This window comes from Xenopus laevis, chromosome 4L, assembly GCF_017654675.1.
Source record: "Xenopus laevis strain J_2021 chromosome 4L, Xenopus_laevis_v10.1, whole genome shotgun sequence".
NCBI classification, from domain to species: domain Eukaryota; kingdom Metazoa; phylum Chordata; class Amphibia; order Anura; family Pipidae; genus Xenopus; species Xenopus laevis.
The window spans coordinates 95540957-95685135 of NC_054377.1; the positions used below are offsets into that span (position 1 = coordinate 95540957).

Consider the following 144179-nt stretch of genomic DNA (forward strand, 5'->3'; position numbering starts at 1 on the left):
TGGTGTGTTCAGGAGACATGGAAATTTCCAAATATGCTGTGTTCTCATGCATAAAATTAATTATGTTTCTGATATATGTGTTTATATTATGGGAAACAATCATTTTTAAAAATATTTTTAGACACATACGGGGGAATGTAATTAAAGTCGCAAAGAGCAAAACAATTCGCACCAATAAGACTAAATTTCCCCATCTCGTGAATTTTCATTTGGAGCAACAAACAACTTTTTCAGTAAGAAGTTTTATTACATTGACTGTGCATTGGCGCAAACTATAAAATTTGCAAACAGTCTTCCACTGTAGGGAAGTGGTCGCTACACACACAATTCCAATTAGACCGCACCTACTGTTTTGGCCAATTTATCTTCAGGTGCACGTCATGTGGCCTGTTCACAGTGGCTCCACCAATACGTATAAATCTCTCCCAGTAGACAGCACTCCAGCTTCAATAAAACTGTTTTTTTTTTTAACTCTTTATTTCTTTGTTTTATTATTTTTCACAAATAATAATCAAGACGGAATGAACAACAAAATAAAATAAAAGCAAAATGAGTCAAACAAAGACAAATAAAATTGTGGAAATAATTATTCAAGTGCCATAGGGTTTTGCAGTAACACAAAATTTCACAAGGTACAGTACAATTTCACTTTGCATCTTGGAATGGGGAACACAAGGTGACTCTACTCGTAATTAATGTCATTTTAGTATGTTTAGAACGGAAGTGGCCTGTGTTAGATAAGTAAAGTAGGGCCCTAACCAGAGAATGTGTTATGTTGCCTTCTCTTCTCAAGCCTTCGCTGACCACTTCTCAAGAACATTGTTTATGAACAATGCAGCATAGCAACGTTTCGAGCGGCACTCCACTCATTGTTACTCTTGACAAAGAGTGGAGTGCCGCTCGAAACGTTGTACTATGCTGTTGTCCCATATACAACAAAGACAGTTTTATTGAAGCTGGAGTGCTGTTTACTGGGAGGGAAGTGGTCGCTGAACAGTTTCCAAGTTTCGCAAAAGCTATATTAAATTTGCGCAAAGCAAAATTTGTTTGCGCAAAGGCATAACTTTTCACATTGCGAATAGTTTTTCCGTTACCAACATTTATTACATACCCCTGAAAGAAGCCTATATCTTGTTACAGAAGTGGAATCCCACACAATTCTAGCATATTTTCAAAGCTTTGTCCTAAAAAAAAATATATATTGTTTTCCTGGGTAAACTAAATGACTCCCACAGAAAAAGCCCTTAGCGCGAAAGAGTGCAAAATGTTCAAAAATTACCAACAAAATTACCAAAAAGTACCAAATCTGCCAAACTGGCTGGCAGTGAAAGGGTTGAACCAATGCCTGGTTGCTAGGGTAATCTGTGAGTAATAAAAACTAAAGAATGAAAACCAGTTGCAAAAAGTTTTAGTCTACATAAGTTAATTGAAAAAAAATCAATTCATTTAAGGTGTTGGGCATGGATTCCTGGGGCACTCCATTCAGAAACCAGGACAATGGAAGATGGGAAATGTAGTTTGGGGTCAGGATTGAATTTCCAATTACTTATGGTCAAAAGGAGGGTACTTAAAAACTGTGTGATACATATACTAATTTGCATCTAATGTATCCTGATACTATCTAATATGTAAATTATACAACATTCTCAAATACACACATAACAAGGTATATATAAAATATACACATATTGTATATATTAAAGATAAGGCAAAAGGTTAGAGTGAGGTAAAAAGGGTGGCCTGTATGTAACACCTGCCTTGAGTAGGCAGTAACTACAGTGTCCCCACTGCATTTGCACCAAATGATTAGAGAATTAGTAAGGGACATGCAATATATTCTTGTGATTTAGTGAATACAATTAAAAGAGGCGTTTTTTCCTTATACTTGGTCAGGTCCGGACTCAATCTGTGGGTTTTGACAAAATGCCAGAGGTGCTGCTGTAAGTTGTCAAAGACAGTCTCTATTTATTGGGCTGGTGGGGGGCTGTATGGGCCTCTGTGTGGGCTGCTTTGGCCTCTGTGTACCTGAAATGCCCGGGTCTCAGTCCAGACCTGTTCTCAGTGAGGAACACATCTAAGTGGTGGATGGTTATGTTAATAACAGCCAGAAGAGCAACCACCATTTTCCACTCTGACTATTAATTGTTATGGGATTACATTAAAATCCGGTGTTTGTGTCTGTTTCTGAAAACTGCTGAAACTTAAGGACAGAATACAAACACTCCAACTGTATTACTAGTGTGAGTTAGTCAGTTGTCTTTTTATTCTGAAATGAAATCCTATCCTGTAAGTTCCTACTGAGTTGAAATGCAGCAAGACTGAATTGGGGAAGTAATCATACGTAACCTTAAACTGGTTTCGGAATCTCTTACTGACAGTTGTGAGGTGTGTCGTTGCTTCCTCTTGTGCCACAGCCATATTTTAACACCACACTTGGGAACAACACAGTTGCTGCTTCACATGCAGTACACGGACTCAAGCAGATCAGCTCATTATCAGCTTACAATACGGTGACAGTCACAGAGTTTACAAATTTAGTGGCACAATATCAGTAATACATAGGACATCTGCAGAGGAGTCCAGTGGAGTTACAAGCCATGGCACTAGTGGAGATTATGCGACTGTGGAGTGAAGGGGTTGCTGCTGCGGAAAATGATGATTGGAATGGTGCTCTGAAATCATTCAATTCCATCACAGACCCTCGATCCAAGATCTGCTTCAACATTGGCTGCTGCCACCTTGTCCTGGGAGACTTAGTGAAGGCAGAAGAGGTGAGAACCTTTCTGAGGAATTTGCTTTTTCATATAGGGATATCGCCCTTGAAGTAATTGAATATTGCCATTGATTATACACCAACACATGCCATATATTAAATACTTCTGACTGATTTACTGAATTGAAGTAATTATGTCCACATTATTTCATGTCACTAATGGTAAGCTAATGGTATATTTATTTATTTTTTAATTATTTATTTTGATTTTTCCATTTATTTTGAAAGCATATGTAATATCCCATAAATATAATACCATTGTACATTAGAAAATAGAAACGACAATCAAAAAAAAAGAAAGGGGGTTAAAAATAGTATATATACTATATAATAGGAGATTAGTCGCCCAGGGACAAATCGCCTCTTCTACGGGCCACTAATCTCCCCGCAATGCCTTCCCGCCAGCTAGAATCTAAATCATAGGTGGGATGGCACTCGGATCGCTTCATTTTCCCGAAGTCCCCGAAGTTTCCTTGTGAGACAACTTCAGAAAACAAAGTGCTCCAAGTGCCATCCCACCGGCCCCTTTCTTTTTTTTTTGTGATATAAACTTCCAATATTTTTGGATTAGCTACTAACATCACCAGATTTTATAAAGGTTGTGGTTTAACATTCTACTGGATTGAGCAGATATTCAGACAGGTCTGTAGACATATTTAAAGGGTGAATAGACTTTATGTAGAGTGTAAATCCACTTAATTTTTCTATAACTGAACAGTGAAACATATTATTATGTAGATATTACAATACGATAAGTGTACAGTGCATGTAATAAAACTTTATACTGAAAAAAGTTATTTTTGGGCCAAGAAACTAGGCTACCTTTACGTGGGCCTTAAAACTGTGCCAATCCAATAAAGATTTGCAGTACAATAGATGTCAAATAAAGAATATTACATTTCAAAATGCAAATGTTCTTATTTATGAAAGTATATTGCCCATTTATGACTTTTTTATGATCATTTATGACTCCAAGATGTTATAACTGAGCTTCCACTTATAACAATCAGACAATTGCTATAAAAATGTATATTGTCTCTATATTAATTGTTAAATGATCCCTGCACCCACTTTTAACTGCCCACGGTTAACTGATTCACAAATCCTGGGAAATCAGCTAAAGTGCATTAACTCATAGCAAGCAATCAGTCTACTGCAGGAACAATAATGAAAGCACATCACTGGCTGCTAAGGTTTACAGCATTGGGACGAATTTGTCCGAATATTAGTAAATGAGCCCCACTGTGTTCTAAAATATAGTTCGTATAGTGTACTTCAACTGGTTTCTCAGACCATGATATTTATGTTTTGACAGCCACTGTCCTTATTTGCCTGGTTGGCACTCTGAAATAACTGCATTATTAGCCCACAGCCTACCACCATGAGATGCAAAATCAGTCAATGCGCTTGTATTAAAGGGCTGTGCATAAATTCTTGAAAAGCATAAAAAGCATGTATTTCTGTCTGGTGCTAAACAAACAATATCCTGTGATATAGGCAGTTTGAATAATGCAGTGTAATGTAAATGTATGGGCACATTTACTTAGGGTTGAACATCGAGGGTTAATTAACCCTCGATATTCGACCGTCTAAGTAAAATCCTTCGACTTCGAATATCGAAGTATTTACCGCATTTCCTTCATTGGTACGATCGAAGTAAAAATCATTCGATCGAACGATTAAATCCTTCAAATCGAACGATTCGAAGGATTTTAATCCATCGATCGAACAATTTTCCATCGATCAAAAAAAGCTAGCAAAGCCTATGGGACCTTCCCCATAGGCTTACATTGATGCTCGGTAGGTTTTAGGTGGTGAAGTAGGTGGTCGAAGTTTTTTTTTAAAGAGACAGTACTTTGACTATCGAATGCTCGAATAGTTGAACGATTTTTAGTTTGAATCGTTCGATTCGAAGTCGTAGTCAAAGGTCGAAGTAGCCAATTCGATGGTCGAAGTAGCCAAAAAAATAAGTATTTTTTATTCTATTCCTTCACTCGAGCTAAGTAAATGTGCCCCCTAATGTCTAATTCTACAAAAAATAAAAAGAAAAAATATTTAAAACTAAACTGCTGAATATGATCTTGTGTTCCCTCCAGGCCTTTACATTAACCATAGAGAGAGACAAGCATTTGGCTGTGGGATATTTCCAACGTGGCTATGTCTACTTCCAGAGGGGCAAGTAAGAATATATTTTTAATATATTAACCTCACCTGATGATGCCTGCAATGGGCAGACAGTTTTCTCTTGTGATAAATGGAAAGTGAATGAAGCTGGGAATGGTTGATTGTACTTCCTGGCAGGGATACACTGAATCCACTATTTTGGGATTCACCCAAATCCCGATCCAAATACCCGATCCAAATACCAGATCCAAATACCAGATCCAAATACCAGATCCAAATACCAGATCCAAATACCAGATCCAAATACCAAATCTAATCCAAACCCTAATTTGCATATGTTAAAAGGGGTTAAGAGGGTTAAGAGGGGTTAAACAGCTTTAAGTTCCTTGTTTGTGTGACAAAAAGTCATGTGATTTTAAGGATTTGGATTCAGCTTGGCCAGACACGTGGATTTGGCCAAATCCGAATCTTGTTAAAAAAAAGTTAGAATTCCGGCTGAATCCCAAATCAGATCCTGGTTTCAGTGCATCTCTACTTTCTGGGTTCTCTCTGAGAGCTCTGCAGCATTTAAAACACTTTGTGTGACATGATCATGGAAATGAGGTTCAGTGTTGATAAATGCAAGGTTATGCACTTTGGTAAAAGTGTGTTAAATGGTAAATGGAGTGGTGGGGCCTCCTTAATTGTGAAGGCTTTGGGGATTTCTGTAGATAACAAACTGTGTAACTCTACTCTTCAGTGGCTACTAAAGCAAAAAAATACTGTCAAAGGGGACATTAGCTTGTGGGATGAAAACAAGATTTTGCCTCTTTATTAGAGATGCACTGAATCAGTTCAGTTTGTGATTCGGTCAAGAATCAGCGTTTTTCAGCAGGTTACAGATTCAGCCGAATCCAAGTGGCTGGTCGAATCAAATCCGAATCCAAAAGTCTAAATTGTTTTACTCTTTTTTACTCTCTTTCTCCCTCAGTTACATATGCAAATAAGGGTTTGGATTTGGTTCCGAATCTTTCACAAAGGATTGCGGATTTGGTGCATCCCTAAACTTTATAGGTCACTGGTAAGGCATAATTTTGAGTATGCAGTAAACTTTTGGGCTCCAGTCTTTACTTAGAATATTAATGAGCTGGAGAAAGTGCAGAAACAAGAAACTATACTGGTAAAAGGGATGGAAGAATTAATGAGAAAAAACTGTTACGGCTGGTTTGTTTTCTTTTGTGAGGGGATATGATCACCCTTTATAAGTTCATAAGAGCACATTATAGACAGATTTTTCACATAGAAAAAAACAAAGAATACGATGTCACCCATGGCTTCAAATTTGGGTTTGGGTTACACATTTTGGTTGTTGTGGGTTTCCTAGGGATGGGTTTCCAAAAACTATGACCTGCACATTATTTTGGATATTTGAAAATTCTCCAATTTGCCTCAGAGGGGAAAAATTCCTTCATGACTCCAAGATGGCAATCGGACCAGTCACTGGATCAGTGGTGGAACTACCGGGGGAGCAGGGGGTGCGAGCGGGCCAGGGCCCGCACCCCCTCAGGCCCCCCCAGCAGCCCATGCGCCACTGAAAATGCGGCCGTATGGAGGGTACGGGGCCCGGCTGCGCGTCACGCACCAGGGCCCGCCCCCCTCTAGTTACGCTACTGGACTGGATCAACTTGGACTATGAGCTATCTCCCATAACCTTGTATTCCCTCACTTGCTAAAAAGTCATCCAACCCTTTCTTAAAGCTATCTAATGTATCAGCCTGTACAACTGACTCAGGAAGAGAATTACACATCTTAACAGCTCTCACTGTAAAAAACCCTTCTGAATATTTAGACAGAACCTCATTTCTTCTAATCCGAATGGGTGACCTCGTGTCAGCTGGAAGGACCTACTGGTAAATAAAGCATTAGAGTTTATTATACAATCCCCTTATATATTCATACATAGTTATCATATCCCTCCTTAAAGTAGAAGGTAGGGCTAAAATTAGGTAAGCTTTATCAGAAAGGTCTATATAAATACAGTAGTAAACCCTCAAAGTAATTCTGCTTTGAGTCCTCTGTCAAAAGAAACACTACATTTCTTTCCTTCTATAGTGTACTTATGGACTTCTGTATCAGACTTCCTGTTTTCAGCATAAACCTCCACTGCTAGGGCTTGAGCATGCTCAGTTTACTCCTCTCTCTCCCTCCTCCCTTCCCTGCTGTAATCTGAACTCAGAGCTATGAGTGAGCAGGGAGAGACTCTGGCAGGAAGTGATGTCACACCAAGCTAATATGTCAGGTGCTATCCTAAACAAACAGAGAGTTTCTAGAGCTGTTTACTCGGGTATGGTAAAGCATTCTACAGAATAAATATAGTGTGATAGCTTGCACTATTGTGGCCAATCTATTGACAATAAACTGCTTCTGTAGCTGTCCTTCTCCTTTAAGTGCCTCTTCTCCATCGTGAACACCAACTTGGCCAGTCTTTCCTCATAGCTAAGATTTTCCATACCTTTTACCAGCTTATTTGCCCTTCTCTGGCACTTTTAATTTAATAATGTCCCGTTTGAGCACTGGAGACCAAAACTGCCCATCATATTTGCTTTATACACTAAATACATGCATACAGTATATACAATATCAAATCTGTAAGAGATGATGGGGAAATGTAATAACATTCGCAAAGAGCAAAACTTTGTGAATAAAAATTCAGATTCTTGGTTAGGCTTTTATTGCATTGTGAATCTTAATTGTGCATTGTGAACCTTTAACACATGCCCTGGTAGCTGTTGAAAAGCTAATCTTAGGGGTTGTTATAAATCTTCATATATATAGTATATATATAATGTCTTGTGCAACAGTCCCTAAGCTCAGTTTACTGACAGCAACAAAGAGCATGTCCAGGAAACCATGGAAGAAGAAGAAGATGGGGAGCTACTGGGGCATCTTTGATGTTTAAAGGCACAGATCTTTACTGCTAAAGGGCTGTGGTTGCCTTGAGATGGTATAGAAGCCCAAAACATAATATCCAACGTCTGCCCTACTTCTTCAGTTAAGCTTTAGTTCTCCTAAACATGGAAATGGCTCAAGACCACATTTAGGTTGTGCAATGTATTGCCCACTCTGTCACAAGTCAGAAGATTACAAATCAGTATCTACATGTGGATATGCAATGCTTAAGCCATACTTCTGACACAATATTCATGATATATTTCTTAAACAGGTACAACTTAGCACAGCAGGACTGGTCCCGTGCCTACACAGAGATGCGTGGGAATCAGCTGATTGACTACAAGATCCTGGGAATGCTTTTTAAACTGTACAGTTGTGAGGTGAGACTTTGATTGGAAATATGTCTGACTCCGCAAAAGGCTTTCGTGATATCAGGAGCAGGATGACATTTTTCCTACTTTGCAGTCGAACGTTAGTGCTAAACTACAGTCCATAGCAGATACAGTATAGACAGTAGAAAGTGGCAATTTGTAAAAATATAGAAAAACACACATTTCACACAGTTCATTCTATCAAATGATTTAACACATTTTTGGAATTTACCAACATAGTTCAAAATAATCCTATTAATTGTGCCCATTTTTAGCAAAGGTTTTTTTTTTTTAAGTGTATACTGCCCCTTTTGTGTCTGGTAGAATATATACCCTTTAATGTTGTGTGTTTGTGTGTGGCAGATCCTGTATAACATTGCTCTAGCATATTCTAAAGAAGGGAACTGGGCAAAGGCTGAAGAGAACATGCTACTTGCACTCAGTCAGAAGGTGGAACCAAGACACAGTACCAAGCTTGAAAAAGCAATGGAGGACATCTTAGTAAGTACTTTTCAAAAAAGACATCAACAGCATGACAGAGAGGTTGAATGCTATCAGCATTTGTCTTTTTCAGCCTAAGTGTCCCTGTGCTTTAATCTGCTGAGCTAAACCCTGCATTCATGATCAAATTCATATCCATGCACATACTTCTCAGACATAATGAACCCCTTTCCTTAAAAGATTTCATACCAATATTAAGTTTAGGAGAATAATGTGACTTTGCCATGGTCCCAATGAGCTGACATATGTTTCAAACCCAGATTCACAGTCCAGTGATACATCCCACTGACTGTACAAATGAGTCGCTCCAAACTCTGAAATCATCTGGAAATATATACAATATTAAGGCCAGGACCAGTACAAATAATGGTGGTATTGGCAAATTAATGTTCTGGATATTTCTGGCACATTTTCACTTTGCAATTCATTTTATCTTCATTCTAAATATTTACTATAGTAAAACCCCATTTTACATTTGTCAGGGGAAAATGTAAAAACCAGGGAAATGTGTTAAAGCAACGTATTCTTCAAGAACTTAAAGGATGTAAGCAACAGGAGTCAGTATCACTTTGGAAAACTATATTTACGGAGTTAATTACAAGAGTTAAGCATTGCTCCATTAATGTTAAACTGTGGGCGACAGTCACATGCACAACCTAAAGCAGTAAGGGATTTGTGCAAGGTATCATTTGCAGAAAAACTTAAAATCGGGGTGTGCATAATTGAGCTTTCAATGTATTACTTTTGGCAGTTAAATTAATATGATTATTTATTTATGACTAAATCTAAGGAGAAGCCAAAGCATTTTGCAGGTTAGTTTCAAATAGTTAGTATGATCTCTTTTTGACTAAACTACATGTAGGTGGTAAGGCCAGGGCCGGACTTACATAGTGGGCGTCCCTAGGCCCACTGCCATTTGTCATCCCTGTCCCCTCCCCTTTATTCGTGCAAATTTTCATCATCTGGACAGGAGCAATGGGAATTGGTGCATGGGAAATTATTGTTTCTCCAGCGCATCCCCAGTGTTTTTGAACGAATGTGGGTGTGGTCGGGCAGCATGCCGCCTCCCTAAAATCCTGCCACCCTAGGCCCGGGCCTAGGTGGCCTTATCACAAATCCGGGCCTGGGTAAGGCCTCCATTTGTGTTTGGATTAAACTGTTCTAAAAGATCAAGGTAGCGGTGCCTAATGGGTACAGCCATTACATTTCCACCTTTTTTGTGCAGCTCCAGCATTCCGATATTTTCTGGGTTATGCCTACTTGCCTATACAGGTATGGGATCTGTTATCCGGAAACTCGTTATCCAGAAAGCTCCGAATTACACCATAGACTCCCTTTTAACCAAATAATCCAAATTTTTAAAAATGGCTTCCTTTTTCTCTGTAATAATAAAACTGTACCTTGTACTTGATCCAAACTAAGATATAATTAATCCTTATTGGAAGCAAAGCCAGTCGATTGGGCTTATTTAATGTTTCAATGATTTTCTAGTAGAATTTAGGTATAAAGATCCAAATTTTAGAAAGATCCATTATCCGGAAAACACCAGTTCCCGAGCATTCTGAATAACATGTCCTATACCTGTATCAATATCTAAATACACACAAATACATATTGTGTCAATTTTAAAACACCATATGCACATCTGTTCATAGTTTTTGATATATTTAAGTTGGCCAACTGTGTTTAAGTTATCCTAGGTTTGCCTAACACTGCACTGGGTCTTCTCTTTATGGTTGATATCTCAACCAGTCATTCAGATAGAGCACAAACTGATACTCACCCTGCTTTTGGAGTGGCAATGCTGTGTGTGTTTTTTTTTTTTATAACTTGAAAATGTTAATTGACTTGAGAAAGATTAATCAATGTGTATTTCATTGATTTTGTTATACTATAGAAAGAGAAGGTTTTTGCAGCAGTAAAGATACCAAAAGGGAGGATTTTCCAACCCAATGAGAAGCTGGTAGAACAGCTGGAGAAAAAGGATTACTTGGGCAAAGCTTTGGTAGGTTTTTTTTGCACACGCTACAGATTCCTCATAATTGTCTTTTCTGGCTGCAACAAGCACTGTCACTATAATATAAATATAAATTGTGCCATGTACCTACCCTCTCCCCTTCCTGTTGCCATTGTGCTACATACAAGAAGATAACTTTATTTCAACTCAGTTGTGTAACTCAGGATATTATTTTTGCTTCTGTGTACTCTGCAGGTTGTGGCATCTGTGGTTGATAAAGATAGCTTCTCCGGGTTTGCCCCTCTGCAACCCCAGGTAAAGAAACTACTTATAGAAATGATACGAATTATTCTGCTTTCACTGTAATTTCTGCCTGGAACTCATATAAAGGTGTTGGCCTTTGCGGTGTTTGACAGCACATTGGGACACTGGAATGGTCTTTTCATTTGCACCAACAGTAACTAATATTCGCTGTAACTTGAGTAAAAGTATGTAGAGAAAATATATCATGAATTATATACCATCCTATTGTAAAAAATATGGAAATTATAAGTGACTTGGGAGTTCCATGCTCATATAAAAGCACAAGGCTGAAGGTCATAAAAGCTCTAAGGTGACTATATATCTAAGGTATATTCTGATATTTTCACAACAAGGGGTATATTATTTATTATAATACGCACATTTCAGTGGATCATGTGACAGGAATTGCATAACAAAGCACAGGATATTCATGGCTCTGTGTTTGATATACAAGTTGGCTCTATTATGCAGAATGCTTGCGATTTAAGGATAATGGGACATTTATATCATCTATATCATTTCTAGCAGTGATCCCCAACCAGTAGCTCATGAGCAACATGTTGCTTTCCAACCCCTTGGATGTCGCTCCAAGTAGCCTCAAAGCAGGAGCTTATTTTTGAATTCCAGGCTTGGAGGCAAGTTTTGGCTGCATAAAAAACAGGTGTACTGCCAAACAGAGACTCAATGTAGCTTGACAGTCCACATAGGGGCTACTAAATGGCCAATCACAGCCCTTATCTGGCACCCCAGGAACATTTTTCATGCTTGTGTTGCTCCCCAACTCCTTTTACTTCTGAAAGTTGCTCATGGTTTCAAAAGGTTGGGGATCCCTGATCTAGAGCAGTAGAAAACAATTTAAGGAATACTATACATTCAGAATGAATACTTAACACATAATTAAGCCCAAAAACAGTCCTAGGGGCATATTTATCAATGGTCGAATTTCAAATTGAAAAAACTTCGAAATTCGAATTCAAAAAGACCAACTGAAATTAAATCGATGTTTTTTTTGGTCGAATAGGTCCATTTTCGATCGAATAGGTCCGTATTAGGATGAATTCAAATCATACAAATCGAAGGAATAGCGTATTTGATCGAATTCGATTCAAAGTTTTCCCAAAAAAAAGTTTGATCTTTCAAAGTCCACCAATTGGCTCCAAATAGGTTGTAGGAGGTCCCTTATAGGCTAAAACAGCAATTCGGCAGGTTTTAGATGGCAAATGGTCGAAGTTGAATTTTTAAAGAGACAGTACATGATAAATTTCGATATTCGAATTTCTGATTTTTTTCAAATTCGAATCAAATTTGGACTATTCCCTAGTCTAATTACACAAAAAATAGCTAGAAATTCGAAAATTCACCTCTACCTTTGATAAACCTGCCCTCTAATATAGGTTCTTACCAAATTCCCACATACATATCAATAAATATTGCCCTGACATCTTTTCCCTTGAGACACTATTTTGTGATGTTTTGTGTGTTTCTTACTGATCAGCTGACAGGAAATAATGCAGCTCTAACCTTAAAGGGGTGGTTTACCTTTAAGTTAACTTTTAGTATGTTATAGATTGGCCAATTCTAAGCAACTTTTCAATTGGTCTTCATTATTATTATTATTATATTTTTTATATAGTTTTTTAGTTATTCACCTTCTTCTTCTGACACTTTCCAACTTTCAAATAGGGGTCACTGACCCCATCTAAAAAAACAAATGCTCTGTAAGGCTACAAATGCTACTTTTTATTACTCATCTTTCTATTCAGACCCTCTCTTATTCATATTCCAGTCTCTTATTGAAATCACTGCACGGTTGCTAGGGTAATTTTTAGAAAGCAGATTGCTGAAATTTCAAACTGAGGAGCAGCTGAATAAAAAGCTTAATAACTAAAAAACACAAATGATAAAAAATGAAAACCTATTGAACACTGTCTCAGAATATCAGTCTCTACCTCATACTAAAAGTTAACTAAAAGGTGAACATTTAAGAGGAAGAAGTGTGGGAGTAAAAGATACAGTTCTGTCCATTCACTGGTTGATGTAACCTAGCATGTATACCTTTGACCGGCAAAACTCAAGGCTGTTTTTATATATAGGAACCTGGGGGCTTGTGTTTAGATGGTTTTCAGTAATTGGGAGCATCATCCTTGAAGTTACTTAAATTTTTGTATTTAAATATAAAAAAAAGCAACATGGATTTATGCAGCTTTATTATGTCTACTGACGGGCAAATCAATTTGCCAGACACAAATTCGCAGCAAATTTCTGCATTTTTCTGCAAGCAAATTAATTTGTGAAACTGCGGCGACAATTTGCCAGTGAAAAATCTGCGGCAAAAAAAAAATCAAGTCACACTAATCATGTCATTCCTGTATATCAGAGATTTCTGAATAATGAGTTTCATTATAACAATTCCCTTACCAGTTTTTATTTAAACAGGGCTATATTATAACTAGCTTTACATTATTTCTGTTCTTATAGAAATGAAAAGAAGTAAAACCCCTCTCTATTCAATTGACCACCAATTAAAGAAAATTCAAGTATTAGTGCAGCAGTGTCAGAGTTTATTAACAGTTTCGTTAACGGTTACTAACCCAGTGTTGCTTCAATTATTGGGCAGCCATTGCTGGGTTACCCAATAAAGTGCTATGTGCTAGGTGCTAATAATTCATTAGCAATTAAAAATCATGTAACAGGATTAATTAATATTGTGCTATAAAGTGCTAGTGCTTCAAATGAAATTAAGAAGTTAACTTAAATAACCAGGATTAAATTGACCCAGGTGAGATTAAAGTTAATTCATTATTATATATCACACATTAAAATGTGATACACCCCCGTTAAAGTTATAGGGTGTTAAAAAACGTTTGCATAAAATTATTCAAAGGAGACCAGCATTGAAAGAGAGTGTGCCAACACGTGTTTCGCCTGCTGGCTTTGTCAAGGCAAAATCTTTTTTTTGCCTTGACAAAGCCAGCAGGCGAAACACGTGTTGGCACACTGGGAAGCGCTTTTTGTGAAGTCTCCTGGGCGCTTTCCTTATTTTTTCCTAATTTCCTATTGATTTTAAACCTTTGCGACCGCATTGATTCTTCTTTTATAATCTTACCTGTTATCCAATGGCACTGTGGGATTTGTAGTTTTATAGGGAAGATTAGCTCTCCGAATTATAAAATAGCAAGGTAAAATTGAGACTACAGTCCCCAGTGACCTAATTTCTCCTCCGTGTGGGGTCCCAGACTTAGAAAAATACAGGCAGCTAGAATTTGGGACTTCTCCACCTCTAACAATTTTCCTATTCCTCCTTTCTCTTTCAATGCTGGTCTCCTTTGAATAATTTTAACACCCTATAACTTTAACGGGGGTGTATGGATTAATTATTACTCACCAATTTTTATGCAGTCTTCAAAGATTACCTTAATTGATTTGCAGCAATTTTAATGAATTTAGTAAAGTTTACTTTTTAACAGTTAATCAGTTATTTACAATCTTCTATAATGAATGGATTTTAATGTGTGATATATAATAATGAATTAACTTTAATCTCACCTGGGTCAATTTAATCCTGGTTATTTAAATTAACTTCTTAATTTCATTTGAAGCACTAGCACTTTATAGCACAATATTAATTAATCCTGTTACATGATTTTTAATTGCTAATGAATTATTAGCACCTAGCACATAGCACTTTATTGGGTAACCCAGCAATGGCTGCCCAATAATTGAAGCAACACTGGGTTAGTAACCGTCAACGAAACTGTTAATAAACTCTGACACTGCTGCACTAATACTTGAATTTTCTTTAATTGGTGGTCAATTGAATAGAGAGGGGTTTTACTTCTTTTCATTTCTATAACACATTATTTTGGTAATCACACCTCTTTCGTTCGGAAAACGTATTGCTTTTTTAGGAAGGTACACTGAACAATTCTTTCTTTATATTATTTCTGTTCTCTACCTTTCATTCTTTTAATGAAAGATTCCATGCCTGTACCATATATGTTCTTATTGGCGAGGGCCACCTCTTTCTGACCCCCTAAGACTGGCTTTGTACTCATATGTAGCCTCAGTATAAATTATTCATTTATAGTGGGCACCTGTATGTAGGAAAATAGTAGTGATAATTGTCTATATAATTAAATCCTTTTGAACGACCAGTCAATATAGGACCAGTATAAATAACTTATACGCTGATGCTCCTGTTATCATACAATCACATGGTCAGTAAAGATGGCCATACATGGGCAGATTTCACTGTGTGAAATGATCAATTTTAGCATGATCCGATAATATTGTCTATTTATCGATATATTGACAGGGTGAAAGCGGTCGTATTGTACCGACAAAATCTTCCCAACAGTCGGGAAAAAAAGGGAAAAGTCCCCTTATATATATAATTTACCATGGATGGGTAAATTGTTCGTTCATAGAACGTTCAGAAAGCTCCGACTAAATCTGCCCGTGTATGGCCACCTTAACACATTGAATCCCCATCAGTAGTTTGGTCTTTCAGTCTGGTGGTTCAGGTAAAGTTGAATAACACTTCAGTTAATGGGTCTGTTCACCATGGTGACTCCATGATCTGATAATGCTTTTTGGGGTTGCACCATGCTTCAATTTCATGCTCCTTATTGATCTTTAAACTTCTTTTTTTTTTTGGTAAACTTTGGAATATGCGTTTTAAATAATTACATACATTTTTGGTGGCTGCAGTTCTTCCAGTCAAATGTAATCAATATTATGTTATATTCATGCAGGCAAACAACCCTCCTTCTCGTCCAAAGACCCCTGAAATTTTAAGGTACGTTAGTAACTATTAGGCTGTTGTTCCATCTTAAATAATATCAGGATATATTCCTTTCCCTTTTACTGCAAAAAAATGTTAATTATTCAACAACAACTTATCTAATAACCCACAGTGGATTGCATTTACTGGTCAGCTGGTACTGGTATATTTAATGGGTTGTGTCTAATAAATGCAGTTATATATTGGTTTACTCTTCAGTGTTATATACCATGTAAGAGGGTGCCAGGGATTAGGAAGTGGTGGGGATTAAATAGGATTGGTACAATTTTAGGGTTGCCACCTTTTATTTCTGACTGTACCAGATGATGATGTGAGTGGGTGGGGTGGAGAGGCAGCAGACTTTAAGCATTTTGGAGTGGAGCCATAAGGTTTCAGAGTTGTGATATTTCAGGGGCAGTAAGTATATTGTCACTAAATTTATAATACTAGCCCTGGCCTTGGCTGTTATTTTACTGGCCAGGCTGGTGTATACTGGCCATGTGGCAACCATATACAATTTTCAACTTCTTTTAGAAACCTGAAATCCTACAATGCCTCAAACACTTTTCAAGGTTGAGGTTACAGTTCTAAACAAATATCCTGTGCAGTAAAAACGTAATCCAGGACACTTCTAGGACCCTCATGGATATAAAATGTATTGGACAGATTAGCAAAGCATTTGTCTAGGACCCTGGTAGAAGAGGAGCCCCATGATTAAAATATACAGTGTAATTGTAAGGTATTACATAAATATATTGTGCATCCAAGAATTGATGTTTTAGCATATACATCAGAACGTCCAACCAGCAGCTGTTTCTGTTATTAGGCTAAAACACCACATTTCAGTTGTTCTGGTTACACATCCAATTGTATAGGACAATGAAATATATATATATATATATATATATATATATATATATATATATATATATATATATATATAACAGTAGAACCTGTAACCCTAATTGCAAACATAGAAACAATGTTTCCTGTGGGTGAAACCTGGGCAAAGAGCGTTTGAGAGCTTCTGTTTGAGTATATCAATATACTCATACTCAATATACTCATATTCAATATACACAAAGTGCTAATAAAAGATGTCTTGTTGTGGGCCACCAAATGGAGTGTATTGGTCACACTGAAGACCAGCATTGTCACAAGAGAGAAATAACTGATGCAGAGTCTTACTTGGACAATATCAGAATACTCATCCCCTGATATTGTCCCAGTAAGAGTCTGTGTCTATCTTGCTATAAATTACAAGTTCCTGTTAGTTCACTCTTTTGTTGTTTTTGTTGCAGGCAATGTGGGGACAATAAAACTAAAGGTAGAGCAGGGGTAAATGAGCTCAAAACAGGTACAAAATGGTAGGGGCAGATGTACAGAAATGAAAAAGAAGGGTAGATACAGATGAAACCATTAAAGAGACAAAGGATGAGGACTGATGAGGGACTTGGTCTTCTTCTTCTTAATAATAATAATAACAATAATAATAATAATATTCTGTAAAACATTGAGCCTGTTATTGAATGTTTTGCTGCTCTCTCTGCCTCAGGACATTACAGGGGGAACCACACCGTGTCCTGTTTGAGTTTAACCCAGAGACAGCAGAAGAAATGCAGGTCCTGCCAGGAAATATTGTTTTTGTGCTGAAGAAAGGGGATGATAACTGGGCCACTGTTGTCTTCAATGGAAAGGTAACCATCCTGTGTGTTAAAAGGGTAGCAGACAAGAGGACTTCTAGGATTCATACACTATGAGCATTTATATTAGTTGTTAAGGGATACTGTCATGGGAAAACATGTTTTTTTTTTCAAAATGCATTGCTCCAGCTGAATTCTGCACTGAAATGCAATTTTCAAAAAAAATAAAAAAAATTCAAATCTATCATGGGGCTAGACATATTGTCAGTTTCCGAGGTGCCCCAGTCATGTGACTTGTGCTCTGATGAACTTCAGTCACTCTTTACTGCTGTACTGCAAATTTGAGTGATATCCCTCCTTCCCTTTCCCCCCCCCCAGCAGCCTAAAAACAGAATAATGGGAATGTAATCAGATAACAGCTCCCTGACACAATATAACAGCTGCCTGTTAGATCTAAGAACAGCACTCAATAGTAAAAATCCAGGTCCTACTGCGACTACTTCAGTTACATTGAGAAGGAGAAACAAAAGAAAGCAGTTCCATACTGCACCACTGGCTCTTTCTGAAAGCACATGACCAGGCGAAATGACCTGAGATGGCTGCCTACACACCAATATTACAACTAAAAAAATAAATGTATTGGTTCAGGAATACATTTTTATATGGTAGAATAAATTATTTGCAAGGTAAACAGTGTAATTTAGAAATAAAAATGACACCATAAAAATCATGCCAGAATCCCTTTAAGGGTATGTAAAGAACACATTTTTAAAAATCAATAAAAAGTTATATTGTGATAACAGCTGTGATCCATGAATTTGGCATCTTGTCAACCAGCTTACTAAGCGATTTTGAGCACATTTACACTCGCTTTCTATTATTTCATTTATTTTATTTTCCATTTTTGAATGTTATTGATTTCAGCTCTAATGAAATTCTATCCAGGGATGCCATCAGTAAGCATGGGCCCCTCTCATGGGGCCACAAATATTAGCCCACTGGTCTCCTGGGCAACCTAGGCATTGGACCTTGCCAACAAGTAAAATGGGGCCCTAATGGGAGCAAATAACGGATTTATTTATTTAAAAACAAACCTAATAGAGTTAATTATTACACCTGTCTTTTATAACCCAGAATACCTAGTCCTGTTTAATATTTTTACTTCTCAAGCCAGCTCCAGTTTTCTAAAAATTGGGGATTTGTAATAAAATCTGCAAATGGAAAAAAATAGCAATAAAAAACAAAAAAAAACCCAAACAAACAAATAGAAACTTTTTAAAACATGTGATAGCTTATGATGTTCTTTCACACACAGTTTTATTATGCAAACTGTGCACACAAAGCACTATTAAACAGACACAAAGGAAAACATTTTCCATTGCATATAAAAATAAAGAATGAGTCTATAAAACAAATGTGTGCTCTCTTCTCCCATGACAGATTGCATAAGTAGTAACAGACTCTTTTTCCTTTGGTGTTTAGAAAGGGATTGTACCCTGCAATTATTTGGAGCCCGTAGAACTGCGCTTCCAGTCCACTCAGCAGGTAAGGACATTTTGTTTTAACTATTGATTTTAAACTTCAAACGGTAATATTATTGAAGGAAATAAGCAGCTGCTAATGAACGTACTCAAAATTCAGGTAGGAAAAGGCATAGGGATGTCGCGGACTGTTCGCCGGCGAACTTGTTCGCGCGAACATCGACAATTCGCGCTCGCCGAATGTTCGCGAACGTCGCGCGACGTTCGCCATTTTGGGTTCGCCTTAGCTGGCGCTTTTTTTTGACCTCTCACCCCAGACCAGCAGATACATGGCAGCCAATCAGGAAGCTCTCCCTCCTGGACCACCCCCACACCCCCTGGACCACTCCCCTTCCATATATAAACTGAAGCCCTGCAGCGTTTTTTCATTCTGCCTGTGTGTGCTTGGAAGAGCTAGTGTAGGGAGAGAGCTGCTAGTGATTTGAGGGACAGTTGATAGTAACTTTGCTGGCTAGTAATCTACTTGATACTGCTCTGTATTGTAGGGACAGAACTCTGCAGGGATTTGAGGGACATTTTAGGTTAGGTAGCTTTGCTGGCTAGTAATCTACCTTCTACTGCAGTGCTCTGTATGTAGCTGCTGTGGGCACTGCTTCTGATCTCTCATCTGCTGACTGCTGCCTGTAACCCAATAGTCCTTGTAAGGACTGCTTTTATTTTCTTTTTTGTACTTTGCTACTGTAAGAGCCCAGTGCTATTAGTCTAGCTGTGTTGGGGAGTGGGACTGGTGTGCTGCTCCTCCTAGTAGTTCACCACCACCAGCACCAACCAGAGTCAAAATTGTTACAAAGTATCTTATTTGCACCTGTTAGCTGTTCTGAGCTCTCTGCCAAAAGCTAATTAAGTTAGAAACTGTTTTTTTTCTGGCTGTTCAGTGCAGAGAAAAGAGGGACTTTCCAGTACAAAAGAGGGACAGGGGGTTGAGTGGTCAAAAGAGGGACAGTTGGGAGGTATGCAAGTGCCACCTAGCTGTGTGAGCTTTTTCACATTCTGCCTAAATAACAATAATAATTCCGTGTCCATAAACATCACCTGAGTGATGTTTTTACAGCAGCAATAATATATTCCATATCCACTACTGTATACGTTGCCCTTGCAGGCATTGTTTGCCCAGTCTTTAACCAAGTGCCACCTAGCTGTGTGAGCTTTTTCACATTCCGTGTCCAGAAACATCACCTGAGTGACGTAGTGTGATTTCTGCCCTTTACAGCACAAAACGCAGCGCTGTGTCAACAATGTATTTTTCAGATACATTTTTGCCCTTGATCCCCCTCTGGCATGCCACTGTCCAGGTTGTTGCACCCTTTAAACAACTTTAAAATAATTTTTCTGGCCAGAAATGTCTTTTTTAGCTTTTAAAATTAGCCTTCCCATTGAAGTCTATGGGGTTCGCGACGTTCGCGAACCGTTCGCATTTTTGACGCAAGTTCGCGAATATGTTCGCGAACTTTTTTTCCGACGTTCGCTACATCCCTAAAAAGGCATGGTAAGTTACTGCCTTTTCTAATTCACTATTGGAATCCTACAAATTTGAAGCTTGAGTATCAATCCACAGTACAGGCTAACACGCCATAACTACAAACTAGAAGAAGAGCTGAGAATTTGTAAATGCTTCCCTGCAACACTGGTTAAAAAAAGTAAAGACTAACTTTCATCTTCATGATTGGATAATGAGCTACGTTTCTAAAATAAAATTGTAATTTTTTGGTTTTCTGGTGGATTTGTTAGCCAAGGGCCCTGATGCATTATTCTGATTCACTAATCTATAAAATGCAGGGTCTACAGATGGAATTGGTATATTTGTGACCAAAACTGGACAGTTTGGGGAGATTGTCAGGGTTGCACTTTTTTGGGCAGCTGTGGCCCCATTCCACTTAGTTGTTTATTAAGTAGTATGGGGCCCTTATTATTTCTAAGCTCTTTTGGGCATGGTCCTTTTTACCTCTTGTATTGGTTATCGGTTATATTTTGCATGTTCATTGAATATACCAATTTATTGTACCAAACTGTTGGTTCTTCATAAAACATGGTGGTAATAATAATATCGATACAATGGTAGCCCTGGTTGTTGCAGCTCCAAATGTCCTGTAAAGCGAGTAGGTGTTCACTGATAAAGTCAGATCACATAGGATGCAATCGAATTGTAAGTGGAAAGTTGTAACGGTTGGCACCCTAAATCTAGAACCGATGCCAAGCACCCTGGTCTCGGCTCGTGCTTCTGCCTGTAGCAGTAGCCTTTGGCCTCTGAAGGAGCCCTCAGCTACTTGGATGCCGCCAGGTCTTAAAACAAGGGGTTCTAGACAGGCAGAGGGGCACAACTGTAGTATAGTCTTTGGGCAGAAGGTCAAGATACAAGGCATTAGGCAATAGAGTAGTCAGATCAGGCCGAGTCAGGACAGGCAGAGAATAATTGTAATCAGGCAGGCAAGGGTCAAACCAGGTAGTCAATCAGAGGGTTAAGCAGAATCAAAGTCAGTAATGAGGCAAGGGGTCAGGATACAGAATGTAGAATCGTTAAAAGCCAGGCAGGGGTCAAAACAGGTAATCAGAATCAGGCTCAAACAGAATAGTAACAGCTAACAGCACCAGGAAAGATATCCTATCACAGGCAGTTTGCACCAGACTGAATTCCCCTTTTATACCCTGGTGTTTTCGCGGCATTGCTTCCTTTTGCACGTCTGTGTCATCATGCCAGCACGTCCGCGTCAATAAAGGAAACGAGACACGGGTGCATGTGCCCTAAATAACAGCAATGGCGGAGGAAGAGGAAGCACGTGGCGGGCATCCCCGCAGCACCACAGGACCACCAGGGTGAGTTGTTACAAAAGTGAGTTCACATCAAGCAAACAACTTGTAGTTAATGTTGATTGATTGCTAGAGGTTGCTAGTACTGAGGCAAACTTTCCACCGGCTGTTACCGTTATTTCTGTTTCAGATGTTTTATCTATTATTTGTCTGAGAACTCTATTGGATTACCATATAATTTTGTGTGTTTTTGTTATTTATAGGGTATATTATTGACAAAGGGGTAATATAACTAAAGATTGCAATTTTGCATCAGGTCTAGTAATTCCTATTAACCAATAAGCAGGTAACTTTAATGGTCAACAGTTGATAGCAAATATAAAATTAGTTGCTATTGGTTCTTAGATCTGGTGCAAAATTCTGACCTTATTACATTACCACTTGATTATCTAATATCTTCTTTGTATGCCACCGGTGATTTTATTTATGTGTAATATGACTGAAATTAATGTTTTTCAGGCTGGGGATCAATCAGAGGAGCACAACTCCCCAAAAAAATCACCCCAGAAATTAGATGTTCCAGCACCACCATCCGCTGCTCCTCCACAACTGCAGAAAAACACAAAAGGTCACATTTCTGTTAAAGAAAAACTTTAACTGTCCCTAGGACTGTGGATTTAAAGAACTATATTGTACCAGGACTATATTAGCATTCTCATTACTTGCCAGTGTATTTTAGTGTTAATGAGTATATATTAAACATTGCTGGTAGATTCTGGCAAAACAGTTAGGTTTAGGAACTATAAAAAAAATAATTACAAAAACAGACCTATCAATGAAAAACGATCAACATGAGCTATAGGTAACTTTTAATGTACATTAATATTTTGAACAATTATTTTAGTGTCAGTATCACTTTAAGGCATGCTAGGAGCTAAAGTCCAGCAACATCAGGGTTGCCTTCTTATTGCACAATAAAACTTTTCCCAGCTAGGGTTGTCACCTTTCAACTTTAGAAACTCCAAGCAGGGGGAAGGGCAGTGACTTCACAGGACGGGTGATGTTGGGGTTGGGATGTCAAGGTCAGGGGCCATGGTGTGACAATGTGCAATTGGCTGATTGTCATGTCAACTTAGGAATCCTGTCCAGTTTTTCTAATTTGGAAAACCGTCAGGCAGTTTTGACCTGGACCGCTCTTTCGAAAACCAGGTTGTACGATGGAAATCCTATCCCCAACTCTCCAGAGCCACTGGCTGCATATCGGCAATGCCACACCAGGAGGTTAATCTCCAGCAATAAATCTCTGCTTCTGCAGAAGACTAATCTCCTGTAAAATGCAGCCATTGGCTTTGGAGAGTTGGGGATAGGGTTTGCCCTACAGCTGGCCCCAGGTAGTGTAATAAAATGAAAGAAAATGACATAGTAATTTTTATATGTAAAATAACAAGATGCCTGACATAGTGCTAGGAATCAGAACTCTTATTGGTCTATTCTTTTGCATTTAAATGAAGTTATTGGTCAGTGGAATTCTTATCAGTGAATTTACTTGCATCTATAATTACATTTTACAGCAACTTCTGTAGAAACCTAGTGGGCACACTGGGTTGGGTTACAGTTGGGTTAAGTATAACCTTAAACCATGTGCTTTAAGAGGGTGAATATGTGATGACAGAACCCATTAATCAACTAATTACAAATTTTCAATAGTTTTCAAGTTATTTTGTAAATGTAATTAATTGCTCCTGAAACTGCTCATTGTATTCTCTGCTCTTCTCGCTCCGACTCCTGAAACAGTGTTGCAAGTCAGCTGATTGACAGAACTGGAGGAGAACTGACTCCTGTTACATTGTTTTAACAGACACTAGAGAGGGATGAACAGCAGCATTCAATAGCAATTACCTTTACAAATAATCTTAAAACCATTGGAAGTCATATGAATATATATTGGAAAGTTGCTTATAAGAACATTTTATTTGATTATAAAATCAAAAATGGTTTTGGAGTGGCAACCTTGCATCTGTAGGGTGTGTTCCCTAAAGAACAACCTACCGGTACCCTTTAGGAACCCACCACTGCCTTTTATACAGGTCTTTTTGCATAAATGTTGGATAGAGGACTACAGATAGCATTATTAGTTGAGTATAATATTTTCATATTTCTAGATCAACAAGATATCTCCGTAAGGTCCAAGGAGACGCTACAGGTACACCATTGTTTGTGTTTTGCAATGGAATAAAATAAAAATTGGCCTCTCTCAGTGACTTTGTAGTTATATTTAAAATAGCAATGGCATTATGTTTTACAATACCTTTCTTCCACAATACCCTACAATTTCCTACTGCTTAAGCCTGCACTGTGCCAAATTTCCTTTTGGGAAAAAAAAATATTTTGAGACAAAAGAGAGAGAATAATAAAAGAAGTTTGTAGAGAGAGATGGCATGGGAGAGGAGCCAGGAGCTAAGGATTTATATCATCCAGATTATGATATACAGTATCTAGTAGTAGCTGGACTTGCTGAGTTGAACTGAAGATGCACCATGTATGACTAGTCATTTTTTTCAAGATTCAAGTCCACTTTTTTACACTTACCAGTAGACACTGTATACTAAGGAGAAGGGGAAAAAATACATAAAATGGAGAAGAATAGGGACAAACAGAAAAGATAAAGTAAAGATACTGGAGGAGATAATATGAGAATAATGAAGATTAAATAAGGAAAGTTAAGAGGTACAAACCAATCATAAAACCAAGGAAGCCAGAAGTAGCAAGAAAAAAGATGGAAAGCAGTAAATGTATACAACATTACAATATGTAGACAACAATACTTTTGATAATAGGTTCGTAATAGAAAGCTTTCTGGCGTGCCCATACCAACTCTGTAAGGTTATTAATTTCAAACAATGAGACCTTACAGTACTATCCTGCAGAATAGTTTGATACCTTCTGAGAGGAAAAAGTACCAGTGAAAAGGTGATGGATAGTTCCCTAGTCTAATGACAATTCATGATCAGATTGTTTTTTGACACAGGAAACAGCGGCTGTAGCGTCCTACCTTGTTAAAGTTTACTATAAATACACAGTGGCAATACAGATCTCCAGAAAACTTGCATATGCGGATCTCCTGACAATAATAAGCAGTAAACTTCAGCTTCTGCCCTCAACGATAAAACTTAGGTAAGGCTTTGTCTCCAGAAACTGTTCCTTTTCCTACCACATTTAATGTGGTTTACAGATGAAGATCCATGATTAATGGGGAGTTAAACTGGTCGCCGTGCAGCCTACACACCAGTTGGGACCCTTCAACTAAATTATATTATTCTGACTAATTTAAATTATAACAGCGGCTCCTTCCATCCATATAGTTACAAGAAAGATGAAACCGATGTATTATTGAATGAAGAGAACACAGAGAAAGCATGGAGTCTAGCCACGGACAACTGCTTAAGACTAAAGTGTACGGAAGTCCAGGTAAGGGAAGTTAGGTCCCTCTATTGTAGCACTTTGCAGGGATACTAAAGTCTAAGGCCCAGGGCAAAGATCTCATTGGTAGGTCCCAGCAATCGACCTAACAAATATGGGATAGAACTGTCCTAAACCTACTTATTATACACATATTTAGTTATATTTGGGCTGTTTTCTAGGAGATCTATTACCTGACTTACAGCCAAAAGTTCCTTTCTGAATCAATGCTCTTTTTTTTTTTTTTTTTTATAATTACTATTACCAAATTAATTGACCCACAACCACCATGCAAGAATATTTTTGTGATGGGGAAAAGACCAAATATTCAGTAGAGAAATGAAGTAAAGAGAAATACCTTTAAATCAGCCCTGGCCGATATGTGCATTTTCTAGAAAAAATAATGTACAGTTATAGTATCCTTTATCAGGAAACCTGTTATTTAGAAAGCTCCAAATTTTGGAAAGGCCATCTTCCATAGATGCCATTATAATGTATAATCCAAATTTTACAATTTTTTTTCTTATAATAATAAAACAGCACCTTGTATTCAATCGCAACTACGATATGATTAATCCTTACTGGAGGTACTGTAAGACAATTCTATTTTGTATTATTAATGTTAAAATGATTTTTAGTAGACAAAGTATGGAAATCCAAATTATGGAAAGTCCCCCAGGTCCTGAGCATTCTGGATAACAGGTCCAATACCTGAAGTACCTTGATGGAGAATAAGGCAGGGGTCCTAGCTTTAAAACTTCTTCCCTCCCCCCAAAAAATGAAAGTAAAAAAGATGGTGCGTAAATAAATGAAAATATGGTTATATGGTAGCACTCTACTAGCTAATTAAAACGAGGGGTCTGCCATTTCTAGAGTATTATTATATTGAAAAGTGAATACAGAAATGGCTGATGGTGGGCCCAAATGCTAATTTTTTAAGGTGGTCAGGAGCTATGTAATTACTCAGCCTCACAGAGTGTTGGACTGGGGGGTCCAGGCCCATTGTTGCTGCCTTATCAAGGGCACGCATGCACCCGCTCCTTGACATCTAGCTCGCCGCTCAACATCAGCTGCTCCCATATGTATGTCCCTTCACTGGCTCCCAATCTCTTCTAGAATCAAATTCAAATTACTTACACTCACATTCAAGGCCCTTAATAATGAAACCCCTCCCTATATTTCATCTCTAATCTCCAAATACACTCCTTCACGAAACCTCTGATCACTTCTGCCCATTCTCGTCTACAAGACTTCTCTCGGGCTTCTGCTTTTCTCTGGAACTCTCTGCCACAAGCTGTCAGACTTTCTCCTTCCTTCCAAACTTTCAAGCGCTCCTTAAAGACCCATCTGTTTAAAGAGGCCTATTCGATGTACCTTAAATAATTAATCATTGCTGTATCAAAAATGACAAAGTGTTTATACAATCCTAATGTCTCAATTGTACCCTAACCTTTTAAACTCTAATCTCTAGGTCCTTCTAGCCCTATTATACTCTGTAATCCTTGTCTGTTATCCACCATTTATTCCCTGTTTGCTATAACTGCAGTAAAGCACTGCGTATCTTGACAGCGCTATATAAATAAATGATGATGACTCCCCCTGCCAACTTCATTGCCCCCCTTCGGCAGCTGCCCGCAACCTGCCTCCACCCCGATTTTCTTCTATTGGTCATGGAGAAATCGCCAGGCAGGTGGGAGCGGATCTGTGCCGGTGGGGCCTGCGATGGGTTTTTGCCGGGTGTCCCTCCGGCCCAGTCTAATCCTGGGCTCACATTATGACCTTTTTCAGTTTACCTGACATGGGAAAAAATATCACTGATGCAGCAGGATCATTGGATCCCACTGTAAGGCGAGATTATCAAGCAATTGCACACACGGGACATCATTCAAATGATAACATACAGGTATTCATTTACACAAAACATTTGATATCGTGGGTATTTTTTCTGGGACAATTATTCGACCCATTCACTGGTTCATGAAATGACAGCATCTGTAGGATTATAGCAGCTTCTGGCTATAAAAGGATTCATTACATGGAGTCAGAATAGCAGTGCTTGGGTCTTTAGTTAAATGCCGTCTTCAAAGAGTTCTCAAACCTTTTGCCCAAAGCCAGTAATAATTCTGCAGGAAAACCCCTTAAATTGGAAGAAAGGCTGCTTCACAACCACAAAGGAAATACTTTCTCTTAGAACTTTACAAGGGTGATCATAGCCCAGGGTTATGATCCAATAGTTGTGCCCCTTCACATCTTACTTCTTAACAACTCAAGCCATCAAATCTTCAACAATACTGCCCTCAAACTATTTAATGCATGTACACTGCAGCGATGCTATAGAAAGTAAGGAATAGCTGCCTGACCAAAAGGCTAATGGCACACAAGTTTCTCCTTCACTTGAGGAATAGTGATACAGCCTGATGCACTCAAGTGTATATTTTCTGGCCAAATGTGCTCCATGTGTGCACTGACAGGCACATGCCATTTTATCAATAGTCGAGGTTCTACAGAAGTCAATGGGACCTACTTTTAGCCCTTCAGACACTCGTTTTAGATGTTGTATTTTCTGTGCATTGTTCAGCTTTTTTTTTCATTAGTATTTTTAGATATTTTGATCTTTTAATAAATTACATGGAATTTGTTGTATTAGAGAAAACTAGTTTATTCTAGGTTTCAAAAACCTCTATAACACGAATGTTGATAAACGGGCCTCATTGTGTCTTTGTATAAAGAATTTATAAAGTTTACATTTCTTTCATCTATTGCTTTCCTTCTCAATCACTACCCATATACTATACATTAAGGTGGGGCACCCTACCAAGAAGAATGGGGCTCAAGTTGGGGAAAAAAAAAAAGTTTACCTATAGTGCAGGCTTGACCAAATCTGTTCTGGCCATGCCTATTTGCACCCAAACAAGCCTTCTGCCTGTTTGGATGCCGACACCCTATGGCTATAGTACAGGGTTTCCAAATATCTACAACTGTGTTAAGATAAAAGAGGGTCTTGCCCAAAATGCTATACTAATAAGAAGGACTTTAACTTTGAGTATCGAAATGCATTCTGCTGGCATACAAGGGTTAACTACTTCTCTAAGTGGGGAGGGGTTCTCACATGGGGATTTTTATTCAGAAATAACACAGTTGACACAACCACACCTCCCTCTGAATCAGCTTTCCGATTTACTTGTCATTTATTGAACTTGATGCTGTGAATTCTCTATCTTTGTTCCATTGCGCTACCAGATTTGGGCTCAGTAAGGATTCATTCTTTTCCGTAGGTTGAGGAAACCGTTACCGTTACCAAAGTAGAGGCGTTAGAGGCGAAGCAGCAAAGTCCAGCTATTGACAAGGCTGAAACATACGTCACGGCTTTATTTGACTACGAAGCTTCACAACCAGAAGATCTGCCTTTTCACAAAGGGGATGTAATCAAAATATTATCTCATGGTATGTAACAGCCAAGTCACAGGAACAATTTACTAAAGCACATGTAGGGGCATAAGTACTACAGTGCACATTGTCTTCTTGTCCAACTCAGGCTCAATAGAATAATTCAGTGTTACTACTTTATTGCAGTGTCTGAGGACTGGTGGGAAGGAGAATGTCAGGGGAAAGTGGGAATCTTCCCCAGAGTCTTCGTGGAGGACAAGCCAAAGGAGATGAATGAATCTAGTCCCTTAGTTAGTTAATCAACTGAAACACTATAATGCACATGGAAAACTGGAGAGAAGAGGGTTAATGAATTGTGTATACACTTTACAAACAGTGAACTCACCTTTTTTTTTGTTTGTTTTAATTAGTAAATACTGCAATAAACTCTCATTTTATGGCTATGCACCACATATAATTGCCAATTGGTATATACCTATATATGCTATATAAAACTTGTAGAAATTGTTTCATAAATCTTTTCTGTATATAAGGATAGGGGACATTGCAAAGGGATGAAAAAATAAAAACTTCAGTTAAAGTCATGTGGCGATTTCAGAAAGAACCCTAGTTTGTAATCATAAGAAAAGTGTGGCAAATCTGCAAGTCCCACATTAGCATATTTCAATTACGGCTAGGGAGGGTTAAAGAGAACCACATTTGTAGGATTCTGTTTGGCCAGGAATCCTGCTGCAACAGGTAAAATCCTGGCCAAATCCCAAACCAAATCCTGTATTTGGTGCACCCCTTAAGAAAAGGCAAAAATAATCCACTTGAATTACATGTAACTGTGATGCGTCAAAATACTTGACTTAAGAACTATGGTATTTAATCATATTCCTTAATTTAAAGGGAGGTCACTGAACCCATCTAAAAACAAATCCTCTTGAAGGCTACAAATGTATGGTTATTGATACTTTTTTTTTTTTTTTACCCATCTTTCTATTCATGTGGACCATAGCAACCATTGCAGAAAGTGCACACTGGAGAGCTGGCGAATAACTCAAAAACTACAAAAACACCAATTGCAAATTGTCTCCGAATATCCCCAACCAGTGGCTCATGAGCAACATGTTGCTCACCAACCCATTGGATGTTGCTTCCAGTGGCCTCAAAGCAAAACCAAGCTTTGGTTGTATAAAAATCAGGTGTACTGCCAAACAGAGCCTCCTGTAGGCTGCCAGTCCACATAGGGGCTACCAAATGGCCAATCACTGCCCTTATTTAGCACCCCCAGGAAAATGTCATGCTCGTGTTGCTCCCCAACTCTTCTTACATTTGAATGTGGCTCAAGGCTAAAAAAAGGTTGGGGCCCCCTGCTCTACATCATACCAAAAGTTAATTTAAAGGTGAAAAACCCCTTTAAACAAGGTTAGAGTTACAAATGGAATGTTTCTGGATCAGCTCATAACAATGACTCCAGTGGGTTTAGAGTCTTCCTTTTCATAACTAAAAGGTTTAGATTACGGGTTTGGGAAGGTCCACATTATCTGTGTATTTGGAAGTGCTTGGAAAAAGATGTTTACAAACTTTTCTTAATAAAGGTAACATTTTTAAATGCCCTGGAATCTTAGCCCAGAGTTGTTTGTATGAAAAGTGTACAGGTAATACTTTGTCCTTCAAACATTCAGGGGATTAAAAAACAAAGAGCTATATGTAACTAGCCTTCCATAATAAAGAAAATAAATGTGAGGATTCTACAGGCTTGAATTGGTGAATTAGTAACCAAAAGAGCTATTTGTATAAGGTGCCTGAGGTTCTACACCACAAACTAAAGTGCTGAACATCTGGAAGAGGACAGAATGGCTGGCAGACCATTGATAAGAACGGTCTGTAACAGGTGTGTCACTTCCGTGATCTTGTCTCCCTCCTGATTTCTCAGGCAAAATATGTGGCGTATGATTTTAGCAAGTGGGTGCTTGAATCCACCCTGTTGAGAAGTCCTCTGGGGAAGTACAAGGCAGATGCACTGGTGCCTTAAAATCTGTTAATATATTGATGGTACCATGTGTCTTCTGGTTTGTTGCAATAAACTACAGGCTGCATGCATATTGGGTGTTCAGATAATCTGTTAAGTGGATTTATAAACCGGCGCAGTGAAAGTGCGATGCTTCCGATTCAGACCAGACTAAGACCACTTACAGGCAAGCGGTTATCCTACGATCCCCTGTAGTGGAATATTGACGTTAAACTGCAGGGGTTAACAGAGCCTGTTCTTTTTCAATGCGTTTGTACTCACTCTGCTGCAGGGAACAACCAAATGCAGGTGATACGCTTCATCACATACAGAATGGAAAGGAGCCAGAGGTGCTCATACAGGAAGATCGTACCACAATCGCAGTCTTTTCCCTATCTTTAATAAAACCTGTTAAAATGGATGGTACATGTTATTAAATACACCCAAGTTAATTTTTGAGTAACGTAACACACAAAATTAGGTGTAGAGAAGATGAGTTTATTAATGGTAAAGCAGATCCGAGCAGACAGTGCTCACACAAGAACACAAGGAAAAGTGGGAGTGAACATGAGTCTCCACACTCTCTAGATCCTGCTAAAGGAAGCTTGGCCAGATGGTCACCTTACCACACCTCTTTCCAGTCACAGGGAATCATTTCTCCATTAGTCTAACATTATGAACAAGAAGTCCAGCCCTAAAGTGTGCAACTTGTGTATTTATGTTTATGCTATGAAGTGCTGAGAACATACTCAAGTACCGTCTGGTACCCTTGGCATACACGAAGACACACCCACACTTAAGGGGAAGCCTATGATAAAGACAGGGCTCAAAGACCTACTTTGTTTTTTAAATTTTAAAAGTGAAAGTGCCCCTGTTACTTACACACAGTTATTGTATTTGATCACGTTTATCACCTAGCAAAAATGTTCCAAACCTCTCACTGCTTTTGTGCAACCCTTTCATGATGCCGGAGTAGGGAAAAGGACAGAACAATTCCTGTTCTTGTTTTGTGCTATGAGCTCTGGCTTTTCTAACCAGCATTGCTTTTCTAAATGCCCTGACAATTGTAACCCCTCTGCCATATGAAAGGGGCTTTCTAAAGGGTCAGAGGAGAAAAGAGCTACAGCTCTACCTAGCTGTACTAAATATGAGGCTATAAATCCAGCCTATGGCTGTTAAGCCTCTACTTGTTCTAATTTCTGCCCCACATTAAAAGCACCTCAATTAATATGCCAGCACCCATCCTTCAATACTCACTCAGCTTTAGGGAACACTGAGCTCACACACATTCGCACAAACACACACACACATGACAATAAAGCAGGCAAGGAGAGACAGACAGAGCTGATTAAGGACACTCAGTGGAAACAAGGAGGCATCCTTAACCATGACAGACACGCAACCCCTCACCCATTCCCCCCATAAGGGAGAAAGAAAAAAAGCCACCCAGCAAGTCACACTTCTTAAAGCCAGCAAAAGCTGGTGAATGAGAGTGGACCAGCTCTTACACTCCTATTGGAGCAAGTTCCTGACATTCAGCTACAAATCGGATATTGGGGTGTCCTTGTGCACCCAACACCTGCAAACAGAACCTTAAATAAAAAACTTATTACAACTTGGATGTTAAAGGGAAGGTTCATTTCCCCTGCCTGCTTTGCACTGCTAGGGGACATTCACTACCTGTGTTAGGCAGAAGTTTGGGGGGTGCTGTGAGAGGCATGCACAAATAACGAGAAAGATGGGGGTAGGTTAACCCCATTCCCCCAACTCAAGAAGTCCCACGCTCCCTCTGGAGGGAAACTTCCTGCTGTGTCCGTCAAGTGACGATGCCGCCTGCGGGGCTTGGGGTTGTCAGACTGGTGGGAGATGCTGGATGCTCTCCCACACGTGCTCCTCCCCTAGATCAGTGAGGAGGGGAGAGAGGGACGCCCTCCTTAGGACTCAGGACAGGTTACATCCTGTGCTGACCAGTCATGCCATATGTCACTGGGTTCTTCTCCCTCTCTTTCTCAGTGCGGAGGGTTCAGTGATCCCTGCCCTCGCTGCTGCTTCTCCTTCTGCTGCATCAAAAGTTGTTCCAAGGCAGAAGGTCCAGGATGCATCATTGTGGTTGACCAAATGGACTGCAGGAAAAATACACAATAGGTGGAAATACTATAAAAGAGGTTTACATTAATGTTTTGCCTAAACGAGAGATAATGGCGATAATGTCCATCCATGATACCATTGAGAGAAAAGTTTAGAAGAACAACAGGGAACTCTTCACGTGTTTCTCCGCTTAGGATGTTTCTCATGTATTTTCTAAGCAGAGCAAGAGTATCCCCATTATTCTTCTGGAATTTGTAATTTGCCACCTTCAGTCAATAGATAAGATTATACAAATGGTAGGGTTTCTATGTCAATGCCAATGTCAAATTAAACAAAAATAAATATGAAAATATCTCAATATGGTCACATTTCACAAGAGTTCAGGCATGCCTACAAAACTTGTGCAAAGTGCTGCTGCACATTCCACAACAAAGTCAGACTGCCTATAGTCAAAGAAAACCATACAGAACTGTTGATGTCTGTGTGGTGTTTTGAAAACTGTGTAAAATTTGCAGCAATCTGTATAAGGCTGCAGAATGAACAGCAATATTCATGATTCTCTTTTGTTGTTGTAGCTTTCCCTTCTACTAGGCAATGCAAAAAAAGTTTCTTCTTTTACCTACCTTTAAACTTTCCATAAGAGCAGCTGAAGAGTCCTCTCTGGTGTTACCTTGAGTAGCCCAAGCATTAGCGCTACTTGAATTATTAGCTTGGCGCCAGCTATTCTCAGAAGATGGAGTCATAGATAAGTAGTCCAGCCCAAATCCACCCATTGCTGAAACTTGAGAGGACAAAAAAAAAAGTTCAGCATCTTTCTTTCTTTTCAATTTCTAACTTTCACTATGCAAGGAAAACAATTGATATACCTGGCTTGTCAGCCTTCCAGCGGTCAGTTCCCCGACGATCTCTGTTATCTGGAGTGCCAATAGGACCAAAGTTAGAGAAGGGCTGGGAGGTATGATTGTGGGTGGGAGGAGAGCTGGGTAGGCTGCTTGGATTTGAAGAATGAGGTGACTGACTGGCTGGCGTAGAGTGATCTGTCCAAAAAAAAAAAAAGTATTGGCACAATTAGTTTAGGGTCAAAATATTATGCATATACACTATTCTCTTTCCACGTCTTTCTTTCAAAGAGCACCAACAACTTTGTGTTCATGTGCTTTACCTGAGCTTGCGGGAAGGGATGGCGACCATGGTTTACCCTCAAAGAGAGAGTACAGGGAGGTCTCCTGTTGTCCCATTGCTTGGCATGCCTCGGGCTTTATGCTTGCACACGTGGATTTTCCATACACCTCATTAAACATGCTGTTATTCTGGAACCGTTCCTGGAATGAACAAAACACACATTTCATTAAAAAAAACAAAAACAAAAAAAACAAAACAACAATAATAACAAAATGAATTCAGGTCCAAAACAACCCTCCTCTACCTCACACAAACAACAGCAGTTTATGCAGAACTACCTTACCTGGCTTAGTGAAAATCCAGAGAGTGAGAGGAAAGAGGGGGGCTGGGATATCAGTTCAGATGGCTTTTCCAGGAGAGACTTCTCCAAAAGAAAGAGAGAAAACTTACTGCCAGGCAAATTAAAGTGGCACACACGTGCATTCTTATCATAAAAACAAACACATCCTCTCCCTGTTTGATAAAACCAAGATATAACCAGGAAGTTGCTGAAATGCTTCAGACTAAAGCTGGCCATAGACGCAAAGATCCGATCGTACGAATCGAGGATTCGTACGATTTTCGGATCGTGTGTGGAGAGTCCCGACATTTTTCATCCAGTGGAGATCGGTCGTTTGGTCGATCGGACAGGTTAGAAAATTTCTGTCGGCTGCTGATAATATCTCTGTATGTATTGCCGATCGTACGATTTTCAGTGGGAGACTGTCACTAACTTTGTCGGACATAACGCTCGTACGATTGCTGTCAGGGGCAGAACATCGGCTGATCTGTTTTTTAACTACTTTATTTGATCTGAATGGTAAGACTTTGATCTGAATGGTTAGTGGCAGGTCGGGAGATGGGAAAGTCCGATCGTACGTTGATTCGTACGATCGGATCTTTGCGTCTGTCGCCAGCTTTAGAGCTGACCTTTCGCACAGGTGCCAACTTTTATTGTTATAAAAAAATTAAATATTTAATATAAATTTAACTATGGACCCTTTATAATGCCATGACAAGTCAAGTTACTGTGCAAAACATTCAGCGCTTTTTATGAAACACTGGAAATCCTGACATGAGGCACAAAAGGCAGGAGATATTCTGGCAAAATAAATATATTTGGAATAGGCAAATTGTTCTTGTAACCTCTTTTGCTAACAATTTCATTTAGCCATTTCCCAAAAGTGCTCAAAATTAGCATTTGTGTTGATTCTAAAACTAGAGGCTTGTAAGCTCTTCTGTAACATTTCTGAAATGACAAGTTACTTTTACCCTTCTCTCAGCATCTGTCTCTCATGATGCAGGAGTTGGGAGTCTGAGTTTGATTGACAGAGTTAATACGAAACGGGTACATGCTCTCTTTACCTAGACAATGTATAAGAGCTACTGTGTTTAGTTAGCTGCCAATCAAAATCTGATTTTGACTCAAGCATGAAGAGAAAAGGATGAGGCTATAGATGACCTCTAATTAAATTTTTTTTTACAATTACAAAATCTTATATCAGTGAGATGAGGCTTATATCAAAATTTTCGCAAGAGTTCCCCCACCTCCCACTTTTTACAGGAGACTTGTCCAAGGAGAAGGAAAGGTTAAAACTAAGTAAGCTTTATCAGAAAGGTCTATATAAATACACTAGTAAACCCTTAAAGTAATGCTGCTCTGAGTCCTCTGTTAAAAGAAACACAACATTCCTTTCCTTCTATTGTGAACACTCGGGTTTATGTATCAGACTTTCTGATTTCATCTTAAACCTCCAGGGCTTGGGCTTCAGCTTGCTCAGTTTGCTCCCTTCCCCTCCCTGCTGTAATCTGAGCTTAGAGCTATGAGTGAGCAGGGAGAGACTCCGGCAAGAAGTGATGTCACAGCAAGCTAATATGGCAGCTGCTATCCTAAACAAACAGAGACAGCGTCTAGAGTGGTTACCCAGATATGGCAAAGCATTCTAAAGAGTAAAAATGGGGTTCTAACTTTCACTATTGTGTTTAATCTTTTGGCAACAAACTGCCTTGGTAGCTTTCCTCCTCCTTTAAAGTCAACATGTTACTAACATATGCATATCATCCTTCTTGTGTAGTTATCACCTGTGCTGTCACAACCACAAATATGCACCCCTTTCCCCTGCAATAAAAAAAATATTTGGCATGCACAGCAGCCCCTTCCTGTCCCTGTCCCCCCCATTTAAGTAGATGAGTGACTGGGAAGGGACCCTCCCGCAGTGTCTGCTTCCTCTATAGTTACACCACTGTGCACAAAGATTTTCATAGATCAGTGGTGCAAGTGTGGTACACAGTCTACCATGCGCATATAATCTCAGGAGTACATTGTAAATATTAAAATCATCATAAAATCATCAAATCTGGGCATAATTAAGAGTATAATTTTTAACGACCGAATCCCCAGTACAATTCAATCAAACTCAAAATTATATGGGGCAATGAGAAAAAATAAGCCAGAGCATGGTGGTAGTACTGATGCAAAAAGTAAATATGACCTTGTCAGTAATGTAATAAATGTCAGTAACTGTAAATAAAATAGTTTCCAGTGCTAATACAAATACAACATTAAATTGACAAGGAAAGCCCTATTCACTGATGCATGCCAATAACACTGTGGCACTCCTCACTAAGTAGGGATTTCCTTGTCCCTTACTAGAAATGACTTCCCTTATTACTCCTTACTTATTTAATGGGATCAGTATTCTTCTATAAACATTTTCCCCAAGTAAGGCATTGCTCCTTTTATGCTCTACCAGCCCTAAAATCTAAGGAGTAGGTAGCACTGTTCTAATGCCGTAGATTTCCTTGTTTCACCTTGACCTGTTACATGTTTACTGGCAACATGGGGCGTGGTGAGATATTTTATATTAAATATCATGTACTATAAAACAAACATTCTGACTAAACATGTAAATGCAGCCAAGGGCAAGTTATAGAACCCAAGCTGCTGCTGAACCCAGAAACACAGTCATCAACTTTCAACTGTGTAGTTGAAAAAGTTTTCATTTAAAGAGTGATCTAAATGCAAAAAAAATAAGAATTGATGTAAAGTTATTCAATGTGGTCCTCGGATAACTTATTTATTTTACTGATTTCTAAGATATTAGCAGTTTTAGCTTTCAGCCAAACTGTTCACTCTGAAGGTAAGAGTGTCAGGGACCCTGGTTATACACTTTCATTTGGCTGCTGTTTCTCAGTTGAGCCAAATGCCTGGCATTATCAGTCTAAAAATTAAAATATCTCAGAAACCACTAAAAGTAGCGAATGAATATAAACATGCTTAGAGATGCACTGTTTATAAATACTGGCCTAAAAGTCTAATTTTGAGAAATCTAACAACAATGTCCGTGTTGGACAGTTCTTAAAATAATAAACAAAATATTTTTTTGTACAAAAATACTTGGAAATGACAGATAGTAAAAAAAAAAGCAGCCAAAGACAAGCTGTTAGAGAAAGACATAAAGCAGAAGCAAAGGGGAAGTAGAGAATACATACAAAGAGGCTTCGTCCAGGGAGAGAAGCCAGAGGGCCGAACAGAGCTGGGTAAAGATCAGGAGGAGAGGAGAATGCCAGCTCTTCCTCCTCCTCTAGAGCAGCCAGACTCTTTAACAGGTCCGGGGGCAGGAGAGGGGAACGCTTGGGTTCCTAGTAATATAGGCAAAAAGAAACAAGAGGGAAGAAAAAGAAGTAAAGAAATAAAATGGAGAGGACAAAATGACCAGGAATGAGAGAAAAGATTAGTGAGATGGTTGGTGGGGCTCTTTAGGCTGCTCTTCTGGAACGAAGGGAAACAAATGGTTGGGCAGCTCACATTTTTACACTATTTTCTCCCTGTTCTCATCAGATAAATAAAAGGGGAAGCTGCACTGTTATTAAAGAAAAAAAATTCATAAAACTAAATAGCCCTTATTAATTTGTATTTTTCTTTACGGCTGCTTATGTGTTTTTTTCTGGCTGCAACCAACATACGGATGCTGTGAGTCCCTGCCAGATTTTACCTACTTTAAGAGGCACATATTTATAAGGGTGGAATTTTGAATTCATGCTAATTTTTTTTTTTTTTTTTTTAACACCAATAAATTCGACCAATTAAAATGTATTATTAAAATCAAGTTTTTGAAACTCAGATGAACTGATTCGACCTGAAAACTCAAATCAAATTCGATTTTAATTAGAAAAACTTGAGTCAGGAAGGCTGGAAACACCAAATTGATCCCTGGACTTATACAGCAATTCGGCAGGTTTAATGCAGCAAATAGTCGAATTTGAGTTCTTAAAGGGCCAGAGTATGATAAATCTCAAAATACAAATTAAAACTCGAATCGAGTTTGGATAATTCACAATTCAAATTAGAAAGTTTTGACCAAAAAAAAAATAAATTTTTTTGTTGTTGAAAATACAAATTTTTACTTCGACCCTTAATAAATCTGCCCCTCAGTGTCCGATATAGTGTCTGCAGACTGCTAGAACAAGAACAGCTCTTAAAAGTAGACGCACAATTAAAGGTGCTTCAATTTTATAACTCATCAGCCTCTTCTCTTACTGCAGATTAAAGGGGTGCTTCATTCATAGAATGGCTAATTCGAAGCAACTTTTCAATTGGCATTCATTTATTATTTTTAATAGTTTTTTAATTATTGCCACCTTCTTCTAAATCTTTCCAGCTTTTTAAAAGGGGAATGCTCTGCAAGGCTACAAATGTATTGACATTTCTACTTTGTATTACTCATCATTGTATTCAGGCCTCTCCTATTCATATGCCAGTCTCTCATTCAAGCCAATGCATGGTAATTTGGACCCTAGCAATAAGCACCATTTGTTTATGACTTTACATTCCCTTTAACAATAGGCTAACCTTTCAATTTGTTGATCAGCTATTCTGAACAAGGTCAGTGCACAACGCTTACATTGTTTTGAGGAATGCATAAGGTTACAGAGGCTAATGTGGCAAATACTGTAAAATAAAGCAGCATGTATAATTATATATATTATAGTTTGATGTACCAGTCCACAAAGGGAAAAATTTAAAACTGGAAGGTCACCTCAAAATTAACATTCAGTATATTGCAGCCAGTAGCTAATAAAGAAAATTGCGCATTACCCTTCATCTGTTAGTTCTTTATATGTCTAAACAATTTAGCTATGAAACTCTACTCTGGTATTTAAAATGGAACTGGTTATCTAGGGACAGTGTATTGAATGCATGAAAAGGCAGAGGGGAACTGAGAATAAACAAATTCATATCCATTAATTTTGTCTTAGGTTCCTACTATTTACAAGATGGTTAATTTAAATGTGAACTTCACCCATATGACCTTTTACACAACCACCTAAGTCATTCTTTAAAAAAAACAACAACATCGAAACCTATCTAGATTGTAGAGTTTGTTAGGCAGCTATACTCGCATCTTTGTGCAAGGCATTCAACGAAATGATATCCTGCCACAATCTCACAGGCAAAGCATAAAATAATACTACTAGGGTAATACATACCTCAAATGGCATTCTAGTCATTGGATCTTGGCCAGATCGGTAGCCTGCGGGCTGGCGTTTGCTCCTTTGGTTATTTACAGATTGTTGTGCCAAGAGAGCCCTGTTGTCATTTAAGTTGTAAGATGGTGGGTCACTCCAGTAGAATTCTGGCATTTTCACATCAGAAGGACTCTGACCATAGGCTTCCATGGGAAAAGAGGTCATCTTCTTTTCCAGAGGCTGCTGCTGTTGTAGACACTGCTCCAGCATATTTACAGGATCTGTTGGCAAACGGCCATCCATGTAATACGATTGTTTCATAGGTACCATCTTTCCCAGTGCGTTGGGGACCTGAGAAGTATTCCAGACCTGCTTTGATGCATCCACCTGTTGGTACTACAAAGGAAAACATTGTACAGGGATTATGAAAGCAACAAAGCCAAAAAAATATCCAAGAGCTTGCTTAACCTACCATACATCTAACAGCATTCTGAAGGCCAACATTATAAACAGGATTTTCCAATTTACTTATGGACAATGTAGAGATTTAGAAAACCGAACCTGGTTAGGGTGAGATGGGCTAAAAGGAGCCAAAAAGCCCTTCACAAGCAATTACATGCAAAGTGAAGCCTTCTGAAATCAGATGTGTATGACACGAGACAAGTAAATACATTCTGATTTCAGAAGGCTTCACTTTGAATATAGACATTTAAAATACAGAAAATTTAAATCTGTAGTCACCATTTATAACTAGAAACTTTCAAAGTACAAAAAAGATGTTAATTTAAAAAATAAAAGCAATTTATTTAGTATTTGGTGGACGTCAGATTGACAACGTGAACAAATACTTCTTGTGATTATACAGAGTTGCAGTAGGCTGGAGAAAAACTACAATTCTCTTACTAGCACAGTACAGAACAGCACAACTAGCAGACCGACATGAGCCTAAGAAGCAACAGGAAGGCCTATGATTTGAGAATGCCATCTAATGAGGAATTGAGCAGTGTTGCTAATAATCAAGAATCCCTGTGGTCTCGCTTGCTCTCTCTCTAAAATGATTGTGAACAACGATTCCATATGCAGTTTTTCGGAGAGATTTATGCGTACATGTGTGTGTGTATGTGTGCGTGTGTGTACACACACACTTCCAAATGAGTATCTGCACTCCAAGGCAAATAACTTCAGCAAAGGGAGGGGTGCACGGTAATAATGTATAAACCACCGCTTGATAAAGGGCTGGAATAGCCCGAAACGTCGCTCTGCTAATGGCATGAATAAATAATTGAATCACATATCGGAGTGCTGCTGGAATTATTTCTTTACTATGTATACACCAATTATTAATTCTCTCTCTGTTAACATCACTGCATTTGTTTATCCTTGACAAAGGCCCTAAGGTGGGCCGAAACACTGGACACGCAAATCGAACACAATAAAATGTGAATTAGCCATGGGGAAGCCATTGGGGGGGGGGGGGGAGTCACCTACCTGCTGAAGAGATGGGTGATGCTTGGGAATGGATTGCATGGGTTTAGTCGGAGACTGCTGCTGAGCAAGAGCTTGGATCTGTAATTGCGCTGCAGTCTGACTCGTGGACTGGGTTGGTGAACTGGATGGAGCCTGTGGTTGGATTTGGCCAGTTAACTGGTTAGGAGTCACTGGACCAGAGGGGCGCTGCTGACTGTAAGGAATGTGGGACGGTTTCCCAGGAGGACCCTGGTTCCCAGATGGTGAATGAGATGAAGGCTGCAGGAAAGACCCTGGCACATTAACACCAGTAGGAAAGGAAAAGCCAGAGCTCATGGAAAATGCCACAGGAGGTGGTATAACATATGCTGGTGGGGGAAAACCTGTGAAGTAGAGAAAAAAAAATCAACAAAGACCTTACATATGAAAAGGGGCAAATCATACATACACAAGATAGAACTGAATTATATTTAATGCCTTTCCACATTATTTTGTGGGTGGATAGAACAATCTATTAATATCGATACTGAAAGAAAGAAAAAGATCCCATTACCAAAATCGCAATTAATTTTGCACTGTATTAAATTACCTGGAAAAATTTTTGCAAAAAAAGAAAAAAATATATATATTTTGCTGAAAAAGCTTGATTTTAGCACAGTTCTAATTTTTCATAAATGGCCAGTACACCATTGCTAAAAATGAGAATAATAATACATGTTGAACATGTATCATGTCCATTTCTTTTAATATAATCCTACTTATTTGCCATTATAAAGTACTCATGAAATACTGGTTTGTTTTCACTGAACACCCTCCTCCCAATAAACATGGCAATGGGTTCGAAGGGTGGCAACAATCTTTGTATAAACAAACCCTAACATTCCTTATGTAAGAGCTTATTGGTTTGTTACGAGCTTTTTGGGTTGTAATGTGATTTCAATCAACTTTGTTTGATAGAACCAGGAAGTTTATTTCCTATAGGCTGTTATTGAAAGCTTTATTTTCATATTTCATGCAAGAAATAAAAAAAAACTTGTTTCTGAATTAAAACAATAGGCAAAAAATTATGTTTTACACAAAAGCCCTCCTCATTTGGCTGAAAACAGTGCCTACTGCACCTTTAAAGACATGTAAAGCCTACAATTTTCTACCATGTTTAAAAGTTGTGCATATCTTCCCCACCCAAACCATATCATATGTACTGCATATAGCCCCCTCCATTTGCCAGCGCCATCTCATTTTCCTAAAACAAACAGCAGCTTCCATCTGGCTATTATCCCTCTGACACATCATCAGTAACACTGACATCTGCAAACAGGACTTGTATGCTGTAAAGTTCATGTAATGCAGGTTTACACAGGCAAAACATACTTTGATAAAAAGTTCTGCTGGGGTTGAGCATTGTAATGGTTAAGCTGAGATCAGGAAAGATGGTTCGAAGAAAAAAAAAAATAGGACAGATAGAGTTTCTATGGGAACCCGCAATGCTATCTCTTCAGTGGCCGTTAGACTGGAGGGGCTGTTTAGTAATTTGAGCTGAGAAGAACTGAGCCAAAGCAAATTCCTGAGGGAGCAGAGTGGGTAGAGGAGGAGAAGGATTTTTAAGTGATTAAAGTGATGCTGCAGCCTTACTGTTAACCTTTTACCAACCAGAGTTGCAGTTATCTAAAGAGGGTGTTAACTGTTTACATTTATATGGAGGGGTTTACATGACCTTAGCAGACGTTAGTGAAAAACAAATTTGACCAGGAAGAGTGATTTTCTATTGTTTTATGCTGTACGGAGTTGCAATGTTTCTTTAATATTCAAATAAAAAAAAAAATCTTCATTTACAAAGAAAAGAGTTGAATAACTCTTATTGCCTCTAAAGATGAATTTTGGTCCTTGTGTGTGAATTAATGCTTTCCTTTACACTTAAGGACATTGTTAATCACATTGTATTACAAAGAGCTACTTAGAACGATGTGTCATTTTACTTTAGGCCAGACAAAAGAAAATTCCACCATTATTTTACAAAGGATGCACTGAATCCACTATTTTGGAATTCAGCCAAATCCTTAATTCTACAAGAAAGATTGGGCCAAATCCTGAACCAAAGGCAAATCCTAATTTGCACATGCAACTAGGTTGAAAAAGGGTTAAAGAAAATCGCTCATTTCGACTTCCTTGTTTGTGCGACGGACAGTCAATAATTCTTCCACACACAAAGGCTGGATAAAGCACAAGTTTCAAAAGGGTTTACACCGTGTGAATTTACTTTTAGATTTGACTGCAGCAAACATGAAACTTACCTGGCCGGCTGGGAAGAGGCGGGAAAGCACCAGGATGATGTATAGGGATGAACTGTGTGTTACTGCTTGGACTGGATGTTGTAGTCACTGCTGTTTTTCTTGATTCAGAGACTGGAGATTTCACCTAAAACAGAAAAAATAAAAAATTTCAAGGTCTGTCCTTCAGTTACAATAAAGACAGTACTGCTAAAGTTTCAGTATTTTTCATTTACAAATCAACCAGCAAATTTACTATACCTGAACTGCAATGCTTTGCTTCCCAGGTTCTACAGTCTTCTCAACACAAATTTTCTTAGGGTCATTCTTTCGTTTGTTATTATTGTCTTTTTTGTTTACAACATTATTTAAACTTTTGTTATAGTCTCTCTGATCCTTGCAGACATTCCCTGATCTAGTGTAGCTGCGTGATGGTACATCCCGGTTTATCTCTTGTGGCTTAATATTTTCTTTAAAAGTAACCACTGGTTTTTCATTTGTGTCACAGCTTAGGCTTCGGCCAGTGGATAATACAGATTTTAAACCTGGGCTTCCTTCAGTTTTTTGAGTCTCTATTTGGTTGGACTCTTGCAGGAAAGATCCGTCCTCTGTCTCATCCATGTCTTCAGTCAAAAGCTCAGGTATGTCAGTAATGAACAATAGCTCACCCCCAACAGTACGATATTGCATCAACCTGCCAAGGGGCACAGTACAACAGCATTATATTTATATGGTGGAAGTCATAATAATAACAAAAATACTTGGCTATTTAAAGCACAGGCATATTAATGTATAGTGCTCCCTTTTACTCCCTAATAATGTAAGAAAGAACAGCTAGCAACAGAGTGAACATACAGCAGAAACAATACAGACATTGTGTGGTTGGGGGGGGGGGATAAAACAATGAAAGTACTAAATACATAAAAACGTGTGCTTTTTCTTTAAAAAAAATAAGTGAATAAAAAACTAAAACATCACTGTCGTGTGTAATGTGTCTAATGCAGCTGCCAACAATCAAGACTAATAAGGAGATGATAAACTAACCAAGGCTGATTCTCAGAGATCCATTTTCCAACGGCCACAAGTCGTATTGGTCTTAGCTGCCGGTGCTGAGCATCTCTAACTCCAGTGATGGCTTGGTGTCCTCTAGAGAAATCTAGGTTTCTGTTTAAGATACATTTAACAGATATATTACTTCAATGGCTAAATTACAGTACTACGTAATGTAAAAAATGTAAAGGGGTTTCTTTCTCAACAAGTGACCAGTAGATGCTACTTGTTGATAGGTTGCTTTGTGTTACTAGACTTATCACAAACTAATGACTTACCCTAGTTATGTAACAATTTGTAAAAATGGCAATTTAAGGCAAAAGTAATGTTGGCCCTCACTATCCCAGAATTTAGCTATATATAATAAAGTAAAACCATGATGTGTTCATTTGGTACCTACATATTTATGTGACATGGTTATTTTGAAACTCATAATAAACTTTCAAGAACTTTTAGGTTTACTATACAAATATATAGTAAGCAATAAACCTAAGCTAAGGAGCAATGCGCAAACAACATATACTGTAACTGACAAACAGCAGGAATGAAAGTGGTAAAAAAGACAAAAAACCCAACAACAACACAAAAGGTACCTAAAAGCAGGTCGAAGTGCCAGGAATCCTTGCAGCTCAAACTCTTCTGGGAGAGGCAGCACTTAGAAATACAAAAAATAAATCATTAATCCATTGTGTAGGTGCAAACACTACAGTTATATTAGAAATAAATATATATATTAGAAAACATTTGGTGGGCAGCAAATAGTAGTGAAAACAGTAAGGTCACATAAGGTTATTGCAATGACACTGCATTACAGCTTGGTTGCATGGGTGGTTGTCTTTAGAGATGCACAATTTATCCTGTTCTAATTATTGCTTGCTGGACACTCAGAGGTACAGTAAATATAAAAAAAAGTCCATGTAATAATAGAGCTCAGCGCTGTTAGCTCACTAAAAGAAGTCCCTTAGAATGCCTTGCAATGCGATTTCCATTGTGACCATACTTTTTACCTTATTGCCGATTACCAAACTATTGTTAAAAGTTACAAAGCAAAAATAAAATAGATAAAATGTATCCAGGTCCATTTATTATGAAGCCTGAGTTGCAGTAACCAGTACTGCATAAAGCAGTTTTTATCCATGAATTTGTAAGTAAGTATCTCAAGTTGACACTTGCCTATAGTAGGTTGTTTATCAGCTACAGTGGAAACAGTGACAACAGTAAAAAAAAAAAAAATTCCTTACTGTTAGCACTAGAGACATCTTCATCCAGCACGTGGAAACTATTCAGAAGGGAAATGAGCCATGGCCATACACTGCAGAAACACACATAAAACACGGTTTGAAAATAAGGCCAACTACGGTTCAAGTGTGGCAAAAGTAATATAATTCACCAAACAACAAATGCTATGATCTCCTGTCAGCAAAAGAGAGTCATGCTGCACACATCAAAGATAATGCTCGATAAATACCGACAAATTATATACATACATACATACATACATGAAGGTTAGTTCGTTTCTGGAATTTTAGTATGTCACTCAATGTTATCCAAGCAACCAAGCAGTGATTTGAACTAGACTAAAATAGGAATTGGAGGAAGCCTGAATAGAAAGATAAGCAATACAGTAACAATAATAACATTGTGCCCTCACTAAGCAATAGTTTTTGTTGCTGGGGGTCAGTAAACACCACTTGAGGCATAATAGGAATCGTTGCTAAGAATAGAACATTCCATATAACATACTAAAAATAGCAAAACTATTTGGAAAAAAAAAAACATTTTTAACAGCAAATGTACTTTCAATGAGAGCAGTTACTATACAGCAGAAGAGACTTTACGACTAATATTATGCAAATTGCCAGAAGTCAAAGGGGGAAGAATGTGTTTTCCTTTACACAAAGTACAGCACCTTGAGTTAGAGCACAACAACAAATTCTGTATACAACGTAGTATAGCTTAATATCAATATAGGTAAGAATGTACACATGTATAGAGAAGCACTGAATCAGGCACTTTCGAACAATGGGCAAAATCTTAATTGGGGCATTTATTTTAAAGGACCTGTAAACCCCCCCCCACACAAAAAAAATGTAATCAGTGAACAGCCTCGTTTAAATCTTTAAATACAGCTCACTCTGGTTATTCTTAAATTAATAGTAAGGATGCAGCATCCACATCCTCACTTAGGATTCCTTCTTCTCCTCTATTCCACTGGACCTCCTTCCTTGGAAATTTCTTCGGCTGTTGGCTACTGAGCAGGCTCTGTTCTTCTTACTAACACACCCTCCAGTCTGCCAGCCAATGAAAAGATGGCATTGCTGGTTCCCACAGACACTGTGCTCCAGCTTACTGCTCTTATTTTTTTCTCCTAACATACTCTCCTGAGCTGAACTTAAACATTACAGTGCTCAATCGAAGCAGGGCTTTTTATACAAGTAAGTTCTGCCTCTGTAAACCTGCATTTTTTAAACAATACGTTCTATTGAATTACAATGATACGTTATAACAATATTTATTTCATTACCCTTCTTTGTACATTATTGATAATGGATTTTGCTGGCATGGAAAGCAATATATCTTCATATTAATATTTGCCCATTTTTAGAAATTGTTGCAATCGTACTTTTAGCTATAACTAACAGCTATTAACTTTTCAATAAACATTGACATCAAAATATGCAGTTTCTGTAAAAATAAAAATGTATTGTCCCAATATCATTGATGGTGTCAGAGTCCTTTTTTGAAGGGCTTTACTGATCTGAGGAGCCGGTTATTTTGGAGGGGGAGATTCTTTGCTATGAGTACACACACTTTACTATAGTGCTAGTTAGTGGTTAAGGGATCAATCTGCCAGGTCAGCCAAGGTGACCATACTTTTAGGTACTTGTCTGGGCTTCCTCATCTAGTATAGCTGTAGAGAGGTAAAGCTCGATTAACTAGAGATTTCCATAGGGAGTTCTTGAGTAGTTTTGAATCTTTCCATTTGGTGGGGATACATTTCTTTGCATAGGCTAATAGTATAGAAATTAGGATCCTTTCCACTCTCGTTAGAGCTAGATCTTGCACTTGATTGAGCAGGGTTACCTGGGGATCTAGTGGTATTGGGAGGCACATTATTAGGGAAATAAATTCAATTATGGAGGACCAGAAGTGGGTCAGTTTACAGAAAGTTCAGATCATGTGAAAGAAGTGTGCCGGGGACTAGTGGCATCTGGGGCATTAATACACATATGTAGGGAAAATCCTGTGGAGTCTGTTTGGAGTGATATAAGCCCTATGTAAGAATTTAGATTGGATTAGTCTGTCCATGGCTGAAACTAGATTGTCAAATATTGAGTCCAACGTGTCTATTCACGCTTCTTCGTTCAGCATTGGGGTTTCTCTTCGCCATTGTTCTTGAAGGTTAGGTATCTTGCAGTCATTCGTCCAGATTAGGTGGGCATAGAAAGTAGATGGTGATTTTTGAAGTGTTAAAAAGTGCACCAGTTCCTCCACTATCCTGGGGGAGGTAACAGTTGGGGTGGTTGTAGATACTGGAAGAACATAGTGTTAGGAAGTGCAAAGGTTTATTTGAGTGTGTCAAAATCCATTATGCCCGATCGTTGTATAATGTCTCTCACGTATTTTATCCTATAGTTGTTTTGTATATGTGCAGTCTCTATATAGCAATTTTTTAGGCCTCTATCCACATTGTCCAAAGATGGGGATGCCCACCACCAGGCAGTATTTAGTTTGGCTGCTAGGTAATATAGAAACATGTTGGGAGCTGCCAGGCCTCCCACATCCATGGGGAGTTGTAGTTTCACTAGGCTAATTTTAGGGATGGATCAATTCCAGTACAGCTGTGAGAGGAAAATTCTTAGCCTGAGAAAGGGTGTAGAGGGTATTTTCATGGGTGACTGTAAAGATATGGATGAATTTTGGCAGTATAGTCCTTTTGAATGACTTGATACAGCTCAGAACTGAGATAGGAAGTCCTGCCCAGGCTTTGACTTTTTGTTCCAGGAGTGGTTCTTTATTTATTTCTAGAAATTTGTATCCACATGCATCATTACTCCCAGATATTTAAACTGGGTAGCCCACGGCAAACCTCAGGGAAGAAGTGGTGGCTGCGTTGGGTACTTGTCTATTGCAAAAAGGTTAGATTTTTGCCAGTTAATTTTCAAACCAGAGCATCTTGTATGTAGGTTTATTGTAGACTGGGGTGGCCACCAGGTCTGTTTGAAGGTTGGCAAGGTATAGCAGGGTATCGTCAGCAAACAGATTTTTTGGGTGAGTGGACCCAGTTTAAGTCGTGTTATATCCTCAGAGTTTGAATCTTAATTGCCAGTGGCGCTCATAGGTATGGCCATTCCACAGAGTAAAATGGCTTTTCATTGTCCAGGGCGCCTACGACTCTGGTGCCTGGGTTATCATATTGTGTAGATATATTGGCATATAATCTACGGAAGTTAATATTGGTGGTTCAGCCTGGCATAAAGCCTGACTGGTCAGGTGCAATGATCGAGTGGATAATGCGGTTTATGCGTCGCGCCAAGACTTTAGCTAAAATCTGGGTGTCACAGTTTATTAGTGATATTGGTCTGTAGGAGGCACATTCCTGCAGATCTTTGTTCGGTATTGGCAGGACAATTATCTGTGCTCTGTGAGCCAAGTCGGGCAGGGGTGACCCCTTTAGAATAGAATGCCATTATACAATGCTAACAGGTGTAGGACCAGCAGAGCTTGGAATTTTCTTATACCAATCCATGGGAATACCATCTGAGCCTAGTGTCTTCCTGGAGGGGAGGATTGTATAACCTCCAAGATCTCTTTGGCCATAATTGGATGTTCCAGTGCTGTGCTGTCAACAACATTTTGTGGGGGGGATTTCTATTTGTTGTTAAGTAGTCATGTATTTCAGCCTCGCCAACAGTTAGTTTAGTGTAAGGTTGAGTAGTACTGGGTGAAGACTGCATGGATCTGGAGAGGGTGTGTTGTTGTGGTGCCATCTGGTTGCTTAATGATTGGGATGGCTGCGGATTGCGTTTTGTCTTTGCTAAGTTGAGCTAGGAATTTGTCACCCCATTCTAGAATATTTGCCTTGTGGTACAGAATAGATTTTTTGACTTGTTCTGTTTAGGCCACCAGTAATTGAGATTGTTCCTTTTGCCAGTCAGCCAGTGTTTGTGGGTTAGGGTTTTGGACATAGATTTGTTCTGCAAAACAGGTGGCTTTCTGTAGGGAGTCTATTTTGGTATTGAATTGGGCATTAAGTTGTCTGATGTGGGACATGTATTGCCCCCTAACATAGGCCTTTAGAAACATCTGTGTGTGGAAGGATGTGTCCCCAAGGCAGGAACGAGTACAGAATTTTAGACTGCCGGCACTCTGTAGACCACGTGACACTGACAGAGCCGGGCGCCATGTTGGAAGGAACGTATAGAGCTCAGAGGGAAGCGACTCGGTTGACTTCTCCCTCAGTGAGGCGGGTAATACTGGCAATCAGTGGCAGCAGGAGGTCGGAGGAGAGCTTTGGCCAATGGGAGAACAAGGCCTCAGGCTGGGGAGCAGAGCACAGGAGGAGACTCCGATGGAGGCGCAGAAGCAGGCACACAGCGGCGCTCACAGAGGAAGCCCCTACCATGTCAATTCTACCGATCCTGACTGACACCCTGCTTGCTGAGGAGGTAAATAATACTGGACTCTTTACATATAAAGGACACTAAAACAAATGGACTGATTGTTAACCGGTCTACATAAAAATTAACAGAGGATGAAATGGATATTCTAAAAAAAAAAAAAAAAAAAAAAAAAAGGACTGGGGTTTATACCCACTTATGAGACCAAACTAAAAATTGACTTCTTTCAATTCATAAGACGTTTAAAACAAACTTAATTTTGCCAATACTGATGTGAATAAAGATTAAGCTTAAGCAGTTAAGCTTAAGCCTAGGAGTGATATTAGCCCTGAGGTTACCAACGAGACATTTTCTATGTTTGAGGGAGTTATACTACATGAGGTGGAAAAGCGAAAAATAATTAGACATAATGAGACAAAATATAATAGGCAGCCATCAAATTTAACCGTAATGGAGAGATTTTGTATGGACGAAGTGTCAAAAATACCACCATCCAGACACTCATCAAAGGCTATAGGAGGTGTTTAGAGGCTGTTACATTTGCAAAAGGAGGCTCAACTAAGTATTGATGTAATATCTCTTTTGGGGTGCCCAAATTTATGCACCGTTCTAATTTTGTTATGATGCATATTGCATATTTTCTGTTAATCCAATAAACGTTATGTCACTGCTGAAATACTACTGTTTCCATAAGGCATGTTATATATTAAAAGGAAGCTGCTACTTTGAAAGCTCAGCCAATGATAAACAAAACGCCATAGAATTAAGAGGGGTTCCCAAACCTTTTTATATGACTGTATATACATTGTAGAAGAATGTAGGGTTTAAATGTCCTTTAAGATGGACCAAGTAAGAATCTGTCTTACCTCCTAAGATGTTCAGGCCTAGGTACAGTGCTTAGAAAAGAATTGCAGTACACATACCACTTTTTTTCTATTACGAGCTTATTTACAACCAAATGAGGGCCTTTGGAACGGTGAAAGGTGATTAAAGTTGTTTTGACTACCACATTACTAGTGACATCACTGCTGCAATCGAAATGCCACGTCAAAGCCTCATAAAAGCTCTCAAAGAACAACATTATAATTGTATTTCAAACCTAGAAGAAACTACAACGTTGTCAAACAATGTTCATATTTGTTCAGTTAATACATCCATGAGGGTCAAAAACTCACTATTTTTTTTCCTCAACCGCGCTCTCTTGGAAGACACTGGGGCGCAGCTTCATCCAGTCTAATGACACCTTGATAGCTGGTAGTGGGTTGGCACAGGAGATTTCCTCACAGTGATGGGTCTTTAAGGGAAACCGGCAGAGGATGCCCAAGAACGACACTGTGGAATATACCAGAAATTAACGGTTTCAAAAACGTAATATTGATATTAAATACATTTCACCTACACAATTCATCTTCCAAAAAAAAAAAAAATAAACACCTGGAGAGACATCTGGACTCATACCTTCTAGTCTAGTAAATATAGACAACAAAAGATAGTGGACATCTGATCCAATTGAAGAAACCATCAATTAAGCATTTGCACCTCAGAGTGATGAAAAGTTCAGATATATAAACAAACGTTGTGAGTGGAAAGAAATAACTGGTGGCCCATAGTCCTGTGACTACTGCACGTTATTCTAATATCAACCCCTAAAATGGATTGCTGAAGCCAGTACAGAAAAAAGCTGTATGGGCAAAGGCAGTGGAGTTTGACAGAGCCGGAAAATTGAACTTGGCAGCTCCCTGTTTTAAAGAAGCCTATTTTTAAGATACATCAAAACACACAACAATGGAAACATATCAACTGCCTTTCTGGGCAGAATCCATTTCATCAAAATGATTCTGTTCCCGAAACTATTGTACCCCATACAAATGCTACCCTACCATATTAGACCAACAGACCTAAATAAACGTCCTAGAATTAATATGTATAAACTGCAACAACCAAAAATATTATGGGGGTGTCAACCTACCAAACATTAAAGAGTACAACGAAGTGGCGCTACTAAGGTACGCAGGAGATTGGCTACTAAATCGAAACTGGTTTATAACGATAGACCTGGATCAATATCAATCGTGGGGGGGGGGGGCTCACCTTAACTTCCCTTCTCCACTCCCCTACCTCATATATTCCCAACGACTAAAAGACAATTACTCTTCGATACCTACAAGACATGGCCATCCTTGAGACTTAAAAATTACCTTCCTCTATACCAATTGCCATACTTGGCAGGACAAAGTATTATTCAATGTACAAAACCTTATCAAAGGAAACTTTGAACTACTCTCCCCAACAGAGCTAGAAGAAAAATTCCCTTTCACAGACCCGCATATTTTCTTTAGCCTGCAAATACAACACTTTGCAAGACATACAAGCTATAAACGAAAGAACACAGCAACCCACGCCCAAATTCCCGGCATGGGTGCAAGCAATGAACCTTACTGATTTATGGCTCTGGAAATACCCAGACTGGAAGGCCTTATGGTGCTTCTCTGCCAAATACAATACCCTCTCCCGTATTGATATTGCCTTTACCTCTTCTGACCTCCTCCCCCGGGTAACCTCTGTTGAATACTTACCCATGGCAATCTGATACCACTACCCAATTATGATTCAACTGGATACCCAACATGATACAAAAAAACCCACTATGGTTTCTCAGCCCATTATGGGTCACACATGAACTGGTCAAGGAAGCTAAAGACAAGAGTTCTAACATAATTTTGGAAGCTCAATCCCAGAACTGCCCCTGGGAGGCAGGAAAAACCACTCTTAGGGGTGCCCTCATTTCAACAATTAAAGGGGTCAGGAAAAAAGCAAAGGAGGTGTTAGGGGAGAAAGAAAAAAAGACAGGTAGAGGCAGAGTACATTACACATACTGGCCCAGACATACTACAAAAGCTCAAGACAGCACAAATAGCACTAGAAGAAATTAGGGTCAAACTAACAGAAAATGTTACTCTATGCTACACAGAGAACATTTGACCAGGTGAGAAAAATGGGAAAATCCTGGCATCTCTCTCTAAAGCAAAGACCCCATCCAACACTCTAAAATAAACTCTACTAATGGGGACAAAGTTACTGAGGTAGCACACATAGTGGATATTTTAGCACAGTATTACCAGCAGCTCTAAACTACCAAGGTTAACTACACCCAACCACAACTATAGCTGAATTCCATTCCTATCCCCACATTGACACCCTTACTCAGAACCCAATTTAATAACCCCATTACAGTAGAAGAGGTGAAAGAAGCAATTACCACTCTCCAACTGAACAAAACTCCAGGGCCAGACGGAATTCCGGCACACTGGTACAAAGTGTCCACGGAACTCCTCTCCCCCTGGCTCCACAAAACCCTGATCAATGCAACTTAGAATACACGATTACCACCCTCTTTTAAGAACACACTCATTGTGGTCATCCCTAAAGAAGGCAAGGACCCACTTGAGTGCAGCTCCTATAGACCCATCTCTCTACTTAAAGGAGAAGGAAAGGCAAAACAGAAATAGCCTGCTACAGAAAGTCTTGTGTATATAGAAATCACTGACCGGTTTTAAAGATTTATCTGTGGTCTCTTGTTGAAGCAGCTTCGCTAGCTCAGCACTGCAGCGTGTGACGTCACTATTTTTTCCAGCTCTTACTGCCTGCTGCCCGAGGCAGCCTTGAGTATAATTCTGTCGTTATGCGCATGTACTGGGGAGCTGATGATGATGATGATGATGAGCATGCAAATCCCTATGTGTGCGCAGCGATTGGAGCATATATATATATATATATATATATATATATATATATATATATATATATATATATATATATATATATATATATATATATATATATATATATATATATATATATATATATATATATATATATATATATATATATATATATATATAGCAGGCCAAGGTGAGGATGCCATTTATTACATTGGTTTATACACATACGTTCCAAAGGTCACCAGGTTTTTGTTTTTTTCTCGCACACGCAGTAAGGACAAAGAAGAAACTGAAGCCTTTGCTACCTTACTAAGATGGCGCCTGCGTGATTTATTATGCGATCCGAAAGAGGAGCTGGATTCTACGCGATAGGACTAGGAAATGTGAGTTGAAAACATAGCGTTTTAGTATGTCTTGGGGAGTAGATTAAAGGGATATAGGTAATAATTTTTGCCTTTCCTTCTCATTTAATGTAGATGCCAAGAATTCGCTGATTGGGCCTGACCAAACAGGCTATATGCCAAACAGGTCCACCTATATAAATCTGCACAGGTTATTCACCATTTATACTGACCACACTAATAAAAGATCTCGAGTTGTAGTTTCACTCGACGCAGCCAAGGCCTTTGACTCAGTTGAATGGCCCTACCTCCTGAAACTCCTGGAGAACAATTCATTAAATGGGTGGGAATGTTATACAAATTACAAACAGTGAGGGTTAATGTAAACGGCCACTTATCTCCAGAATTTTCCCTATCCAACAAGGCTGCCCAATATCACCTTTACGGTTTGCCTTGGCCATAGAGCCCCTTGCCATCCTAATTCGACATTTTCCAGCAGTGACCGGTCTCAAACTGGGAGTGGTAGAGGATACCCTATAAAGCATGGCAGAAGATACTGCAATTGTATAAATTACAACCACCAATTTTGTCCCCTGGTTTGCCGCTATAGGGAAATTCCTATCTACCCCATTTCCAACAAATTGTGTGTGGCCCCATTGGGAAAATACACACACTAGGAGAGGTAACCAACGCTGGGGCACTACTGCACAGGAACCAAATCAAGCACACTAGAACTGGAGAGCTGCTTCCCTGGTTCTCATACCTCCAACTTCAGCAGGCCTTCCGGCAGCAGTTCCGTAGAAATACAGTGGCCTTTACACTTTACACTTGAAACGACTCTCTGAAAAACACTCTTAAAAAAAGCTGGTCACCACTGTACTCTATGCTTTTTTCCACATCCCAGTCCCCCTTTTCCACAGCTTATATGGTTTGGCACCATGACCTGCCGGAGTTGGATGACGAGGACTGGGAGGAGGCAACAAGTAGAGCTTATGATTACTTGATCTCTACAAGAGACAAACTGACCCCTTAAGACTACATCCAGAACTCCTCCCACTGCCCTAAATGAGATGTCTCAGAGGCTGACTACTTCCATCTAATATGGCTATGCCCACAAATCTACCACTTTTGGAACGAGTCCTAAATTTCATCCAGAACACAACGTACCTACTGAAAATAGTTGCACCCAAGACATGCCTTTTTGGTATCATAGGTGAGATCAGTTTAGAGTCGGCAGCATGTATTCTGTTTAGATTTCCTGGCATAAAATAACAAGGTTCTATCCTTCTATATTGGATGGCCCACTCCTCTCCAACACTCACCAGTTGGCTCAATCTAATCAGAGCACATCTCCCACTGATAGAACTTACTTATATGGCAAGAAGGTGTCCACATAAATATGATAAGGTAAGGTTTTTTATAAACTAATAACATCTTATCACTCCCCTGAGATTAAGAAGGGAAACCAACCCACCTCCCCAAGATCCAACTGCTAGACACCATCATGTGTAGACTGTTAATATCTAATTAACTCAAATGTATCGGAGATATATTGTAAATAAGAATCCAATAAGTTGTTGAACCAAGGTTGTAATGTTTAATGTTGTTATGATAAAAATGCATAAATAAAAAAATAAAAAAAAGGAACCCAGGAAATGATAATGTGGTAGATAATCTCTGGAAAGAAAAAACTTCAAAGCGGTCAACCGCACAAATAGACATTACATTACAAACAGGTATAAACTTAGACACGGCAACAACACCCCTATTTAAATGGACATTAACCATACCACAAAGGTCTGTTACAGATAGTTTAAAATCCCACATAAATATCATGAAACTGCTACCAGCCAGCAGATACCAAGAAATGGCTTTACAACTTCTCTAACTCATATCCAACATCTGAAAAACGCTTTAAATGGGAAACCTCCCCTCAGACAGTTGTACTCAATACCTGGCTCCCAAACCAAATCTCTTACATATGCTCTGGTTGTGCCCGAAAATACAAACTTTTTGGCTGAAGTAACCTCCTATTGGACACAGATAGCTGATAAACCAATTAAGCCAAATATGTACTGGGCCTTGTTCAGTACCGTAATACCTTACACAAACCTAAATAAAGGGGAAAAACATTTGGCAGGAAGGTTGGCAGCAGCATCTAGAAAATCAATACTTCCCCAATGGCTTTCCACAGAAGCCCCATCAATTACACTCGCCAAACAGAAACTACATCACATTTTCCACATGGACTGGCTGGAAGCCATGACACAAAAAGAACTACCAAAAGAACTGGTCCAACACTGGTAAAGAGCCCCATATCTCACAGAATTGTCAGAGATGCGTTGTTTAACACTCAGGCTAGGCTATTCCCCACCAACTTCTTGGAGCTTCCAGCATGGGACTTTCAAAAAGTCCCCCAAAACAAAAAACTTTCATCTGCAACAGAGATTATCTTGGCAGAGGTATTCCTACTGAGGCTAGCAGGAGGATTGTTTAATCACATTAAAAACTTACAAACTTAATATTCATAAAGAAAATAAATTAAGACATTTCAGTTCCTTAAGGGAACTTTCCTCAAGATACACAAACCGCATACCATACTCCATGCCGTTTGTTTGTCTTGAGTAGGGTTCCCGTAAAGGACTGAAATGGTGACTAAATAGACCTTTACATGTGGATGAACAAAGCCAAATCTTTTTTTTTTTTTCAGGTAAAATTTATTGCAGAAAGCACTTCCGAAATGTAATGTACAGTTATTGCGCTTGTAAAAAAAACTTGCACTTGCTTGAGGAGTTCTAATATAAATATTAGGCAAATCATTTATAAATTTATATATAAAGTTTCTTTGCAGTGTCAGTTGTCCTTTAAGACACAACAGGTTTTGTTTGAAATCCTGATCTATGGGTGAATATGCTGATTAGGATTATTTCCTGTAATTGGTGAAGTCTCTGGTGAATAATTCTGTATTAAAATAAAAAAATATATAATGATTGGATTTGGGGCATATTTTATAGTGGCAAATAAGAATGGAAAACCCCAAAAACATTTTTGATCGTCTCACTGTGGCAATGACCATTCATACTCACTAAAGAGAGCCAAAAGTTGTGACCAGCATAGCTCCTCTTCACTGTTAAAACTCTGTTGATCTGCCTCAGTGCCAAAGCTTCGCAGATGGTGTAGCTGAAACAGGTTGATCACTGTGATATGAACCAGCTGCTGGGAGTTTAGTGCCTTCTGAAAAAGCAAATTCTGCAAGAACATAAAAAGAGTTTAATGAGTAAAGTTTGAGGATAAGATAAAAGCCAAGATGTAAAGCTGAAAATATGGAAAAATATTACATTAAGCCAAAACTTAAGAGGATTTTAACCTCACTCTATGGGCAGAGACATGCAAAATAATCCTTTATAACCCCATAGCCAATTATATAGAGTACCACTGCACTTATAATACATCAGAAGCCATTTTCCAATAACTTGTACAGGTAAGATGTTAGAAGATAGACACAGGCAGTCACCCAGAAAAGAATGAAGTAATGTAAAGCCACAAAAAACCCAGACTATATGATTCCAGTGTCACTAAACTCATACCGTTTCTAAACACCCGGGCCTTTGGTTACTATTCATTTTCTTTTACTTATCCATGCACATATAACTATTTACAGTGCCTTGCAAAAGTCTTCACCCCATTGGCATTGTTTGAGAGTTTGCACCATTTCATTTCCAGAACATGCCTACAATTTTTTTTTTTTTTTTTTTAATTGTGAAGCAAACAACAAAATAACAGAAATCTTCAGCAACATCCCCACAGCATGATGCTGCCACCACGTTTCACTGTGGCAATGGAGCACCTTCCTCCATACATTTGGGGAATTACCCACATGCCTTTTGGCAAACTGAAAAAGTCCCTTCTTATTTTTAACTTTAAGTAATGGCTTTTTCTGGCCACTCTTCCATAAAGCCCAGCTCATGGAGTGTACGGCTTATTGTGGTCCTATGGACAGATACTCCAGTCTCTGCTGTGGAACTCTGCAACTCCTTCAGGGTTACCTTTGGTCTCTCTGCTGCCTCTCGGATTAATGCCCTCCTTGCCCGGTCTGTGAGTTTTGGTGGGCGGCCCTCTCTTGGCCTCTTGTTGTGGTACCATGTCAGAAAAGTGTGTTTATACGGACAGATCATGAGACACTTATGATAGCACACAGTTGGACTTCATTTCACTAATTATGTGACTTTTGAAGGATTTTTAGGGGCTTCATGGCAAAGGGGGTGAACGCACATGGCAATTTTCAGGGGTTTTTTTCAAATTATTTTTTATATATTTCTCATTTCACTTCACCAACTATTTTGTGCTGACCAATCACATAAAATAAGAGTAAGAAAAATTACAGGTTGGAATATAACAAAATAGGTAAAAAGTCAAGAGGGTGAATACTTTTTCAAGGCAGTGTACATAACCAATGAATACCATCTCTTACTGCTACAAAATTTTCCAATTTGTCTTTTAACCAGACGCCAAACTGTAGGGCTGGATGCTTAGAAGTGGAATGTGTGATTTACTTCTCTGGAAACTTAGCAATATAACAGGGTAACTATTATACCAATGTTTGTATTGAATTAAACAAGTTAGAAGCTAAAACATATTTGACAGGTAGAGACTAGAATTTGTAATTTGCTGTTTGGCATGTTTGTGATGACATGCTGAAAATAAGAATAGGTCAAACACCTACAAATCCAAGTGGTAGAAATGACTTAAACCCCCCCCCCCAACCCCAACACACAGTTTTTGCCATGCTAAAGGCCAAGTAATCAGTCAAAAAAAAACCCTTAGTACTGCATTCCTTGGAATACAGTGCACTGCTTTTGAGTGTTTTTTTTTTTTATACAACATACATAGATATTCTTAAAAATTGAGTGTCATTTTCAAGGGAACCCCCTCTAACCTTTATGACAACTAATATGTCTCCAACTCAACACAGACTGTCTGAAATAAGGTTTCCCTGGTAATCTGTCTGCTTGGTTGTTTTTCACTTTGTACAATTTGTATAGAAAAACATGTATGGATTGTATTTCTAATACAAAAACCCGTTTAAAGAGTAAAGGTAAATGTGAACGGACCTTAAACTGTTCTTCCAGCTGTTCCCGCAGAGTGTTTACTTTCTCTAAGTTCTTTGTCAAGTACACATGTCCATGGAACTTTATGAAGGCCTTTATAAAGTCTGATATACCCCAGCGATTTTTCACCTCTTCACGACTTCAAAACACAATGTATGTTTTATCATTAGCAAAAATGTAGAAGAAGATACAAATGACAACAAGAAACTTGTGTATCTATGTATATACCTTTCCAAGGCTTTGGAAAGGGCCTTCTGCAAATTGGTGGAGGCTGCTGGGAAAGGAAACTTGACAGCGATGCTGCGGCAGTAGTAGAATATAGTGGTCAAATGGTCCCCTTTTGAAGAGGCGAGAATAGCCAGCTGATTATACGGCTGACCTACAAGGGTTAAAACAGCTATGTTACTTTAAACAGCTTAATTAAAAATAAAATATGAAAATTGCTAGGTAAACCTTGAAATAATCTCAAGATCTATGGCAAACATTTAATTTGGCTAAGGAATTGTAGCTATGAGAAACAGAAAAGGAAGGAAATACAACAGCATCAACACTGACCAGCATATAAGCAATAACCAAACACTCACCATTGGAAGGGACAAGTTGAGCAGCATGTCTGTAATAGGATTCAGCCTGGCTTGTCTGGTTCCTATAGCGAGCTGTATGAAAAATTTTTTTTTTTACACAATTCAGTATGTCACCTATAAAATATACAGTAGTTGCTTAATATAGGTTAATGCTCTTTAATCTGGACTCTCTGCTAGATTACAGAACATCAACCATAACTCAGATCTGTGCAAGCCCCAGGTGCTCTTGTGCCCTGTCAATATACTTTCACCATACAAACCAGTGCTATCATGATTTTGGGTGCATCAGAAGTTATTACTCCATTGCCACTAGCCAATTCAGGAATAGAAGTGATGACAGGTGACGTAACAGTCGTTTGACTAACTTTAACACTTGACAGAAAAGTAAAAAGTTTAACTAATTTTAAAAACATTTCTGAGAAAAGTTCTGCTCTGAGACTATAGAACATTTCTGCTTGGAGGAGATTCATACAAGTAATATCTTTAGGTGTAAAAATACAGGTAACCCCAGAATAATTTAATCAAGTAAAAGGTATTGGGTAACAATAGTGGCAGTGCAGCACAGCTTTAGGCTGTGACAGATTAAATGGATTTAACATACAAAACATATACCTAATTTTTGTTTTTATGCATTGGAATTTTGGCATAAATCCTTATAGTCAACTCACACTTTCTTACAGGAAAAATCTGTGGAGAAACAAGCTGAACATGTTTGCCCCATCTCCTTTTCAGATCTCATTGTAAATGATGAATTCCATTCACTAAGTCACCACTGAGCAGGAAAGAATGCTTTTCAACAGAGCTCTAGGTCACTCCTTTCACTACAGGCTTTATTCTCCCTGTGCACCACTAATGTCCACTAAGTATCACTGAACAGTTAATATCCTTAGCATGTAAGAGCTTAAAATTACATTTGGGTATAAACAATGTTCCACAAAACATCACAGCTTTATTTATGCTCATATGAAGTTTACTGTTTCTGCCTTACCAATGTCTCCAAGATGAACCAGGCAATGCTGACAGATATAAGCACAGGAACTGGATTGAGGCTTCACAACTGTCCCAGAAAACATCTGCTTAATGCTTATAATGCCCAGCTGGGAGGATTTCACACGACATGGCAGATCCACGTTAAACACAGTGCAAAGCTCCTGCAAAAGCTGAAAACAATATCAAGAGTAAGCAGGGTCTGAGAAATACTAACACAAGAACAGGACAAAAATTAAAAAGTAAAATGCCTCACCTGTGTATAGAAGCCACTAGCTGCCTCGAGGAACAGTGACAAATTGGCCTGTACCTCACTGCGATTTGGATTAGCTCGGTTCTTGGCTTGCCCTTGCAATGTCGTAATCTGATTTTTGAAGGCATGATTCCAGCTGCATGTAGCCAAAAATAAAATGGCATCCAAAAATATTATTTGTGTAGTCTGGATTTATTTGCCATCCCCCCCCCTAATGTGTACATTTTCAAAGTTTCAAACATCATTATAATGAATGGCAAAACTGCGTTATACTGATTTAGATATAGAAGAATTGTGCTTAAAAAAGTAGTGGTTCAGACTGATTTATTGAATATTTCTGCAAATACCATAATAATCCCTCCCTTCTCTTCCACTTCCTGCTCCCTGAATTCCCAGGCTGTGCAGGGGAGCCGGCTGCTCTCAGCTCACTGCACTGTAGGACAGGAACCAATCAGCAGCTAGCAGGACCTGATAGGGAACTGAAGCATGGCTTTGCTAGTGTGACTACAGGGTTGAGATTGTCTGTCCCCCCCCCTCCTACTGTGCTTCTGGCAGGGACCATTAGGACACGCCCACCCCTCATTTAAAACAGGGACACGGAGCAGTGAACATCAATAGGGAGCTCTAATAAAGGAGCTATTTTTAAAGATAATGTACATTTATAGCACCATGTAAAAGCAGCACCACATATTACTTATAATTGCCTACAAAATTAGAGTTTTTTCATTTCTCCTATGTCTCCTTTAAAAATTAACAAAATCATCACGCATGGAGAAATTTTCTTTTAGTTTGTTCTATATGAAAGAATGGCTTGAGGAGAGAGAACATTTTCGCCCCTCTTTCTTTTACTGTAGGGTACTACAGGTCCTTTAAAAAGAAAAACGATACCTATTTTAAACCACTGTGGAGTGTAATCCCCAGGACCGAATTCCCTAGGGATTACCATTTTTCATGATAATGCACAGCTTTTGGCAGCACGGCTAGAGTTCCTAGACTCAATTCACAAACTAATCTTTCCATAGGATGTCCAGCCACAAGTTGACAACCAGGGCTCAGCAGTAAGTTAGGCCTAGATGTTCTTGTGGCTGTCCCACAGAAAATCTAAGAGAAAAAACACAAAATCTGGAGTTTAGGGGGAAAAACGTGTCCCTTTAAAGCTTGGGGTTACTAAGCACATGTATGCTTCATACTCACAGATCCTGTTCCACCTTCTTGTCCAGTGCATACTCAAGGTCTGTCACCAGCATCTTCTGGTACAAATCTTGTAGAGCCTGACGAGAAGTCCACACCTCTGCTGTACCAGGTTTGGATTCTGTACATTAAAATGCAAAATGAGAGCGGTCAGACTAAAGTCATACATTGCTTACTGTGCATGTAAAAACAACCTAATAGCAATAACATGCTTGTGAAACATACAAAAAAGCCTCTCTGCCAGTATATACTCGCTTACATTTGCTACCTCACTCAATTAAGAGGAGATATAGTTTTAAAACATATAAAGAAACAGGTGATTGATACATTCGCTTTCTCAGAGACACACCATAAACATTGCAAGAATTGCCTTTTCCACCCAGTTACCACTTAATGCCACAAGGCATAACTCTCAACATAAAGCAGAAGAAACCCTTTCTAACCTACATCATGCCTAAAGGCTAGTGCCACACAGGGGCTTCTCGCTGTGGAGAGAAAATGCTCTGCTAATTTGGCAAAGAAATGAGAGACTTTGCATTTTGGTGCTGAAATCAGCCAAATGTGTTCACACCAAACATGCGATCAATCAAAAATGAAGTCCTTCCCTCGATTAAGCTAACATATGACTCTCGAGGTTGTCTCGAAGTTTGACAAGATATCGGCCCCCTGGCTAGATACTTATCCAATAAATGATACAGAATTCAAAGTGGTAGACATATGGACTACCAAAGTCATGCAGCAGGGCCTAGGGTCACAGCTGGGCAGGAATTTCATAATGTTAGATAGGTAATACTGAGCTATATGTCATTGATATCAAAGTGCACCATATCCCTATGTCCTATTTCCTTTGCTTCTTTCCTTAAATTTTATATTTTGTCTTTTGAAAATGCAAAAATAAAGAAACTTTCACACCACACCAGAGCCAACACAACGCTTCCTTATGCAAACAGAAGAGGAGGCTACTGGCTGTGTAGAGGCTGATTTTTGGCCTGCATATTTCAGCCCGTGTGGCACCAGTCTAAACCCTTTGTGTGCTGTAATCATAGACTTGGACACAAAGCAGCCAATAAGACAGTCCAGCAAAGTCTACTTTTTATGGGTAACCTGTTCGTGTAACCCTGTGGGAAAACGCACAGGGGGCACCGAAACGTTACATCATATGACTAAATAAGCGTGCAGGGGATTTCCCCGCTACACTAGCCTTTTATGTTTGGCAAATTTCTTCTATGACACTTACCAATACTGACAGGGGGTCTAGGTGCTCAAGCCCCAGACCTTCAGCTTGGGGAGGTAGTATCAGACATGTAGAATTCAGTGGAAAGCTGGCACAAAGACTGGACTTCACTCCAAAATAAATGCAAATTAAAAGTTTTATTACGCAAAAAGGAACATCTCAGAGGGTATCCTTGGATAAACCAATCACTTATGTACTAAGCACTCGGATTGGCTATCCAAAACACTTCTCCGATTGGTGTTTTTTCATTTAAATATCACTGGTTGTACAGAATTTCCTTAGCCTATGACTAAGTGCCCCTGAGTCAAGAAACGCGTAAGGCCACTCTCTGAGATGTTCCTTTTTGCGTAATAAAACTTTTAATTTGCATCTATTTTGGAGTGAAGTCCAGTCTTTGTGCCAGTTTACCACTGAATTCTACAAGCATGCAACATAGATCTAAGGCAGATAAGTAAATATAATGGGACATTTATACAATAAAAAAAAATAAAGCATATTTACCTGTCATATCTGCTTTCAGGACTTCAGCCTGCCTGTAATAAACAGAAGAGCAGCAGATTACATGACGTACAAAGATCATTTTACTGATATAATACACAATGTATAGTGATCACATCAAAATGCTGACATACAAGAATGGAAAGCAACATACTAGCACATGGGTTTAAACCTGTCCTTAAAAAACTATCACCACCTTAAAGGGGTGGTTCACCTAAAGATAACTTTTAGTATGTTATAGAAAGGCCAATTCTAAGCAACATTTCAATTCGTCTTTACTATTTTATATCGTTTTTCAAATGGGGGTGATTGACCCCATCTGAAAACAAATGCTCTGTAAGGCTAAAGTTATTGTTATTGCTACTCTTTATTACTCAACTTTCTATTCAGGCCCTCGCCTATTCATATTCCAGTCTCTTATTAAAATCAATACATGGTTGCTAGGGTAATTTGGACCGTAGCAATGAGAATGCAAACTGGAGAGCAGCTGAAAAAAATGCTAAATAACAAAAAAAATAAAAACTATAAAAACCGATTGCAAAGTGTCTCAGAATATCACTCTTTACATCATACTATATGTTAACTCAAAGGTGAACAACCCCTTTAATTTGGAGATGCTAACATGGCAATTCCCTTTACTGTCCAGGGGAAATGACGAGCAGCAATCCCAGCCTTCAACTCTATTAGTAATGTAGATTAAAACCATTATGCACCACATAACATAATATTACTACTGGTTTAAGCATACACATGAATACAGTTGTGGGACCCGTTATGCAGAATGCTCAGGGCTTGGGTCTTTCTGGATTATGGATCTTTCTGTAATTTGGATCTTTGTACCTTAAGGCTACTAGAAAATCAAGTAAACATTCACAATAGGCTGGTTTTGCTTCCAATAAGGATTAATTACATCTTAGTTTGGATCAAGTACAAGGTACTGTTTAATTATTACAGAGAAAAAGGAAATCATTTTTAAAAATCCACAAATAATAATAATAATAATAATAAAAAATGAAAACCTATTGCAAATTGTCTCAGAATATCACTCTTTACATCATACTAATAGTTCATTTAAGGGTGAACAATCCCTTTAAACTTAAAACGAAATTTGCCGGAAGTACTTAGTTTACCGAGAGCCATTTTTTTGCAATGTTAAATTGAGGTTGTTAAAATAAAAGTTCTTGTCAAATAACTTTCTGCATGCTAAATTTACAATCCACATGGCATATTTTCGAAGAAACTGGGAGAGCATATATATATATATAACTACATGTTTCCGTAGGAAATGAATGGCCTTCCACACCAGAATGATTACAGAAAGTTGTTGTTGACAGTTTGTTGTTAGTCCAGTATCTGAAGCTGACATGAGGTGTCTGCAATATACACACTTACTAGTTTAAAAGGACAAATAAAAAAATAAATAAAAAAATACACATTTGGGGGGGCGTGGCTATGTAGGGCGAGCGGGAAGACGTGTTCGGCTAGAGCTCTGTGTGGAACCCATCCTGATTGCATACCCTGCCACATCCTAGAGCTGCATCTCACCCTCCAGACCCTGGGGGATACTATCAGGACAGTCATATGAGTGCCCGCAGCCGCAACCGCCGCTCAAGGTCCCTCCATACTGCCCCTAAACAACACCGCCGGGGCGAGGGCGACGCCATCTTGTCGAGACCCGCGGCCTGCACCAGCACAGACACGCGCACAGATATGTCTGATCCCTCCGGCACAGGCACGGACCGGCCGGCCGATATCTCGCCTGAATCCAGCATGCTGCTGGGGGCCATTAAAGAGTCCCAGACAGCGATATCGGCCAAGATGGATGATCTGCGTGTTGAGATCCAAACGGAGATCGCTCTGTTCCGGGCCGACTTGGCGAAAATTCGCAGCCGGGTGACGGAGACGGAACATCGCATCAGTGAGGCTGAGGACACCCTGCGCCAACAACAGCCGGCTATAACGGAGCTGCAGCGTCAAGTCAAGCTGTTATCGCAGAGAGCAGAGGACGCTGAAAACAGAACGCGTCGCAACAACGTGCGCATCATAGGCCTGCCTGAAGGCACCGAAGGCCTAAGCCCGGCTGACTTTATTGAACAACTGATTAAAGACCTCCTGGCACCGATTGCCCTGTCTACGGCCTACACGGTGGAACGGGCCCATAGGATCCCCACGAGGCAAGTTCCGGGGGCTCCGCCTAGGCCTTTCATCCTCCGCCTACTGAATTACCGCGACAGAGACGCCATCCTGCTGGCAGCGCGGAAGAAAGGGGAAGTTAAATACCTCAACGCAACCCTACAATTTTATCCTGACTTCTCTGCAGAAGTCCAACGGCAACGCCGCACGTTCCAGGATGTCAAGAAGCGGCTCCGTGACAAAGGCATCAAATACGGTATGTTGTACCCTAGCAGGCTCCGGGTCGTTGATGGCCAGCAGGTCCGATTTTTCACAGACCCTGAGGAAGTGGGGCTGTGGCTTGACAAGCGCTAAGACAGTCATCATGGTGGGGCACGGCAAAGTCCCTGGATGCAGGCATCGGCCTGGGCGGCCCTCACAAGGCAATCCAAGTGCCTACGACACTTCTTTCCAGAAGGGTAAAATTGCTTATTTGGCTCTAGCCGTTCACTGTTATTAAGTTACGAACTAACTTTCCAGATAGTTACGGGGTGCCTCCCGCTAAGGCAGTCAGTTTAGGGTATCGGGACTCTTCGTGTTCCGGAAGGGTCAGGGTGGGGGGATTCTTGGAAGCAGCCAAGAAAATTGGGACTCACAGGACACGGGATAATCTCGACTGTTTCGATACGTGTACCTGTTATATTTTATGTACTTTGAAATGTCTATCACTACATGTTTCTTCTTCTACTCTTTTTCCTTTCTTTTTCAACTCTCTTCTTTCTATGCACTCTTGAGGGGGGGACCGAGCCCCAGGCAGGGGACTGGCACTGAGCGGCTCCAACCATATATTCACCACTCGCATGGCGGACCTAAAGATCATTAGCTGGAACGTTAGGGGGTTAGGTGACAAATTGAAACGTACCCTTGTTTTTGATTTTGTCAAGAGGTATAAACCTGATGTACTCCTCTTGCAGGAGACCCATTTAACTGGACAGAAAATTTTGGCACTGAAACGGGCATGGGTAGGCAGAACCTTTCAATCCACATACTCGTCCTACTCAAGGGGGGTGGCTATCCTAGTCCACAAAAAACTAAACTTCCAGGTCATGCAAGTCAAACAGGACCCCAACGGACGCTATGTCATAGTGCAAGCACAGATTAATGGGCTACTCCTTACGTTAGCCTCCATCTATCTTCCCCCTGCAGCCGATGACCAGCTACTGACACTAATCACTACTTCCTTAGCGAGTTTCACCCCTGCTCCAACTCTGCTCTTTGGGGACTTCAATGCGGTGCTGCAACCGGCAACCGATACACTGACGGGTACTCACTATAGCAAGCTTCCCTTAGGCACCTGGGCCTGCACTAACAGCCTCACGGAGCTTTGGAGGTGGAAACACCCCCTAAAAAGAGAGTTTTCATGTTACTCGGCCTCTCATAAAACCCACTCCCGCATTGATTTGGTCTTTGCCCTCCCTGAGTCTTTGCCGCTCATACAAGAGATAGAATACCTGCCGAGAGGCATATCGGACCATGCCCCGCTTACACTAACACTTAGATTGCACCCTGATCCGCCCGATAGGATATGGAGGCTTCCCCTCACTGGGTGGGACACACAACAGTGGAAGCCATAGTACAACCCGCAGTCTCTCACTACTGGCAAATAAACCCTCACACAGCAGATCTTTTCACTGTATGGGATGCCTTCAAGGCCACAACACGGGGAGCCTATATTTCGGGGATCAGCAAGGCCAAACAATCTCTTGCTCAAAAGATTGACTCACTAGAGGCAGAGACCGCCGAAAAAGAGCAGGCCTACCTAGGGGACCCCACTGAAGAGATGAGGAATGAGTGGCTCCAGGCAGCCCGTCTCCTTTCATTAGCCTCCATAGAACGTGCACAGGCACACATACTCAGACAGCAATACACGATTTTTGAGTCTGGGGACAAGGCAGGGAAACTCCTAGCAATGCTAGCCAGGGAAGACAGACCCACGGCCACGATCCCCCTTATCAGAGATGCCACTGACACCCTGGTCACGCACCCCCGCCGTGTCTTAGATGCCTTCAAACAGTTTTACCAAGATTTATATTCTGCCAAATCAGTGCAAACTAATGAGGACATTCTCACATATTTGGGAGCCGCTCAGCTGCCATACCTCTCTGACAACAGCCAGATACTCTTGGAAGCGCCCATAACAATTGAGGAGGTGGAAGAGGCGGTGAAAGCTTCCCCCACAGGCAAGGCCCCGGGCCCAGACGGGCTCCCAGCCGAGTTCTACAAACACCACTTACAATTGCTGGGACCCCACCTAACTGATCTATTGAACGAAATAGCCAGCAGGGGTGCCACACCTCTGTCAATGTCGCAGGCCTTCATATCCTTAATACCCAAAAAAGGGAAGGACGCACTTCAGTGCTCCGCTTATCGCCCGATATCCCTTATAAATTTTGACGCCAAATTGCTAGCTAAGATCCTGGCGAACAGGCTCAAGCCTTTTATGAAAGATCTAGTACACTCTGATCAGACTGGGTTCATACCCACTAGAGCTACTGATGTGAACATCAGGAGGCTCTTTACTCACCTCCAAATGCAACATGATAACGTGGGTACTCGGGCGATAGCGGCTCTGGACGCGGAGAAGGCCTTCGACTCGGTCGAATGGCCCTTCCTTTGGCAGACCTTAAAGCGCTTCGGCTTTGGTCCCCGGTACCTCTGCTGGCTTCAGGCACTGTATAACTCTCCCACGGCCCAAATTAGAGCGAATAATATGCTATCCCCCACCTTTGCACTACAGAGGGGCACCAGGCAAGGCTGCCCGCTTTCACCCTTCCTGTTTTGCCTAGCTATGGAACCATTGGCCGAGATAATCAGAAATAAGCCGGACATTGGCGGTTTAATTAGGGGTAACCTAGTGGGAAAAATTGCCCTTTACGCAGACGATCTACTTCTCTTCCTCGACAGCCCCAACCGCTCCTTGACCAATCTCCTTAGTGTTATTGATGAGAACGGTAAATTCTCGGGCTTGAAAGTGAACTGGGGAAAATCCACCCTATTCGCGATAGACGTTGAGGCCAAAAATCACCTACCCCCTGACTCCCCACTCCAATGGGTGGACAAATTCACGTATCAGGTTACACGAGATGTCACCCAGTATAGGAAACTAAATATTGACCTTATCCTCACTGACATGAAAACTAAATTTTCACTTTGGGCTTTGCTTCCTCTCTCGCTGTATGGCAGACTCAACCTGGTCAAAATGAAATTTCTCCCTAAATTCTTGTATGTTTTCAGAAATACGCCGATCTGCTTGCCTAAATGTTTTTTTTCTCATGTGGACTCACAACTCCGCTCTTTCATTTGGGGCAACAAAAACCAGAGGATAAGCTTCTCCACTCTACAACGCTCAACCCAGGCAGGTGGCCTGGCATTGCCCAACCTATACCACTATTACTTGGCGGCAATTCTGGTGACAAGTAGATGGTGGTTTGAGTCAGACTGCTCGAACTCGGCAGTGACACTGGAAGCTGCCGTTTTGGGGTCGAGGGAGGCCCTGCGGCTCTTGGTATACAGGGGAAGGGAGGCACACCCAATGGTCACCAGGTCCATGATCACCACTATCACAGCCTGGAAAGTAACACAATCTATTTTCACCCCCAAGGGACTGACTGTGTACTCCCCTCATGCTCCACTATGGCGCAATATGAATTTCCCTCTTATGCTGGACATCCCCGACTATCATATTTGGGCCACAGCCGGCCTGAGATTTGTGAAGGATTTGTTCCCTCAGGACCAATTCCTCAGTAGAGACCAACTACAAACCTCGTTTCCAGTTACCCAGGCGGCATATTTCCGGAGCTGCCTACTCCACCATGCAGCAAAAAAGCAACTCGTTGGTCCTCTGACACTTATCCAAGCTTCCGAATTGGAAACCAAACTACAACTGCAGGATGTACCCAAACCTCTCTCCACTATCTACCAAACCATTCAATCATGGCAAGATAGACAGCAGCTCCGCACCTATGACAAATGGCTTTTAGACATAGTGGATTTAGACCCCGATAAGTGGTCGGAAATTCTCCGGTTACTGACTCAACCCTTGATTGCCAGCAGAGACAAGCTGATTCAGGTGAAATTCCTACATCGCTCCTACTTAACTCCTGAGCGCCTCCACCATATCACTCCCACCAGAGACGCCAATTGTACTCGAGGGTGCGGCCATCCGGGGACTTGGATACATATGATATGGGCTTGCCCCAAACTAGTGACCTACTGGACACAACTAACCGCCTTTATATCTAAAATAATGGTCCTCGAGTTGCCTCTGGACCCAGCACTGGCGCTCTTGGGTTTGACTAAGGGATTTTTTGACAAGGGTTCCGACAGAACATTGCTTCAATTGTTAATGTACTATGCACGTAAACAGATAATTTTGAAATGGAACAGGCCTGATCCTCCAACACTTGCAACCTGGAAAGAATTAGTTAATAAGGCACTGCCATGCTACAAAGCTGCCTATTTTGCTAGAGGCTGTATGGACAAGTTCATAGACATTTGGATGATCTGGGTGCTTAACCCTGCAACTAACAGCCCACATGTTTTTTGAGGTCTAGAATGTTGGCAATGTGTTATAGTGTATGATTACTCTGTATGTTCGACCCCCCCCTCCGCTCTCTTCTACTGTACTTTCCTTTTCTTCTACCTTTCCTTTCCCTTTTTCTTTTTTTTTTTTTTTTTGTGATTTGTATCTCTTCGTGTGGATACATTGTTGTTAAAATCAATAAAAAGAAGTTTAAAAAAAAAAAAATACACATTTGACAACATCTAAAACAAAAGTTTTGGCACTCTGCAAAAAGGAAGGCCAGATGGCCATCCCCTGTCCCTACATCATTCTGCTACGGGTATTAGCACAGGGTTCCATCAAAAGCTGGCCACAGATCCTCAATGTGTGGCTCACAGATATGCCCATCTAGAACTACGCAATATCGGGCCGATTAGATTGTTGGGCTCTATGGCCCAATGATTGGATCACAACTACTGATATACAGGCCAGATATAGGTTGGGGAAGGCCATCAGAGGGCCCCATACACAGGCCAATAAGCCAATGACATGCCTTTACAAGTTCATTGATGACTTATCAATAGGTTATAGAGATACATACAGATTAGATACAAAATACTGTAACCCATACAACAGGTAAAGAGCGCCCAGCTAATTTATTGTTACCAGGGCCGCCATCAGAAATCACAGGGCCCCATACAAAAACATTTTCTGGGCCCCATGGGCTGCGCCCACCACAATCCCCACCTACAGGTCCACCCCCCACCACCATACACCAAAAAAAAAAAAAAAAAACATTGGTGGCTATGCTTCCCACATGTTAATAAAAAAATATTGGTGGTCAGGGCCCCCCCCCATTTAAAAAAAAAAAAATTGTGATCAGGGCCTCCCATTAAAAAATATTGGTGGTTAGGACACCACATGGGGAAAAAAATTGGTGGCCAGGGGTCCCCCCCCCTCCGTTATAAGAAAATTGGTGGCCAGGGCCCTCCTTAAACGTCCATGAAAAAAACTTGCCCTCCCAGAAGTTTAAAAAAAATTTGGTGCCCAGGGCCCCACCACCAACAGGGACCACAAAGGGTTTCCTTTAGGGGGGCCCTGCCATGTTACACTTACTTCATTAGTGTGTCCCACCTGCTGTCAGTGAGCTGCCAACTTTAGAAGGGAGGAGGGGAGCACAGGTGGCTGCATCTTATTCCAGTGACAGCATTTTCTTCCCTTATTGGTTACAGAATTTCAAGTCCCGGTAAAGCTGCATGATGATTGGATGAGCGGGAGGAGAAGTTCAAACCTCAGCTATCCAATCCCTGAGCAGCTCAACCGGGACTTAAACTCAGTGACCAATAAGGGGAAGTAATGGACAGAAGATACCACCCCTTGTACTCCCACCCTGCCTGAAGTCAGCAGCTCTCAGAAAGCAGGGGGGCCCGGCTAATCAAGAAAGTGCAGCGTGGCCGGGCGCCCCTTACCCTCGGGCCCCCCTACAACTCTCCCCCCTGATGGCTGCCCAATATAAACAATGATTTTAAAGGATTATAAAAGTATGAGCCTTTTGGCAGCATGGGTGCCATAAACTTTACTTGGAGGGTCACATCCCAAGTCACATGCCTCCAGTTGGATAGCTCTAATCTGATGGAGTGGTCCTTCTTTTAAAGGAAGTGTTCAATATAAAAATAAAAACTGGCTAAAAAGATAGGCTGTGCAAAATAAAAAATGTTTTTAATAAAGTTAGTTATGCAAAAATGTAATGTATAAAGGCTGGAGTGACTTGGTGTGTAACATAATAGCCAGAATCAGAGACTTGAGGGGGGCCACATGGGTCATATATGTTGCTTTTCAATCTGAGCTGAATGCTGAGGATACATTGCAAACTCACTGAACAGATATGTCCCATGTGACTCCCCTTCAAGTAGCTGACTAACTCAGAATTATAGAGCTGAAAAGCAGGAAGTAGTGTTCTGGCTATTATGTTAGACATCCAGCCACTCCAGCCTTTATAGATTACATTTTTGGCTAACTAACTGTATTAGAAACATTTTTTATTTTGCACAGCCTATTCACACAGTTTTTATTTTCACACTGAAATGTTCCTTTAAATCTTTATGCCACATCTATCACCTTAGTCAATGTTACCTGTGAAATGTCTCGTGAGCCTTCTTGATTGTACCTCCTTTCAAACATTCCCGAATATTCAACCTTCCCAAAAACAGGTCTCTTTTGTTTGTAAATAAAATGTACTTTTTTAAATTCCTTAAATTTTCCATGTGACCCCCAAGCATTAATTGTTTTACTAATTATACTGAAAAAAAAAACCGTACTGTTTATTGTTTTACATAATAAACCCAAATTTTCACCTAGATTTCCTTTGCGAGGTAGCTGCTACAAACAAGTTTTATCAGTTGAGCTGGCATATTTCTAAAACTATTTACTAGAAAAATAGAAAACAGAAAAAAAAAATGTCCAGATATGAAAATACTGAAGGGATAAAAACAAGGTACAAAACAACACTCACAATTAAAAAGGATCTCTTGTTATGGGAAACAAGCACATTATATTGGCTAAAATACTACTGCATAGAAAAAAATCCAAAGGTACGTTTAATGCAGAAGTCAAGGTGCAAGGTGTTCCTTGCTTGCAGCTGTTCTGTGTACCTTTGGATTTTTCTCTATACATTGGATTTGAGGTTGCCAAACCTCTATCATCGTGCAGACATCTTTGAGTCAAGGGTGTGTGAGAGACAGTTTTGTTCCAGTCACTAAAATACTATTGCAACACATTTCAAAATATGAGACTGCTCTGACAGGGGCATATGTTGAAAATAAGTATAGTTGTGTGCACCTGGACAGGTGTTGGCTTGCTTATTTGGAAAGAACATTTAGCAGCTCTTGAGGGACTGTACCTGTGTCCCTTCTGAATCTGATCCGCCTGCATGCACTCACATGAAGAGGAGGTCAGGCCAGAGATGCCTCCTTTAAAGGAGAAGGAAAGGCTAAACTTAAGTAAGCTTTATCAGAAAGGTCTTTATAAATACACCAGTAAACCCTCAAAGTAATTCTGCTCTGAGTCATCTGTCAAAAGAAAGTACAAAATGTTTTCTTCTATTGTGTACACATAGGCTTCTGTATCAGACTTCCTGTTTTCATCTTAAACCTCCAGGGCTAGGGCTTGAGCATGCTCAGTTTGCTCCTCTCCCCCTCCCTCCATGCTGTAATCTGAGCCCAGAGCTATGACTGAGCAGGGAAACTCAGGCCGGATGTGATGTCACACCAAGTGAATATGGCAGCTGCTATCCTAAACAAACAGAGAGCTTCTAGAGCTGTTTACTCAGGTATGGTAAAGCATTCTACAGAATAAATCATGTTATAGCTTACACTATTGTGGCTAACCTATTGACAAACTGCTTCTCCTTTAACACACGCGCAAGCGGATCAGATTTAAATAAACTGAGCAGGGACATGAAGCAAATCTGATTTAGGCTGAGAGCAGTGGAGCCCTTTAGCCTGTGTGCTCACAGCCTAACAGCAATTTTTACAGACACCTTATATTTTTATGTGCATTTTGTTCATGACAAGAATTGAAGTACATGGAAATAAAACCCAAAATCTCACATATGGACCTGTGACCTGTAGAAAAAAAAAAATCTAGCATGAGTCAGATGGAACTCCCAAATGGCAAACAGCTTGAATAAGTTGCATACAACAGGAAACAAATGTTAGACTAATGTAAAACATTAATAGATGTAATGTTAATTTGCTCCTGATAAAATAGTGAGGGGTGTGTTAGGGAAATTGGATAGTAAGCTCAACTGGGACAAAGATATGTGCATGATTTATCTCTGTAAAACACTGTGGAATATGAAAATTAGGGATGCACTGAATCCAGGATTCGGTTCGGGATTCAGCCTTTTTCAGCATGATCCGGCCGAATCCTTCTACACGGCCGAACCGAATCCTAATTTGCATATGCAAATCTAGAGACGGGAGGGAAATCTCGACTTTTTGTCACAAAACAAGGAAGTAAAAAATTTTTCCCCTTCCCACCATATGCAAATAAGGATTCGGATTGGCCAAATCTTTCGTGAAGGATTCGCGGGTTCGGCCAAATCCAAAATATTGGATTCGGTGCATCCCTAATGAAAATTAAATATTATATTAACTATTATATATTTTTACCCATACCTTACAATTTTACGTGCATTTTGTTCTTGTCAAGAATAGAAGGACAAAGAAATCAAACCCAAAATCTCATATATGGACCTGTAACTTTAAAAAAAAAAATCTATCATGAGTCAGATGGAACTCCGAAGAGGCAAACAGCTTGATTTATGTTGCTTACAACAGGAAACAACTGTTAGGCTAATGTAACACATGCCGTTTTTTTATGCCTACAAACATGGGGTCACAATAGGCCGCAACTTTCCCCCAGCCAGCAGCAGCACCACAATGAGACGTTGGCCTTAAGACTTTGGATGGATAGATGTGAACCCCACCAATGTATGAGACAGCAGCAGTATGCGAGAACATTTTTTTACTAGAAAGAATAAATTTATGTACGTATTTTTAACATAGCGTCATTCAAAGGTGTAGTAGTTTAATCTGTTATGAATGGCTGATGAGAGAATATCTAAAAAAAAAATTAATATAAAAAAAAAAAGAAATGTCTTATGTAGTTTGGTCCTGAGGTTGAGGGGTTGGACCAATAAATTATGTAATATTTCACTTTAAACAGGTGTTTGGAGTGTGAGAGGAAACCAACACAAGCATGGGGAAAACTTACAAAATACAAAGTAATGTTAATTAGCTCCTGATAAAATAGTGGGGGTATGTTAGGGAAATTAGATTGCAGGCTCAACAGGGACAAATGATTTCTCTATAAAAGGAAAATGCAATATTATATTAAATATTATACAGGTATAGGAGCTGTTGGCCAGAATGTTCACTAGAAAATCATGTAAACATTAGATAAACCCAATAGGCTTGTTTTATTTCCAATAAGGATTACATATATCTTAGTTTGGGTCAATTACAAGGTAATGTTTTATTATTACAGAGAAAAAGGAAATAGTTAGGATAAAATGGAGTCTATGGGAGACATCCATTGTGTAATTCGGAACTTCGGAGAGAGTAAAGGTGGCCATACACGGGCCGATAAAAGCTGCCGACAGACCGTGTCGGCAGCTTATTGGCCCGTGTATGGGGACCCCCGACGGGCTTCACCGATCGAGATCTGGCCGAAAGTCGGCCAGATCTCGATCGGATGGGACAAAAAATCCCGTTGGATCGCGGCCGCATCTATTCGTTGTTGCGGTCCCGCGATCCGACCGCCCGTTAGGCATCGTTAGGATCCGATCGTTGGACCCTAGGGCCCATGATCGGATCAGCCCGATATTGCCCACCGCAAGGTGGGCATATCGGAGGGAGATCCGTTCGTTTGGCGATCTCTCCATGTATGGCCACCTTTACAGTGCTGCCGAGTACAAAGCAGTCCTGCACTTACATCTGACAGGGGATACCTTCAACCCACCTAACTCCTGCTTATAGATATGCAGTGCCAACAACTCTCAGCACTCAATTTTATTAGCAGATTTGGCCAAAACAATAGAATGGCATAGGTACAAAAAAAAATAATACGTTTCACTTATATTATGATGTATTTCTAAATGATTAGGTTTTATTAAGATGGATATAAATTATCCTGGCTAGAGACATGATTAGGCGAGTGCACAGGGAAAAGCAGTGCACAAGGTAAGGGGGGGAAAAAAGCCCACAATAAATTAAGCCCAGTCTTTGCTGTATTTATATCAACTTTGCCAGAAAAGTCAAACCCAGATGTAAGAATATTTCCGTTTATTCACCTAATGCTGTTTTTCATTTTATTGGTGATTTCTGTACTTTTTCTGCTACCACTGCAGTGATACATATGGCCTAGTACAAAAAATGCAAATCGTGGCACCAGGAAGTGGTCCTTAAACCTCTAAGTAAATTTGCAAACAGAGCTTTTGAGAGATATGAAACGTAAAAGCTTTTTCAAGATTGAAACCTACAGCTGGCCATAGATGCATCGTCTGATTTGTTCTTTTTACTATTTTTAATCTGAATGGTTAGTTGTAAATGCAATGCACAATCATAAGGATAAAATCTGCAGGTCTATAGCCAGCTTAAGGTTTTTTTTCCAGTTTACCACCACTAAACAGGTAAAAAGTGACCTACTATACAGCCTGTTAAGTATGTTTTAAATGGATTGAAACCCCTAACAAGTGTTAATTAGAATTAGCACTCAGTGCAAATATGTTTTTTTTCCTATTTAAGATTCTGTGACATTTTACCAGTAAGAATTCCCCAAACCTCCCAGTGTCCCAGCAAAGAGAATGTGAAAGTGAAGAATGTATTGTGAAGTCATCATTACAATGCTGCTGTAGGAGCAAAGAATTGGAGGCGATATAGTAGTTAGGTGGCTCAGAATTATATGTCGACGAGTAAGTAACAAGTTTTTGGATGCCAATACATTTGCCAGTAGCTGTATTTGCTTTAGTGTTAATCAAACAGAACCAGCAGACACAAAGAGCAGGAACACAAGAATGTAAGCAGTAGAAAAACAAGAAAATAACCCAGTTAAATCTCACAAACAAATATTCCTACTAGTTTCATAAAGAAACTGCATAAATAAACATATAAAAAATGTAACTACAATTTCCCGCAATGATAAAACTTGCCACCTTCCATTTTTATCTACATCTTACTTTATCCATGTAAACAAATTCTCCATGCTATATCAACCTCTACTCTTCTGGAAAAGTTTTCCATTAGCTGCAAGAACAAAGTTGGGGGGAATTTCCTTCCATTCAGACACAACAACATTAGAGCGGTCGGTGACTAATACAGGCCTTTTGTAAGTCCCCCAAGTTAGTTCAGGGCTCCTCTGATGTCTGGTCCCCTAAAACCCCATTGAGGAAATAACCACCGTCCACAATTCCATTTCATACCAGATAATTTCTAGATGGGCCCAACTGGGAATTAAAACTCTGGGAGATATTAATTCTGGTGGAGAATATGAAAGCTATGATGTATTAAGTCGAGAGGCTACGATATCTGCAAATACGACATGCTTTCTAAGAACAATTCCCCACAAGGCCAGTAAATTTAGCTGAAACAACACTTGAGGTCTTGGCTATACATTATACTGGCTACATCGGGCTCTGCACCCTTAGAGAAAACTAGGATGAAATGGCAAAGGGATATCCCTGAAATAGAGGAGTTGTGGAAGGCTGCTCTTAGTTGGTCCCAGAGCTATCCATCTCTATGAGGGATAGGTATATACAAATCAAGTTCTTAAACATGGCGTATTTGACACCTATTGTTTAACAAAAATCTATGAGAATGTGTGATCGGTGTCCGAAATGCAGTCGAGGTGGGCCATCATGTATTTTGGATGTGCCTGATGATACTGAGATTTTGGAGTGACGGTCTCCCGTAAAATAATGAGAAGCTTGTTCTCCCAAATATCCGCTTCCCAGAACTCTGCCTGTTCGGTTTAACAGGGAACCTACAGCTCCAGTCATATTCCAAAATGCGATACCTTCAATTGCTATACTATGTAGAAAAGGCAATTCTAATGTGTTTGAAATCTCTTGACTCGCCCTTCTCTACAGTTTTGGCAGAAATTGGCGAATGATTTCCTCCCATGTCAGCAACTCACTTACCTAGCAAGAGGTTACCCAGAGAAATTTGAAGCCATATGGGGGACCTGGCTGGATCTGCAAAATATTTGACTGTACTTGAATTCTACCTTGTCATTATATAATTGGTACCCTTGCATCACTCTATTTCCTTTCCTCCCTCTCTTTCCTTTCTTCCTTGTTATTATAAATTCTTATGTTTTGGAAAATTGAAAAATAAAATCTTTAATAAAGAGCGGTTGATTACGAATGTAGGAATAGTGCCAGCTCGCAGTCAACATTCCAGTTCCAACCAGCCAGTAACTCAAATGACGTTCCTCCATTTACACTTCACAATTTCTTCACTTACAGTTGACTGGGGCAGAGTAGAAATGTCATTGCACCAGCAATAAATGCAGCTAAAATAGCCTATTCCACTAATAAGAAGGGGGTGTCCAAATACTTTCCTACCCATATTCTGAATACATTATATAATTATATATGTATTATGGATGCACCACAGCTGGGTAACAGCCAAACCAGAGCTTTTTTCAGCAAGATTCAGGCGAATATACATACGTCCCTGGCAAACCGAATTTGAGCCCTTCTTATCATGAGACTTTTGATCTTACAAAGAAGGAAGCTTTTCTCCCCACACACACATCCTTTTGAAACTTTCTGTGTCCTAATTTGCATATGTTTGGATTCAGCCCACATTAGAGGATTCAGCGCAGCACTAATAAAGAGATAAATATATATATTCAATATTTTAGGGTCTCTCGTTTTATCAAGAAGCTTAACATAAACCAAATACTGTACATGTTACAGATGCAAATAGCTAAGCATGGCTAAGTAACAGCATACAGCATTATTTTCCATCCCTCGTATTCTGGGAATTTTGAGGCTGCTCATGTAAGCACTGAAATACCATATGCATGTGGGAGGTTATACTCTCTGCTCTAGTTCAATCCAAAATCTTTGCAGTTTTGCTCACATTGATAAGGACTGCGGCTGAAAGGCAATTGGCTAGAGCAGACAGAAAGTCAAAACTTTGACATAGATGTCTATATGGGAGTAGTCTTCTGAAGTCTTTCTATCCATGCAACTAGCTATGCAAAATATTCTGTATAAGGCACTATATGGGATTTCAAAGATTTACAGTTTGCAGTACTTGCCCCAAGTCTAATATCATGCCATTGGGACTGTCTACTGTCAGAAATGGTTGAAACAAGTGATACTGGCTACCATAGACTAATAAACTGACTGTGCCTGTTTGGGCCCAAACTGCCTGCCCCAGAATTAACAAGAGATTTTGATACAAGTCCGTGGAAGATAGCATAGACAGTTTCAGTTTTCCTTGGAGGCCAATATGCCTAGTATAATATGACAAATACTGTTCACTTGTATGAATGCCAGCCCTGCACAGAAAAAAACATATCGGTGGATTTAAATAGAACAATTATATTATTTTACTACTGTAGTGCGGTCAAGAACTCCAAGACACCCTTATCTGCCCTTCCTCACATTTTTGTAAGTGTAGCCACTTACATTGTGTCAGGCCTGTATGAAGCCGTTTATTCATTTCTCAGCAGGAATGTGTAATGAAACACTAACTCATAATCCTCTGTTATGTTCCAGCCACACCAGCCTCCAAGATACAGGCAACCCTACATAGAGCTATGGACCCAAAAAGCGTATAATCAAGTCATTATACGCAATTGGTTACATAAGATCAAGTCATAACTGTCAATGTGGCCATTCTGGTCAGCTCCTAAAGGTAAAGACATCAACAGGGATCATCTAATAAGAATTTTAAAGTCACTCCAAACTTCACCAAGTCTCATTCCATAGGAACAGAAGCCTATGCCAGTTTTCCTATAGGAAAAACAATAATATAAAATAATTGCTCATTAAACACATGTAACTGGTGAAGGTAAGACAGTGGGAGTCAGTAGTAGGCAAAGGACACAGCACCTATAATAAATTCATTCCTTACAGGGCAAAAGGGAAAGCTACAGTCTGTATGGTTGTAATGAAACTAAAATACTCAAAATAAGCTGTTGGTTGGAAAATGCCTGATCTAGAATGGAACACACCGAGCTTATTCTTGTTATACTTCTTAGAACCATGCTTCAGTTGTTAAGAGACGCTTAAATGTAATGTTCACCAGCAGCTGGAGGGCCGCAGGTTGGATATGCCTACTATATGGGTATAAGTATCGTACCAGGCGCCCACTAAGAGCTCCAGCGCTAACTTCCCATAAGCCCCAGTTGCCCACCATCCGTGTCTGTCACCGATATATATACCGACCGCTGTCACCAGGTTGTGCCTTCCGTGGGCGACTGTCGCTCACCTGAGATACTGCGCACACAGCAGGCTCATCCTCCTCCGGGCTTTCTTGGTCGGTCTATCCACAAGGCTCAGTGCTGAAGAGGTCGTGGAACGGCCATGCTCGCCGGTGCCCCCACCACCTAAGAGCTCGGGGCACCGGACCTGTAACCCCCCAATCCCCCTGACAACATACCCCCCGGAGAGTCCCACTAATCACCTTCCCCTCCGGAATCAACTCTTTCAATAGCGTTTCCGGTTGGTGCGCCGACTATATCCTCCGGCTCAAGCTTCTCAGCGCCCTTTACAACTCCGCCCCGTGAGTGATAGTACGCAAGCGCGGCGCGGTTAACTCGGGTAGTGACGACATTACAGAGTAGGAGGTTATGGGCAGAATGAAAGATTTTGGGTGCCATAGTAACAGGTTTCCTACCGCTGAGCTGTTGCCTTGACGACCAACTATTGCGGCTCTCGTCCCGGCTAATGCGTCAGCAGTCGGCATTGGCCTGCTTGATATTTAAGAGAGCACATTTAAAAGGTCATGATTTTTCTCATCTCATAGTGTAGGGGTGCAGTAGTTCATGTTCAAATCGAGGCTGTAGAACACAGAGCAATTTCAATGGTTCTGATCTAGCGTTTTAGTGACTGGTTCTTTTTTTTCCCGCCAATTATATTTTAGCATTCCGCTGATGGTTTTGTCAAGAGGAGACTTCTCAATACGGCGGCAGCTCTTGCACTTTATTACAATGGCCAGCGTGACAATTAATAGAATAGAATACAATTAATAGATAACTCCACCACAAAAGAACCCCCAACTGCATTATCACCTGAAATGTAGTTTACTGCAGGTGCTGTAAATTCAGTGCATATTTGCTGCGGCTGCCATGTGACAGGCTTGACGTCTTTAATTTAAAATCTACCCCTTTTCGACTTTTGAATGCATCTCCAGCATTCAGAAGTTGATGAACATTTTGAGCTTGAGCATATAGAAGTGTTTGCAGGAATCTATGACCTGCAAACAACATTTGTTCAAGGGATAAGATTGCCACCTAGCAACAGCTGATGGGTTAAGCGACAGCCTCCCGAAGATACGCTGGAAAAAATTATTTTAACACTACATCCACGTTTTCGCATTTCCCTTCCGACGTGCTTGTGCCTTTAAGATGTGGGAGCAAGCACAGGTCTGCTCAGTGCTGATTGGACAGTGAGGAGCAGTGTGACATCACAGGAAGGGGATTAGCTGAACGGGGAAGTTAGATTTTTTACCGGGAGTCTGTGGATGACAATCCTAAATAAGGGAATGCTCTTTGATAAAAGCAGAGATAATAAGAAATATTAAGTGACAAGATGCAGTTTAAGCCTTAGTTGTCTAATAAACTAAATGAAAGTTGTAACAATAAATGTTGTTGAGAAATATATACATCATCTCAGGGTGGAAGTATCAGGCAATACGGCTATAGTTTCTGGAACTAAATGATTTATAACATCTAGCTTCCTGTATTATAACATTCACTATGAAATGAACCCAATCAATTTGGTTAAAGACACATTAGACACATCCAGAGTGATGGAAGTAACATCCTTTCTTGTCCTCTGTGATTTTGGATTTATAATCCAACTTCTTCCCAAGATTTTGTTTTACAACAAGAGGGAAAGGAAGAAAAATCCACTAAATAATCACAACTACTAGGAATTCCGGAAGGAATTACATGTTGCAATTTAAGGGTGGGACACGGGTGGGCGCTATTGCTAGGTGGCAATCTTATCCCTTGAACAAATGTTGTTTGCAGGTCATAGATTCCTGCAAACACTTCTTTGTTCCACGGGAGATTGCCACCTAGCAACAGCTGATGGGAGAATACCACACATCTAGTAGTTGTTTTATGAATCTCATTATGTCAAGCATGCCACAATGCTACTATATTAAAATAATAAGACATCTCAGGGTAGCCTTGGTTGTTGTGGATCTTCAAAAGGAATTTTCCTTGAATGGGATGTATCAACATCAAAATTTTAGATTGGACAAAAATGAATAATCCTGTGATATTATTTGTAAGTTATTAATAATATGTAATATTTCCTCTTAAGGAATACATTGTGTAAATAAATTAAGAGGCTTATAAATATAGCAAGGCAATGATCGGAGTCTTAAATTATGTCTAATTCAACCACACTGCAAAAATCTGTGTGATCCTCTAAGGATAATGTTATAACTCATAACAAATGTGATCCCTCATAACAAAGGGCCAAAATTAGAGTACTGTTTTTATTGCTGATAAACTGTGGATAGAAGACAAGCTAATTTAATGGACAATGAGCTCAAATCTGTAGGGTTATTAAACACTTTTCATAGGAGAGAGAACTTAAGTCCTCTGTGTATGTATCCATAGCGAGGATAGATTAGCCTCTGTAGAGATTCCTTACAGTTAGTCTACAAGCAATGTTTTGTAACTTGCTGATATAATAAATCCTTTGCAGAATGATACGTTTCAGTATAGAAATGCAAGACCCAAGTTAAATAATAAGGTAAGATAAACTGGATATGTTGGGCACAATATCCTTAGCTGAAGAAAGGGAAGTGAAAGTTCAAATATCTAACCCTTTTAGGGGCTGACCATCATGAGTAGGTTAATTTCTGTAGAAACACCTAGGGCCTGAAGGTATTCTGTTGTAAACATGAGGGAACTTTTAGACCATGATGCATTAGTTGTAAGATCTGATACATCATCTTGGAAAGTTAGATGGACATTTTATAACTACATCTGTTGCCCTGTCTTGATATATGTTCACAAGTGCTCTGTGAATCAATGTTATGATAAGCACAAAGGCCTGACAGAAATTTCCAGTAGATATAAAACTCTTTGTCTGTACTAGACACGTGGTACAATAGCCTAAAACGCATTTTTGGCTTGGAATGATGATGGTGCGACTAAATTTATTTCCCTGAAGCTTAGGGAATCTCAAAATAGATTTTTGTGGTGGGAGACTACATTTACTGCAGTGTGCCATATACACCATATATATATACTATAAGTCTATAGATGGTCTGACTGCTATTTCTCTTGCATTACTGGTATGTCTTTTGGATATGAGGAATATGTTTTTCCAATGATCTGGCTCTAAAGCAAAACTGCTTCTTAGCATAGAAAAGATACAACTTTATTGTCTGAAAGTTCTGTGGCTGGATCTGGAGAAAGCACAGTACAATTGCTAATCTGACAGCCAAGAGTTCTAGTAAATGTATGTGGTATTGTTCTGTATTGGAGACCAGGACCCCTCCAAACTGACTAATATATTGCTTGGAACTACAAGGTGTTCCATCCATGAGGGAAGGGGACTGTCACATTTGCTATGTGTTTGTTTCATTTTGTTTTGACTCCAGTATCTAGATTCTATATATTCCTTCCCCAGCCTCACTCATTAGAAAGTTCAAGAGAACTTGGAAATCTCTGCAGTATGTCTTTGTGGACGACTGGGCTAGCTCTAGAAGATAGGCAATGCTTGCCACAAGTCATTTTAGAGTGATTTGAATTGCCTCTAGAATCTTGTAACTATGTATTAAGATTAAGAGTGACAGTCAACGTGTTACAACTGTGCTCCATAAATGGCTGCTGTTGATCTGATCTACAATTATCAAGGACCCGCTGGAATGATCTAATACTGAAAGATAATCCCAGTATCACAGATAAAAAAAATGCCCATTGGTGTAGTTGATCCACTACTGCTTTAACAATCCGTGAGAAAGTAATGGGTGTTTGAGAGGTCAATAACATGACATACTATAAGTAAAGATATATATTCCAATAGAAGCTTAGTAGCTTTCTGTGGGGACTGGGGAGTGTTGCCTCATGGCAATTTTTACTCTTGCTCATTGGGTAGCATGAATAATAGATGGAAGATCTGTTGAGCCTTTTATTCTGAATTGCACTATACTGTTATAGTGCATATAGTATATATAGTATATAGTTTCTTATCTTTTCCACAAAAAGTGGAAAAGTGGGAAGTGACCAAGCTTCTATTTAAGAGATCTCCTCATTTGCACAAGAGGGGTGCAATAAAGATAGATTTACAGGAAATATCAGTAATAAAAAAAAAAAAGGGGCAGACCCATTTTTTACTATACTGAATAATCAGGGATCTGATGTTATTATTAACCAATGCATAGCCTTCCCTGATCTCTTCTTAGAGAAGGTGACAATGGCAGAACGGAAGTTCTTTTTATTTATTTATTTATTTTTTTATTTATATAGCGTCGACAAGATACACAGTGCTTTAGTTGTGTATTGTGTCCTGGACTCTTTTAAAACAACCATATTTACTACATAAAGTGAGGTTTAGTATTAATGTCCGCAAATGATTTCTTAGCCTTATGTCCAGCCCTCATTTCATGGATGAAATTTGACACAAACATGTAGCAGGATGTAGCATAAGGGCAGATTTGCAGGCTAGGTCAGCTAGCACAGCTGTGGTGAAACCTTCTTAGGCTGGTCACATGTTTATAGGTTTGGCCAATAAATAGAGCTGCTCTCTAGAGCTAATTAGGAAGTAATGAGTTACTAAAAGGTCTAGACTGGGAGTCAAAAAGGCCCTGCCATTTGAGGTATACAGAGGCTCAAACAGCCCTCACATGCCCAGTCAATGGTGACTGCATGGCATCTTATAGCAGCCCCTCTGGCATCTGCCAGAATCCACAAATTGCCAGTTTGGAATTATTTCATGGCAAGAATTTATCTAGGCCTTATTGTTCCACATTGACTAATAGGGGTGGAGCCAATAGCCTTCGTCACTTTGAAGTGGAAGGTTGAAAGAAATTGAGCCATTATATTTGTTGGTTAAGCCTGGTAACCCAAATGGCAGCTGAGGTGGGTAAATGTAGCGTGCAATTGATTTCAGCACATCAGGAAAATATGCAAAAAATGCATTTGTACATTAATATATCATCTACCTTTATCAGGGAGACATGAAATGACAATCTCAATGGATTTGTCACAAATAAAAGTATAACGTCCTCCATTAGCATTAAGAGGAATGTTATTTGTCCTGCAAACTCATGCAGATTAGCAGTTTACTTTGATCCATTCACATCCTGTCATTGGCTGGACACTTATGTGAAAGATTTCAGATGGAAATTCGCTGAGGACATTTGCAATTTATCCATTCACATAACATTACTGATTCCCAGACAATAAGTTTATGAGTGGATGCTGCGTCACACTCCTGGGAATCATTGCCTGTAGAGACAGACCTCCTACAGGGAGCAGGGTAACCACTAGAGCAACCCAAACGGGCCTCTTTACTGAGAGTGGAACCTTAAGATACTCTTGATTTCACTCCAACCGGAGAAGAGATATCTTTACATTTAAAGACTCCTTTTCCATCTTAGGAGTACCTCTGTGGGACTGAACCCTCTTCAGGGCAGTCAAATGAGGAGAAAATAAAGCAGAGTCTAATATCACTCTTTTTCCTCAGGAAAGAGAAAAATGTTTCTCCTTAGGTTTAGAATATAAAGGAGATTGCACCTTCCATTTTTTGTGATATTTGGAAGGAAACTGAGGTGGAAGCGCCACGGAGTTTGTAGCAGAATAAGAAACTGCATCCTCCATGAACGCTGAGGTAAAAAATCTAACTTCCCCGTTCAGCTAATCCCCTTCCTGTGATGTCACACTGCTCCTCACTGTCCAATCAGCACTGAGCAGACCTGTGCTTGCTCCCACATCTTAAAGGCACAAGCACGTCGGAAGGGAAATGCTAAAACGTGGATGTAGTGTTAAAATAAATTTTTCCAGCGTATCTTCGGGAGGCTGTCGCTTAACCCATCAGCTGTTGCTAGGTGGCAATCTCCCGTAGAACAAATTGCATTTATGTGCATGTTTTTCAGTTACAAACACCCTCTATTCAACTGGTTTCTGAATCCACCTCAAGCCCAAGAAAATGCAGCATATTGTGTCTAAAATGGCAAATGGAATAAAAAACTCACTCACTGAACACTCATAAGTACAACCGGGCAGATTATCCTGGAATCAAATAGCTAATGCTCAAACGCTGTCAAACAAAAAAAAACACCCTTGTGTAAGAGCCCTAATTCCATAGCTGCACAGAGACTGATGAGCAAAACCTTTTATGGTGTCACCAGAATACAAGTATTCTTGTGACGGCATAAAGGGAAGATTTTTTTCATCTTTGTTCATTTACTTTATGAGCAGTACGAATGTTACCACAAGGTCTGATTTGCTCATCCGTCTCTGTGCATGTATTGGTTAAACAAGGTTCCCCAAAGCCATTTCACCTAACATATAACAATGGCGTTTACAGACTGAATTGGGAATCCACAGACTAGAGTCCTGCACTGGTCCATTTTTTGGAACCCGTACCCAACCTGGACCCACAACCCACATTCTTACCCGCTTGGACCCTCTACCTGACCCTCAAGTACCTTATCCGCAACCCCGACCCGCTGACCATCAAGAATCAGGAAGTGCTGTCATTGTAAACTGGAAGTGACATCATTGGAAGTAGGCGTGATTAGAAAAAAGGAGTAAAAATCGATATTGAGAAGATCCACAGCCCGAACCGCCAACCCTGGTCTCTACCCGCACCAAGAACTTCTACCCGCAACCCGCGGGGTACCGCAGGTATTTGCGGGTAACCCGCAGGTACACGACCCGCTGCAGGACTCTAACACATAAATGTCAGACCTCCTGTGGTCTTAAAAGGGTAGATTTCTGTTGTCAACTTGTGCAGATTATTGGGGCACAAACTATGGCTTCCCTGTTCGAGGAAGATATTATGAGGACGTGGATGTAGGTGTAAACTGAGAGCTCTGTATGTGCCACTCCAAAGATCTTCAATGCCAAAAGAGGTTATTCTTCCATTATATGGGCATGTTAACAAAGTGGCGCAAACCAGTACAAAGTTTCTAAGACAGACATCAAGGGGGTGTCGAGGGCCAGATTTGTGGAAAGGCCACCAAGGCCCGGGCCTATGGTGGCATGCTGCCCAACCACACCCACATTGGTTCAGAAAGATACAGTCGTCTTTCACATTTCCTGTGCGCCAATCCCCATTGCTTCAGTCCTGATGATGAAATTTGAGCGAATAAAAGGGAGGGGATAAGGGTCCTGGGGGTGTCCCTGAAAGTGTATTATAATAATCTATTTCCTTTACAAGTTTTATGGTTAGGGTTATGGCACATTTTGCTATCGACTAACAAAATGCAGCACTTCACCTTGCTGAATAAACGGTAATAGAAAAATATGGGAGCTTAATAATGTATCCATTGTTCCATCCATGTTTTCAAGAAATAATCTTGTCTGTGTGCTAAGAATGGCCAGAGTGTGAAAAATTACTTTGTTTGCCGTTGCCTATAAGCCACTTGTATTTGATTGCAATCGTCTGTTACGGTTAGGAAAGGGGTTCACGGTTTGCACACAATACATATAGGAAAACCATACAAAAATCACCAGTAACTAAAACAAGAGGTAAAGTGGGCCCTGCACTGTAACAGCTACAGCTTCAAAAGATTACTTACTCTTGAACTATGTTATATAGCACAACATATGATGGCAGTGCAGCCCCCTGCATTCTGAGCTGTTGGAACTGTCTGATATGCAGAGGGGAATTACAATGTTATTAGGACATTTCCTCCTCTTTAATCTTATCAAACAATTGAGAATAGAGATATTATTAAAATGGTTTAGGGCAAATCCCCCAATCCACATGCCTATATCCACTTATCCCAGAGCACTTATCTACCCACCTATTTACCAGTATGCATATTTTCAGGTCCTCAGACTAAACTTGTTTGTGCAGAACCCTTTGCTCTTTGCCATCAACAGAACTGTACTTTTCATGAACCTATGGTACAGACCTGTTTTTTTACGGTGCAAAAATGTTTGTGTACTAGTGATTTGCACCATGTGGTCATGCACAGTTATTCAGCACTGCTGTTTTTCATTTTTAGGGGATGTAAATTTATACATAACTAATCCAATAGAAAGAAAGTGACAAATTATATACAGTAAATAAAAAAAGATCTGTATTATGGATAGCAGAAAGTTCATTGAAGGTTGAATTAAAATGGGCAGATAAATCAGATGTTTTCCTTGGTGGGATTGTGTTTGCTGTTACTGCTATTGCTGATGCATTGATTTGAACCATTTTTCCTGTATTAGTCTCTTCAAAATCCATATTTGTAATCAGGCCTGGACTGGCAATCTGTGGGTTCTGGCAAATGCCAGAGGGGCTGCTACAAGGTGCCATAGAAAGTCACTGTTTAGTTGGCTGTTGGGGGCTGTTTGGGCCTCTGTGTACCTGAAATGCCAGGGCCAATTTTAATTCTCAGTCCGGACCTGTTTGTAATGCATAACTGTAGAACTCAGCATAAGGTTCTGACTGTCAGAAATGTAGTGAGATTGCATAAGTAGTGCACTTAATTTGTTGTGATCGTCTTCTTGTTTGATGCTCTGATATTGTTTAAAGGAGAAGGAAAGGTTAAAACTAAGTAAGCCTTATCAGAAAGGTCCATCTAAATATACCAGTAAACCCCCAAAGTAGTGCTGCTCTGAGTCCCCTGTCAAAAGAAACACTGCATTTCTTTCCTTCTATTGTGTACACATGGGTTTCTGTATCAGACTTCCTGCCTTCAGCTTAAACCTCATTGCCCTGGGCAAGAGCATGCTCAGTTTGCTCCTCTTCCCCACCCCCTCCCCTTTCTACTGTAATCTGAGCCCAGAGCAGGGAGAGACTCAGGCAGGAAGTGATGTCACACCATGTTAATACTGCAGCTCCTATCCTAAACAACCAGAGAGCTTCTAAAGCTTTTACTCAGGCATGGTAAAACATTCTACAGAATAAATATAGAATTCTATCTTGCACTATTGCAGCTAATCTATTGGCAATAAAATGCCTCCGTAGCTTTCCTTCTCCTTTAACTTATTACTCATACCTAAGACTAAGCTTATATTCCTATCTAGACTGAGCAAAATAAATCATATTTTCTCCAGTATTTATCCTTATGTACAGTGTCTGTTTAAGAAATGTGTATATTTGGGGTCAACCCAGCATTACTTCGAAATACATGCTTTTCATGTTTGGTTGTAATCATCTCTGTTATTACCTAAACGGTGGCATGTGTTAGTAAATTTGTGTCCCAAAGAACTTCTTGTGTTCAGCTCCTTCTGTTTGGCTAGTCTTTCTGTATTAGCTAATAGAAAACAAGGAGTTTTGACTACTTCTGCAGTCAAAGAACTCCTATCAAACTGTGAACACTTCCCATATTGATCTATGGTAGTGCTGTGCATACAAAGAAGTCTTTGGAGACTGGGACCATAAAAAATCCATTGGAGGGCCTCATCCAACCCATCATCTGAAAACAGGAGTTGTGCTAATGAGAGCATTGCTTTTGACAAAAGCTATGTGTTTGGACTGGCTGCACCTGACCCATGGGCAAGGCCTGCTGAGTTTCATATTCCCCCACTAAAGAGATTGCTTAGTGGCTTTTAATGCTAAGTCTGGAGCAAATGCACAATGATCATTTACATGGTAAACTATATTTTAACTTTGAAGATTATTTGAGATTGGCTACTGTTTACTTTATGTGTCAGATCTGGTGTGTTTACACCCAGACCTTTCAGGTGTGTTGTGCTATAGCACTGAATTTGCCCCCTGTGGGAGTAAACTGTAGCAATCTGTTTATGTATGTGATGATTTCTTTGCAGATCATCCTAAGAATCTATGTCCTCCCAAAACAGGACCTTTTCAATCAACAGGGTGTACTTTTGAAACAATTTAATTCTTATTTCTTTTCACAGGATTACTGAAGTTTGAGGGGAGGAAGAGGAACTGCGAGTTTCAACAACACAGCATTAAAATAAAAGTAGGTGGTACGTAGGTATCTATAACAAAAAAGGAAAAGTTTTACCCTAATATCTTCAACCACTATTTTTTAAACCATTAAGCGGGTGTGCAATGTGACCACAAAATTCATGACAAAAACAAGGGTCCTCTGCCCTCAACCCATTATCAATATAGTAATAAAATATTACTATTATATTTTTATAGTAATAAAAATATAATGCAGTGTTTCCCTGCACTTGTAAAACTGCTGTGTTTGTTTCAGAAACACTACTATTGTTTATATAAATAAGCTGCTGTGTAGCCATGGGGCAGCTATTCAAAGGAGAAAATGCTCAGGTTACACAGCAGATAAGCTCTGTAAAACATAATGTTATATGTTATCCACTATTTCACCTGTGCCATATACGGTAGCCTTTTTTTCAATTTCTGACATTGCTACTCAGCATCTTGTTTATATGAACTATAGTAGTGTTTCTGAAGCAAACACATCAGTTTTACCAGTGCAGGGCAACACTACATGATATTTTCACTACTTTAAAACACTTTCATTTTTTGGTATTACTGTTCCTTTAAGCTACAAAGAAATGCCTTACCCTTTAAAGGAGAAGGAAAGGCGCTCTTTACTTGGGGTGCCAAAAGTTAGACACCCAAGTGATTCTATATACTTACCTCACACCTGGGCCGGTGCTCCTACTGCAACAGCCTGGGGTTCTCCTAGTGAGCACCATGGAGCCACCGGCTTCATCTTTCTTCGTGTGGATGAGCATGCGCCTTAAAGCGAAAAACTGAACTTGAACAAAGAAGTCGGCTATTTTGTTCTACTTGGCATGCGTCTGCCCCGGGAAATTTGAAGAAAGAAGGAGAAGGAAGCCGATTGCTCCTTGTTGATTGCTGGAAGAACCCCTGGACCAGTGCAGTTTTCTCCTTATAGGAGCACCGGCCTGGGTGTGAGGTAAGTATATATAAGATCACGTAGGGGTGCCTAACTTTTTGCATCCCCAATTAAATATGCCTTTCCTTCTCCTTTAAGCTGGCCAACTTCATCAAAGTCATTCCTGTTCTGGCCAGTGATACACTCATCTTTCATCTGATTCAGTAAGAATTATTTTACTTCATTATACATTCTACACAGGGACTTAGTTTTACCTGCTATTAACTTGCTTTTTTTTTTTAATAGCTTAAGGCACAAAAGGTTTCAATGTGCTTAATATATTGATGATGGGTTGAGTGCAGAGGACTTTTGGTGCATAGGTAACCCTATTGACACAAGCAAACAAGGCACTCAGACTTCAGAAACGTCAAAAAAATGTATGTTTAGTTGAGTAGCAGCTGCTATCTGATTTGGTAAATTGTCAGCAACCTGTTAAGCACAGTAACCCTGTTCTTAAAGGGATACTGTCATGGGAAAAAAAAAATTTTTCAAAATGAATCAGTTAATAGTGCTACTCCAGCAGAATTCCGCACTGAAATCCATTTCTCAAAAGAGCAAACAGATTTTTTTATATTCAAATTTGAAATCTGACATGGGGCTAGACATATTGTCAATTTCCCAGCTGCCCCAAGTCATGTGACTTGTGCTCTGATAAACTTCAATCACTCTTTACTGCTGTACTGCAAGTTCGAGTGATATCGCCCCCTCCCTTTTTCCCCCCAGCAGCCAAACAAAAGAACAATGGGAAGGTAACCAGATAACAGCTCCCTAACACAAGATAACAGCTCCCTGGTAGATCTAAAAACAGCACTCAATAGTAAAACCCATGTCCCACTGAGACACATTCAGTTACATTGAGAAGGAAAAACAGCAGCCTGCCAGAAAGCATTTCTCTCCTAAAGTGCAGGCACAAGTCACATGACCTGGGGCAGCTGGGAAATTGACAAAATGTCTAGCCCCATGTCAGATTTTAAAATTGAATATAAAAAAATCTGTTTGCTCTTTTGAGAAATGGATTTCAGCGCAGAATTTTGCTGGAGTAGCACTATTAACTGATGCGTTTTGAAATTTTTTTTTTCCCATGACAGTATCCCTTTAAGCTTCTTTAGAGATGACTTTTTCAATAGAAGCATTATAATAGTGTTGCTCTGCTGCTAAAATTTGTTTCTGTCTGCCTCCTCTTCCTTATAAATTGCAAGCTCTTTGGGTCAGGAAACTCATTTCAATGGGGTATCAAATTTGGTAACACATCTGAAAGTGAAACTATCCTCATTAATATATATTAATTGTAACCCTGTTAGTTTTTTTTGCCTTCTAAAGCACTATGTACACTTGTGGTACTTTATTATTAAAAACTTAAAATACGAAGAAACAAATTTGCTATGGGGGCTTGGTTTCTAAATAAGCAATACAATTTAAATATAGAACAATATTGTGCAGATTTATAGGATGGTTACTAAACTTATGTCCTATAAATTATTATTAGAAATATAAAGAATGACTCTTGTCTATAAAAACAATGCACTGTTATTTGTATAGTGTAGTGCTACGTAAGAGGTCAGAAACAAAATACTCTGCAGCAGTGGCTGCTATTGAGAATATCAGGGCATATTGTTATATTCTATGTCACCTAAACCCACAAAAATGTTGCCAATCCAGTTTGATATACAAGAGGTTACATTAGTAAAGGAAGGGATGAGATTTGAAGCTAACTTACCAGTGACTAATTGCTTTTGTACTGTAGTACCTGTAGCACAAACTAATTTTCACTGGCTGACACATGAAATGCTTGGTCTGGAGAAAGCATGATGTTAAATTATTTTTTCTGTCTGGTAATTATAGACCCACACGCCTGCTATTTCTAGTCGGGGGGGGGATACTTTGTGGGTTAGAAAAGAAATTACATTCAGAATTTTAGAGAATAACAGCATTCGATTCAAAGGATTTCATTGTTTGAACGAACGATTTTACTTCGACCGCAAATGGCCAAATTCGATGTAAAAAAAACTTCGACTTCAATATTCGAAATCGAAGTATTCCAATTCGATGGTCGAATTTCGAAGCTTATTCTACTTCGAAATTCGACCCTTGATAAATCTGCCCCCAGGTGTCGAAAAACCCAACACGAAAAATTTTCCGCTTAATAAATCAATCAACCCCAATCAATCAATTTAACACATTTCTGGTTCACTTTACTTTGCTTTTATATATCGATATACATAATAATAATGCATTATGTATTCGTTGCATTTTGTTCCCAGTTTTCCACTATATCCTTCAGTCAGGTGATCAGTTGCTGCCTTTTCCACTGGAATCATTAGCAATGGCAAGGAATAAAGTTGGATGCAGGTCTTTAGAAGTGTATGTTATTTTTATTGTTATTGCCTTTGCCCTTAATAAGCCATACGAAAAAAGACAGAATACCAACATAAATGCCAGCTTGCATATTATTATATATTAGAAAATTGATCTGGCTAGTTATTTAATTGTGAAAAGAACAATGTTTTACAATAAAGCATTTGTACATAAGAGGAGCAAGTGGAGGGGGTAAAAAATCTCACCCCTAGTGATCATTCAAGATCATTTTGTCTGGGCACCCTAACTTATAAGTCTAAATGAGGTGCAAGCGTTAGGGGGGGCATGCATTTTCAAGAGCACAGGTTCTTGTGCGCCACTTTAAAGGCAAAGTGAGAAAAGCATAGTTTTCACCTGTTTTTTTTTTGTTGTTTTTTTTGCACTCTGCCACATGTCATAAACGATCCCTAGCCTCTTTTATTTAAAACTAGAATTCAGGAAGTTGGCTCTCATGAGGCTACATGGCAGTGTAGGTATTTCAGTCCTAATTTTGGATGAAAGGCAAATTTCGATACATTAAATCAAATGATTTATTCAGCAGTTTGGAATGTTTCCTAAATATCCTAATGTAAAAACGTAGAACCCTCTGTCCAGGCACGTGATGGGCTCTAAATTCTGAAGCATATTTTGTGTGATTAATGCAAAATCTAAGCAAATATATTTTGTTTGAATCCTGAGCCATTACTTTTGAGTGAATAAATGTCCAGTTACTGCTCCTTATTTATTTCTTTTGAGTTATTATTATTATTATTATTTTAAAAGGTTTTCCCACTGATGCAAGTCATGTTGGCAATTATGTAGAAGACAATATTATCTTGGTATAGCAAGGAGGGGCGCAGAACAGGTGGCAGTGTGGCGATGCAGGAGTTAAATGGGGAGGTGACAGTGGAAGCGAGGGGGAGGAAGGCTGTTCTGTGACGTGCTGCATCTTGCATTTGCACGTCCACTGTTTAGCAGCAAGACTGAGCTTCTTTCTCTGCAGAGGCAAAAAGCATCCACCCACTTGGAGACATTTCTTATCCAAACACTACATATAGACTGTCCCCTGACCATAGATTGCCCCCCACCCACTCCTCATCCACCCACCCACATTTCTCCTCTCCTTAGTACCTACCAGCATGGCTGAGACTAAAACCCATGTTATATTGCTGGCCTGCGGCAGCTTCAATCCTATCACAAAAGGACATATTCAGATGTTCGGTGAGTCTTTCTTTAATGAGAACCTGCCTGAAACCTGTCATTACAATTTTGTTTTCATTTTCATTATTTCTTTATATATATATATATATATATATATATATATATATATATATATATATATATATATATATATATATATATATATATATACACACACACACACACATTGTCCCCTTCTCTATCTATCTAACTGCTCTATATTTCTGTATCTACCTTTTATATCCATTTTTCCTTTAATGTATCACTTGTTTTCCTATTAGTCTGCTCATTATATTTTCCCATTACGCCTGCCTTGCTGGCACTGCTCCATGATGGAGGATGCAGAGTCAACAGATCCCCTGAAACCGCATGCTGTAAAGAAGGGTCAACACAGAATTAAATGGAAACATATATTTTATGTCGCTGTGTGTGTATACATATATATGAATTAATCCTTTTTTACAGGAGAAAAACATGTGTTTGTCATTGAATTGCCTTCAGCAATTCATTATTTAAAAAGGCAATGCCACCAGGGGAAGTGTTAAAAAGCCTTTGCAGGTCTCCAGGCAGCCAGAGGATAAAGGAAGCAATTCAGAGCATTGATGAATGTATGCATGATGATAACAAAGAGATTCTTCTGCTATGGTTATTTGAGTGATACATGGGTGTATGTCTGCTTCGTATTATATTTAGGGATATAATCTATGTTTTATATACAATATATTTTTATACCATTGACAAACTTAAACCACAAATTTAAAATCAGCAGCATTGGCCCCAGATAGGCTGGTAAACTACAGATTATTTTATAAACTCAGATATCAGTTTCTCAGAAGCCCCCAGTTCCATATGCTGAAATCACTCATTCATTCATTCATTTGTTTGCCCAGGATGGAACTTATGGTTATTTGAATTTTTACATTATGTGGCACATATTTTGGCTATATTCTGTCTTGTCAAGGGCTTCTGCACAAGCCATAGACAGTACTTCACCAGTGTTTTGAATTGTGCTTTAATCTTCCCAAATCGCAAGATACATTAAGTTAATATTATATGTTACATTTTCTAGGAAGTGTTATGGTGACAAAATGGTATGCCATTTGGATGCTATTGGCATCTAAAATAGGAGTGAGATAGTGTTAATTGTACATTGTTGTTGGCTACATAGAGAATATTGTGCAAAAAAAAAAAATATTTCTTATGTTATTGGGACATTCCCAAGAAAATCAGCAAAGAGCTAAATTTGGGAAGTACCCAAAGGGCCACTTCTAATATTCTACTATAAAATAATAATTGCATTGTAGGCTACATATTATTGCATATGGATTTATTACAATCATATTAATGAGCATTTCTGTGCCTATAATACAATATTTGTTATTGAAAATTGTCATTATAGGTTATTCGCTTAGAAATCTAGAATTCTGACAGCATTGGTGCAATAATCCAGTGAAATAAGAAGAGCATTCCATTTGGAGTGGCTTGGTTGTTTTCTTACTAGCTAAGAGTATTCCTGCTTTCTTACTGTAATAACTCAGGTATATGATACCCTTTATGTTATAAAGGGATTACTGTACACTCTATTGTAAAATATAGGGATGTTATAAGTCACAAAGAGTTCCATGACCATATAAGTGAACAAGGCAGAAAATCGAGTGCTTTTATACAGGTTATGTAATGCCAAATTAAATTCTAGGGGCAGGTTTTTTAAGGGTTCTAATTTTTTTTTTCATGGTCAAAACTGTCAAATTCAACTAGAGATTTGCATAAACTCGATTTGAATTTTTAAAAAAAATGTAATTCGATTTTCGAGATTTATGATACTCTGACCCTTTAAGAATTCGAAATTTGACTATTTTCTACCTAAAACCTGCCAAATGACTGTTTAAGTCAACGGGAGAGGTGCAGGGATCAATTTGGAGATGGTTGCAGCCTCGACATTCAGGTTTTTTTTGGAGAAAAAACTCGATTTGAGTTTGATTGGATTCAAATCGAATCCAATTTAAGTTTTCGAGTCGTTTAAATTCGTCTGAGTATTAAAAATTCAATCATGGATATCATGGCTCTTGTTTATTATACAACAATAATGACATGATTTACTCTTGCCATCAGAACTGAAAACCATCTATCCTTTCTTCAGTTGTTCTGTTGGTTTGTGTTATTCTTGATGGAAGAGAGAACATTTTTGTGGGTTTTAAAGTAATAATTTTTGTGTTGTATGTGAGTTGTGTTTTATTTTTTTAAGGTGTGTGTCTTTAACTTTACATAAACATTATATAATACACAAGATACATTGATATTACTATAATTTCCTGTAAAATTATACTTTATTAAACTAAAGGTATAAACACTGGCCAAAAGCAAACTGCTGTGTTTCCAGGCAATTATCACCTAGCAAGTGCTTGTAGACTCTCGTTCCCCATGTGTAATTATTCTTAAAAGAGACCTGTCACCCACACATAGCTGTACTATGTAATAAAAGTATTTTTCAAAGTAAACATCAAACCCAAATACATTTTTTAGCAAAACATTCATACTTGTTATACTCTTATGTAAAGAGCTGTTTATCTGAGTTCTCTATCATATATTGCTTTCCCTACCTCTATGCATTTCACTCCACTTTCATTTAAGGTGTCACTTACCTCCGCAAATACCCCACCCTCCACACTGTTTATAATATGCAGAGTGTGCATGGGCACCAAGCCTCTTTTTTTTGGTGCAGACTGCAGAGAATGCCTAAATAACACATTGGCACCCACCTGTTTGCTGTGATTGTGTCAAATAAGATTTAAAGTGTAAACAAAGTTTATTTACTCGATAAAATCCCCTTTAATGTGATAAAATCTGCCTTTTCTAGATGTGAAAACATTCTTCTGTGAGTAAAAGCCTCGCAGATCATGATGAGATTTGTGGTCTTTCTATCTATACAAATGATGACTATTGGGCCATCTTTCATAAAGCCAAATAATTCAAATATTATTTCTGTTCCCCTTTAAAGTTTGTGCAGCTGCCTTACAGACTTAAGATTCTAATTAATAGAATCTGCCAGCACATCATCACCCAGCAGGGCATTCCAGAACCTCACTGTAACAAACCAACTATGCTTCTTTGAATAAAAATGTAATTCCTCAAGTCTAAAGGGATGGGATCTGGTTCTTTGATCTTTTTTATAGGAAAAAAGATCTGCTATCTATCTGTAATTTCTTATAAACAGTAATCGTGGCTTCTCGCAAGCCGCTTTTCTTCAGAGACAACAACCCCAACCTTGACTTTCTTGCATTCCTATTACAGTCTAGTTGCACATCTCTGCACTCTTTCTAGCTCATTCATATTGCTCTTCAAGTGTGTTACAGCTGTATAATAAAAGTCCTTTTCAAATTAAGGCCTAAGCCTTAGGCATAGAGGCGGGGCAGGCAATTACTTTCACTTTCATTTCAGCACTTACTAGATGTCACTGCACTTCTCACATCCCCCTCTCTCTTTACCATTTCATTTTGTAACCAGTGCATGGTGATGGACATCAGGTCCCCGATTCTGTTGCATAAACAAGATTGATGCAAGACTTGCATTTAATAAGTGTCCACAAAATCGCTACTGCCTGCTTGCTATAATTATGAATTCCCAGACTGAAGCAAACAAGGTTCAATAATATAGTGTATTTAAAGTTTATTTTGCTTGACTAACATGGTAAAATAGGATATGGAATTATTTCTTAGGGTCACCTGTCTTGGGGACCAAGACTTACAATGCAAAGTCATTTGTTACTATGGATCTACAAAATTATCTGCTGCCATCCTAGTGTCTAGGCTTCTGCTCACCTCCTCATAAAAGGCAATTTAATTTGTCAGGCAAAACCTTAAAATACTATGAGATAAACATAACGATTTAAAATTTATTTTCACTTCTTGAAAGGCATAGTCTATATTAGCCATTCTTCCTGGAAGCCAACCATGCATCACTTTTTTTGGACATAGTTTGGGGTACAGGTGAGTTTAAGGGGGACAAATTCTTGTTCTTCCAGGAGATTCCCGACATTGCTACATTTCCTTCCTGCCAATGCAATCCCAACCTCCTTTGCTATAAATGACCATACCACATACAGTATATTCTACATTCTGTATAGACAGGGCTGGAATTATTTGAAGTATCGCCCCAAGGCTGCATGGTCCTAAATCCAGCCGTTTCATGTACGCACGTCCCCTCCCCCTGCATGGTCCTATTGCCGGCCTAGTGGGGAGCGCATAAGCTTGCACCTGAACACAGAGGAACTTTGAGCCCCCAGTGCTCCTTTGGTATGCGGCTGGGCGGCATGCAACCCCTAAAATATTGCCGCCCTAGGCCTGGGCCTTTCTGGCCTTGTCACAAATCTGGGCCTGTGTTAAATTATTTTGCATTAAATTTGACAATCCATACTCTGACACACATGCTTTTCATTTATCCTTCCTAGAGTGTAAACTCTGTTGCAGTTTATGTAATATAAGCAAGAATTGCATAAAACATTGACTCAGAATGAGGACATGAATATTGCTTGATAGTTTCTGGTGAGTGTCAACGTAACAAGAAAATGTTATGTAGGAATAGCTGAAAGTAAAAAAGAAAAATTGCATTATATGTCATTAAATTTGTAGACTATTCCTTCTTCAGTCTGCTTGCTAACAAATGTATTTTTATAGCTGAACTGTCAATCACAATCAGGCTTTGTGGTTTCTGACCAATTAAATTATGCACTTTATTGATACTGAAAGAAAATGAATAGTTCTGCTTCCATAGTGGTTGTGTTGCTCCTTGAAGAATTTGTGTTAGGCTTGTGACATTCTGTAACTTCCAAAATCATAAAGATGTCATAATTCAAAAATGTAACTAATTGCCAGTTGCCACATTACTTAGGGCATTGCAGGGGTAGGTTGCCTATGATTTATGGAGAGCATCTTTATGTGTGGTCTGACAGTTGTGAGGATGGTTGCTATACTGTACATGAATTCTGTTGAGTAGGGATGTAGCGAACGTCGGAAAAAAAGTTCGCGAACATATTCGCGAACTTGCGCAAAAATGCGAGCGGTTCGCGAACGGTTCGCGAACCCCATAGACTTCAATGGGAAGGCGAACTTTAACATCTAGAAAAGACATTTCTGGCCAGAAAAATGATTTTAAAGTTGTTTAAAGGGTGCAACGACCTGGACAGTGGCATGCCAGAGGGGGATCAAGGGCAAAAATGTATCTGAAAAATCTGCCTGTGTGTGCTTGGAAGAGATAGTGTAGGGGGAGAGCTGTTAGTGATTTCAGGGACAGATGATAGTAAGTTTGCTGGCTAGTAATCTGCTTGATACTGCTCTGTATTGGAGGGACAGAAGTCTGCAGGGATTTGAGGGACATTTTAGCTTAGGTAGCTTTGCTGGCTAGTAATCTACTGTTCTCTTTAAACAACTGCCATACGTTGACCTTGTAGGCATTGTTTGCCCAGTTTTTTTGGACGCAGCCACTGAAGCACAGTTGCCAGAAAAAATATGCCATATAAATGCTGAAAATAGTAATTTTTCGCCATACGTTGACCTTGTAGACATTGTTTGCCCAGTTTTTTTGGTTGCAGCCACTGAAGCACAGTTGCCAGAAAAAATATGCCATATAAATGCTGAAAATAGTCATTTTTTGCCATACGTTGACCTTGTAGGCATTGTTTGCCCAGTTTTTTTGGTCGCAGCCACTGAAGCACAGTTGCCAGAAAAAATATGCCATATAAATGCTGAAAATAGTCATTTTTTGCCATATACGTTGAGTCAACGTATGGCAAAAAATGACTATTTTCAGCATTTATATGGCATATTTTTTCTGGCCTCTGTGCTTCAGTGGCTGCGGCCAAAAAAACTGGGCAAACAATGCCTACAAGGTCAACGTATACACTACTACAGCGGTGGATACGGATTACGTAAAATATATGAATGCTGCTTGAAAAAAAGTAACTCAAGTGGTTTTTCTAGAGACGATAATATTATCAATATTTAGACAAAATGTGAACAAGCTCACACAGCTCGATGGCGGGTTGAAGAAAACACTGTGCAAATAATGCCTACAAGGCCAACGTATACACTACTACAGCGGTGGATACGGATTACGTAAAATATATGAATGCTGCTTGAAAAAAGTGACTCCGGTGTTTTTTCTGGAGACGGTAATATTATGGATATTTAGACAGAATGGGAACAAGGTCACACAGCTCGATGGCGGGTTGAAGAAAACAGTGTGCAAATAATGCCTACAAGGCCAACGTATACACTACTACAGCGGTGGATACGGATTACGTAAAATATATTATGGCTGCTTGAAAAAAGTGACTCCGGTGTTTTTTCTGGAGACGGTAATATTATGGATATTTAGACAGAATGTGAACAAGGTCACACAGCTCGATGGCGGGTTGAAGAAAACAGTGTGCAAATAATGCCTACAGGGCAAATAATGCCTAAAAGGTCAACTTATACACTACTACAGCGGTAGTAAAATAAAAAAAAGTAAAATAAAAAAAAAAAGAATATTAAAAAAAAAAATTAAAGTTGGTGCTGCTGAACTACTAGGAGCAGCAGATTAGCACACCAGTCCCACTCCCCAACACTGCTAGACTAATAGCACTGGGCTCTTATAGTAGTAGTAGTAGTAGTAGTAGTAGTAAAACAACAAAAAAATAAATAAAAGCAGTCCTTACAAGGACTACTGTTATTGCAGCAGTCAGCAGATGAGATCAGAAGCAGGACAGCTGCCCACTGCAGCTACATACAGAGCACTGCAGTAGAAGGTAGATTACTAGCCAGCAAAGCTACCTAAGCTTAAATGTCCCTCAAACCCCTGCAGACTTCTGTCCCTCCAATAACAGAGCAGTATCAAAACGATTACTAGCCAGCAAACTTTCAACTGTCCCTGAAATCACTAACAGGCAGCAGCTCTCTCCCTACACTATCTCTTCAGCACACACAGGCAGAGTGAAAAAACGCTGCAGGGCTTCGGTTTTTATAGGGAAGGGGAGTGGTCCAGGGGAGAGCTTCCTGATTGGCTGCCATGTACCTGCTGGTCTGGGGTGAGAGGGCAAAAAAAAGCGCCAACAATGGCGAACCCAAAATGGCGAACGTCGCGCGACGTTCGCGAACTTCCGGCGAGCGCGAACACCCGATGTTCGCGCGAACAAGTTCGCCGGCGAACAGTTCGCGACATCTCTACTGTTGAGATTCTGCTTCAAAGTACACTTGGGGGGTTATTTACTAAACTCGGAATGAAAAAATCACGAAAAATTTGTGATTTTTTTTAATAAAATTGGACATTTAAAAAAATTGCGATTTTTTTTTTCCCCCCCAGAATTTATTAAACCCCTATGATGAAAAAGTCAGAATCTGAAAATTTGGCATCTCATACCTGTTGAGGTTGCATATAAGTCAATGGGAGAAGTCCCAATGATTTTTTTATGTGCGTCGGGTTTCGTGCAATACCCCAAAGTTTTTGGGTAAAAATTCCGAAGAAAATGTAAAAATTGGATAAAAAATTTGAAAAAAAACGTGAAAACCTGATAAAAATCCGAAAAAATCATGAAAATCGTATTTTTTTTCCCCGCAAAGCAAATTTTCGGGAAAATGTAATAATAAAAATGCAGAAAAAAACAGATCGGATTTGATCGGAGTTTGTAGCAGAAAATATTGAGATAAATTCGGGACTTTGATAAATAACCTCCTATGTCTCTAGCAGTCATGTTCTACTTTTGGAGCAGAATATTCACCTTTTAGGGTAGGACTACACGGACATTTCTGGCGCGATCCGACGCACTGCGACAAAACACAGGTGTCAAATCGCATGCAAATTGCAATGGAAATCAGGTAAGAGATAGAATAGTCGTAGTGCGTCGCGTCGCGCCTTAAACATCCGTGTAGTCCTACCCTGATATGGGGACGCTTAAGAAAAGAATAACAATCTAGAAGTTTCAAGGTTTGGTTCTTATTATTGACTGAAGGGATTTGTGGAGCTTGACATTTTCATTTTGCAAATGCCCCAGGGAGGTAGGGAAGATAGTAAGGTTGTTATATCAACCTAGTAATAAATCACAAGATACTATTGCTGGCTAAGTGCCAGGAAATCAATGATTCAATACTGATACTTACTCCTTGAAGCAGGTGTTTTACTTAATTAAACAAACAAATTTAGCTAAAGCCTTTCTTTCCCTTTACCAAACTTGGCATTGCAAGATGCTGATGTGATGAATGAATAGAACTTAATGCATTATTAGAACTTCCTTCCTCTCTGGCAACTGTTTTATTTTCTGATAAATGGAAAACAGCTTCCTTATGGCATATTTCATTTGCGTATATCAGGAATATGGAAGTCAGAATTCCTGAGCCATATCTAAATGGAGCTTGCCATAGGGTAGACATTTCCCATTCAACAGAGGGGGAAGCAGCTGCTGTCCGAGACATTTTGATTATGGTTTTCCCCAAAAGGGCCACAGAGATTCAGACTTGGGAAAGGGAAGACATTGTAGAGAATGCTTGTTCTCTTCTATACGATGTGACAAAAAAAGTAAATTGTGGGAAAATTTTGTTCCTCCTGGGAAAATGCTGCCAGGAAAAAGAATCCCTTCTGGTATCACAGACATCAGATTAATTTTGGAATTATTAAATAAATTAAGGCCTGCGATTTTGACTTTTGGGGGCCCATTCACTAGGTTCGAGTGAAGGAATAGAGGAAAAAAAACTTCAAATTTCGAAGTGTTTTTTGCCTACTTCGACCATCGAATGGGCTACTTCGACTACGGCTTCGAAACGAATGATTCGAACTAAAAATCGTTCGACTATTCGACCATTCGATAGTCGAAGTACTGTCTCTTTAAGAAAAAACTTCGACCTCCTAGTTCGCCACCTAAAAGCTACCGAAGTCAATGTTAGCCTATGGGGAAGGTCCCCATAGGCTTTCCAAGTTTTTTCTGATCAAAGGATAATCCTTCGATCGATGGATTAAAATCCTTCGAATCGTTCGATTTGAAGGATTTAATCGTTTGATCGAATGATTATTCCTTCGATCGAACTTCGATATTCGAAGTCGAAGGATTTTAATTCGCCAGTCGAATATCGAGGGTTAATTAACCCTCGATATTCGACCCTTAATACATCTGCCCCTTGGTATTTGTTTGTGTATATACTTACACCCCCTCAAATGATAAGTCCTACGTGTATTAGGAAAACATTAAGAAGAATATTAAGAATGCACTAGGGAAAACAAGCTGATAAATGACTTTATTGGCACCACAATGGCTGTACAACAACAAATATAGTGGTTGATTGTGAATTTACAAAGCTAAAGCTCATAAGTAAGTGTGTTTTAACAGAGCATACACATAACAAATTGGCATGTACAATTATTTCTCTGGGGTAAATTGCTGAACTAGACTACTAGTAGAGTAGTAGAAACAAAGATTTTGCCATGACACAGATTTTTAATGAAAAAATTAATTGCACACAATGCTGATGGTATGTAACAACTGCTTCAACCATATATATATATATATATATACAGGGCCGCCATCAGGGGGGGACAGGGGGGACAAGCGTACCGGGCCCGGGCATGAAGGGGGGCCCGGCAGCGCTGCATTTTTTTGAAGATCCGGGCCCCCCTTACGAGCGCCCGAGCCGTACGTCTTGCCTCTTCAGTGCCGAATGCGGAAGTGCCGAAAAGCCGAAGCCGATGCGACGAAAAGACCCGAAGTCACGGAAAAAGCCGAAGTCACGAAGCGCCGAAAAGACCCGAAGTCACGAAAACAGCCGAAGCCGAAGTCCTGAAGCAGCGCAAAGACCCGAAGTCACGAAAACAGCCGAAGCCGAAGTCCTGAAGCGGTGAAAAGACCCGAAGTCACGAAAGGAGGCGAAGTTGAAGTACTGAAGCCATGAGTTCAATTCTACTGAACACCAGTTTGTGTTTTTTTTTTTTTTAATCCCCTGGCCACCAATGTATTATTTTAATATTCTATAGGCCCCTGCCACCAATCTTTTTTTTAAAACTTGTTTTTGGGGCCCCAATTTTTTTTTTAACTCGTAAGGGGCCCCTTGCCACCATTGTTTTTTTTTGGTTTTTTTTTTAAAAAAAAAATTAATTTTCTTTTTGGTGGCCCCAAATTTTTTTAACTTGTAAGGGGGCCCCTGCCACCAGTTTTTTTTTTTTTTCAAAAAAAAATTATTTTTTTTTTAAATTTTTTTTGGGGCCCCAATTTGTTTTTAACTTGTAAGGGGGTCCCTGCCACCATTTTTTTTTTTTTCAAAAAAATTTTTTTTTCTCCAAATTTTTTTTGGGGCCCCAATTTGTTTTTAACTTATAAGGGGGCCCCTGCCGCCAATGTTTTTTTTTTTTTCAAAAAAAAATTAATTTTTTTTCAAATTTTTTTTTGGGGCCCCAATTTGTTTTTAACTTATAAGGGGGCCCCTGCCGCCAATGTTTTTTTTTTTTTTCAAAAAAAAATTAATTTTTTTTCAAATTTTTTTTTGGGGCCCCAATTTGTTTTTAACTTAGAAGGGGGCCCCTGCCACCAATGTTTGTTTATTTTTTAGTTTTTTTTAAAAATTTTTTTGTTGGGGCCCCAAGTTTTTTTAACAGGGGGCCCCTGCCACCAATGTTTTTAAAAAAAAAAAAAATTTTAATTTTTTTTTTTTTGGGGCCCCAATTTTTTTTATAAGGGGGCCCTGACCATCAATAGCTTTTTACAACTTGTGTGGGGGGGGGTTACTTTTTTAGCGCTGATGTCTGTGTGGTCTTTTAACTGCGATGTGGGCGGGATATGGGGCGGAGCTTGGTCGTCAGTGTGGGCGGGGCCCAGGGGGCCCCAAAAATTTTGTTGTACGGGGCCCCGTGATTTCTAATGGCGGCCCTGTATATATATATATATATATATATATATATATATATATATATATATATATATTTAGATCTTTAATGCAACAGCAATGCAAAAGCTTTGGTCTCTTTGTAAATGGACAGAAATAGACAGGAACCCTTGGAATGTTTGCATGTTGTTCCACTGAAGCTCTAAATAAACAAACTAGTTGCAGGGGTTATTGCACAGCATCAGCATTGTGTTTGCTTATCAGCATTGGCAGGTATAAGATTTCAGATTCTGATTTGTGCACTATTCAAAATTGCTTGTTACTTATCTGTCCCATCATGGCTTGACTTGGATTGAATTTGAATTAGAAAGCTCATATCACTATTCTGTATTACTATCTGTGAAGGCCATTGAGAGCTTGGAGAGGCAACTGTATCTTACCAGCTAAAGGAACAACATTTTTATTTATTTGTATTTTATTTTTTTGTCTTGTGAGAAAATCCAACATGGGATATGACAGTGTTTAGGTTTAGAATAAGATAATTTGTCTGACACATTTTGCCCTTTACATCAAGGTTAAATCTGGTCACCAGCACCACCCTGGGCATCACCCACTTTAAGAGCAATCTTTAACAGCAGGCAACCTGGATGTCACTGTAGAAAGACAAGAATAATGTCAGGTTTTAAAAAAAATGAAACAGATGCATGCATCATATTAAAATTTAAACACATCTAGGCTGCTTTCAGACTATTAATTCTGAACAGTTCTCAGTGCTCATGTATTGTTAGTATATAACAGCATGAATATGTTTTATGTAATATATTATTGATATATTGTAGATAAGGAAAATATGCCTTTAAGGTAACTTTTAGTATTTTATAGAATGGCCATTTCTAATCAACTTTTCAATTGGTTTTCATTATTTATTTTTTATAGTTTTTTAAATATTTGCCTTTTTCTTCTGACTCTTTGCAACTTTCAAATGGATGTTGCTGACCCCTTCTAAAAAGCAGCGTCTCTGTAAGGCTACAATTGTATTGTTATTGCTAATTTTTATTACTCATCTTTCTATTGAGGATGGGGGTAGGAACCTTTATACTCTCCAATTACACACGTCACTCGACTGTTTGGTGGGCTTTTGGGGGATTTAAATCTGTATGTTTGTACACAACACTTTTATTCCTGAAGACAGCTCAAGCTATGGAGCCGAAACGCTGAAAATAAATTTTGATATTTGGACTTTATACTAAGCCCTGTTTGGTGCATTTTTTTTTGTCTAATTAATAGTATCATTGCTCCAAACCAGCACACAGTCATTGGATATTTTACTGTGTGCACCAGCCACAAACTGTCTATATATATAATATAATATAACTATATATATATATATATATATATATATATATATATATATATATATATATATATATAAAATATATATTTATATTTTATGCAGTATGACATGAAATCCGTCATGCTATCAGATTCATCTGGCATTAATAAGAAATGAGAATAGAGTTGCACTCTGCTGTGGGCGAAAATGTACAGTGAGCTCAGGTCATCATTTATTAATAACTGAAAATTGGTATGGGTTCATATGTCATATTCACAAAGATAGGAATCTAGAAAATACACCTAGATATTTTAGATAACTGATTTCAGGGCCATAGAAACTGAATAGATGGCCTAGGGCTAATCAGGGAAAAAAATAGCTATTTAAGGGTAGGATTACACTGGCGTTTTTGGCGCAATCCGATGCACATCGCAAAAACGCAGGCGTCAAGTAGGATGCGACGGAAATAAGGTAAGATATACAAATGTTGGATTAAGTCGCAGTGTCTGCAGTCGGATCAACGCTGCGACACCATCCGACAATGCTATTGCTTACCTTATTTCCGTTGTATCCGACTTGACGCCTGCGTTTTTGCACATCACGTAGGATCGCGCCGAATCAGGGTAGTCCTACCCTTAATCAGTACACAAGCATAGAGTGTAGTGCTACACAATCAATCTCACCGCTTTTTGTAGCGTCGGGTGCCAGCTGCGACTCTGTCTGCCCAGGTCTAGTGCAAATTCCGATACAAATTCCAGCAGCACTCCGGTATAGTGAAAGAAATTTATTTGTGCAAATGAAGCAACGTTTCGGGCATAACCAGCCCTTTATCAAGCTTGATAAAGGGCTGGTTATGCCCGAAACGTTGCTTCATTTGCACAAATAAATTTCTTTCACTATACCGGAGTGCTGCTGGAATTTGTATCGGAACCTACCCTTAATCAGGGCACTTCTGCTTTCCTTAATTTGTCCATATCATTTACTATACATGGGTAAACTGGTTGTTTGGATTTCTGGTCTAGTTAACAAGACTTATACATTTCAGCCAAATGACGTTAACAACACAATACTTTTCTTTTTTGTGTGTACGATAGTGAACATTTTGAAAGATTAGCATCAGTAATATGTTATTCCACATAGAAGCCCACAGGTGATTATATGTATCCTTATTCTTTGTAAATATGGATTTTAACATTTTACTGCTGTGGTTTCCCAAGCAAGTGCAAACATTTTAAAAATAAAACAGACACTAGACAAATCTGTGGAACACCATTGAGAACCCTAGCCCAATTAGAGAATGTATCATTCACACATATGAGGAATTGTAAGGAATTTGTCTTTTCAAGGATCCTCACTTTATTTCTGTGCTGAAATGCTTTTTTTCTCCCTTCCTATTTATCACATTTGCACTTTTATACACTTTACATTTGTAACTAGTAAAACTGGTTTGCCTGACTTGCTTTTTGCTTTTATTATTATAACTAAGTTATCATTATAAATACGTTTTCATCATACGACATGTAATCACTGTTGAGTTTTGAGGAGGGAAGCAGATAAAACCAGGAACTCCTCTCCAAGCACATTTAAGTATTAGTTCACTCACTTTACTTATTTAGAATTACTCGTATTAATATGTGTGTGTGTGTGTATACAGTATATATGTGCATACAGTATATATGCATCTTATAATTTGTAATAAGTAATTATTAATAGACTCTGTATCCTTCGTATATTTGGTAATATCCTTGGATAATGTGATTGCTGCAAAGACTCCAGATAACAAGCCATATCAGCATCCTTATTACCCTTCTAGAAAAGCAACTATACCATGTGGAGCAGATTGCCTTTATAGATTGCAATGACATACAGTTGCTCCTGTTGCCTGCTAGTGCTCATGCATGTGCTTGTTAGGCAGTCATCAACTCAAACATGGCAGTTTGCATTTCCAAAGAAACAATTTATTGACAAGTGCGTGCAATATGCTGTGTTGTAATGGTTTCTTCTGGCATATATGTCTAATAAGCGGACCTTTTGTGATCCAGGTTTTCTGATGCAAAATGTTCACTGACATTATCTGTCAATTCAGACCATGGGCCAATCAGATAATAGGCAAAATAGCCAACCATATAAGAGCTCTCTGAATTGTTTGGAACCTAAAATCATTCTACAAGCTCATTTTAAGGATCCTACATGCCATGATCTTTAATTGCTGGTCCCAACAGTGAGTCAGGGAATACTTGCAGTACTTAAAATGACTTGTGGCATTTCACAGAGTTGATTTCAGAGTCATGTGCTTCACTTAGAAAGCAACCAATGGTCATTTTTTATGCAACTAATTATTGCACAGACAATCTGATAAATAACATTGCTAGTGTTTATATCATGTTGGATCACATCTGAAAGTTTGCCCATTTTTAGAGCACAGTGGAATATTTTTGGGATTTTATAAATAGATGTTAAGAAAAATATGCGTATAAAGAATGTTTGGGGGTAGCAAAAGGCTGCCAGGCTGTGACTACTTTCATAAGCAATGCTTGACGTGTGAGGTTTGGGTGAGTGTTGCTTACTGGGAGCTATCCACGGTGCTGATCTATAGAGATGAGTTTGGCAGGTCATTAGCAAATTTTTATTTTTCATGCTGGAGATTTGGAGCACACAGCAAGTCTGACATTTCATGTCTTTCAGCAGTAGTATCTATTAATCAATCTGTCTCACAGATGTAAATGATCCTTTATTTGATTTCATTTTCATTCATTTCTGTTACAGAGAGAGCCCGGGACTTTCTGCACAAGACTGGAAAGTACATTGTGATCGGAGGAATCATTTCCCCTGTTCATGACTCATATGGGAAACAGGTAAATGTCTGACTTAAATGTTTCAGAATGTCTTCAAAATGCTCCCCCCTTATAAATGTGTGAGGGTTATATTGCTGGATTCAGGGCTACCCTTCCCCTAAACTCCAAATACTCTGCCCCAGATTTTTAAGCAAACAGCACCATCCTCCAACACATTCAGCTGTTATTGGAAGCCCTACACCCACCATATTTGCTTTGTCAAGTGCAACTCATTTTTTATTTACTATAATCAAGTGCAACATGTGTTTAGCATTGCTGAGCAGAGGAGATTTCCTTATTTAATATCTTAGTTAATCTCTGCAAACCTATAAGTGTAATTATGATATTTGAAATCATTAGTGCTCATGTAAATTTTCAGTTGCAACCCCTACACTTTCACTGCAGTCAGTTGTGTGTCAAATCACTTACATTAAAGGTACTTGCTTCAAAATATGCTACAATTGCAGTAGGGCACACAATTCACTCGCACACCAGAAAGATTTTGAAAATATTTGGCGCAACTGCGGCTAATTTGGGTTGAAGCACATGCACAGTTGTGTTAATATTGGTGAATCATATGCGATTACAGTAGGCGCTGCCCACCTGTGTCAAAAGCTTTGCCCCAGTGATGCAGGAATTCTGGGGGAAAACGCTGCATTGTGGGAGAAAAACATGATGATTGCACTCAATATTGCAGTTTGCTCACTGCAGTTACGAGAGTACATGTGCCGTTTCTGCTGTTTGAGATACATGGGGAATGTTTTTCATTCAAAAACTGCTGTTCTGCATAATACCGGTAAGTGTGATATATATATCTTACCAAGGTGTGATATTGTGCAATGGCCTGGGATTTTAATTCACACATACATTCATAAACTTTAATTGTTTTGTATATGAGGGTGCTACTGTGCACATTCTGGTAAACTGAGACAAGGAGATATGTGACATTTCTGGATCAGTTGTCCCTGCCTCCCTCCCCCCCTTGTGTATTCCCTCTCTGCTTTTCCCTCTCCTTCTCCTCCTCCAAATACATTAACTGATTGATTTTCTGTGACTTGACTTTTTTTCAAGCTTCCCTCACACTACAACTGCACCTTAGGAATCTGATGGAGCCCAATCCTTGTAAAAGGCAGTAGCCAGCTTAATGGTCTCCCTGTTTCTATAAAAACGGGAAAAAAAGAAAAACCAAACCCAACCTAAAGCACTGCAAACATTAACCCTAACATACATTTCCATGCAGTTTGCTATCCAGATAAATAAGTTAAAAGAGCAGAAATACATAAGAAATATATTTCTGACAACTCTTATTATTGAACATTTATTCAATTTATATATTTTGATGTGCGACCACATTATTCACCCTGCATTTACATTGATATATTGGAATTAGTAAGCCCTCATATTTTCATTAGTAATCTTTGTAGCATTTCATTTTTACCTTGTTGTTTTATCTCTACTCCAAAAAAATATTATTATTATTATTCATTTTTCTAAGGAGTTTTCTTGTGTCTGTTTTTCCAGGGTCTGGTTTCAAGTCGACATCGTCTTAGTATGTGTCAGCTGGCTGTGCAAAACTCAGATTGGATAAGGTATAATGGCATTCAGCTGATTTTAAAAATTTACATTCCATAATAACAGGCCAAGGGTTATACTCAAAGTACAATAAGACATTTTAACCACTGTAATAAGTGGATGTGAATCAGTAGGCACATTAATGGGAAGGTTAAATTTTACTGATGTTTAATTTGATTTAAGGGTCTATTGTGATTAGGTGATCAACCTACTGTAGGGTAATACAGCAGATACACTATAAAGGAATTTAAGTGTTCTTTTGAAGCAGAGACAATATTTCGAGGTGTAGCACTTTCTCAGGATTGACGCATATCTCTGAAGCTGCAAGCTATTTGAAAAATCTCAATTCAGGGGTAATGGCTAATTGCCCCCTCCACTTTAACATTTGGCACTGCAGCTCGCAAGTGCAATTTCTAAATGCAAGAGATGCAAACAGGTTACTATGACATCAAGTTTCAGATCTACCGGTAGTCTAACTAGTGATCAGTCTAAAGCAAAGTTCATTATTTATTTTTTAAGTGATAAATAAATGCAAAAAGCAATGTCTTTTTTTACTCACAATGACGAGTTTATTCAGCATCATTGTGGTTGTGAATCACATAGGGGCAAATTTATCAAGCGTCGTATTACGAAGTAATGCGAGTTTTTTTGAACTCCCATAACTTCAAAATCAGAACAAAAAAAGATCAATCGAAAATGTATTAAAAAAAAATCAAAGTTTTTTTAACTTCCGGTGAATAGACTGTATTCCAATCATTCTAATTAAAGTTTAAGCGCATGCGTTCAAATTTGAAACAAAGTATTTGCGCCAAAAAACTTAGATTTTCAAAAGTCCACCAAATAACTCCAAATAGGTTCTAGGAGGTGCCCCATAGGCTGAAACAGCAATTCGGCAGGTTTTAGATGGCGAATGGTCGAAGTCAAAGTTTTTAAAGAGACAGTACATGATAAATTTCGATATTCGAATATTTACATTTTTTTCAAATTCAAATCGAATTTTGGCCTATTCTATAGTCGAAGTACACAAAAATAGCTCGAAATTATTTTACTTGACCCTTGATAAATCTGCCTCCTAATGTCTAGTGCATCAATGCTTTGGTGCTGTAACTGGCATTGATATGCAATTCACTTGGTTCAGTCAGTGCTGTGTGTATATAAGCAACATGCAAATGGAGCCCTGGATTTAACACCTTCTCAAGGCAACTTAATTCCAGTGCTTCTTTGTGCAACAAACAGGGTACAGTGGAGATTTGGTGCAAGAGTAACGGCACATTTGCCTGTGATTCTACACTTTGTATTTGCACTTGCATTAGTCAATGAGTCCTACATTTTTGAAAAAGTAGACACCAAAGATTTTTGTGCACAGAGTCTGCAAGAAAGTTGAGGGAGCCTTGGTTAGCGATTACTTGGTGTTCAGTGATTCTAATTGCTGTTCTACTGCACAAGTAGCATTTGTGCCAAGACTTAAAAAACTCCCAAAGGGAACTTTCAGAAAGCATCAAAGATGTTTTGTCAGTTACCTCTGGGTATTTCATAAGGTGCTACAAAAGTCCCTTACAATCTTCCTCAAAATAAGCCTTCAATGAAGTCTTAACCTGAACTTGTAAAGTCTGATGCAGTGGCATAACTTGATGCAAATTAGTTTTAGGGCCACCAACATATCCAGAGATTGCAATACTAACTCTCCGTTAATCCAAAACCAAATTCCGTGGAAACACTTGTGTGGTGCTCTATCTGGGAACTTCGCTGCTCTACTATTCCATATACATCATGCTAATCAAAAGGCAATCAGATGGCACTCACTCAGCAACATGTGCTTGCAATTTGTGATTCATTTGGATGTCGCACAACCTTTCGGAGGATCAACCCCCACACTTGAGAAAGGGGGGTTGATCCTCCGAAACGTTGCGTGCGATCCAAATAAATTACAAATTTCAAGCACATTTTGCTGAGTGAGTGCCATCTGATTGCCTTTTGATTAGTATGATATCCAGAGATTGACCTGCTTTACCAGTAAATATTGAAATTGCTCATTATTTGGGCCTCATGGGGCCCCCTGCAGCGTCTGCTTCCTCTTTAGTTATACCCTTGGTCTGGGGTCCCCTGAAATACACATGTATTTTCTTATAATTAGTATTGCAATTTGATTGATTGTAAGAGTAGATTTTTATCCATATTTAAACTTTTATTAACTCTTAAGTATCTACATTGCGGATGATTTAGGGGGGACATTTCCAATGTAGAATTAGCTTCTTATATGCATAGTATAATCAGACTACTTTTTAATACAGAAGTAATATAAAGACTATATTTGCTGACAACTTTTTCTTTGAAAACTATTTTTAGAAAGGACTTTTTGTTACAGGGACAAACCTTACACTGATTCACTTCCTGGGACCCAAATATATTTTAGCTGCTGCATGTGATTACCTTCAAGAATACATTGAGAAGTTGTTTATTTGACTCCTGCTAAAAAAACTGTTTTCTTTGCACAGTAAGAACTTCTTGCAGTGCTCTATAAAATTCCATTGCTATTAATGTAAATGTTATCTGTCACCATTAAGTCCTGAACTTTTGGGTCCTCTACACTGACCTAAAGTCTTTGCAAAATTATATTAATGTGAAACATATTACTCAATTGGAATTTGGCCCAGTGAGAGTGGAAACAGTCTGTCACACAATGTTTGGTGTTGTCTTCTATTTTAAGCAATGTTCCTGCCACATTGCAGCATTTTATTATGTATTAAGAGACTTCCTTGGCTGCTTGACTTCTTTGTTGTTTCATGTAAAGAAAGGATTTAATTACCCCCGACCAATGTAGGTCTCTATAAAAATATATTGCATAAAACAGTTCATATGTAAAACTCTGCTTCATGTAAATAAACAACTTTCATAATAATATACTTTTTTACTCACATGTGCCATTGGGTAATCATAAATACAAAAACTGCCATTTTAAAAAATAAGGGCCGCCCCTTGGAATCCTAACAAACCATAAATGTTAGGTCACATGAGCCAATTACAGAGTTATGTCCTTTGCTTCCACACTTCTTCACTACAATCAAAGCTGCAATATTTCTGGTAAGGTGATCTCTGAGACAGCACAAAATGGTGGCACAAGACAAGAGATGTAGAAGGGCAATATTTACTTATATATATATTCCAGTTTGGTAAGATTCTTTAATATGCCACTTAAAGTGATATAAACAGTTGCTTAAATATTAATTTTGGGGGTATAGTTTTCCTTTAAGGGGGCAGGTTATATCAAATTAAATTGTATTATGATGTAGACAGTGATATAGCATCCAAGCAACAGGCTTAGGACACACGAAAATGACTTTGCTGCTCTCAGACTGTGTTTTAATTTTGCAGGCTGAGAGAAGCAGATCTGCTCTGTTGCCCAGCTCCATTTTCTGCATTTAAAAGTACAGTTTCCTCTTGTGTGCAAACACAAGCAGTGGAGCTCGGCCTAAAAAGCACAAAGGAAAGCAGGATTTCCTCTCCAATGCAGATAGTTTGATAGCTATTAGCAATACAATCTGCCGGCCTACCTCATTGATAGAACAGTTACATGGCACCTGCAGATCATGCGTGGGCCACCAGTCAGCCAGTGGCTTTAGTTTCCAATTTGCCTTATTCACTTCATAACCAGTATGGATGTTGGATATCTCATTATGGTATATATACCATCTTTTACTATTTTGCTTTAGCCTCAACTCTTCCTTGACTGCGAAGAGAACTCTTGCAAAGCAGATGCTAAAAAAACTGTCTTCACTTCTAACTTCATTTAGATCAAATGAAATAGAAATTCTTGTAACAAGCAAAATTCCTGAGGAATCATTACAAAACGAGTCTTGTGGTAGATTACATTCCGAGAATATATTAGCCACTGAAAAACAGACGTGAAAGGGGGGCACAGGCCAACATAATGATCTATATAAGATATGATATATGACACTATGGTTGGTGCAGTTTTTGCATTTAAGAATTTAAAGGCTATAGTGGACAAGCCAGTTTCAGAAAGATTCTGTGATATTTGTGGCAAAATGCTCATGTATATGGAGAAAAAGCAGATAGAAAGGAAGAGAGAAAGGAAGACAATTCAATCACATAGATACCTGGTAATGCATTACCTTATTCAGGTACAAACATTTTTACAATTTGTTTTTCATCTTATTTCTACTTTACACACTGTTTTTCAGTACACATATACAGATTATGTTTAGATGACAGTGTTCCATTAAATGTAACTCCTAAAATGTATTTTATAGATTTGATACAGAATACAGTATTGGCTTCATGAGATCTGTTACTCCATAAATCAACAAGCATCATGTAAAATTGCCTGCACAGTAACATGTGGGAGTATTTAATCCTGAGGCTGCTTCCTGCTTCCATCATTTGTGGCCTAATGCATAATGCAAAAACAGTTACTGGTTACATTACGGGTTATAAATACATCAAAATTGCTGACTGTGAAATGACATATTACAAATATTGAATAATTAGAGCACTCATCTCACATACCTTTTCAATGTGTAGAGGATGTATGATTCAACATGAATAATCTATTTACAGGGTGGACCCCTGGGAGTGCTATCAGGATACGTGGCAGACAACATGTAGCGTCTTGGAACACCACCGAGACTTGATGAAGGTGAGCCCTACAAATTACTACTAGCACTAAATGCTGCAAAACCTGCATTGCAACCCAAGAGTTTGCCGTCTGCATGCTGCCATCACTGATAAATACTCCTCGTTTATAATTATGGAGAACACATACATACCTACATTTGGATGTTTAGAATAAAGAATAATAATGTATGGGTTCACTATGTTTCTGACAGAAACACAAAAGCCTCTGGCTGGAGGACAAATAGCTAACAACACTCACAGGCAGATTCGATTCGAATGTGCTATTACTTTGATTTGTATGATTTGAATTCGATTGAAAACGGACCTATTCGGCCAAAAAAAAAAACTTCAATTTAATTTCGGTGGTCTTTTTGAATTTGAATTTTGAACTTTTTCAAACTCGAAATTCGAAAATCTGCCCGATAGAGTGTTATACTTTACCGTATATCCAATGTGATTTTGTGTCAGCTATTTTTTGTACCTGCATAGGTATCTTTATATGTTCAGTCAAATTATATTTCATTTGTATTTGTGTAATGAACAATATATAACTATTTTCCTCTAGGTTCTTTAACTGCCGACTGGCAGTTGCAATCTTTTTAACCCTTTTTTAATCACTTTACGGACTGCCTTACTAAGGCTTTCATCATAACCATCCTGTAGCGTAATAATCTCCTAACAAGAAGCCAGAATAGAGCATGCCATAGTTAGTTGTCACTATCGTGAGCTAGATTTTAGTTTGATGTGACAATGAGAGTGTCTGCATTTACATTATTTGACACATTCTTTAAGCATCTATTAGATCCTTTCAGAAAGACTCTTTACAATGTGCTGTAATAACATACTTAAGAAAAATAAAATGTATCCTTCTAACAGCCATGTCAGATGTATTCTGATTAGTGCACGCCACTAGCTTTGTGCTCTGCTCTTTTATTCCTAGCTTGCCCATATCTGTACCCTGTGTAACGAAATTCTTTTTTACATAATATTTTCCTATATAATTGTTGAAAAACAATTGGGACTCATCCCTCTTCCACATTTGTTGCTGAGCCAGTCTGATATAACATACTAGCTTTTATTTGTTATTTTTTTTGCAACCCTCCTTCCTGTTACATGTTTAGCAAGTGGTGGCATAAATACTACAGACTACTACCTGATATATATTTACATCTACAGTGATATTGTTTTTGAACATTCAATATATATATATATATATTTTTTACAGAGAGTCACTGGATGTATTCTCTCTAATGTGAACACACCCTCTGTCACACCTGTGATTGGTCAGTCCCTTAACCAACCAACACAACCTGTCTACCAGAACAGCAACCTCAGCAACAAGCCTACTGCTGGCAAGTACATTTTATTCAAAGGTCTTAATACAGTGGGCCTCATTTATAAACACTGGGAATATTTGCACATGGGCAGTAACCCATAGCAACTAATCAGTGATTAGCTTTTTTCAGCCAGCTGTCGGTTGAACACTGAAAGCAATCATCTGATTGGTTGCCATGGGTTACTGCCCAGGTGCAAATTTGCCCAGTGTTTATAAATAACCCCCAGTCTGTTATAAGAAATAAGAAGCAACAATGTAACGCAGAAGGGGCAGTTTGAAAGTTTAACAAAACTTGTAGAGGGTTAAAAAAATAGGTGCTATTTACATTGGCCCTGGATATAAGTGCTTGCGCACTGAGGGTTGTAAAATTGGGCTCCTGAAGTACAGTGTGCAGTGTTCTTTGTCGCCCCTGGTAACTGGCAGTGGTGTGGGTGCAAGGCAGTCCTGTTCTTTACCCTGGCATTGGGCAAGCAGTAAAGACAGTCCTTCTTAGCACCCACTGCATCTCCATAACCTTTATGTCTGAATGATATGCAAATAAGTGTGTGGGAAGGGTGATGCCAATGTGCCTCCCTCTGGTCCAACACAGTCAAAAATAAACTCACCCCTCGCAGGTTTTCTTCCCCCACTTGGTTCCACTCCAATACCGGGTGCTCAGCCACCAATGCCCCAGCTGTGCCTCAGTAGTATAAGCCTATGATAGTATGAAGTAGTGTCAAGCCTATGATTAAGGGAACCTTTTCCCGAAACGCGTAAGGCGATGTGGATCCATCTCTTGTTGGAATAAATACTCCTTATTCATTTTATCTGGAGTGCCACCTATTTGTTTCTATCTACTCCTTCTGGTCCAACCCTCATGAATACAGTACTGATAAATACTGGCAGCCTTGTATTCATAGGACGAGAAAAGGGGTCTGTGCCTGTGACGCAAACGTGGTGCAAAGATACAGGAAAACAATTGTTTTCTCTGTCCACCCTGCCCTACACTTGACTATTAATACTATTGCACGCTTTTATAATCATCCTTTAAAATCCCATGTTTCAAATAGTAGCATTTTACACAGGGAATGTTTTTTGTTCAGAGTAGGTATGGATAACCAGTGAAAAAGTTATTGGGGGCAAAGGCATCCTCTGTAACAAACATATTTATAATACACATATATATACATGTAATTATTTCTTTACCTCTTTTCAGTGAGGATCCTGGGAAAAGTTGGAGAGGGACTAAGTCGCATGTGTTGCGTCCGTCCAAACTTACAGCGTGTCACCTTTGTTGGTGAGTAGTAAATTTACTTTTTATATATATATATATATATATATATATATATATATATATATATACACATATATATATATATAACCAGTAGTTCACTGTTATTTCCTGTAGGGTCTTTCATTGCTAAACTGGGTGGAAATGCCATCAGTTTAATCAGTGTTAGCAGTATGTTTATTGTACAGTGTGTATATTTTATTTTGTATTTATTTCCTGGTATCTATAAAGCACCAGCAAAGTTCCGTGTAACTTTAAAGAAATTATACATCTATCACATCAGTCCCTGCCCCAGAGGAGCTAACAGTCTAAGGTCCCTATCACATTCACACACACTATGGTCAATTTAATTCAATTTGGGCTGTGGAAGGAATACTTTTTTCATTTCATTTGTGTCCAGCAATGTTTTACCAAACACAAATCTGTTTACACATGCATCTTTCATTTTCTTGAATCCTTATCTGGATACGTTCTGACAGTCCTCTCCATTGCTCCTCTGACAGCAACTTACAACAGAACATGAACAGTAATTTGGACAGGCAGAATTCCGTCAGATCTAATTTTCTGGGTGGATTAATTTTCAGAGCTTGTCAGCAACTCGGATTCTGTGCCACATTTGCATAGGGTTTCATTAATATAATTTTCAGAATGAAAGACACTGTAGTATACATGCCGAAACTGGTATTTTAAAATATCTGTGTGTATTTTGCAAATGAAACAGTTGAAAATGTGTAAATTAAGAGAACCATTAATCGCTATGCTTATTTATAACAGATATTTATGCTTAAATATAACAGATATTAATAATTAGCCTATTAACAATTGAATGAAATAAGCATAAGTTGTCATGTTCCTACAGAAGTCAATGGGAGCTGTGCTGATCTTTTGGACACTTTAAATCAATTTTGAATTTAAATTCCATGACATTCGTAGTTTTAGAGTTTGAGTCATGTTTTCAAAAACCTCTTAAACCACTAAATTCCAACCGTTGATAAATATGCCTCCACATGTTGAGGGTCAAGCTTGGGAGTTATAGCATCAGAAAAGGTGAGTCCTATAACTCGCTTGTGTTTTCTGGCATTAATTTTTTTTTGTTGCAGGATTTTCCTGTGTGAAGAAAAAAAAAAATGCTAGAGTAAGAACTCGCTTGCGTTTTCCCCATGTGCCATATAAAACTGCATGTTCGGGTATGCACATCTGAGGGTCTTTCATTGTTTTGGCAGAGAGTACTATAATAACCTTATCAGGCTAGATTGGCTACAGATGGATGGAGGTGTATGAGAGTATTCCCCACTGGATTCTCTGCCATGCACTGAAGTAGTATTTCTATTGTCTTTCTGCCAAGAACGTATTTATTTTTAATAACATGCAATGCAAGTTCTGCCATACCTAGTTGTTAATGGATTCTAATATTCCATCTTACAGATGAGAATGCCAACTTGGGAACAGTGATGCGATATGAGGAGATAGGTATGCCCAAATCGATTGCAATACTGTTGTTTTTGTTGGTTTGGAAGAGTATATGCATACACTATTTGTGTGTATATATATATATATATATATATATATATATATATATATATATATATATATATATACTTATATACTGTTTTTGTTTCTGTGATCTGTTTACTCAGAGCTGCGAATCTTGCTCCTATGCGGCAGTGACCTGCTTGAATCATTTTGTATCCCTGGCCTGTGGAATGAATCAGATGTAAGTACTAATTTTCATGACCACTGAAACCTTCCTTTCTGCTTTCTCTCATGGAATGTATTTGGTGGGATTTTGGATAATATTATGTCATGCTTTTAGGTTTAGAGCATATAGGATTTGGATTGCTGCCCAAGTTCCTGATAATCCTGGGGAATTCTGAGACCTGCTCTTTAGAAACAAAAGTACGGGCCTCTGAAATGCTGTGCTGAACAACACTCATTTACTGATGCAATGCAGTAGCAACGTGTGAATGTTGGGTGCAAATCCCCATGTTTTTTACCCACCATGTTTTATTCTAGTTTAATTGCAGATTAAGTTGCACGCACTAATATGGATGTAAATGAGTGTCTCTTTTGGTGCAAATTGCCAGTTTGACCACTATGCATTCCTTAAACCTTGACTTAATCCCTGCCCATTGCTGACATATGTGAATATATGCAATAGATATCACAAATGCCAGCAACTTGCTACAGTTGTAGGAATTCATTTTATGATAATAAAAATGAAGACTCAAAGCATTTCTTGTGCGCTACCATAATAAATAGGTAACCCTTCCACCATGCAGAACTCTCACTAAACACCACTAGTGTTGTGCTTAAATCAGTTGTGTATATACCAATGGAAAACAGATAAAGTAAAATAAAGAAGATTATAAAACTTTCTTATAGATGGAAGTAATTGTGGGAGATTTTGGAATTGTGGTTGTGCCACGTGATGGAGTAGAACCTGAACAAATACTCAATCACTCATCATTGCTTCGTAAATACAAGGTATGTTCCAGCTCTGGTAGTCAAACTAGACAATAAGTGCGAACACATTGTTGTAAGGGCACAATATGCATTTTGTGTGCATGATGGCGGTAGTGTTGTTGCAGCTAAAACTATAAATGATTAGTATCAACAAAGAGTTTAGGTGCGTGCCAGATTTTATTTCTCTTCATGTCTGATTACAACAGTCCTTAGCATCATCTTCCAGCACTTGATATCTATATATTTGTTAGCAGAGGTTAGTTAAACAGTTTAGTATTTAATGAAGGAACGAAAACTAGCAAAAACATTTGCTATATTAATTCTGTCAAACAGCTGCTAAAAATATTTTTACACTTTGTCTTTATTTTGTTTTTACAGAACAACATTCTGATAGTGAAAGATGACAGTAACCATCCAATGGCTGTAGTTAGCTCCACCAAAAGCAGGTACAAAATATTACTATTCTTATTGAGCTATTGGCTATTCCTGTACACCTTTATAGTCTTTTTGTTTGTAGGTGACCTCCATATATATATATATATATATATATATATATATATATATATATATATATATACATACACAAAACAGTTTTGGAAAAATCGCACTCACAGGGCTTGTGTAGATGAAAAAAGAAAAGTTTATTACGACTTTTCGGCTCTAATACTAGAGCCTTCCTCACCTAACCTGCACCCAGGCAGTCGGCCTTTATTGTATGAGTGCTCCAGCCTGATGAGGAATATATATATATATATATATATATATAATACAGAAATATAATACAGAAATATATATTACTTACTGTACATGTGTTTGAAATGAGGCAGCTTTTCAAAGACAGTTTACATCTAGTTGGAACTATTTTGTGGCAATTGAACTTGTAATTGATGTATGCATGAATGCATAGACACAAATAGGTGATCCTGCAGTCCAAGCCAGATCGCACATTTACAGAGAATTAAATCTGCACTTCTCACTTACTATTAAGTAGGCCCAAATTTGTGTTTGTTTATCATTTTTAGTTTTATTGTAGAAACTGCATATAAACAGGAATTCCTACATTTTATAAATGTTTTTCCATGACTGTGTGTATGAAAACTTGCTTTATTTCTTGCTTCCAATTCTGTTTATTTTTCTGTATCCTAGATTGGCCCTGCAGCATGGGGATGGACATGTGGTGGACTATCTTGCGCAGCCAGTCATTGACTATGTTCTGAAAAGCCAGCTTTATATTAATACATCAGGCTGACAGACGCCTTTGACAATTCTGATGGATGTGGCTCTGTGCTCCCCTTGTCAACACAATAACATGTATTTACTGCTCACTGTAATGTTCTCAATGATCATTATACATCTCTCTGCCACTAGGTCCTCGTTCTTTGTCGCCTTCACCTTTCTGAATCATGTATCTCACTTCAGCTCTATGACTCCTACGCTGTATCTACTCTGTGGAGAGCTGTACCTGCATATTACATAAAATAGGAGTCTGGTGGGTTTTACAGTAGACAATAACATGCTTTCTGTGGTGAAAGAACGGGGTAATTATTCACCCATTTAGAGTTTTGCATGCCATGCCATACTGAATGGGTATATTTTCCTCTCCCTCACTATTAATCACTTTTTTTAAGTGGGGGTTATGTATAGGGTGTTTGTTACATTTTTTCAACAATTCTCTGTTGCCTTTATGATGCCATAACTTATCATCTTCTTTCTCCAGCTCTCTTTTCAACACATATAACCTAGAGCTATGGTTAATGGGAACGGCAAACCATTCCTGTCACACTACCATGCGCATACTGCACTCAGTTAGCATGTTCTTGCGGTGCTTATATCTCTTTATGTTGTGGTGCATAATATTTATTAATGTGCTGACTGGGAGGGAAGGGCATGCATCTGTTCAGTGATGTGTCAGATTGGTAGGAGAACCCTAAAAGCAACACAAATACAGCGGCGCTATAAAGTTCTCTGGCACAAGAAAACATTTATGGTTAAGGTGCAGTTTCATGTCTTGCACATTCAAGTAGGCAGTCAGATGCTACAAATTACCCTTTGCAATCCATTATGGACCAATACTTTAATATGCTTTAGAAATCAGTCTAAACATATGAATAAAACTGAAAGTAGGTGCAACAAGGACAGCATAATATATAATATACACACTATTCACTAAGGGCTAGTCCTTATACCATGTCCGGGATAACAAGTCTCCAAAGATTGCACAGGGATCACACTTTCATAAAACACACGTTTATCATTTTGCAAAGGAATGCTGAAATAAAAGGCGATAAACAATGAACTCTTAGAACAGCACCCAGATTCCTTGGTAACGGGTTTTTATAGCAAGACTAAGCACCTAAATAGAATGTAGCATTTTAAAGAATTCGTTGCAGTACAGCCTTCAGTTTGTATGATGGACACAGTACTTTTTTCTAATCCATGTGATTATCCTCCATAGACTTGCTGAAGTAGCTACAGGTGTCTTTTACATATATAGCATATCCGGTTTGGTTGGCGGTGCCATTCATACATGTAGTGGATGCATTTCTTCCAGAAGAAATAGAACTGATTGAACAATAAACAATGTTTCTGAAATCACCCCCCAAGTTACCATTAACAACCTTTCTTAAGTCCTAAAATCCCTAGTTCCTGGGATAAAAACTGTACCATAGATGACTATTGCAATCAGTATATTCATTTAATTGATACAGGTACTGTCACACTCAAAAAGGGTGAAATAGTATCCATAGTTAGTGGTCCAGTGGCTTACTTACTGTGATAGACCTACCTGTTTTCAAGTATTGATAACCTGACTTTTGTTGATAATTTTGCCCACTAGGAGTCCCTGAGCTATGGAGATTTTCATGATTTTACAACAATGCCACTAACAAGCTGAGAGCATGTATAGAGAGCAGGAGCTGTCTGGTTGTGTGGTTTCAGGATACCACATATAAAATGCTCATCAGCTGTGTTATCTGCCCTGCAACACAACCAAGCAGATCCCATTATGTGCTGTTCTTGCAGCACAAAAAAAGAATGATGTGTGTATTATCTGAACAATGGAACATTAAGACATTATGGATGGGGACTAGAGATATTGTAGCAGCTCTTTGACTAGTGTAATACGTTTTGTTCATTTTAATGTTGCTGTTTTATCAATAAAATATTGCTTTGCTAGAAATGTAAGTGTTGAAGCATGATATCACCAGATGGTGGAGCCGTATTTGGGTTATATTTTATTAATAAATAAATAGAAATACAATACAGAGATGAAATAATTGGCATAGTCTCTCCTTTTTGCTCTGGAATCATATAAGTACCATCGTCTTCAATTAGTTGTGGCCTCGTTCACTTTAATTCCTGCCTCAGGGATATTCCATGTGTCTGCCTCTTCAAAGGACACATCTCACAGTATGGAAACTTGCAAGAGTTCTGTCTGTGTTGGTTTATTGCACATAGATCCAGTACCAATCGAATCCAGAGAATACTAATTATTTTATGCAAGAATCTATCAAGGCTTCTCAATAGCAGTTGTACTATAACAGCCAGGTGGTAGGTTATCACGAATGTCCCGTAAGTTCTGAATATCAATCAAGGTTTGGCTGATCTCTTTTTCTATTGTCATCATGGCTTGCTTTTTTAGCTGTGCGGCCTGCTCCAGGTCTTGCACAGCTGGCTTGAGACGTCCATTTAGCTGAGTACGAGCAGCCCCCATACTGGTTTCCAGAGCTTTTAGGTCCCCTTCATTTATATCTATTGGTTGATCTACAAGGGACATAATAATAGAAGGTACTTGTATTTCATTCACATACAATGGATTCAATGGTAAATAAAGATCTACTATAGGGTGGGAAGGTGCAGTTTTTGCCTCATCATCTCCATAAGAATATATCACCGGATGCACGGTATGACATCACTAGAGGCTCAGGACAAAAATGATGTAACAGAAATACTACATAGCAAGATTAGCTTTCATTAACTTTTTCAGAGGGATGACATAAAATCAGGGGCGTAACTACAGAGGAAGCAGACCCTGCGGCTGCAGGGGGGCCCAGGAGGTACAGGGGGCCCCATGAGGCTCTCATTGATGAGCAATTTGAACATATATTGGTAAAACAGGACAAACGCTGGATATGTTGGGGGCCCTAAAATTAATTTGCTGTGGGGCCCAGCAACATCTAGTTACGCCACTGCATAAAATGATGCTGACATATGTAATGACTTGTACTAACGTTATTTTATCTGTGGCAATAACTTTGAACTTTTCAAATTTCTCAGGAAGAGGACAATGACATAAGATGGCAAGTGATAGAAATGCAGAATACTTATAAGGGTTATTTAAGAGCTTAGCCATATCAGAATTCAGCAAAAAAAGAAGCCCATCCATCTTGAGTGAATAAGTCCTGTCACTTACCCAATAGATGAAGCAACCGATCTAAAATACTAAGAGTTGCAGTTACAGCATCATTGACTCCCAAGGCGCTGGCTTCTGTTTCCAGTGCTCTCTTTGCAATCTAATGAAAACATATCATTTGAGTGAGAAAAACAATAACAAAATAGAAGACTATGTGTCCACCACACCTGCCTAATATCCAAAGCCTCGCTAATTTGCCACTTTCCATACCCTTAATGAATTTGTTCTTCTCTGGACATTCTGATTCATTAATATTCCTTTTAAGCACTGAAGACAAAACTGCACTGCATATTCTAGATGAGGCCTTACCAGTGCTTTGTAGAGGGAAAAAATTACCTCCTATTCCCTTTAATATATAGATTCCCTTCAATACCTATGGATTGGAGAAAAGCTGCTGTCATTCCAATATTTAAAAAGGGATTACGATCTCAGACTGGCAATTATAGGCCTGTAAGTTTGACATCTGTGAATTATTTGAAGGCTTGTTAAGGGATCACATTCAAAATTTTGTCCTAGTGAATGACATTATGAGCAGCAATCAGCATGGCTTTATAAAGGATAGGTCATGTCAGACTAATTTGTGCTTTTTATGATGAGGTAAGTAAGATGCTGGACAGTGGGAACAGTAGATGTGATCTGGATTTTGCCAAAGCATTTGATACTGCGTCCCACAAACGACTCTGGATCAACTAGCAGTTAGGCAGGTTAAAATAGAGTTAAAAGTTTGAACTTGATGGGCGTGTGTCTTTTTTCAACCTAACTTACTATGTTACTATGTATATAACCCATTTTTAAAACAGGAACTGCTTAACTCTCCAGCGTAAAATCAGTGTCAGTGACCCCCGTTTAAAAACTTTAAAAAGGCAGAAGGGAAAGGCAAATAAATCAAAGATATAAAAAATAAATAATGAAAAGTTGCTAGGAATAGGACATTCTATGACATACTAAAAGCTTACTTAACGGTGAACTACTCCTTTAATGATCGAATCACATGCACTATGAAAATGTTACTAAATATTCTGTATTGGTGTGCTAACAGTAGTTATCACTTTCCTTTTCTCATAAATTCCCCCTATTTATTGCTTTTTAAACATTTGTATCCTATCAATTTAAATGTTGGATTCTGGTTGATATTTTTATCTCTGTGAACTTTTGAAGATGTCATTTCTAAGCATCTTTACACTGAAATTGATATCCAAGGAAATTATATGTATTGATTAACATCATGACTTGATATTACAGGCAACCTTTCGGTCAGGTTAAGTGTATTCAGTTCTTACGTCATCTGCATCTGCACTGTCCTTCTCAGCGTCCTGATTTCTACCATCCAGAGATGCACCAGTGTTTTTTGCCAGCCGGCGAATCTCAGCCAGATCCCGCTCCAATGCAAGAGCCATCTCTGCTGAATTGTTAGCATCCTGGCCCATCTGCAGCATGTTCTGTGGGAAACACATACAAGAGGACATGTTATTGATGAGGACTGGCTAATTCACAAGTGGTTTATGAACAAAATATATACAATAATATAAATTCATAAAGGAAATAGTATGACAAAAACTACAAAACAGATTTCATTTCATAGGCAGGTGCGATTTGCTACAGATTATACATATTTACTATGGGTTAGTATATAGGATGGCATACCTTTTTTCACAGGTTAAAAGGAAAACACTGGATGCATGCAAGATTGCACACATTAAGGCTTAGAACTGGACTTTACTTTTAGCATCAGAACCATCATAGCCTTTCCTAGTGGCAAGAATACTGCAGCACAGGTGAATTACAATGAAAAATAAGTTATGTTCCCTATATAGATGGATGACGAGATGACTCCATTTACCACTTCACTGCATGCAAAATGTTTTGATGAAAACACAGAATGCTGGACAAGAAAGCCATGCTCTGAATGCTCTGAAGGAGAACCCCCAATCTGTATTCTATGGTTGAGAGCTCACAATGTGAATGCTTTGGGTGAGAATCCACAATCGCTATCCTTTGAAGAAGAACCCACAATTGAAATGCTATGGTTGAGAGTCACAATCTGAATGCTATGGACGGAACCCACAATCTGAACCCTGTGGATGAAACCCAAAATCATTATTCTTTTTGTGAGAACCCATAATCTGCTTGATAGACAGATAGCTAAGCATGGGCACTTATTAAGTTAGCTTTAGAAAGAGGAAATGAGCATTAGACTGGTGAAGTTAAGCACTCAATACATTATTCTTCAGCTGAGTGGCATTGCTCAAGCAAACACACTGGTTTGGACTGCTACATTCATCTCCCACATATAATTAGCATAATCTGCATATTATTTAGAAATGCATATGCTTTTACCAGCTGTATTTCTGAGGCGATCGTATTGGCCTCTTGGGCATTGCCCTCCGCTCTGGCTGCATCACTCTCTGCTCCTTTCAGGGCCGTCTCTGTTCTTTTTGTGCTATCTGTTGCATCTTGAACCTTGAGGCGGATCGCTGGGAGGCGGCGCATTGCATCTTCAGCCTCACTGCGACGGTCCCCAACTTGGTCACCAAACCCTTAGACAAAAAATGTCAGCCATTTGTATAATTGGCAGTATCAAAATACAAATTGGTTTAAAGTGCTTATTTTGTACAACGTGACTATGAAAAATCAAGCCAAAGGAATTCAAGACATAAGAAATATTTGAGGGTTCAAGTATGCAAAATCTGTGGTTCCTTTTAGTACCGCTAGCCACTTATAGTAATTACCTTTTAGGCTCACAAAGATTCCATCAATCTCATAGAAAGTTGCATTTCCAGTCTTCATTGCTTGCATTGCCTTGGTCTTTGCTGCATTTGCCCTTGACAGCAATTGGTCTGCCAACTGGAAGATAACCAGAAACAGTAAGTATGATTTACTTCATATTGGTACTCAATAGTCGTGCAATCCTCTCATGCTACATTCATACTTCTGCCTTGGCATTAGAACCGACTTATAATCTGAATTAATAGTAAAATGTTTATAGTGTGCATAGTGTGCATTGTTTGTCCTGCATAGTAAATCAGCCGACGAAATGCAGATGCACACGTGGTCCCTCTTCAACGTACACTGTGCATGGGGCATAGGAGGACGGCACCTCCAGCAAGTGATACGAAACAAAGTACTCCAGCACACGTAATCTGCTCAAGGGTTATTACCCGTGTTTAATGTCAAGCCAAAAAGGTTACAACGTTAAGGTTAAACGCTGTAACCTTTTAGGCTTGACATTAAACACGGATAATAACCCTTGAGCAGATTACGTGTGCTGGAGTACTTTGTTTTGTCCTGCATAGTGACATTTGTACACATAAAGCTGCTTTAATGCTAGAAGCTATTTCCCTAGCATTTGATACAATTTTTGATCAAAAATACATGGTTTTAAGCAGTCTTTAGAAGAAAAATTATGTAACAAAAATATGAAGAATGCTGGTAATCCTTGCAAAAGCTATTCTCTGGTTCAGGGGAAATAAATAGAAGACAAACTTTGTAGTCTGAATAGGGGTTATTAGGGCCTTACCAATCTGTTCTGTTGTCCTTGCTGGAGCTGCTGCTCGGCATCTTGTTCCCAGGTAGTAAATTTCCTCTGAAGATTTTTGCTTTGGGCCAGATCTGCATCCACAGTTGTTTTGAGTGCTGCGGACTCCCCTTTTAAACGCTCCAGCTCTGCCTGATGAACATAGAAAAGATTAGTGAGGCACAGGGTGTTCTTGCTTCTACCCTCTGTGTAGCACCAGCCTTAGGGTAAGACAAATGATACTGATTTGGTTTCCAACCTAAGAAGGTGAAAAGATGTGTTAAATATATATTTTAGAAGCTTGTGCAGCCCTGCTTTATATTCTTATCAGACTGGAGATTTGAGGTAGATAGCCTTCCTGCATTGCCTTGGAGTCATCTTCTTTAACTTTCAAACTCTTCTCTGCTTTTCCAACCTATGGTCCTTCAGCTGTTGTAGAACTACAATGGATGGCACTCCCTAAGAACCTGCAGTGGTCACACAATGCTGGGAGTTGTACTTCTACAACAAAGACCTAAGTGTTTCTGTAGCTATTGTGTTCCAATATATTTGCCACCCCAGTCCCCTGCATTCCCAGTCCTACACAACTGCTCATGCTAGCACAGGGGATGACTTTCAAGTAACCTTTATTTTTAGCAAGTGCATCAATAGGAGTGGGAAGAGTCGCATTTAGTCGTGTTGTTGTTCAGGGGCATTTGATGACTTTAAATATGACTTTAAATATATTTTTTTAACCAAAAACAGGTTTATGTGTTCTCCATGAAACTGATAAATGATTTTTATGATCTTAAAAATTCATAATTGCCAAAGACCTGCCAATGTATCAGGAGATTTGTGTTTACTAAAAGTGACTGGGACAGTAGATAACACAGATGCAATGGTAACATTGTGTATACAGTATTTATAGTACTAATGACCTGTCTATGACCGCTTTGAGTATGATGGGTATTCTGCTCAATAAAACCATCCACTAGATCAATCTCTACAACGGCACAGATGCCTGATTTCCCACGAGGGCTTTATTTTACATGTTTATTCAGGCTCTCTAGTTCTGCTTTCCCGTGATGGGATTGATTTTTAAAAAGCTGCTATAGATGTTAGTGCCATCTCCATTTTCTCTTCATTCCAGGAAGTCACATGAAACTTACTTTCTGACCTTCTCTTTCTTTACAATTAAAAATAAATGAGAGTGTATGTCAAGTAGGAAAGTCCTGTTTGATGCTCCTGGCATTTAATTTCCAGTGTAACAAATGCAGCCAGTGAAGAACAGACAGAACTTCCAAGCTTTTAAAGGGGAAATCTACCCTCCTTTTTGACCTGAGCTCATTCAGTTGGGGGTTGTGCAGAAATGGTGGATAAACGCTATCTGAACTGTGAAAATAAATGTATTTTTTATATAAACATACTTGATTCCACAAACTGATGTTACTATGACAAACCATTTCCAAACATCCCTTAGGCTGAAAGTGTAACACATCCCTTCCCTTATTAGTTCCCTGAGAAGTGAAGGATTCTGGTACTTGAAGTCCCAAAGTACAATACAAACTGGCCAAATACATCCCTAATTTTGGATTGGGGATTTTGGGAGGGAAGTAATTAAATCACACCCCATTGTTTCCATTTCTGGTAAGGTGTTATTTTTCTTATCTTCAGGATAATTGAAGAAGTAGAATTGCAGCTGTAAATAGCAGGGTTACCTGGAATGCCACAGGTATGGAGGGCAGTTGCCCAAAGGCACGAGCTGTTTGCATGCTGTCCTGGTGGGCTCTCTCTGCCGCTGCCGCTGACTGAATAGCCTCAGTTTCTAGTGCTCTGGTCTGTGTGCGGGCCCCCTCCATCCTGTAATCATATTAACATTTATATAAATTATATCATAAATACTATATTTAGGCTCATGGGCAAAGGCACTTTGATTTGGATTCCCAAAAAGGTTACTAACCTGCCCCATTATTTACTGACTGCATTGTGCTGGGATGTGTTAGAAGGTACATTATATGCATGCAGAAGTGTCAGTGAGTAGCAGGACGGAATCCATGGCCTCCAGTATTATAAGGGCAAACATGTCCATGGTAATATTACAAAGGTTAAATGATTACATTGTGCAATGAATGATATTAATTAAAACAAAACGATGTGTTCTGCCAAGAGCTGAAAGGGTGAGTGCAACAGCTGGAGAGAAGCAGATTGGACTTCTTAGAGTTTTCTCCCTCAAGCAGAAGGACCCACAGGACTGAATTGATGAAATGCCTGGAATTAATCTGCACCAGCTTTTATCTAGTTTTAATAAGCCTTGACTGCTGTAATACAGAAGTACTATATCCTGTCACCACGGATGAACTACATAAATAGGATTTGTATACAGTACCTTGGAGACAACTAGATAAAATCAAACTCTACAAAAATAAATAGTTACCAACCAAGAGCTATTTTACACTGTACCTTGCTTTCAGCTTGTCTGCAGCCTCAGGGTCAGCTCCACCGGCTCGTAGTATCTGTAGCGCCCTCTCAGCATCTCCTTGTGCTTCTGCTGCATCTTGTACCACAGTCTGGGCCTGCTGTGCAAGGCTGTGCAGTCAGGGAACAGTCAGTAAGTTACAAGTTAGAAGGCAGGCTTCTATCGCAATATTTTCCATGCCTCTTGCACTGAAGAGCTCAGTCTATTGCCCTGGGTGCAGGTGTGCAAGGGGACAATGTCGCTCCCCTGAGTGCTTTCACTTGTGCCCGGTGCAACAGTAAATAAACCCTATAATCTTAAAGAGTAAATGTTTTTGTTTTAAAGGGATCTAGATCCAGAGTTCTTATACCTGTTTGCTATTTGCTGGGCCTCTTGACTGAGCTTTGAATAGGAGTCCAATGGTAAATTTGTAGACGAGAATGTCTGTGAGATTAGAAAAAGGGACAACAATTAAAATAAAACAAAAACAAAGGTATTTGTTCATATAGGCTTTCAATTGTTCTGATAATTGACAGTTGATGAATATAATAAGTCTCTGTCCAACACAGTGGTACCAATTTTAGATGTCTTCCACCAGCCTCTTAGATCATTAAATAACAGCTTTTTTTTTTTTTTTTTTTCCTTTTTTAAAAAATTGTTTATTATTTGAAGGAATCAAGAGTAAGACAACTGATAAATTATTGGTAGATTAAACAAGATAGGTAGTTACAGTATAACATTGTTACAGTATACCAAACCTATGCCTGTAATTACAATGCGTACATCAAGGGGCAGATTTATTAAGGGCGAATTGAAATTTCTAATTTCAAATTTTTTGACTAGGGAGTTATCCAAACTTTTCGAGATTCATCATGCTCTGCCCTTTATTTTTTTATAAATTCTTTATTTACGTGTTTCGCAAAGTATCAAAAGTACAATAGCATGAGAATCCTGCAATAAAAAAATTCAAGTATAAGATAAGATACAGTGTTTGAACATAAGGTATCCCAAGACAAGAATTCAAAAGACACCAGCAGGTTACATATCACGTAGGCGTACTTTGTGAGTAAGAAACTATTAAACAAAGAGAAAAAAAAAACAGAAAAATAAACTATGTTGGGCACATCTACAATCCAGAAGATAGTAGCAAAACGGTGGGTGGAGGAGTAAGCACAGAAAGGATAGAGTGGGAAGCACTATACATTAACTGAGTATCGTGATCATATATCAGTGACATATCAATTGGATACCAGGGGTCTCAGGGAAGCTATGAGCGTACAGTGGCCGTATCAAGAAGTAAGGGTCCGGTATTCTTGCGAAATAACAGCTTTTTAAAGTGATCCAGTAGAACTGCAAATTGAAAAAAATTGAACTGCACCATTCTGGTGTGTGTCATATTACTTAGCGGTGCCTTATATTTGAACTAAAAAGTGAATTTCTGGTACTAATGTGCATTCTGTGCAAGAATAACCGTTTATATGAGCCCTGGAAATTAGCTAAAAATGCACTAAATGTGAGTTTCAGTGGGTAAGCGCTACATGTACAATAGTTACCATGCGGTTCAGCTCTTCTTGGCTGCTTTGTAACTGCTGCAATGCAATATTAATCTTCCTCCCCATGTCCTGTAGCTGTCCCGTGTACTGGCTCTTTTGGGTCTGTAGTCCTTGTAGCTTCTCCTTGGTCTGATCCAGCACATTCTGAGTGTTGGACTGCGCTCCTTTAAGACCAGAGAATTGCCTCTGCAATGACAGTGCTGCACCTGAAAGAGAGCAGCATTATATGATGATTTATTTTCTGAAAACTGGAAACAAGAACTATATGAAGGAGCAACAATGGCATAAAAAAAAAAAAAACAGTTACGACTTTAGTCATTTTATAAGGAATAAAAAGTACAAAATACTATGAAGAAATGTGAGGCGGATGGAGGTCCCCATGAAAGCCATAATTATCAGCATTGCACATTCCTTTCGGACACTTGTACCAAAACACCCACCATACATCTAGTAGGGAGGAGTAACGAGCATCCCAACGATTTTGATTACTGACTAACGCATAGAGTTGATACAGGAAAGGGGTAGCACCCCAGAAATGTTTTTTCTGCGCGCTAGGAGCACAGTTCATTTTGACCACTCCATGCTCTAATCTGCAAATGATATTATGGTGATGTATCACAAAACTGTCCCATGGAGTTAATATCTTACCCTGAGCAGCCCCTGAGTCTCTCTGCAGTCCTTGTGAGGCTGCCTCGGCCTTCCTCATTCTCTCCTCCAGCTCCCCCCTGACTGGGGACTGCCCATTATTTGCTCGAGTGAATTCAAGTATTTGCCTCTTATACAGGTTCAGCTATGAAGGAAAAATAAACATTCTGTAAGAAAGGAGTAATCTGAATTCATTTAAATTAAGTAGTACATGGAAATTTTGCCTAAGGGCAAGAATGACCGTCCCTAATAGCAAATTTCAAAAACTTTCCATTGAGGTCATGTTTCTTGGGCCCCAACTGAATTGGCGCTATAATCTCCCGAACCACCCAGGAGTTGCATTGTTTGCTACTCTGATTGTTAGGGGCCCATATAATGTTGAGGCACACGGAAAATGCACTCACTGCAATACTGCCTAAAATTGGCTCCCATTTAGACCTGGGGTCTTCGTCAAAGTCCTCTCCACCTTACCCTAAAACCAGCCAGTGCTAAAAATGTTATGGTATAAATGATCTAGTCTCTATCTAGACTCTCAAGAATAAAATGGAATCAGCAACAACTTTTTATTGCTGTAAATCACTGTACAGTAAAACCCATCATAACAACAATAATTACACATATGGGGGAAGGTAATATAGGTCGCTAACAGAAAAATTATTTGCAATGTGAATTAATGTTTGCATTTCGGACAACTTTGCCTTTGCGAACCCTTTGCCCCTCAACCATCTTATGGTTTGCAATAGTGCACAGTATATGTAATAAAATTTCTTTCTGAAAAACTGTTTGCTACAAAAGTTTACACCACCTTCAAGCACATCTTACAAGTTCTCAATGCGCAATTAGGATTCGCAGTGTGCAATTAAGCAATGCAATAAGAGTCTAATGAACAATATTACATTGCGACATGTAATGTCAGGTCTCTAACGGAAAAATCTGTTGCAGTACGAACAAGTTTGCCTTTGTGAACTCTTTTCCCCACCTAAAGAATATTATAAAATTGCTACATGCAAATTTGTATTCTTATTTTTATGCAGATGTGTTCTCTTTGTGAATTTTATTACATTTCCCCCTTAGACTCTTTGCACACAAATAAGAATACAAATTTGCATGTAGAAAAGTAATATTATTCTTTAAGCTTTTATCTGTCACTTGAGGAGCAAAGAGGTCACAAAGGCAAAATTGTTCATATTGCAAACAATTTTTCCGTTAACGACTTATATTAAATTCCCCCACTGATGGTGTACTTAGAACTCAGCATTCAGAAGCAGTTCCTGATGAAAGGAAGATAAAAGCTTGAATGTCACAGACATACCTTGGTGCTAACTTGACTGTAACAGTCAGGGCACTGGGGCTGATCACAACTCCTTCCCTCAAAACCGGCTTTACACTGGCAGGAACCATCTTTCTGACATCCTTGGTGTGCAGTCCCCACTGGGTGGCAATAACAGGCTATGGAATAGGAAGGAATGTAAGTCATGAGATTGGGTAGTTATAGTAGGGGCTTTCTGTTAAATATTAACAATTCTGTGACTGTGAGTCCATATTTACAATATGATAATAGTACAAACATTGCATTAAATAATTATACACAATTAGAAAGAGTAACTCATGTTTAAAGAAGGAAAGAGCTTCCTGCCCCACAGAGCTTGCAATCTGTATCTTTATGCAGTATGAAGAGAGTTAAAGTACAGTGGCAATAACAATTGAGCACAGTGCCCTGTAGCACAGAAAAGACAACCAGGAGCACTTCAGTATTCTATTGTCCCTGAAAAAGTGATTTTGCAGCATGATAACTTGGTTTCCCAATCTGAAACAAAACACCACAATAAAATAGCAGGAAGTACAGACAGAACCATGAACAGGGCATCCATATTATCTTTCTCTATTTTCTATATTTCTGATAATACATAATAGTTTGGAATAGTGCTGAACAGGATCCAGGATTTGGGCTAATCATTATCAGATGATTCTTTTTTACCTTAAATACACAAGCTAGGATTTTCATTTGGTTCAGTTTTTTGTTGAGGATTCTTTAACACAGATGTTATAGGGCTTTTTGAAAGGAAAATAAGCAACTTTAATATAACCAACATCATTTAAAACCCATTTTACCTTTGCATTTGAGTTCTGGAGCTGTTGCCAAGGGGTTGCCATAGAATCCATCCATGCATCGGTCACAGTAATACCCAGCTGTATTGTGAATGCATTTCAGACACTCGCCGGTCACTCTATCACAGCTGCCTTCCACTGACCGGTCAATATTGTTATTGCATTGGCAGGGCCTGCAGGGTCTCGGAGCTCCACGTTCACCCTGGGGGTCTCCAAAATAGCCCTCTGCACAAATCTCACAGCGGGGGCCTAGACAAAAGCATGTTTGACAAATAATTAAATGAATGATAAATGTCATGTGTTTGTCATTTACCTTTCTTTGTATATTGCTTTTCTTTCTCTCATATTAAAGTATATCCATTTGTATCTTGAGCTGTAAGATTAGTATCTCTTATATCAAGACCATTGTTTCTTTTAAAACTTTATAAAATTAATAAAAAAACAGACTACAGCTACTCTAATTAATGTGGCACTAAAATGTTTATGCAGAGATTATCAATCACATCAGTCCCTGCTTCAGTGTATTTAAGTAATCTCTATTAGCAATGCAAGGTTGATCCATGTTGGACCCCGTTTGCTGGGATCTCACCGAAATAAAAATGAAATCAGTTTGAATTTATGCAGAAGCATTGAAGTGAGTGTGCCATTTGTTTCTATTTTTGTGGACATTCCATGTTGGACCCTAACCTAACCTGACCTACCCCAACCCAGACCCAACCCTATCTGTCGTGCCATCACTGTTTAGATTCCCTTGACTGACCCATGCTTTGCTGACATCACCAATGGGTTTAAGGCAGGGCAGATGCAGCAATATAAACAAAAGATTGCGGGTCCAATGCCAGAAGACGTGTGCATAACCTCCTGGAAAAGTGATGTGCCAGCCAATAGCTTTGGGTCTTAAAGGTTGTTTGCCAGCCCGTGCAGAACTAGTACCTATCACATTTATAATCACCCATGCTAAGGCCAGCTTCATAAGGAGCTAGATAACCTGCCTACATGCTTTTTATGTTTGGGGGGGGGACCGGAATACCTGGACGAAATCAACACAGACAGGGAGAACATACTCCTAACTGGGAGTGTTGGCATCACTAATAAACTCTAGGCTAGAATGTCACATAATTCATGACATAACATATATAAGAGAAATGACAAAGGTGGTATGGAGGTATGTCTCTACTGGAATTTTGGGTATTTCCCCATGTAAGTAGTGTGATGGGAATTGCAACCATTTAACTAGTTGTGAGACATATCTACTTGGTTTATAGGCAGACCTTGGACATTCACTCAACTGATGAATTATGGTGAAATTCTACATGCTGGGTTTTACTGCATGCAATTCTAATGTTCACGTATGATATATAATCAACTCTTTTTGATATCCAGTTGTGCAACAACCATGGGGACAGGGAGCGCAACTGCAGCCAGGCCCAACACCTCAAAGGGGAAACCATTAAGCAGTATGACTATGAAGATTTTCATTCATCCAGTTCATGGTATATCTAGTATAGGTAAATCTAAAAACAACTAGACTTGCTGAGTAATCAATGAAGACGTTTCACTACTCATCCGAGCAGCTTCTTCAGTTCAACTGACTGGTGTGGGAAATTCTCGGCATATAAACTCTTCCACAAATCCAATCACAATGGCACATTGTAACTCTTCAAAGAGGTGACATCTGAAGAAATTCACAGAGGTGTTGATTCTGTGTAGTTGTGATAGGATTATCCAATGTGTCATGCAACTCCTAGATACAGGTGTTACTTGTGAGAGTTGCATGAATGGATGTGTGAAGTGTGAAGTGGAGTGGAAGCGTTTATATGCAGAGAATTTCCCACACCAGTCAGTTGAACTGAAGAAGCTGCTCGGATGAGTAGTGAAACGTCTTCATTGATTACTCAGCAAGTCCAGTTGTGTTTAGATTTACCTATACTAAATACATTAAGCAGTAGTACAAGATTAAGCAGCAGCACAAAATTGAGAAGTTCTCGCGTAGGTGGGGGTGGTTGGGCCCAGGTTTTGTCCCAGGGCCCGTGGTGCTGTAATTATACCACGGTTTATGTCGTAGATGATTGGTCTACAGCCTTCTATCATTCAGGATACATTTTCTCTAACCCATTGCAGAAAAACATATATATTTCAAGTATAAAAAGTGCATTTTAATATATATATCCTTTTCATTTATTTTGGTTAGTTTAATGGGAAAAACCACAGGTATAAGTATGAGCAGAAACAGACCATAGAAAAACTACTGATTGGTACTGCTACTAACCATTTAGCCCAACAGGACATTCATCACATACAGGTTCCTGAGTTTCTGGGGACAATGAACACCCAACTCCAGCACTGCATGGACAAGGCAAACACTTCATGGGGTCCCGAGGATCATTGTACTGACTGTGAGGACAATCTGCACAATCATTATTCTGATTATCATCTCCAGAGTAACAGTCACCTGTCAGAGCACAAAGGCTTATTTAGGGGTTATTGATCAATTTCCGATATTGTCATTTGTGAGATCTCTCTTGGTTACTTACCAGTATCTGGATCACAAAGTCCTCCACCCTGACAGTTGCAGGAAACACATGAGCTGAAAGCACCAAGACCTGGAGACTCTCTGCGGTATCCCTGGGCACATCTCTCACAAAACTGGCCTTGGTAACCAGAGGGGCAAACACACTGTTCTACCCATAGAGCAGGTTCCCCTTGTACTGGCTGTGCTGATACAAGAGTGACATTTTGCAAGTATCCTGTGCCTATATAAATGGGAACAAAAAGAGATGTAATATGTTCAGTCTTGCCTATGGACATTGCATTTTTTAACAGCAGCTGCAGATAAAGACAGTCTGGCATATGAGGCCAATCTTGAGATTGGTCACTGGTGAAGTAAGTTACCCTGTAGGGTGATGGCAAATTGGGTACTGTGTCACCATTATTGTGCACACATACAGCAAGGATTATTTAGCCCAGCTATGAGAATAGCGGCACCATGTCATAAAAACTATATACCAATATGCAAGTCTTTATTCAAGCCATATGAGGCAATCCAATCACTTTATCCACCAGACCTCCCTCTGTTTTAATCTCAATTTTCCACCCCCCTTTTTTTATTGGGAGAACCATCTCCGCAACATATTAAGAATTGAATAAAGACTACAATTTGTATTTTTTTATGCGATGTAAACATTATGAATTTATAGCTGTTTCAGTTATGCTTTTATGATAACATCAAAAGTTGAATGATTGCTTCCTAGGTTTGTATTATTGATGATGTATTTAAAGTCTATCTAGTATGTGTGTAAATTGACCCCAGCACTCAGGAGCCAACACAGTGGAGCCCAGGGCAGTAGCTGGGGGTCCACCTTAAAAACCAGTTGGTGTTTCTTCTAGATGTAGCTTTGGGTCAGTTATTGTAAAATTTGGTTTAAACATTGATTTACTGTCCTAAATATTCTTGAATGTATGAAGAATATAGCAACGTTTTCATACATCTGTAATTTTGTCATAACCCAAGGAGAGCCTGCCCAAATTTTGGACCTCAAAAGAGGGCCTAAACCAAAAAGTATCCTCTGACATAGGCTATTCCATAAATACAAATACTATTAGTCCTTTGAGAAGCATTCAAGCAACTGGTGTTAGTCTCAATGTGGCACAACGTTTTAGATCTCTGTGTGAAGCATGGTAAATGTATTTCACAGTTTGCAAAAGCTCTTTATATTTAAAAAAAATATTTTCTTAAGAATGTTTATTATTATATTATATTTGAAACTTGTTATTGACACCATAGGTGATTTTAGTAAGAGGATAAGCTGCATATATTTTGCTTTTGCTCTTTGTAATTTGTCTACTTTGGACAGCAGATGGCAGCAACCAAGAAGGTTGGGTCTTGGATTTGTGTAAGCAGAAAGTTGTAAGCAAATGAGTAGTTACAAAGGGTGACAGCTCATATAAGGGTTTTAATGCACACTTAGGCCTTGGGAACCTACTATGAGCATCTGCTGAAGGTCTAGTTGATGTCAGAATAGTAGAAGTGTAGTTGCCTCTGGGGTAAGAGTTAGTTAGGCTAGTAAGCATAGGCATAATTAGCCCTAAAAGAGGATCACAGTTACAGATACAGCTCAGGGGGCTGCGGTTCAGGGAAAGTTCAGGGAACCTAAGGTGCTGCCAGTGAGGGCAATATGTTGGGTATAAGGCACTGCTCCAATAAATGTCAAAGTTTGCTTGACTGCAAAGTGTGTTCAGCTGCTACTGAGTTCAGTAAAGACATTGTTACTTTATGCTAAGTGGAAGTCATCCACAGCAGGTGCACTGCATACGTATTACTCACTGTATTCTCCATATGTGGCACGGATGCGAATTGAAGTCACATTACTCAAGAGACGGCGAAAGTCAAAATGACTGAGTTGTGGAGTCCAAGGACTTCCAGAGAGTTCATCCAGCCTGTGTGGGACAAGAATGAGGCATGAGAGAGGTTAGCATGTCAACAAAAAATAATGATCATCGAACAGGGGGTCATTAGGACTGTTGTGTCACTACCTATCTGGTTGTTGTTGTCAGGCAACCATTGCCTTATAAATGCTGCTTCATGCACTTAGCAGCTCTGCATGTTAATCCACAAATCATCACCATCATCATTAATTTATATAGTGCCAGTAAGTATGCAGCACTTTACATTCATTTGTAACAAAGAGTGGCCTAACAATCATTTAAAAAGCAAGGGTACATAATAAAATAATATACAGAAAGAGTTTTATATGCTTTTCTCCCACCTAAATGTGTAGATTTGGGGTATTCTGCAGGGGAGTGAGTATTTGGAAGACGTTAGTGTTGTTGCAACTCTCAGGCCATTCCCCTCTAATACTAAATCTTCAGCTCCTGTGCGGTGTCGCCCCCGATCCACCCGAAAGCTGATGGAGAGAGCTTGTCCGTAACTCAGGGACTGATCTCCTTGGAACTGTGCTGTAACGTGAAAGAGACAAAAGATTTGCAACACTCCTGTGTATTACATTTAGTACAATTTTTACTTTTCAAGATCTTGTTGAATAGATGAGAATCTGGTTTTCAAAAATATGTTTTTTGTGAATAGTGAAATACTGCATGATGCTTACAGTTACAGTAGATAAATAGAAGCAGAAGAAGAATTAGATGGGGAAGTAAAAAAAGGGAAATTTGAAGTGGTAAGGCAAATTTGGCACTGTTTGAACACTATAGGGATACTTTAGAAAGGCCTTGTTTAAGAGTGCAAGCTTCATTAGGGCACAGTGCCCATGCTCAGAACACTTCTGTCTGGGGTCTGACTTCGCTCAGCTCCTCCACAGGATTAAAAAAACAGCATGATATGTAGAGGGCATGATATGAGCACAGAGACCTGTGGCTATTCATCTAGGGCGGAAGAGAGGGTGCACAGTGTAGAAAACATGGTAGAATGTGACTGTTCTTTACTGTTTACTTTTAGATACTGAATGCATTAATTAGGAGTGCACTCTATCCAGGATTTGAACTCTATCCCTAACTAGAAGGCCTAAGGTTTATTGGAGAGGTCTTTGGCTAGGATTGTGGGAAAAGCTAGAGGGGCCACTGTGTAGCATTTTCAGTGAGTAATTTGTGATCAAGCACATGCCATATACCTACTGACACACACAAATAATACTTAGTTATGTTCACCAAGCAAAAGCAACAATCTCGTATCTCAACAATAATGTCCAGAACTAACAAGTGAACGTCCTCAAGTGACCCAGTCGAAAAACCAGACCTGAATCCAGCAGAAAACATGTGGCAAGACTTCAGTAGTGCAGCCCTCAGACATTACCTATCCCACTATGCAGCGCTGTTGAGTAATTATCCTAAATGACTCATTGCACTAAGTATCTGCTTGCAGGGTGTGAGGATGTTTGAAAGCAATACTTTTGTAATTTTATTTTACACCTAGAAAGTGAAGAGTATGTTGTACATATCACTAAAATAATCTCCTAGTTTAATGTAGAGTGAGCTCTATTATTTAGACAACAGAATGTGTAAATGTAAAAAATAGTGGAGACCTTTACAAGGCAATGCATAATATGGTGCATTTTACATCAGAGTCACACTAAGGATACAACTGCTTTGGCTGATTATTATACAATAAACAGGGACTTGGCTAGAGACATGCTCCATTGGTTCCTCCATTGGTGGGATGTGAGATTCCTCTTTATAAACCCATTTAGCTATGTCTTCAGCATCCACCAATGTTTTAATCCTATCTCCTCCTCCTTTGCCATTTACCTGGAGCATTAAAATACAGAGGCTCTTGTTGTCTGGATGCTATGTAGACTTCCTTCTGGTGACGGGACATGCGCAAGGGGACAGGTGCTATGGATCCATCTCTTAGAACTGAGCTCCAGCCCTCTGTGTCTGCAGGACATATAGAATGCATTTTATTATTAAGAAGCCATGCGAGGAGTGTGGAAAGTTCAGGCAGCAGTTATAAGGCTCTCTAGTTGGCCATAACATCAAACGCCAATGGGAAAGCTCGCATAATCCTCACTTGTGTGGTTTACCTTTCTGGAAGGAAGATATAATCTTATGCACACTGTGGTGGGTGGAACTGCTGCAAGTAGTAGAGTGGCCGTGGCAGAAACACTGTAAGCAACCTTCTGGCCGGGAGGCATCTAGATGGAAATATCCTGCTTTACACCTATAGTAGGAGAGACAACAGAGAAATCACATTTACTGCCCACTGAACTTCTTTTGCAAGTTACATGTCACTGCATTGCCCTGGTAACATGTAAATCAGTGCCCATTGGCTTCAATTTGCACAATTGATTCTTTCCTTATGGTACAGTGCAAGGGCAGTGCTTTGCAAGAACTAAGATAATTTCATGATAAATGTAAGAGCAATCAAATCCCTAGCTGACACATAATTTCCAATAAACTGACACCATACTCAGCATATTCGAGACAATCCCCTGTGCATTCCCTAAGACCCACCCCACATACAAACACACACAGAGGTGGCCAGTGTCACCATGAATATCATTGTCTCGTGCTGTTCAGTATTACTGGTTAGACATGGAGCTTTTACCTGTCACATCTCTCGCCAATCACGTTGGGTTTGCACACACATCTCCCTCCAGCATCACATGATCCACTGCTACCTGCAGGCTCACACTGACAGCCATCTCTCCTGAGCATTTGGAAGGGACACAAGAAATGTATGTTACTAAAGAAGAACCTGCACCTAAGGGCTATCCCTCAATGACATTTTATTTTTACCCTGCTCTAAAGATCCATTTGCTTATTACTGTCTTACTGTCCAATGTATTTTAATACCTTTCAATCCTCTGTAAAACTTGTGTAGACGCCTCTGGATACCACTTGACTTCAAATGAATTATTATTATATGCAAAGTGAACTAATATCCCTGCACAGCAAAAAATTTTCTCTAGCAAGATTACAGTTTTTAAATGGGCATATAAATACCATTGCCATTTTTTGATGTTACTGACCCTTTAAACACAATGATAATCTAATAATCAATAGGGATGCACCAAAACCTTGATTCGGAGCAATTTTTATCTGGATTCAGTCGAATCCAAGAGCCTGGCAGAATCAAATCCAAACCCTATAGAACTGAAAAAAATAGGTGCACATCAGGTATTTCCACCTGAGAGGCCGGCTATTTCGGTTCAGCAGCAGGCAGGGGCGTATCTATAGAGGAAGCAGACCCTGCGGCTGCAGGGGGGCCCAGGAGGTATAGGGGCCCCACGAGGCCCTAATTCATATACAATTTCAATAAATATTGGAGAAACAAGTCAACCTCTAAACATTTTGGGGGCCTGAAAAATAATTTGCTGTGGGGCCCAGTAATATCTAGTTACGCCACTGGCAGCAGGGTTTGGAATTTGCCCAAATCCGCACCCCTAGATTCAGGGATTTGGCCGAACACTAAAAATCAGGATTTGATGCATCCATAATAGTTAAGTGGGGTAGAGCAGAATTTATCAGTAGTACTGATATACTGAGTACTGATATAAATCAAATAGCAGGTTGTAACTTTCCCTGATGGAAGGGCCCTTTTAGGAGCCTCAATTTGGCATGTTTTTTTTATCCACAATTCCAGTAAATTCTGGGGAAAACATGGGAGATTGTGTGCAGTTGTAGCATATCTTTTTAGGATTCAAATGTAATTTCTCGCATGCCAATGTGTGGTGTTAGTACTGGCACTAGTGTGTGATTCACTAAGTATAATTTTGTTATGCGTGTAAACTAATCTGTTAAGAGAACCCCAAAATTACATTATATTGAGACAGGATTTAAATTCAGGGTGTCCCTTTGTCCATGAACCATTTACTTTGCATCTTGTTTGCAATTTATCAGAGTAGTTTAACTGGTACATTATCATTATGCACACATTTAAAGGAACATGTACAGGCTCAAATAATGTTATTTATATCATTAAAGTGCACTCAAAATGGCACACAATTGGCACTTGCTCTTGAGTTTGTAAATTAGCCTTGTATTAATATTTATATTATTATGCAAACTGTACTGTCTATATATACATCAGCTAACCCTGAGTATTTATGTCAGTGCTAAGAGTAAGATGTGGTTAGTTGCTTGGCTCTGCATTACCTGCATCCTGTGTCGCTGAGAGAGTGGAATCCAGGCTGGCACTGGTCGCATTTGATACCCATCACTCCTGGTTTACAGCGGCACTGCCCATTGTC

At 39.1% G+C, this 144179-nt stretch overlaps 4 protein-coding genes across 8 annotated transcripts in view; 2 read left to right on the forward strand and 2 right to left on the reverse strand.

Moving 5' to 3' along the window:
* Positions 1-2470: 2470 nt before the first annotated feature.
* On the forward strand, positions 2471-30119 carry ncf2.L (neutrophil cytosolic factor 2 L homeolog; the record flags this gene model as incomplete). The annotated part of the gene is given in 15 exon segments (NM_001092589.1): positions 2471-2771; positions 4870-4952; positions 8100-8208; positions 8563-8700; positions 10598-10705; positions 10913-10972; positions 15715-15758; positions 17299-17440; positions 18869-18931; positions 22192-22300; positions 23835-23875; positions 24701-24846; positions 25035-25140; positions 28407-28575; positions 28705-30119. Coding segments are annotated over 15 exon segments (1605 nt in total). The 3' UTR covers positions 28818-30119.
* Positions 30120-30996: 877 nt separating this feature from the next.
* Positions 30997-80455, reverse strand: smg7.L (SMG7 nonsense mediated mRNA decay factor L homeolog). 5 transcript variants are annotated; one of them, XM_041589322.1, is made up of 23 exons: positions 80236-80448; positions 63559-63590; positions 61827-61944; positions 60636-60768; positions 60381-60552; positions 59393-59464; positions 59037-59187; positions 58812-58947; positions 56787-56949; positions 50813-50969; positions 45258-45328; positions 44610-44670; positions 44011-44130; positions 43228-43660; positions 42991-43114; positions 40721-41082; positions 39254-39628; positions 37256-37405; positions 34068-34145; positions 33765-33924; positions 33469-33639; positions 33226-33383; positions 30997-32637 (listed from the first exon to the last, which is right to left on the reverse strand). In XM_041589322.1, exons 1-23 carry the CDS (start codon positions 80262-80264, stop codon positions 32524-32526), a joined length of 3540 nt encoding a protein of 1179 aa, XP_041445256.1. In that variant the 5' UTR covers positions 80265-80448; the 3' UTR covers positions 30997-32523.
* A 13807-nt stretch (positions 80456-94262) lies between these two features.
* On the forward strand, positions 94263-123989 carry nmnat2.L (nicotinamide nucleotide adenylyltransferase 2 L homeolog). Its single transcript, XM_041590510.1, has 11 exons — positions 94263-94551; positions 109468-109556; positions 111057-111124; positions 115686-115764; positions 116968-117094; positions 118274-118354; positions 119774-119818; positions 119986-120062; positions 120731-120832; positions 121190-121257; positions 121958-123989. Exons 1-11 carry the CDS (start codon positions 94470-94472, stop codon positions 122058-122060), a joined length of 921 nt encoding a protein of 306 aa, XP_041446444.1. The 5' UTR covers positions 94263-94469; the 3' UTR covers positions 122061-123989.
* A 42-nt stretch (positions 123990-124031) lies between these two features.
* Positions 124032-144179, reverse strand: part of lamc2.L (laminin subunit gamma 2 L homeolog) — a 26776-nt gene continuing 6628 nt past the window's right edge. Inside the window, exons 3-23 of the mRNA XM_018258502.2 lie at positions 144085-144179; positions 142535-142636; positions 142011-142147; positions 141736-141864; positions 140244-140433; positions 139802-139914; positions 138012-138230; positions 137747-137929; positions 135481-135726; positions 134681-134817; positions 133372-133513; positions 132724-132929; positions 131541-131614; positions 131176-131301; positions 130434-130575; positions 128740-128889; positions 127952-128066; positions 127560-127759; positions 126503-126661; positions 125223-125322; positions 124032-124573 (exon numbers count right to left, since the gene is read on the reverse strand). The exon at positions 144085-144179 is cut by the window's right edge and continues 23 nt beyond it. Of these exons, the coding sequence (XP_018113991.1) occupies positions 124320-124573; positions 125223-125322; positions 126503-126661; positions 127560-127759; positions 127952-128066; positions 128740-128889; positions 130434-130575; positions 131176-131301; positions 131541-131614; positions 132724-132929; positions 133372-133513; positions 134681-134817; positions 135481-135726; positions 137747-137929; positions 138012-138230; positions 139802-139914; positions 140244-140433; positions 141736-141864; positions 142011-142147; positions 142535-142636; positions 144085-144179 (3219 nt within the window). The 3' untranslated portion in view covers positions 124032-124319. The remainder of the gene's footprint in view (positions 124574-125222; positions 125323-126502; positions 126662-127559; positions 127760-127951; positions 128067-128739; positions 128890-130433; positions 130576-131175; positions 131302-131540; positions 131615-132723; positions 132930-133371; positions 133514-134680; positions 134818-135480; positions 135727-137746; positions 137930-138011; positions 138231-139801; positions 139915-140243; positions 140434-141735; positions 141865-142010; positions 142148-142534; positions 142637-144084) is intronic.

Excerpts from the sequence above, each read along its gene's own strand:
- smg7.L (XM_018256753.2), bottom strand. The coding sequence starts at position 80,264 with ATGAGCCTGCTGTGTGCGCAGTATCTCAG. Across the intron at positions 59,465-60,380 it reads GGTTCATCTTGGAGACATTG|CTCGCTATAGGAACCAGACA; the intron begins GTAAGGCAGAAA and ends TTTTTCATACAG. Across the intron at positions 50,970-56,786 it reads ACAACTTTTGGCTCTCTTTA|TGTCGTTCTTGGGCATCCTC; the intron begins GTGAGTATGAAT and ends TATATTCCACAG.
- nmnat2.L (XM_041590510.1), top strand. The coding sequence starts at position 94,470 with ATGGCTGAGACTAAAACCCATGTTATATTGCTGGCCTGCGGCAGCTTC. Across the intron at positions 111,125-115,685 it reads CAAAACTCAGATTGGATAAG|GGTGGACCCCTGGGAGTGCT; the intron begins GTATAATGGCAT and ends ATCTATTTACAG. Across the intron at positions 120,063-120,730 it reads GCCTGTGGAATGAATCAGAT|ATGGAAGTAATTGTGGGAGA; the intron begins GTAAGTACTAAT and ends ACTTTCTTATAG.